Source organism: Miscanthus floridulus, chromosome 3 (genome assembly GCF_019320115.1).
Source record: "Miscanthus floridulus cultivar M001 chromosome 3, ASM1932011v1, whole genome shotgun sequence".
In the NCBI taxonomy this organism is placed as follows: Eukaryota; Viridiplantae; Streptophyta; class Magnoliopsida; order Poales; family Poaceae; genus Miscanthus; species Miscanthus floridulus.
This window is the reverse complement of record NC_089582.1, coordinates 128,562,090-128,703,737: the sequence shown is the minus strand read 5'-3', so window position 1 is coordinate 128,703,737 and position 141,648 is coordinate 128,562,090. Positions and strand designations below refer to the sequence as shown.

At 49.2% G+C, this 141,648-nt stretch overlaps 8 protein-coding genes and 5 pseudogenes across 10 annotated transcripts in view; 6 read left to right on the top strand and 7 right to left on the bottom strand.

Moving 5' to 3' along the window:
• Positions 1–1,830, bottom strand: part of LOC136542421 (cysteine-rich receptor-like protein kinase 6) — a 2,906-nt gene extending 1,076 nt beyond the window's left edge. The window contains exons 1-4 of the mRNA XM_066534845.1: positions 972–1,830; positions 385–516; positions 147–286; positions 1–81 (exon numbers count right to left, since the gene is read on the bottom strand). The exon at positions 1–81 is cut by the window's left edge and continues 374 nt beyond it. Of these exons, the coding sequence (XP_066390942.1) occupies positions 1–81; positions 147–286; positions 385–516; positions 972–1,821 (1,203 nt within the window). The 5' untranslated portion in view covers positions 1,822–1,830. The remainder of the gene's footprint in view (positions 82–146; positions 287–384; positions 517–971) is intronic.
• Positions 1,831–29,774: 27,944 nt separating this feature from the next.
• Positions 29,775–32,229, top strand: LOC136542418 (glucan endo-1,3-beta-glucosidase-like). 2 transcript variants are annotated; one of them, XM_066534842.1, is made up of 4 exons: positions 29,775–30,007; positions 30,123–31,445; positions 31,573–31,844; positions 31,920–32,229. In XM_066534842.1, the coding sequence occupies exons 1-4, from the start codon at positions 29,935–29,937 to the stop codon at positions 31,968–31,970; spliced, it is 1,719 nt and encodes a 572-aa protein (XP_066390939.1). In that variant the 5' UTR covers positions 29,775–29,934; the 3' UTR covers positions 31,971–32,229. The 2 variants fall into 2 exon arrangements, with proteins under 2 accessions (XP_066390939.1, XP_066390938.1); XM_066534841.1 differs by having other exon boundaries at positions 29,776–30,007; positions 31,573–31,827; positions 31,920–32,228.
• Positions 32,230–45,959: 13,730 nt separating this feature from the next.
• On the bottom strand, positions 45,960–47,327 carry LOC136544424 (uncharacterized). The gene is made up of 2 exons (XM_066536592.1): positions 47,131–47,327; positions 45,960–47,070 (listed from the first exon to the last, which is right to left on the bottom strand). Exons 1-2 carry the CDS (start codon positions 47,325–47,327, stop codon positions 45,960–45,962), a joined length of 1,308 nt encoding a protein of 435 aa, XP_066392689.1.
• A 1,189-nt stretch (positions 47,328–48,516) lies between these two features.
• On the top strand, positions 48,517–51,073 carry LOC136542419 (glucan endo-1,3-beta-glucosidase-like). Its single transcript, XM_066534843.1, has 4 exons — positions 48,517–48,779; positions 48,895–50,217; positions 50,345–50,599; positions 50,943–51,073. The coding sequence occupies exons 1-4, from the start codon at positions 48,707–48,709 to the stop codon at positions 51,023–51,025; spliced, it is 1,734 nt and encodes a 577-aa protein (XP_066390940.1). The 5' UTR covers positions 48,517–48,706; the 3' UTR covers positions 51,026–51,073.
• Positions 51,074–65,631: 14,558 nt separating this feature from the next.
• On the top strand, positions 65,632–68,414 carry LOC136546897 (glucan endo-1,3-beta-glucosidase-like; annotated as a pseudogene).
• Positions 68,415–70,750: 2,336 nt separating this feature from the next.
• Positions 70,751–73,996, bottom strand: LOC136546896 (cysteine-rich receptor-like protein kinase 6; annotated as a pseudogene).
• Positions 73,997–78,201: 4,205 nt separating this feature from the next.
• LOC136542415 (cysteine-rich receptor-like protein kinase 6) lies at positions 78,202–86,298 on the top strand (annotated as a pseudogene).
• LOC136542417 (secreted RxLR effector protein 161-like) lies at positions 79,167–80,217 on the bottom strand. Its single transcript, XM_066534840.1, has 2 exons — positions 79,676–80,217; positions 79,167–79,592 (listed from the first exon to the last, which is right to left on the bottom strand). The coding sequence occupies exons 1-2, from the start codon at positions 80,193–80,195 to the stop codon at positions 79,531–79,533; spliced, it is 582 nt and encodes a 193-aa protein (XP_066390937.1). The 5' UTR covers positions 80,196–80,217; the 3' UTR covers positions 79,167–79,530.
• LOC136542414 (cysteine-rich receptor-like protein kinase 6) lies at positions 85,981–89,806 on the bottom strand. Of its 2 annotated transcripts, XM_066534836.1 has the most exons (8): positions 89,298–89,806; positions 88,779–89,182; positions 88,179–88,304; positions 87,980–88,101; positions 87,693–87,903; positions 86,847–87,084; positions 86,608–86,755; positions 85,981–86,461 (listed from the first exon to the last, which is right to left on the bottom strand). In XM_066534836.1, the coding sequence occupies exons 1-8, from the start codon at positions 89,726–89,728 to the stop codon at positions 86,120–86,122; spliced, it is 2,022 nt and encodes a 673-aa protein (XP_066390933.1). In that variant the 5' UTR covers positions 89,729–89,806; the 3' UTR covers positions 85,981–86,119. The 2 variants fall into 2 exon arrangements, with proteins under 2 accessions (XP_066390933.1, XP_066390934.1); XM_066534837.1 differs by lacking the exon at positions 88,179–88,304.
• Positions 89,807–95,932: 6,126 nt separating this feature from the next.
• Positions 95,933–104,960, top strand: LOC136544422 (cysteine-rich receptor-like protein kinase 6). The gene is made up of 7 exons (XM_066536591.1): positions 95,933–96,137; positions 103,201–103,332; positions 103,416–103,555; positions 103,658–103,868; positions 103,981–104,224; positions 104,335–104,470; positions 104,566–104,960. Exons 1-7 carry the CDS (start codon positions 95,933–95,935, stop codon positions 104,836–104,838), a joined length of 1,341 nt encoding a protein of 446 aa, XP_066392688.1. The 3' UTR covers positions 104,839–104,960.
• Positions 104,961–113,428: 8,468 nt separating this feature from the next.
• Positions 113,429–114,928, bottom strand: LOC136542416 (glucan endo-1,3-beta-glucosidase 13-like). Its single transcript, XM_066534839.1, has 2 exons — positions 113,905–114,928; positions 113,429–113,758 (listed from the first exon to the last, which is right to left on the bottom strand). The coding sequence occupies exons 1-2, from the start codon at positions 114,926–114,928 to the stop codon at positions 113,682–113,684; spliced, it is 1,101 nt and encodes a 366-aa protein (XP_066390936.1). The 3' UTR covers positions 113,429–113,681.
• Positions 114,929–114,988: 60 nt separating this feature from the next.
• LOC136544421 (putative cysteine-rich receptor-like protein kinase 33) lies at positions 114,989–120,256 on the top strand (annotated as a pseudogene).
• A 2,551-nt stretch (positions 120,257–122,807) lies between these two features.
• Positions 122,808–126,021, bottom strand: LOC136542412 (cysteine-rich receptor-like protein kinase 6; annotated as a pseudogene).
• Positions 126,022–141,648: the final 15,627 nt, after the last annotated feature.

Here is a 141,648-nt window from a genome sequence, read left to right as displayed (position 1 = left end):
GTTCTTCAGCTCCTCCACCCCCTGCGTCGAGCTCTTCGACAGCCGCTTCACCGCTATCTCGTCGCCGTCCGGGAGAACGCCCTGAACAAATCACTCTGTTGTTAGTCATGAGCTCCATGGCACATTCTTCATTGATTGTTCAGTACCTTGTACACCGCGCCGAACCCGCCTTCGCCGAGCTTGTTGCTTTCGTCGAAATTCCCTGTTGCGGCTCGCAGGGTGGAGACGTCGATCATAATGGAGTCCACCGTCTCCATGTCCTCTGCTTCAGTGGAATACATGGGCTCTGTTCAAGTACAGATTGGATGTGCCATTTCTTTTCAGTTCAGACTCCATGAAGTGTTTCAGGCTGTGACAAAGTGGGAGGATTTTGCAGGAACATACTACGTGACTGCTTTGCGTGTGCTACTGGTCGCCGCCGCCTCCAGAAACAGAAGCAAAACACAAGGTTCAGTGCAGCTAGAGTAGGCAGCACAACTGCAAGAACCACAATGAAGACACTGTACTTCCTCTCCCCTGTGAATGAAATGAATGTGTGAGCACACAAACGGAATTTCAGTAGAAACAGAACAAACAATTTAGATTGGTCTAGTATCAAGACCGTATCAATAGCTTTATCACCGGTCAAAAGTATTTCCTCATCAACGCTTATATTTTATTATGAGTGCTTGTCGTAGAAAACCTGGGGCCAACTTTTGGACTATTCTGACCACGAAATGCCAGAATAGGTAACATGAATGAAAGTGATGTTGAAGACTAGCTTTGAAGCAACTAATTTAAAATTCTAAGATTTGCGCCACTCGAGTAAAGATTACAATAATTCATCATCCACGCACGCGAGCACTAACAAATTTCAATCTCGGTCAAGCAAGTTCACACGCACGAATAATTTACAGTCAATATGCACGGGGTCCTTGAGTCCATGTTATGCAAACAAAGAGTAAAATAAAATAATAAGCGCTTTAACCCACCTCTTCCTGTCGCGGCCGTCGCCGGTGCCGGTGCCGGTGCTGGAGGGCTCGACGATGCCAGCCGCACCATGGCCGGTCCATTGAAGAAAGGCGCGGTCTCGTACCGCCAGGTGCAGTTGACCCAGAGCACCCTGCCTCCGATGTTGTTCTGGAACCCGTCTAGCGATTGCGATATAAGCCCGGAGAGGCACCTGCGGCACTGCGCCGGCGTCTGGTCCGGCGTGCACTGCGCCAGGGTGTACACCTTGGGGAACTCCTGGTCGAAGTCGGCCTCCCCCGTGGCGAACCGCCGCGTGGAGTTGTACGCGGCGTGCTCGGCGGTGGCGTTGACGAGCGCGGCGAGGAGGCGCTCGAACCGGGCCGGGTCGGAGGTGACGTTGGCGTTGTTGTTGATGGTGTACGACAGTGTCGTCGGGCCGGTGTCGTCGTCGGGGAGGGTGTGGACGTCGGAGTAGTGGAGGACGCAGGGGTCGTAGTAGATGGTGGCGTCCTTGTTGTAGGAGCAGTCGTTGGGCAGGTCCTGGAACGCCTGGGTGAGGCAGGCGAGGCAGCTGCTGGCGTTGGCGTCGCCGCGGCAGAGCCCCATGGCCCAGACCTGCTCCGGGACGGCGCCGACGACGGCGGTGGCGTAGAGGGTCGGGGACGCGGAGACGTTCTTGGGCAGCGTGGCGGCGAGGAGGTTGAGGTTGGCCTGGTATGTGCTGTTGGGCTTGAAGTCGTTGCTTGTTCCACAAAATGGCCACGGGTAGCCAGCGGCGCGGGGCACGAGCAGCGAGACGGCGGCGATGATGGCTGCCACGGCCACGGCCAGGAGGTGGGGAGCCATTGGTAGTTTGGTACAGGTACGCATGGCGGAAAGAATTAGGAGCCAGCTTATGTAGACGCGGGGGACTGACAGTACGCCCACCGCGGCGACACCAAACCACCTGTCCGTTTTGGTTGAGTGTGTGAACACCAGGCTGGATTCAATGTTCTATTCTAATAAAAGGCCTGCCCTTTGTGCATTAGTATTTTTCTTTTCGTAATGATAATGAAGCTCTTTATGCTTTAATCAGTCATCCACACACAATTATTGATATAAGCAGTTGCCATAATCATTTAAGGGACTTTGTTTAGTTAAGCATCTTATATTTTCACAAATTTGCAGTAAATTAACAAATGTTCCTCAAACTAAAATCCACAGCACAAGATCTACAAACAGACCCCTCATATAACACATTTCTAAATCCTTATTAGTATACGTAAAATATGTTGCTTATTAAGCAGAAGACTAGACCCGATGCTTTCGTTTTTTTTAAACTATCATATCTGCCTTAAAAATTGGATTAGAGGCCCTTTTTCTTTATGCAAAGGAATAAAATAGAGAAGCTTAATTAGATAGCAGCACACGGTACTGTAACTACACTCTTCGGTTCAGTCATGCATATCGTCTTCAGAATTATGCATAAAATTAAAACCGACATTGATCAATTTAACATGCTGTGGCTTTTATACCACATTCAAAAAAAAAGATGTCTCATTTATTTGTAAGAATGATAGCATTTACATCGGCAAGAAACCAAGAAAATATAGAGAAGGGACTACAGGTTCTAAAACAATTTGTACTACATCCGTCTAAACAAGATGTAACTTTAGCTCTATCCTAGTTAATTTTTTAAGGCTTAATTAAATTTAGAGAAAAAATATTAATATTCATAAAATAAAATGGATATAATATGAAAATATATCTCACGACAAATCTAGTGATACTCCTGGATAACCACAAACCAATAACCAGAAACTAATAACCACACATAAACATTTGGAAAATGAGCTAGACCTACACTATCGATTTACAGAATCGGTCAGAACGTACCTGTGGGTCGGGACCTAACTCCTCGTCGATTGGGCCTCGGTTAACAGAGATGGACCGTCATCTCTGTTAATTGATTTTAGGACACGGTAATTGTTTGAATGTTTCTGTCAAAGCCAATCATGCGAAGGTTAATTCTGATTACCTCGACCAAAGTCGCGGTGCCGCTGATGGTGGTTGGTTGTGTTAGCAAAAGTGCAAAACAATTGGCGCTGCCGCCTGCCGCTCGGACGGCAGTGTTTTGTTGGCATGTGAATGCAGGTCAGCATCCTCATGTACTCATGTGTAACCCATGTATTATTATAAGGTCATCATTGTGGATGAGAACATGCTACAAATATTTTGACTAGTATTGACCACTAGGGAACGCCGATGATGTAGTGCTGCTCCTCACAACTCTACTCTACCGCGTCAAGAAAGACAATTGACATCTGCACGAAGACTCTAGCTGCCGTGTAGGGTAAACACTAACCCAGTGGCGTGATAAACGTTGGCATAAGCATAAGCATAAGCATTTGAACACGAGGAGATCGGGTCAACTTGCCATGCCTGTACCCATACATACAGGTCACGATAAGACAGCTGCAGAAATAGATGAGATAGTCAGGAAACTACCAAATGACAAATCTCCTAGTCCAGATGGCTTTAGTAATGAATTCATCGAGAAAAGCTGGAACCATATCAAAAATGATTTTTATGAGCTATGTTGGGCTTTTAAGGAGAACAATGTCTGCCTTCAAAGTGTTAAGTCCTCTTTTATCACCTTGGTTCCCAAGATCCAGAGCCCCATCTGTTTGTCTGACTTCAGACCTATTTCCCTCCTCAATAGCTCCATGAAACTGGTCACCAAACTTCTTGCCCATAGGCTTCAGGAGGTAATCATACCTCTGATTCACAAAAATCAGTATGGCTTTATCAAAAGTAGAACCATCCAGGACTGCATTGCCTAGGCTTTTGAGTATCTACACCTGTGTCGCCACTCTAAAAAAAAAGAAAACATCATTCTAAAGCTAGACTTTGAAAAGGCTTTTGACAAAATTGAGCATAATACCATCCTCAATCTTCTGGAAGCCAAAGGCTTTGGTCAGACTTGGGTCAATTGGATTAAGAATATTCTTTCTTCTGGCACCTCAAAAGTGCTTCTTAATGGAGTTCCTGGAAAGACTATTCACTGCAAAAGAGAGGTCAGACAAGGTGATCCCCTCTCACCTCTTCTTTTTGTTCTGGCTGCTGATTTGCTTCAGTCCATCCTAAACAAAGCAAAGAATTTGGGACTGCTACACCTTCCAATTTCTCTCCCTTTTTCTTCAGATTTTCCAGTGATCCAATATGCTGATGATACCTTAATCATCATGGAGGGGGATGCTAGGCAATTACTTTTCCTTAAATCAGTCCTCAACTCTTTTCCTGAATCAACCGGTTTAAGGGTTAATTACAGCAAGTCTCACATGGTTCCCATTAACATTTCTGAAGCAAAATTCAACCTTCTGGCTAACACCTTTGGCCGTGCTAAAGGTTTTTTGCCTTTTACTTATTTGGGGCTTCCTCTGGGGATTACTAAACAAGGATTGAGGATTACCTTCCCCAAGTAACCAAGTGTGAAAGAAAGTTTTCCTCGACTTCAATCTTCCTCTCTCAAGCTGGTAAGCTAGAAATCAACAATGTCGTTTTGATAGCTCTGCCAACATTCCACCTGAGTGCCCTTGCTCTCCCAAAAGGAGTCCTCAAACAAGTAGATAAGTTTAGGAAACACTGTCGTTGGAGGAGGGCTGATATAAACTCTAAAAGGCCCCAAAAGCAGCCTGAGAAATGGTTTGTGTTCCTAAAGGAGGACTTAGAGTTATTAACTTAAAAAAGCACAATGAAGCACTTCTCTTAAAAAACATGGATAAATTCTTCAATCACAAAGATATTCCTTGAGTTTCCTTGATCTGAGAGAGGCATTATTCAAATGGAAAGTTACCAAGTCATATTAAAAAAGCTCATTTTGGTGGAGAGATATTCTAAAGCTGCTTGATTGCTTTAAATCTTTCACCTTGGTCCAGGTTCAAAATGGAAGATCATGTCTCTTTTGGTCAGACAATTGGATTCGACAGCCCTTGAAGCTTAAGTACCCTGAACTCTTTTCTTTTGTCAAGAATAAAACCATCACTGTCTCTAAGTTCTTTTCTCACCGGTCACTCTCAGATCTCTTTTTGCTACCTCTGTCTTCTAAAACTTTTCAACAACTTCAAGTATTGCAGTCTTTCGGTGAACATTATTGTCGGGTTCATAAACCCGGGGTCCCTAATGGACCTGCTTCCCAGTGAAAGCTTGGCCCAGCAGACGACGTTGCGAACGACGCGGAACTCCAGGGCCGGCCTAGATACCTAACGACAGGCTGGAAGAGCAATCCAGTCTTCGACTGGAAGGCTTGGCCAAGGAAGGAACGACACTCATTTCCGACTCCGACCTGCTTCTCCGACCGGAAGGCCTAGCCAAGGAAGGAACGATGCTCGCCTCCGACTCCGACCCGCTTTTCCGACCGGAAGGCCTGGTCAAGGAAGGAACAACGCTCGCCTCCGACTCCGACCCATTTCTCTGACCGGGAGTACACCGAACCTTTGCTTACAGCTCTTCTCCGACCGGCGCAGTCAGAGCCGACTGGAAAACGACCGAACGGGGACGCCCGCTCGGTAAGGACACAAAAGAAATAGGCGGAGCAAGTAAGACAGGACGCTCAAGTCAACCGTAACAACAAGGACCGTACCCTGCACACCTATAGGACAGTACTGTCAGGTTATGTTAGAAGGGTATTTTATAACCTTTCAAACCTGTTAGAACAACGAATAGTGTTGTGGCCGTCGACATTTGTCCTACAGTATGGTAGGCGCCGGCATTTGCTATACCAGAAGTACACGATGGAACCAACCACATGCATCAGGGCATCAACAGTATTGTAGGCGCCGACAAACCATCTCGCACCCGACAGCGTGGCCAACAAGACTAGGTAGCACACACTCCCTCTCTCTCACTTGTAAGGCCGTCCCCTTCATCTATAAAAGGGGATGCGCCCTTTCCCAAAAGCACGATCGATTCAGACAACGAACAACAAACAACAAACAACAGACGGATCATTCCGACTCACTCTCTGCTAGCTTTAGACTTTCTAAAGCTACACAGAGAATACGTTCCAATACTTAGCGCACGTAGGAGCTCCCATCACTCTCGGCCTTTCGGTCCAGAGTCCGACCGAACCTCTGACACCCCCCATCTTACTCCTACTCGTTTGTAACACCACAGCAAACTTTGAGCACCTGGGCTTAGGAATAAAGTCACCGACCGACTCAAACTGGACGTAGGGCACGTTGCCTGAACCAGTATAAACCTTGTGTCATTGAGTGCTAGGCCATATCCGATCACAACGTACGGCAAAACGACAAATTTTTACTAGTTGGTCACTTTTCGTACCGACAGTTGGTGCCGTCCGTGGGGAGAACACCGTATGTTTAGGCTTTTGGTCATCGGATGGCCCACCTTTCTGCCATCTTCGACATGGCGGGCTCAAACGATATGAGTCGCTTTGGCTCACTGGAGTTTCCCATGCTCCCACCTATTGGGATGTGGGTTCCTCCCATCTTTGAGCCGTCCCAGACCTTCCTCTTTGGAAGCATGGACTTCATCACCGACCAGCTCGGCGTGCTTCGCCTTCGCGAGGAGGCACTTATCCCAGCGCCCATCGGAGGAGGAGCGCCTCTGTCGGCTCCGGGGCACCCAGTGACTTCAACGATGAGGCGCCTGCGCTTCACTCCGAGCCTATGCTGGGCTCAAACCCCACTGTGAGTAACATACATATTATTCTTTACTCGCTTTTCAATATCTTCCGCTGACTCTCTGAAGGGACCCCGTTGTCCCCGCCGCGATCGCCATGCGACCGGTTCCCCTATGGCCTCGCATCCCCTGTGGACGCGTATGCACGGGGGCTCCAAAAGATGCTGACACCGCCCCCTCTCACATCCAAATTCATGGGGATGGTGGGCTACGCCCTCGCCTCTTTCCACGACTTCATGGATGATGAGGTTGAGAGCGACGGCTCTAGCATCGGTGACGTCGTGGCACCTAGCCACCCTCTGTCTCGCTGGTTGACAGGCTCTGGAAGGCCCTCGTGTGTGCGTAGGAGCACAGCGAGGAGCTACGACGAAGGCGGTAGAACCAGCCGCCACCTACGCCGGCGCGCTCGGCGCAGCATGCTGCACCACATGCACGTAACCCGGCGAGCGGTGCTTGGGGTTGCTCTCGCCAGGTCCAGAGCAACATCATGGATGGGGGGAACGACCCCCCACAGTTCACTTGGGCCAGCCAGAACATCGCCGATGCAGCGATGCTTCTGCGCGGCCTTCCAGAGCCTATCGACCCCTAGGAGTAGGCGGTTTACCGGAACCTCCGGTTGCTGGTGGAAACCGCCACCGTTCAACAGGTGGAGAGCTCCACGTCGCGACACCGACTCGTGGCCTCTCTCCACACCAGGGGAATGGGGACGCACCAGATGAATCGCTCCATCCGCTCACCACTATAGTCGCTAGGCGCGTTGAACAGGAGGACGCAGCTGCATTACGGCCTGACCCGGCGCCTGCTCCACACCGACCACTTATGCGTGAATGCCTCGGGTCGAACCAAGACGCTCGCAGCATCATCAACAACCGACGTTAGGCTCAGCATGATGATGACATCCATCATGCGGTGGTGAGAGCAGGCGGCATGGACCCCGGCCGGACCATCGAGGGGAGCGGTGAAATGCACCCCAGGCATGGTCGCCGACCCGACGACCGGAGTCATAGCCTGGATGGCCTAGGACCATGGGCCTTTGGCTGACACATCCAAAGAGCGTTGTTCCCACAGCGCTTCTGACCGCCTACCAACTTCGCCAAATATACTGGGGAGACAAATCTCGATATATGGCTCGAAGACTTCCAGCTCGCCTGTCGAGCCAGAGGAGTGGATGATGGCCACTTCATCATTCAATACATCCCTATCTGCATGGGGGACATGTTCGAGCATGGCTCGAATTCCTCCCACATGACAGCATCCACAACTGGGCGGATCTCAAGAGGATCTTCATCGAGAACTTCTGGGGGACGTATGTCTGTCCTGGTAATTCCTAGGACCTCAAGAGCTACCAATAGGAGCCCAACGAGTCCCTGCAGGATTACATCTGTAGGATCTCAAAATGATGCAACCCTCTTCCTGATGTCGTCGACGCGGACGTCATCAGTGTGTTTCTCTCCGGGACAACATGTGAGTCCCTGATCCACAAGCTCGGTTGTCTGAAGCCTCGGACCACCCGCGACCTGCTCAACGTCGCCACGAACCATGCCTCCGGTGAGGAGGTAGTCGGAGCGGTCTTTAGTGGAGGCTGGGACAAGGCCAAGGCCAAGCGTGAAGACCAAGACAAGGGCCCCTCCACACACAGGGGCAAAAAGAATAAGAAGGATCATCACCGACCGACCAACTCCATGTTGGTCGCCGTAGTTAATCGCGCGGGCAAGAAGCCCTAGCAGGGCTAGCCTGACCACTTCGACAAGATCATGGAGAGCCTATGCACCAACCACGCCTACCCCGTCAAGCACCTCTATAAGGACTGTGAACTCCTCAAGCACTTTCTGCTACAGGCAAGCGGGCCAAAAGAAGGAAAGGGCAAGGAGACAGCAGTCAAGAAAGGAGGCACGGTGGGCAAGGATGGGGACGACTTTCTCGATCCTGAGGAATGCCTCATGATTTTTGGGGGATCTGATGCCATCTACTCTAAGTGCCAGCAAAAAGTGCACTACAGAGAGGCATGTGTTGCCAAAACGGTCATCCCCTCCTTCCTAAGCTAGTCAGAATCTCCGATCACTTTTGACCAGAGGGACCATCCCTCCCATGTCGCTAGACCGGGTTGCTACCCGCTCTTCGTCGACCGCATTGTCCGCAAGAAGCACCTCACAAAGGTGCTGATGGACGGAGGCAGCGGCCTCAACATCCTCTATGTCGACACCCTCGACGCCATGCGCATCCCTCGGTCGAAGCTTCGCCCAGTGAGCTCTCCCTTCCATGGCGTGATCCTAGGGACACAAGCATACCCACTCAGGCAGATCGACCTACCCATCAAGTTTGGTGACTGAGCCAACTTCCACTCGGAGGTCCTCACCTTCGAGGTGGTGGACTTCCCAAGGTCCTACCATGCCATCTTGGGGTGGTCATGCTCCGCCAAGTTCATGGTGATTCCTAACTACACCTACCTCAAGTTGAAGATGCCAGGACTAAATGACATCATCACTGTGGGTAGCACCTTTTTGCACTCCTACACATGCGACCGCAAGCATTATGAGCTCGCCACTACTGTCATCAACTCAGTCGAGCTCCCTCAGCCTCGAGAATCATTGACCCCAATAGTCCCGGACTGCAACAACCCAACCTCCTCGACTGCCTTCTGCCCACTCGAAGAAACGGTGCAAATCGACCCCACCGACCCAACCAAGACGGTGTGAATTGGGACCCAGCTCCTGGCCAAATAGGAATGCGAGCTCGCCGGCTTTCTATGCGCCAATCGCGATGTCTTTGCATGGAATCATTCTGACATGCCGGGCATACCGTGGGAGGTCACCAAGCATGCATTACGCCTCATCCTGGGCTTGAAGCCCACCAAGCAATGCCTACGTCGCTTTGACGATGAGAGGCGCAGGGCCATTAGCGAGGAGGTCGCCAAACTCCTGGCAGTCGGATTCAACAAGGAGGTATACCACTCTGACTGGCTTGCCAATCCTATTCTTGTCAAATAGAAGACCGGGAAATAGAGAATGTGTGTTGATTATACCGGCCTCAACAAGGCGTGCCCAAAGGACCATTTTCCTTTACCACGCATAGACCAGATAGTCGACTCCACTTCGGGATGCGAAATCCTCTCCTTTCTGGATGCCTACTCAGGCTATCACTAGATCACGATGAAAGAGTCCGACCAGCTCATAACCTCATTCATCACCTCGTATGGTTTGTACTGTTACGTAACCATGCCATTCGGCCTGAAGAACATTGGCAGCCACCTATTAATGGTGCATGCAGCAATGCTTCACCGATCAAATTGACTCGCTCGACCAGCCTGACCTAGGTCAAGCGGCCAAAACCAACAATTGTCGTCTATGTTGATGACATAGTGGTCAAAATGGCTCAAGCTTGTGACCTGATCGTGAACTTGGCCGCAACGTTCATGAACCTCCGAAGGTTCAACATCAATTTGAATCCCAAAAAATGTGTTTTTGGGGTTCCAAAGGGGAATCTACTTGGATACATCGTGTCCGAACGTGGCATCGAGGCCTAGCCCCAAAAAAATCATGGCCATCTCCAACAGTAGGCCCTATACGCAATGTCCATGGCATACAAAGGCTGACCGGCTATTTAGCCACCCTAAGCCGGTTCATCTCCCAGCTCAACTGAGCGGGAGATGCCTCTCTACAAGCTTCTCAAAAAGACAAACGTGTTCGTCTAGACTCAGGAAGCACAACAGGCTTTGGAGAGCCTCAAAACATCACTAACGTCGGCCCCAATCCTCATCGCTCCCTGAACGGGGAGAACCCCTCCTCCTCTACATCCCAACAAGTAACCATGTGGTGAGCGCCGCCCTAGTCATCGAAAGGGAGGAGTCGGGACTCCACCTTAAGGTCCAACGACCCATATACTTCATCAGGGAGGTACTCACCGACGCCAAGGTTCGATACCCCTAGGTGCAGAAACTTCTATATGCCATGCTGATGGCAACCCAGAAGCTCCTACACTACTTCACTGACCATGAAGTCTTGGCCGTCACTTCATACCCGCTGGGAGACATCATTCGCAACCGCGATGCCACAGGATGAATCTCCAAGTGGGCACTCGAACTAATGGGCCACGACATTAGGTATATCCCCTGTATTGCTATTAAATCTTAGGCTCTTGTGGATTTTGTCGCCGAATGGATCGAGGTCCAGCTCCCGACCCCAGACGTCACCCATAAGTACTGATGATGTACTTCGATGGGTGCGTAATGGCACACGGCTCAGGGGCTGGAGTGGTTCTGATCTCTCCAGATGGGAGCAGGCTCTGCTATGTGATCCACCTCCACTTTTTAGCCTCAAACAACACCATGGAATACGAGGCCCTCATCAGCGGACTACGCATTGCCATCGAGCTTGACGCTATGCGGCTCTACATCCGCGGTGACTCGGAGTTGGTCATCGACCAAGTCATGAAGGAGTCCTCTTGCAAAAGCCCCCTCATGGCAGCATACTACCAGGAGGTGCACAAGCTTGTGGATAAATTCCAAGGGATTGAACTACATCATGACCCCCAAAAGGACAACGATGCCGCCGATTTTCTCACAAAATTGGCTGCCAGGCGGGTTCCATCTCCATATGGGGTCTTCATCAATGACCTTCATGAGCCATCCGCCCGCATCTTGGAAGGTCCAATCCAGACACACCCCGATGCCAACTTGGTGCTTGGGGGCTCCGACCTTGGTGCCTCCATGACGATGACACCCACCGATGTCGCCATAGTAGCAGTTGATCAAGCCGACTGGCAAGCGCCGCTACTTGCCTACCTCCTCGAGGAGGTTCTCCCACCTAAAAGGACTAAGGCATGATGGATCACTCGATGCGCCAAGACATTCGTCACATTTGGTAATGAACTTTACAAGTGAAGTCCATCAGGAATACTCATGGAGTGCATCCCTACCAACCAAGGGAAACAGTTCCTCCTCGAGGTCCATGCCAAAATCTACGGACACCACGTGTCCCTGAGGTCGCTGGTCAGAAAAGCCTTTCATCAAGGTTTTTACTGGCCCATCGTGCTACAAGATGTAAAGGAGGTCATCCACAGGTGTACGGGATGCCAGTTCTATGCTCGGCAAACTCATTTGCCAGTGGCAACACAGGAGCTCCAAACCATCCCCATCACTTGGCCATTCGTGGTCTAGGGCCTCGACATGGTAGGACCCCTCAAAAAGGGCCTAGGTGGCTTCACTCACCTACTCATAGTAGTAGACAAATTCATCAAGTGGATAGAGGCACAGCCCATCACCAACATTCAGCTCGGAAGAGGTGGTCAAGTTCTTCCTTGACATCATCTACCATTTCAGCGTTCCTAACTATATCATCACTGACCATGGAACTAACTTCACCAAGAAGAAGTTCCTTGACTTCTATGATGGATACGGCATCAGGATTGACTGGGCCTTGGTTGGACATCCATGTACCAACGGTTAGGTCGAGCGGGCCAATGGCATGGTCCTCGAAGGACTCAAGCCACGCATCTTTCGACCAACTCAATAACTACACTGGACGATGGGTTGTAGAAGGTCCTAGTGATCCTCTGGAGCCTGAGAACAACCCCGAACCAATCCACCGGGTTCACACCCTTCTTTCTAGGCCTATGGAGCTAAAGCAGTGTTGCCCTCCGACCTCGACCACGGTACCCCAAGAGTGAAGGACTTCAACCGCAACCGAGCTATGGAGGCTCAGTAGGATGTAGTTGACCTGTTTGAGGAGGCCCATGAGACAGTCGTCATCTACTCTGCTCACTACCAGCAAACTCTCCATAGGTACCATGAAAGGAAAATCAGAGGGAGGACCCTCGATGTCGGAGACCTCATACTCTGGAGAACCTAATCAACCAAGGAGAAACACAAACTCTCTCCGCCATGGGAAGGACCCTATACGGTGACCGAGGTGATCCAACCGGGCGCCTACCGACTGCAGGACGACAATCGCAATGTTCTCACCAACACTTGGAACATTGAACAGTTACGTTGTTTCTTCCCCTAAAAATTCGGTCTTACCATTTTCTTTCATTCAATGTTCGCTCCTACAAAGCACCCCGGCCCGAACACTTTCACCCTGGGTCACTCGAGGGCTCACCGAGGGTGCAATACCACTTCTCTCTTTTTACTATCATATAGTAAATACTTTTTGCCTGAACGAAAAGGTAGTCTGCTCCTTTAATTACCCTACGTAACTTTGTTTTAAACTCCCGATCGATCACACTCTGCCACGACCTATGGTTACGAGCAGCTGAGCCTCGTAGGCCACACCCAGGTTCTTAAGGTTGCAGCCTATGGGTCAAATAGGTAGGTGTGAAAAAGAATGGATAAAAAATAGAGCTATGCTAGGGTAAAAACAAAGAATGGATGGGACAAGCTTCCCCTCACAAAGTGATTCATCACAAAATGAAATTGATGTATTCATAAATACAAACTGTTCACATGGGGGCTTCCCCATGAACTTATCCCTTACATATGCTAATTATTTCTACTCTAAATACTATTATGGCCGCCCAGTGACATCGGCTGGCGGCACGACCGACGAAGATAAGGGTTGCTCGCTCTTCGATGGGGCAATATTCGGATCTGTCGGAGGCGGGACGACGCTCACTTTCGACCCGGCCACCACTCCATCCGTAGGCTGGGTGATGTCTTCTTGATGCACGCCTTTAGCCATGCTCGCATGGTGAGCCTCCATCACCCAATACGCGGAGACTTGCTCGGCCACCATCTGTGTGCATGGCATCAAGCTCTCCCTGAGCGCATGGATGGTGTTCGCACTCCAGTCATTGGTGTACCCTGCTCAGATGGCGGCAAATTCTAGGTCTGGGTGGTGCGTCACCATGGAGGTCAGCACCCCCGACATCTCAGTAGAACATCCCATCGGAGATAAGCGCCCGAACCTCATTTGGGAACTCCGCCAGCTAGATGGAGGGCATGCTAGTGCTCGGCACCGACCCAAACACCTCCAACACAATGACCTGGGTGATGTTGCAGATCTGGTTGAGCTCCCTCGTGAGAGCATGTTGCCCTTCAAGGGACTTGGCCAGTGCCTACGCACTCTGACCGATCACCGCCTTAGCTGTCTCCAGCTACCGCTCTAGCGATCCAACCCTTCCGCCCAGTTCTAGAAGAAGGACGACAAGCGCATAAGTAAGGGAAAGGAAAAACTAAGGCATCAACCAAAGGCAGAACAGATACATACCAAGGCGGGTGTTCTCAAGGATGGAGAGTCCATCCTCCTGGCGAGTCACCTTCTCGTGCAACTGGGCATTTGACTCCTTTGTCCCAAGCACCTACCCCCAGAGCGTGAGCACGTCCTGGTCGACCTCCGACCAAGCCTTCTGCTCTGACTCTAGAGCCTCCAGGGACTTCTAGAGCGCTGCTTCGATCTCCGCCAGGGACTTCTAGAGCACCGCCTTGGTCTTCGCTTGGTGGACCTTCACCGCATCGAGTCCCCGCTCGGTGGCAAACGCCCGTTCCACCACGAGCAGTTCCCTTGCCCATACTCTCGTCGCCTTGGCCGTCTGGTCTTGGGACTCGTGGTAGGCAGATTCCAGTTGGCGCTCAAGCTCAGTGACCTGCCATGACATCACGACTTCCCACTCCATTCAACCGTGTTCCTCTCGGAGGAAACGGGACTTGCGGCTCGACATCTCCTCTAAACCCTACAAAGCAAGAAGCAAACACGCTGAAACAACCAGCGAAGGACCAAGGAGTCAAGGATGAACGCTAAAAACATGAAAAACTTACCTCTGTGATGCAGGGAAGATCGACTGAAATCACCTGATGGATAGACTCAACCCGCTCCAAGGCCTCCTTGAGCCTCACCTTGGTTTGGGCGAGATCAGACTCCATCGCGAGTCCTCTCCCCCCAAGTAAGTCCTAGAGCTGCACCTTCTTGTCATCCCAAAGGATGAACTGAGCCTTCCTTGGGTCACTAGGACAGGGCCACACTAGCTCACGGGTCACCTCCAACCCGCTGGAAGGCCTAGCCAACGATCGGACCACCGCCAGCTCCTGCGATAGCGGGATCACCGATGGCTCCACCCAAGCACCTGCCTTGCCAGGGGAGGGGATCTTCATTGCCTTGACCCCATGGCCCATCGATGGAAGTTCTGCCTCTGGCCTAGTCACGTCGCCCCTCAACAACTCTAGCTCCGACCAGGAGGGCGAGCCATGTATCCCTCCGCTGGGCAAGGCAGGGAGCCCAGTCTCCGTCCTCTCTTCTGCCATAGCCGGTACGGAGGGATTGCGAGGGTCACCTCTGACCTAGCCCATGTCGTTGCCACTGGGATCGCTGCCATCACCACCACTACAGCTGCCGCCGAGCCCATGATCAGCCGGGAGGGCGCAACCCCCAGAGGGGAAGGTCACACCGCCGCTAGCCTACTTTCCCCACTGCTCGCCGTGACTTGTTGTAGGCTGGGTCTCCACTCTTCCTGCATGGGAGGCAGGGCGATGCTCAATCCCATTAGTATCTGGCTGCTGTCAAAAAGGTACAGGTCCGTTGCGCTCGAAAAACTCAAACTATGAGATCAAAAGAAACATGGTACATACCTAGATGAAAGGGGCAGGGCCCTAAAGCCCAACCCGCCGGCAACGAGCCGCTAGACGAGGACCGCTCATGGGTCATGACCTATGCCCCCTCACATCGACCGAGGGAGGTGCCGACCTAGTCTATTCCTGATTGGCCGGTGAGTCACCACGATCGCTGGCTCGTGTCGCACCCACTGAAGCAGCTGGTGGGGCATCCTCGTGTTGTGGGTCACACGCACGTGCCGACCCCGAAGACACGAGGGTGCAAGCCTGCTCCTCCGACCGCCTAGCTAGCCCTACCATGCCTGGGGCTTATGGGAATAAGGCCAACAATGCCTTCGAAGGGCGTGGCCACCACATCCGCTTCGCCTCCCGCTCGACGGCAGCGTCCGAGCTCATGGCGTGCTTCCTTGATGCAGGAACATCACCACACCTCTCCACATCCCGCCCACCATTGGTAGACACAGCCATAGACTCGTGATGCTCCACCAAGGTCACAATGACATCCCGACCTCCTTCATCCTCAGAATAGCTCGTGTTGCCACCCATCTCCGTGGGTTCCTCTGACTCGAGCTCCGCCTCCACGTCACTCCTATTTTTGTTGGCCTGCACTCACTAGGCGATCTCCTTCTCCTTCCCGTGCCACCCCTGAGCCTTCTTAGCTCTTTTCTTCTTCTTGGCGTTCGCCGCCTCCTTTAGGGCAGCTTCCCAAGCTGTGCCCTTCAGCCCCCTAAGAAGATGTGGCCGAGATTTGTAACCAGCAAGTCCCTATGAAGTGGATGACTCGAAGTCAAGATACAGGAGAACAAAAGGGAATAACATAGAATAAGGAGAGGGGAGTGTACCAGAGTGGATAGCTTCGCATCATGGAGGGGTTTTGGCTTTCCATCAAGGGACTCTTGGGCCCTCAACTACAGCACCCGATTGAGCCAACTCTAGATCTCGTCCTTCACCAACTCCTCCAGCGATGCGCGGTTGGGATATGTTGGGCCCAAGTAGTTCCACATCAGTCGCGTCCGCTCTGCCAGCGGGGCGACCTGACAGTGGAAAAAGGTGTGGAACACCTGTAGCCCATTGAGGCCGTGCTACACCAGCTTCTAGAGCTCTGCCTCGATGACCTCCAGCTTGTTCTATCGGCTGGAGGGCCCCCACGACCAGTTGTCCCGCCTCTCCAGCCTCCTTTTGGTGAATGGTGGGAATGGTGCCTCCTCCGAGTTTCTGGTATAGAACCACTCCCCATGCCACCCCTGATTGGAGTCACAGGGGAGTACGCGGGGTAGGAGCCCGGTGGCCTTGGCTTCTTCTATAGCGTGAAGCCCCCAACCGACGTGGTCTAGGGCGGCTTCCCCTTCGACAAGGCATGCCCGGTGAAGATCCACCAGAAGAAGTCCACGTGCGGCTCCATCCTAAGGAAGGCCTCGCAGATGGTCACGAAGCCGACGATGTGCAGCACCCCTAGTCGAATTGAGGTGTTGTAGCTCTAGGCCCCACTCATTAAGGAGTCCACATAGGAACCAGTGCATGGGATATCCTAGCCCATGCTCATGAAAGGTGAGGAAGGAGACAACCTCATCGGACCGAGGTCACGAAAAAGCCTCCCTCGTAGGAGCCCTCTAGTATGCCACCTCCTTCGATGGAAGCAGCCCTTTCTCGGCGAAGGCAGCTAGCACTACCTCATCTATGGTGGATGGCCTCTAGCTCAACATTGCGCTCTAGATTCATGAACATATCTATGAGTTCTCCTCTCCCTCGCTTTACCCTCTCTCACTTAGGAACCGCCGCAGCACACGAACGTGCTTGGCGAGATGGAAGAAGGAGGAGAGGCAGTGGTTGGAGATTAGGCGAAGGAACAGGATGAAAACCCTCTCCCTTCCCCTATTTAAGGAGGAGACACAGCAGTTGGAGAAAGGTGAAGGATTGGGGCAAAAAAACCCTCTCTCTTCCCCCATTCAATGCGGATGGGATGCGGTGGGATGCGTCTTGACTGATGGGATGCGCCCTACCCAACGAAATGATGCCTGGTTAGACAAGACGTGGCCTTGGCATGGCCCACCACTACTGCATGCCGGGCATAGGAAACAAGATGCAACCACATGCAAGCAGCCCTCCGCCTTCCCAGGTAGGACTTGGAAGGGCCCAACGATGGGATCTCCATCGAGGAGAGACCAACGGGCTTCCTAAGTCGATCGGATGGCTTAGGCGAATACCGAGAGAAAGGTAAGGAGCAGAGGGATGCCCCATGTGGGCTATGCTGACTCCGCCATAAACGACGGACACGGATCCTGATTTGGACATATTCAATAAGAGCTCAAACCCATCACTCGAGTCATCAAGGTAACTTTACCAAACGTTCTTACTTTATTTTCTGATGCATTATCATTCATTCATCCATTCTCATACAATGCATTCACACATGCATTCATACCATCATTCATTCATCCCATACATCCAAAGCATTGCATATGCAAATTGATGCATCACAACGCTTCGTGTTGCGTCATGAAACAGTAGTTGCCTCATTCAACATGAGCAACGACCAATCAGGGTTCGAAGGCCAGCCCACGAAGGGCTCCAGGCTGCCTTGCATCAAACAGAGCTAGGAGAGAAAAATACAGATGAGCCCCAGTGTCCCTCGCCTGATCTGCCCAGAAGTAGATAGGGTCATCTCAACCTTCTTGTTCGATCCTAACCTCGAGCCATGCCCATAGAATCTCCATCGAGGGGAGGCCAGCGGGCAACCTGAGTTAGTTTCTGAAATGACTCGAGCATCTGCTAGGAGGTGGGTTAAGGAATAGTGGAATGCCATATGAGGGCTATGCCGACCCCATCACGAACGACGGAACTAGATTCCACTCGAATGCGCCCGTTAGTGAGCTCACCGAGCACGTCACTCAAGCCATTGAGGCAACCGACGTTAGCTTAGCCCCTCTAGTTGCAGAAACCACAGATGGGGTAACACACAGAACTAGACCAACCTCTACCGAATCCAATGGGGCTTAGGGGCTCAGGTCGCCCGACGTCGACTCGGGAAAACAACCGACCACGCAAATCGCGTGCGGGACAAACACGGGCGAACACCCCAAACGGTAGAAACATAGAAATCTACGGCCCCAAGAAAGAGTACCAAGATGCTCAGCCTCCAACTGACTCACTAGTCAGATGTAGGCTCGAGGGCTATACCCACCGGGTGCGCTCGCGCGCACCCGCTGGCAAGTCAAAAAAACCCTAGGCGGTTTTACCCAAATCACCCGGGGGATCAGGGCTACACCCACCGACTGTACTCGTGCGCACCCACTGTCAAAATGAAACCCCCAGATGATTCTACCTGAATTGTCTGGGGGCTCGGGGGCTCCTATTAGGTTCATAAACCTAGGGTCCCTAATGAACCTGCTTCCCAGCGAAAGCTTGGCCCAGCAGGAGATGTTGTGAACAACGCAGAACTCCTAGGCCGGCCTAGGTACCTAACGACAGGCCGAAAGAGCAATCTAGTCTCCAACCGGAAGGCCTGGCCAAGGATGGAATGACACTCATTTCTGACTCTGACCTGCTTCTCTGACCAGAAGGCCTGACCAAGGAAGGAATGACGCTCACCTCCGACTCTGACCCACTTCTCTGACCGAAAGGCCTAGCCAAGGAAGGAACAATGCTCGCCTCTGACTCCTACTCGTTTCTCTGACTGGGAGTACATCGAACCTCTGCTTACAAGCTCTCCTCCAACCGCCATGGTCGGAGCCGACTGGGAAATGACCGAACGGGGACGCTCGCTCGATAAGGACCCAAAAGAAATAGGCGGAGCAAGTAAGACAGGGTGCTCAAGTCAACCACAATACCAAGGACCATACCCTACACGCTTGTAGGATAGTACTATCTGGTCATGTCAGAAGGGTACTTTATAACCTTCCAGAACTGTCAGTACAATGAAGAGTTTTGTGGGAACCGACATTTGTCCTACAGTATGGTAGGCGCCGACATTTGTCATACCAGAAGAACACGATGGAACCAACCACATGCATTAGGGCATCAATAGCATTGTAGGCGATGATGAATCGTATCATACCCGATGGCATGGGCAACAAGACTAGGTACAACACACTCTCTCTCTCTCTCTCTTGTAAGGCTGTCCCCTTCATCTATAAAAGGGGATGCGCCCTCTTCCAAAAGCACGATCGATTCAAACAACGAACAACAAACAACAGACGAATCATTCTGACTCGCTCTCTGCTAGCTTTAGACTTTCTAAAGCTACACAGAGCATACGTTCCAATACTTAGCGCATGTAGGAGCTCCTGTCACTCTCGGACCTTCGGTCTAGAGTCTGACTAGACCTCTGACACCCCCCATCTTACTCCTACTCGTTTGTAACCCCATAGCAAACTTCGAGCGCCTAGGCTTCAGGAATAAAGTCACTGACTGACTCAAACTAGACGTAGGGCATGTTGCCTGAACTAGTATAAACCCTGTGTCATTGAGGGCTAGGCCACATCTGATCACAACGTATAGGCAAAATGACTAAATATTTACTAGTTGCTCACTTTTTGCACCGACAATTATACTGAGCAGGAAGATGTCTAGACTCCTCAGTGGGGAAGAACAATAGCTTCAAGAACCTACAAGCACCACATTGGTCACATGCATATTCCTCAAGTTTATAATTGGTTGTGGTAGTGTTTTTGTCAGCCAAAGCACAAGGTTTTTTCTGGTTGTTATTGAAGGACTGACTAAGCACAAGGAATGTTCTGAGAAGGAAAAACATGCCTCTTGACTCATACAACTATGTCTTTTGTCAAGAATCTATTGAGTAAACAACTGACCATTTGTTCTTTCAGTGTTAGTTTGCCAAAAAAAATGCTAGAATTTGTTGGGCATTACAATTCAGATAGATCAAAACATCACTGCAGCAGTTGATCAGATCAGGGATCAATCTCACCCTGCCTTCTTTATGTTGGTCACAATATTAATGTGCTGGACAATTTGGACAGTTCGGAATGACTTCATATTCAAAGGAGTTTAGCCGATTCTCAACTCGACTAAAGCAATGTTCATAGAGGAAATAAAGATCCTCTCCTTACGGGCAAGGACTAGACTATCTCATACTTTTAATTTATGGATTCAAAACCTGTTGTAATTGCCCTTCTTTTCCTGATATTTTATTTGTTTCTTTCTTTGTTTCTTAAGCTTGTTGTCGGTGTTTCAAGTTACCAACTAGTAAATTTCGAAGTATTGCGTGTCTGGCTTGGATGGTGTGTTTAGAAGACATGAGGTTTATACTAGGTTCAGGGCAGAAAGTTCCTATGTCCAATTCATCGCTGCTGCTCATGTTACTAGCACTGAAAGTTTGTAGTAGGGGTTATAAACGGGTGAGAGAGGGACAGGTCCCAAGTCTCTTATGTGCGTGTGCTCCTAAGATGTGTTAGGACGTGTGTTTTGATGTATACAGCCATGTGTAGAGTGGTGTCCAGCCGTCTCCCCTCCCCCATGTGGCGTCCTGCTTCCCCTTTTATAGACGAAGGGGAAGAGCAGGTTATAGAGAGAAAGAGGGAGAAGACCCAAGGAAAGGAAGGTTTCTAGGACCGCTGGGCCTTTCTTCTCCTTTATGCGGGTCCCATCGACACTAAAGATGGTGATAGGGATGGCTCCACACCGGGCGCCTGTTCACCAGCTGATGCCACTGCCCTAGCGTTGTCAGCGGGTCGTGGCGTCCCATTTCATCCTGGCGGGCGATGCGATGAACCAGCGTGCTGGTCAGCAGCCATACAGGGAGTAGGCAGCATAGTGACCACGCATCCATCACTTTTGGTGATGTGAATTCCCTAGAGTGACATGTCGTGGGCATGGGTCATGTTGAGATATGCCTGCTCCCAACATAGTGCTAGAAGTTTGACATTGGGTTGTACTTTCTAGCCTGTAGTGATTGGTGGCAGTACGGGCTTCCGTTAGGAGCCATGCCTGAGGGGTCGGGCGAGGCAAAGCCCTTGACCCAGAGGGCGGAAGAGGTGGAGCCCTCGACCTAAAGGTTGGGTGAGGCGAGGCCCGCCCCCAGAGGTCGGGCAAGGCGGAGCCCCTGACCTAGACGTCGAGCAAGACGGGGCCCACCCCCAGTGGTCGCGCGAGGCGGAGCTCACCCCTAGTGGTCGGGAGAGCTAGAGCCCATGCCCCAGCAGTTGGGCGAGGCAAAACCTATGCACCTAGGGGTCAGTTGGAGCTATAGTCATGCACTTGACTGCTCGGGTGAATCAGTGTTGATGACCATTAGCTTCTCCTCGTCGGGTACCCTTGTATTGGTCCCCGATAATAGCCCTTGAGCCTCGGGGTAATTCGGGTAGAATCGCCCAGGGGATTTTTTGACTTGCTAGTGGGTGCGTGCAAGTGCACCCCGGTGGGTGTAGCCCCTGAGCCTATGGAGGAGTAGAATACTCCTTCGGAGGTTTTTTTGAATGGGAGGAGTCTGAGGGCCTCGGCCTTCTTTTGTCGCCCATGGGGTGTCCTGGGGACGACGATTCCCTTTTGTCGTGATTGGACCTCTCGAGGGTATAGCCGCGAGATTCGATGGGTCAGAAAAGGTCTTTCCTGATTCCGACCCCTACGGGGGTCTGACTGACCTTTCATTGTTCTACGACCGCACATTCAGTCTCCTTGTGAGCCCAACTTTTCTTGAGCCCCCGAACATAGCAGGGGTCTAGTCTAGGGTCGGCTCGTCTTTGCGATCGTCCTCTCTCAAGCTTTTTTCTGATAAAAACAAAGGAGCTGAGTCATGCCATGATTTTCCTCTATGGATGAATCATGGTGCTCGGTGAGCTATTAATGGGCTAGTCTAAGTGGAGCCCCGACATCCCATTTGTGGGAGTCCATCTTGGGTCAGCTGGTGACCAACTCTAGATTCTCAGCGATCAATCCATATAGTTCTTGGGTCCGTTCGACTGGTCCCGAGGGCTCTCTGCCTTTCTTCAAGGAAAAACCCTGGATTGTATCTGGCCGAGAATCGAACATGGGCCGGGCTGCCCGTGGTGCTCGTGCGCCCAGGTACTGGCTGCTAGCGGATCCATCCCTTTCTACCCCTCACTCTAAAGGTGCTCGGAGTGATTGTCGACACAGTTGGTGGGCCAACCTTTGAACTCCTAGGCCTAGATGGGCCGTAGGAGCATTTTTAGTTCCATATCCCTCTTACCTCAGATGGGTTGTGGCCCGTTCGGGGAGGTGAAACGTCTGGCGTGTTTTTTGAGGGGACGTCCAGAGGTGGCATGCGCACGCCCCATGACGAGAAAAGGTGATAGGTCATGATAGGCGAGGAGATCTAGGCGGGAGGTTGGTTTCCTCGCACCTGTCGCTCCTATAAACCAAAGGGTTTGCCCTCCGTGTTTCATACGCACGCCTACATCCTTACCTCTGTAGCCACGCCGCCACCGCCAACGCTTAGGTTTCTTGCGTCTACATCTTTGCCATTGTCAAACTAGGGCTTCTTGCCTCCACATCTCCACCACCATTGAGCTCGCATTCATCCGCCCCTGCCTTCAATGGATCCATGGTGCCGCTCAGACATCTCATTCACGCGCATGGAGGGCCTCATCCACCGTGGCCTCCTCTACGCATAGACCACAGCTACGGAGTGGGTGCTGCTCGGCAATGAGGATGCTCCATCGCTGCCCAATGGCTATGTGGTGTCATTCGCCCACTTCCACGAGCAGGGGCTCGCAACCCCCACCCATCGATTCCTCCAGGGGCTATTGTCCCATTACAACATCGAGCTGCATCACCTCAACCCCAACGGGATCCAACACATGGTGGCTTTCGTCGTGTTGTGTAAAGGATTCTTGGGGACCAGTCCCCACTTCGATCTATGGAGACACCTCTTCACCGTCAACCTCTAGAAGAAGAGGGAGAAGGGTTGGTCGGAGCTGCACATGCTGATGGGGTGCGCCAGCATCCAACTCTGGAACAACCGGTTCGGAGAGTACACGTCCATGCGTCTGTCGACATCCAATAAGGGGTGGCACTCGTAGTGGTTCTACTTGAAGAATGACAATGCTGCCCCTTTGCCATAGTTCTCTGGGCGCTTGATTGAAGAGGCCCTAGACCGGTGGAGGAAGTGGGGCATTCTAGAGAAGGACAAGAAGAAGATCTAGGATAATGTCGCCACCATCAGGATCCTGAGGGAGCGTGGCCTGAAGGGGTCCGACATCATTGGGGTATACCACGTGAGGAGGGTGGCGTCGTTGATGGCACACGCGCTTCTACTATACCTGATGGCATCGGACGCATCGCTCGAGGGAACGATGCTCACCGAGGAGGCAATCCCCAACTCTAAGATCATGCAACACATCAAGGAGGCGATGGAGCCTCCATAGGATGACACGAGTGCCATCCTCGACTTCATCTACCTAGTGCCGGGACATCCTCCAATGCGGCCAGAACCGAGCTTTGTGCAATTCATAAGTCTCCCTCTCTCCTACCTCTTCTTTTCCAATTAACTTCCTATCCCTGTTAATCTAACCTTGAGAGGGGATGGGGACAGATGAGGGATCTCGTCCTCACGGACCATCAGACACTGTTGCCGAGGGACCCGACCATGAGGGTGGCGAATCGCGCCACGAACGAGCGGCAAAGGAAGGCAAAGGAGGACAAGAGGAGGGAGCAACAAAGGAGGCTGCGTGCATGAGAGCGAGGAGATGACATCGATGACGATGACGACGACAAGGAGCCAAAGGAAGGGGAAACAGTAGCTGACGACATCGAGTGGGACAACCTGGAACACGAGGACATGCTGATAGGTATCGGTTCATCCTTGTAGGCATTGGGACCCTTCCCATTTCACAGAGGGGAGGGCACATCTGGGGAGCCGATGGGGGAGGGCCATTCCAATGATGCCCCCCAAGAAATAACAGAGGTAGGACGCACCGTCGGCCTACCCCAGGAGCCAACAAAGGTGGGCGGCTCTACCACCATCGTGCCCCAGGAGCCAGTAGAGGCGGGAGGCTCTGCCATCGCACCCCATGAGCTATCAGGGGAGAGCCCCTCTTCCTAGGAGCAAAGGGCGGGATCCAAACAGCCTCATATCGACGAGATGGAGCAGGGGTCGGGTGATTCATCCCCCAAACGTATCTACCACCCGACGGCGCTAAGGTGAGTTATCGATTCCTCTATTTTTTCCTGTTTTAGTCAGATTTCATTGTGACTTATGTTTTTCGTCCTTTGCAGTGTTGGCAGGCAGCGGAATCCTTTAGCGCTGGGGCCAAAGAAGAGCATCGCCCTCCAATCAGGGCGGTGGCCATTGGTTGATGTCGCACCTGTTTTGGGCAGGAGCGGCGCTGGTGTGACCACATCGCCAGCCAGTCAGGCGCCGCTCGTGGTGCCGCTGGTGCCCTCGGTGGGACAGGTGGACGTGGGCATTTAAGGGGCGCCTTCAACGGTCGTGGAGCAGCCGATGATGGCCATGATACCATTGCCGACGATGGGGCAGACGGGGCTGCCGACTGTGTTCGTGGCACCGACCGTGGTGGGTGCGACACAGCCAGTCATGACCCCACCGACATGGGTGGAGGTGGCTACGCCCATGATAGATGGGTCACAGTCGGGTGTGACTACAGCGTCGCCTAAGGCATCAACGTGACCCGTGCCATCGGTGGCCCAAGCGATGGTGCCTGGCGTGGGTTGGACAGAGGGGGACATGGCCAAGGGGTCCCCGAGAGTTGTGGTGCTAGGGGAAAGGCTCGCGTCTACACTATGGACCACTTTCATCACTGGAGGGGCGTCTCGGTGGGGACATCACGGCGAGAGGGGTCGGTGGTGCTTGGGGCCGACGGGGAGTCATCCCTGACCCTAACCTTGGTGGGTAGCGGCTCGCTCATGCGGGGCGAGCCCCTGCTCTAGTGGACTAACCTGCAGGATCCGGTGTCGACGCTTTTTACCCTTGACAATGCCGCGGAGAGCATGGAGCCGAAGAGCCTCGACGTAGGGATTATGTCTGTGCTCGAGGCCCTAGACCACGCCAGGGGCACATTGTGCAATGTTGTTGTTCCCTCCGGCCGGGTATTGCTCGGTCCTACTTCTTGCCCTTTTCTTCCTCTATATATTTTTTGTATCCTGACCATCGTCTCCCTGTAGTCCCTTATAGCTCACAGCCAGGAGAAATCTCGGTTCCTTCATCAACAGAAGGAAGCCTGGGACCTCCTCGTCGAGGAGGCGTGGCTATGTAGGGAGGTGATAGCTCAGCTCGCTGTTGCCCAGCAGAGGGTGGTTGAGCTAACGCCCCTCGCCGAGGAGGCGGCCAATCTTCGATCGTGGGTGGCTGAGGCCCGTCAGGATGCCGACAAGGCCGAGAAGGCATTCGAGGCCCTATTGGTGAGGTCACAGAAGGATGACGAAGAAGCCACCAGGGTTAGGAAGGAGCAGGATGCGCTACTCCAGAAAGACATCAAAACACGCCAATGGTTCCTTGGCCTTCTAGGTGAGGTTGAGAAAGAAAGGGATCTAAAGCTAGGGGCCAAGGAGACACTCGTGGCCCTAGCAAAAAGGGAAGCCGGGATGTCACGGTGGTCGCTCGGCTATGCAAGGAGCGGGATGAGCTTAACCAAACCACGGAGAGGCTCTGCTCGGAACATGGCATGGCTCATGAGGAGCGTGACCTAGCTTTCTGAGAGCGTGACCAAGCCTGCCATGAGCACGATGATGCGCAGCAGAAGGTCGGCTCCCTCTAGGCCAAGCTTGAAAGGGAGACGACCCAGAAATTAGAGGGTGAGGGCGTTTCTACCAGGCTAGCTGCAGATCTCGCAGAGGTGAAGAGAAATTTTTAGGCGGAGAGTGACAAGCTTGGTATCCTACACACCGCCCTTAGAGTGGTCTGCGATGACCTTGAAGTGGTGCAGTCAGAGGGGACCAGCTCGCTCATGGCCCGTGCCATCGAGATCATGGCTCATGTGCGGCAGCTCAATAGGAAGGCCCCTCGCGCCGGCATCAATCAGTCCTTCATGATTGCTCATTCTCATTATGGGGACATCATCGATCTGGAGGCGATTAGCTATGGCTACGCGCCTGGTTATGAAGTCCACGAGTTGGAGGAGATGGAAACGGCGGTGGCTCCCCTTTCGTAGGACCAGGCGGACAGGATAGAAGGTATAGTTCTCCCCCAAAGGGGCTAGTTAGTTAGGTGAACTCAGGCCGCGAAGCCATTAATCTTGTAATGAACAAGTATTTTTTGTTTTAAACGTTTGTCCTTTTCTAATGGTGAAAAGGAGTGTGATGCAAACTTGTGGTGAACAAGTTTTTATTTTGAATGTAAAGTGAGTAGGTGCGACCCGACCCCTTCCGTCGTTGGGTTTGCTCAGCTCGAGCCGGTGAAAAACTTTGATCACGTCGGGGAGCAAAAGCGTCGTAGCCACCAGGGCGTAGGTCATTTAGCAGTCCGCCCGGTTTTACTCATAGTTAGTTTCCACAACTTTTACTTTTTAGGCCTTAACGTAGGATGGGGTTGGATGTGAGTCTCTAAGTGAGAGTATTCCCCTATCAGCCCCCGAGTGAGGCCCGACCCCTGGCCGTTTGTAGGGTCGGCTGTCACTAAGAAACGGGGAAGCAAATCGAAACTAATAAGGAAGAGTGTTTTTTTATTTCAGAAACATGGTTTTACATAAGTATGTCAACGACTTGGAAAAGAGCTAAGGGTAAAAGCGACATAGCTGCTCAATGTTCCACGCGTTGGTGAAGATTTGGTCGTCGATGGGTTTGAGCTTGTAGGTGTCCGGTCGGAGCACCTCCGCGATGACGTATGGTCCTTCCCATGGCGGCGATAGCTTGTGGTGATCCTTGTTGCTCTAGACGAGGTGGAGTACCAAGTCTCCGATGTTGAAGGCCTGACCCCGCACTCGACGGTTGTGGTACCGACACAACGCTTGCTAGTACTTAGCTAAACGGAGGAGGGCTACGTCGCGCGCTTCATCGAGCTGATCCATGGCATCTTCGAGGGATGCCTTCAGCAGGCTCAAAGGACCTAGCCGACCGTTTGGAGTCCGGAGGCTCCTCGGCGGTCCCCTCCTAGATGGCCGCATGCTCGATAGAGGCAACGATTGCCGCGGCGTGCTCGCAGCACTCCACCTCGCACTCGTAGGCACGTTGGAAGGAAGTGCCGACGGTGATGACCCCTCGTGGGTCCGGCATCTTTAGCTTCAGGTAGGTGTACTTGGGGACGGCCATGAACTTCGCATATCATGGCCATCCGAGGATGGCATGGTAAGTTCCATGGAACCCTACCACCTCAAAAGTGAGGGTCTCTGTCTGTAATTAGTTGGACTCCCAAAGGTGACAAGAAGATCGATCTGCCCGAGCGGCATGGCCTGCTTCCCAGGCACGATGCCATAGAAAGGCGCCCCGGTCGGTTGGACGCGCGCTCAATCGATGCCCATAGCATCGAGCGTCTCAGCGTACAGGATGTTGAGGCCGCTGTCACCATCCATCAGCACCTTGGTAAGCCGCTTCGTGCCGACAATCGGGTCGACGACGAGTGGATACCTCCCTGGTTGAGGGATGCTGTCGGGGTGGTCGGTCCGATCGAAGGTGATGGTGGACTTCGACCACCGGAGGAATGCGGGCGTGGCGGGCTCGGTCGTGTAGACCTCACGGCATGCCAGCATCTGCCGGCGCTTAGAGTCATAAGCCGTCGACCCCCCGAAGATCATGAGGCAGCCGTCGAGGGTCGACAAGCCGTCATCCTTCCCGTCAGCGTCGTCCACCGTTGGCTTGGGGTCTCTTCTTGGCTCCCCTTTGTTGGCGCCATCAGACAAGAACTGCTTCATGAGAGCGCAGTCCTTGTACAGATGCTTGACGTGGAAGGCGTGGTTCGAGCACGGTCCTTCAAGCAGCTTCTCAAAGTGGTCGGGGGCGCCCTTGGCAGGCTTCTGACCCCCTTTACGGTCGGTAGCGTCCATGAGCGAGCTCTCATGCCGCTGCTTATTCTTCTTCTTGTGGGGACGGTTGGAGGCGCTCTCGCCAGCGTCATCGTCCCGCTTTGCCTTGCCCTTGGAGTGGTTGAAGATAGCTCCGACCGCCTCCTTGCCGGAGGCATGGCTGGTAGCGATGTCGAGGAGCTCCTTGGTGGTCCTCGGACCCTTGCGGCCCAACTTGTCGACCAGGGACTCGCAGGTGGTCCTGGACAAGAAGGCTCCGATGACGTCGGTGTCGGCTATGTCGGGCAGCTCGTTGCACTACCAGGAGAAGCGTCGGATGTACTCGCGGAGAGTTTCTTCATACTTCTGCTGGCAGTTTTTGAGGTCCCATGGGTTTCCAGGGCGCGCATAGGTGCCCCGGAAGTTGCCCACGAAGATCTCCTTCAGGTCCGCCCAACCGTAGATGCGATTGGGCAGAAGACGCTCCAGCCATGTTCGCGTCGAGTCGGTGAGCAACATTGGGAGATTGCGGATGATGAAGTTGTCATTATCCGCGCCACCAGCCTGACAAGCAAGCCGATAGTCCTCGAGCCATAGCCCGGGGTTTGTTCCCTGGAGTACTTTGGGATGTTGCTCGGTGGCCGGTATCGTGGCGGGAAAGGCGTATTGAGGATGTGCCGGCCAAAGGCTTGAGGCCCCGATAGGTCAGGGCTCGGGCTTGGTCCTCGCCGCTGTCGTAGCGTCCATCCCTTCAGTTCCTTCAAAAAATATCTATGCATCTAAAAAAATAAAATGACTTACAATTTGAAATAAAAAGAGAGTAGTCACTTAGGGTAGTTTATCTTTCCTTTTTGCCTAAAAAATTATATTAACGAAGGTCGAATTCGACAACACATGGCACCACGACTGCCTAGGTCATGAGCCCAAGGATCAAAGTCATAGGAGGCAACGACGACAAAGAGGGAGATGGGTGGGGCAGAGAGGACGGGGACGATGAAACCATGCCAAAGGAGGTCGGATCCAGCCACAACTGATATGATGACGGTGTTCTGTCCAAAGATGACCATGGAGCCGTGAGAAACGGCAGTGGCGACCACCTGTTCGCTTGAACTACTTCAGCAGTACTTTTCAGCGAATAGACAGTATTTTTCTCTCACAACAAATCAGTATAAGCATCAGCAAAATTTCAGCGAAACGAACTTATCCAGGGTGAGGGAACAGGGTGAGGGGTGAGGAAGGAAATAGGTGGGACACGCAGCATCCAACTTCGGTGCCGCCGCTGTTAGATGGTGCCTTTTTTTCCGCTGTTATATGGTGCCTATCCATGTATCTACTGAAATAATTTTGTGTTCCTACCATCCCAAAACCAGCAACTAGCAGCAGGTCGGCCTTAATCCGCTTATGGATGGCCGAACCCGCTTATGCATTGATCCGTGAGAGTCAGAGTATGACACAGAAAGCGGTGGGCTCGGAGCTGACTCAGCTGATCTGTTCGGTGCATGCACCAAAATATTTTGCGATTTTCCTCGTATACAAGTGGGGAATCGACTTGCCAAGCTGAGAAGCAGGTTAACGACGACTTGACGCCACAACCTGCTTGCTCCGATCGACCAGCCAATTGGGTGTGAGTAACGCCTCGCTGTAAAGTGGAAACCAGCACCTTCCTCCTGCTGCAGTCCTTGTTACAAGCCAACTATGACTTTGTTTTCTTCATTATCTCTATATCTTCAGATCAGCTTGTTCTAAAAAATCTTCAGATCAGCAGATGAAGCCAACTGGCCAACTGACAACAATAATACTGCCGTACGCAGGCCCTTAGGCAGGTTCCTCACTCGCTTCGTCTTTCCGTCTTGCTCTGTCTGCCTCTCTCGCTCTCGGTACTACGGGAGATCGAGCATGGCGCTCACCTGCCGCCTCGTTCTCCTCCTCGGCGCCGCCACATTGCCTCTGCTCTTGTGCCTCACTGCAGGTAAACACATAGATGCATTATTGCTGTTCTGAAAATGGTGGCGATCGAGTTGCAGCTGCAGTGCAGGTATTCGCAGTTCGCAATGATATGTTCTGCTAACTGCTGCTGCTTTCAGAGGCGCGCGAGGTGGGCGTGAACTACGGCAGGGTGGCGAACGACCTGCCGGACCCGGCGGCGGTGGTGCAGCTGCTCAGGGAGAACGGCATCACCATGGTGCGGATATACGACACCAACGACGCGGTGCTGAGGTCGTTCGCCAACACCGGCATCAAGCTCATGGTGATGCTGCCCAACGAGAACCTGGCCGACGCCGCGCGGAGCCCGTCGTACGCGGCCGACTGGGCGCGGCGCAGCGTGGCGGCGTACCTCCCCGCCACGCGGATCCATGCCGTCTCCGTGGGCAACGAGGTGTTCGACTCGAGGCCGGACCTGACGCCGCTGCTCGTCCCCGCCATGACCAACGTGCAGGCCGCGCTGGCGCAGCTGGGCCTCGCTGACGCCATCAAGGTGTCCACGCCGCTGTCCTTCGCCGCGGTGACCGACTCGTTCCCGCCGTCCAGGGGCAGGTTCCGGGACGACATCGCGCAGCCGGTGATGAGGCCCATGCTCGAGTTCCTGAAGCGGACCGGCTCCTACCTCACCATCAACCTCTACCCCTACTTCGCCTACGCCGCTCAGCCGGACAAGATCTCCCGCGACTACTTCCTGGGGAACCCCAACCCCGGCGTGCTGGACCAGGACACCGGCCTCATGTATTACAGCCTCCTGGACGCTCAGCGCGACGCCACGTTCGCTGCCATGGATAAGCTGGGGTTCACCAGTCTTCAAGCATTTCAAGGGGAGACCGGGTCAGCGTCTGCCGGACGACCGAAACCTGGCTCTCCACACAAACCACACGCGCCTTGGGAGCTGGCGGTCGGGGACGGGGATGGAGTAGACCCGCCGGCGGCGTCGAAAGCCAACGCGCAGGCGTACAACAACAACGTCATCAACCGCGTGCTGTCCGGCAGGACGGGCACCCCGCTCCGCCCCGACGCCGACATGGACGTGTACATCTTCGCCCTGTTCAACGAGAACGGTAAGGGTTCCGGGCCGGACGACATCGAGGCCAACTTCGGCCTCTTCTACCCCAACATGCAGAAGGTGTACGAGTTCGACTTCAGCGGCGGCGGCAGCCCGCCGCCGGCGCCGGCGGCGGAGAGCTGGTGCGTGGCGAACGCGTCGGTCGGGGACTCGTGGCTGCAGGCGGCGCTCGAGTACGCGTGCGGACACGGCGCCGACTGCGGCGCCATCCAGCCCGGCGCGGTGTGCTTCGAGCCGGACACCAGGCTCGCGCACGCCTCGTACGCGTTCAACAGCTACTACCAGCGGAACGGCCGCGCCAATGGGACGTGCGACTTCAACGGCGCCGCTTACATCGTCTACCAAGAACCAGCTGGTGAGTCGAGAGTTGTCACTCGCTGCTGCTTTCAGGTCTTATTTGTCAATCATGCAGATTGCAAACGTGCAAATAATGCTGATCCGGTCATCATCTGATCACCTGGTGTTGTGAACTGAAACTGAAGGCACCTGCGACCCGAACGCGAGCTGGTGCGTGGCGAACGCGGCGGTCGGGGATAAGCGGCTCCTGGATGGGTTGAGCTATGCCTGTGCCAACGGCGCGGACTGCAGCGCCATCCAGCCGGGAGCACCGTGCTTCGAGCCCAACACCATGGTCGCCCATGCCTCATACGCGTTCAACAGCTACTACCAGCGCAATCATCGGGCAAGCGGGACGTGCGACTTCGCCGGCGCCGCCTCCGTCGTCTACCAGGCACCAAGTGAGTTCACACTTTCAGTCAGTCATTTCCTCTCGCCGTAGCTACTGCATGTAAATCTCACAGTGTTGTCTGTTCGGCTGTCTTTACTACAGAGTACGGAAACTGCGTGCTCCCATCAAAGACTTCGATTGAAGAAACGATAGCAAAGTCGGAAGAAGGCGAACCTGCCATCTGAACATGGCAATTAAGCCCGGGAGCCTGCAAATAATTTGATCGGATCTGCTGGCGAGACCGTCTGGCGACCATCACAGTCAGCGTGACAAATAATTCTCCTTTATTTTTGGGGAGTTCTTTTTTTTTTAGGAAATCTGGCCACGCACGTTCCCACTTGTAAAAGTCTACCAATCTATATGCTACTATTATATCTTATTGATTAGTTTTCATCAACAAAAGAAATCTTTGTGTTAATTTCATTGTTTAAAATAGCAGGCTATAGGCAGTTAGCGGCAAGGTTCTTCTAAGGCTAAAAAGGTTATAGCGGGCTAAAGGAGCTAAATTCAATGTAACAATATAGCTGGTTATAGCGGCAGCTATAGCCGGCTATTTGTTACCTCTCACAAGGCTACAAACTAACACATTAATCGAAGAAAGAAAAACTATACATATTGATAAATACCCACCACTGCCATTACATAAAAAATTAACCCAAAAACACCCTTAACCTATTTCTCTATTACCCTCCCATGTCATGGTTAAAAACACATGAAGCCAACCTATTATACGCATTTTAAGGGTCTCTTTGTAACTGTGATGACCTTTTTCTTTCATTATGTAGCAGGTTTGTCTTCCTCTTATACATCATGTATATGTGATAATATCTGACTCTGCCTAATGCCCGAAACTTTATATATAATTTAAAAGCTCTGATATGTCCATGTGTAAACTCCGAAGACCGGATGTTTTACTTTGTCAAACACTGATTAACTGAACCAATGCAAAGTTAGGGCGCGCGTATTAGTACAGTTATTATAGTGCGGACGTATTAGTATTAGTTTTTTTTTTCAGTGGAACGTGTTAGTGGTCATGTTCGCTTCTCTTATAATCCGTCTTTTTCAGCTTATTTTTTCAACCAGAACAGTATTTTTCTCTCACATTAAATCAGCCGGAAGAGTGTTTCGGCTTGTTTTTTCAGCGTTACGAACGCGGCCGGTATTAGTTACTGCAGGTTTTTTCGTTACAGCGTCACTCTCGATACCATCCAAGGCCCAGCCCAACCTGCCAGTTCCTCGGCACAGATGCGGTATTTACACCCAGGCACAGAGCGCTGGCCCAAGAAAGGAAACTACTGTTCAACCCTTTTTTTCTTGAAACGAACACTGTTCAGCCATTTGCGCGTCACTATCACGACAGTTTGGTGACTTGGTGCTGTCCAATCCATGGTAAATTCCGGACCTCACAGTAAGCAGCCTTGGGGTGTTTGGTTCCACCTCCTAAGCTTTAGTCGCTGTTCTATTAGATGTTTGGTGTAAGAGAAAAATATTGTTTATTAGCTGATAATCTTTTCTGATGTTTGGAAAAGGACCATGTACCTCCAGCTACTTTCATTCTATTTTTTAAGTAATTAATTGAGAAATATATTATAGTGGGTATTTTAGTAATTGAGAAATATATTGCACGCTTCCATTCAGATCAGATCCAAGGGCTGACAGCAGTTGTACGCAAATGTACCTAGTCGTTTGCCAGCAGTTCCTGTGGGCGTCGGGCATCTTTGCCTGCTCTGACAGTAGCACCTGCATCACGACGCGGAGCGGCAGCCGGCCGTTCGTTCTGCGCCGCGTGCGTGCGCACCTCCCGCGACAGCTTTCCGCAGTCCAGTACCCATCACAGCCGCTTCCGCTCATGCTCTGTCTCCCCTTCAGGTACAACTCGATGACACCTTGAGGACGACGGCCAGGCGAGCAGCAGCCAAGCTGCACGAGACGCAATCCTTTTGCGGGGATGATGCTGATCAGGCTCTCAACGACCATCCGCTGCTCACTAGCCGTTTCCGTCTGCATGTTATCGCCCTCGCCGGCAATGACCATGTGGAGCACCAAGCACATGCCGCCACACGACGCAGGACTCTCCTGGTTGACGAGGTCGGGCTTGTTAAAGATGTAGATTGACTCGGCTTGTGTTGCTACCTTGTATCTAGACACATGGTGTATCCTCAAGGTTGTTAGCATGTTGTTGTTAAGTTAGAGCATGTATAGCCGGTTAGTTGCAAGTTTGCAACAACCTTACTCATTTGTAATTTAATCTTGTAAGCCACGTGAGGGGTGGTTTCTCATATATATTAACATGCAGCCGAGAGATCCAAAAGGTCATCTCGTTCCCTCACATTTTACATGGTACCAGAGCTTTTTTTCCTCACGGAGTAGATCCAAATGGCCACTTCCAGCGCTGCCACCGCCGGCTCGCCGGCCTTCACCTTCGGCTTCCTCCCTCCGGTTTCTGAGAAGCTAACCCGCGGCAACTACAACATGTGGTTCGCCTAGGTCTCCTCCACCATCAAAGGCGCGCAGTTCGGCAAGTACATCCGCCCTGATGCTGCTCCTCCGGTGGCGTACATTGAGGGCGCTGTCGATGCCACCTCCGGCAAGAAGGGCGAGCCCCAGCCCAATCCCGCGTACGAGACGTGGGTCACCCAGGACCAGCAGGTCCTCAGCTACCTCTTCTCGTCGCTGTCCAAGGAGGTGTTCTCCCAAGTCTCATCGGCCACCACCGCCTCCGAGCTTTGGGCGGCGATCCAGGAGCACCATGCCAGCCAGTCCCGAGCCCGGATCATCTCCACCCGCATGGCCCTTGCTACGGCGTCCAAGGGGGCCTCCTCCGTCGCCGAGTACTTCGGCAAGATGAAAGGGCTGGCGGACGACATGGCTGCGGCGGGCAAGAAGCTGGACGATGACGACCTCGCCACCTACATTCTCACCGGCCTCGATGAAGACTTCGAGAACGTTGTCACGCCCATCGCCACCAGGGTGGAACCCATCACCAGAACAAAAGGGAATAACATAGAATAAGGAGAGGGGAGTGTACCAGAGTGGATAGGCTTCGCATCATGGAGGGGGTTTTGGCTTTCCATCAAGGGACTCTTGGGCCCTCAACTACAGCACCCGATTGAGCCAACTCTAGATCTCGTCCTTCACCAACTCCTCCAGCGATGCGCGGTTGGGATATGTTGGGCCCAAGTAGTTCCACATCAGTCGCGTCCGCTCTGCCAGCGGGGCGACCTGACAGTGGAAAAAGGTGTGGAACACCTGTAGCCCATTGAGGCCGTGCTACACCAGCTTCTAGAGCTCTGCCTCGATGACCTCCAGCTTGTTCTATCGGCTGGAGGGCCCCCACGACCAGTTGTCCCGCCTCTCCAGCCTCCTTTTGGTGAATGGTGGGAATGGTGCCTCCTCCGAGTTTCTGGTATAGAACCACTCCCCATGCCACCCCTGATTGGAGTCACAGGGGAGTACGCGGGGTAGGAGCCCGGTGGCCTTGGCTTCTTCTATAGCGTGAAGCCCCCAACCGACGTGGTCTAGGGCGGCTTCCCCTTCGACAAGGCATGCCCGGTGAAGATCCACCAGAAGAAGTCCACGTGCGGCTCCATCCTAAGGAAGGCCTCGCAGATGGTCACGAAGCCGACGATGTGCAGCACCCTAGTCGAATTGAGGTGTTGTAGCTCTAGGCCCCACTCATTAAGGAGTCCACATAGGAACCAGTGCATGGGATATCCTAGCCCATGCTCATGAAAGGTGAGGAAGGAGACAACCTCATCGGACCGAGGTCACGAAAAGCCTCCCTCGTAGGAGCCCTCTAGTATGCCACCTCCTTCGATGGAAGCAGCCCTTTCTCGGCGAAGGCAGCTAGCACTACCTCATCTATGGTGGATGGCCTCTAGCTCAACATTGCGCTCTAGATTCATGAACATATCTATGAGTTCTCCTCTCCCTCGCTTTACCCTCTCTCACTTAGGAACCGCCGCAGCACACGAACGTGCTTGGCGAGATGGAAGAAGGAGGAGAGGCAGTGGTTGGAGATTAGGCGAAGGAACAGGATGAAAACCCTCTCCCTTCCCCTATTTAAGGAGGAGACACAGCAGTTGGAGAAAGGTGAAGGATTGGGGCAAAAAAACCCTCTCTCTTCCCCCATTCAATGCGGATGGGATGCGGTGGGATGCGTCTTGACTGATGGGATGCGCCCTACCCAACGAAATGATGCCTGGTTAGACAAGACGTGGCCTTGGCATGGCCCACCACTACTGCATGCCGGGCATAGGAAACAAGATGCAACCACATGCAAGCAGCCCTCCGCCTTCCCAGGTAGGACTTGGAAGGGCCCAACGATGGGATCTCCATCGAGGAGAGACCAACGGGCTTCCTAAGTCGATCGGATGGCTTAGGCGAATACCGAGAGAAAGGTAAGGAGCAGAGGGATGCCCCATGTGGGCTATGCTGACTCCGCCATAAACGACGGACACGGATCCTGATTTGGACATATTCAATAAGAGCTCAAACCCATCACTCGAGTCATCAAGGTAACTTTACCAAACGTTCTTACTTTATTTTCTGATGCATTATCATTCATTCATCCATTCTCATACAATGCATTCACACATGCATTCATACCATCATTCATTCATCCCATACATCCAAAGCATTGCATATGCAAATTGATGCATCACAACGCTTCGTGTTGCGTCATGAAACAGTAGTTGCCTCATTCAACATGAGCAACGACCAATCAGGGTTCGAAGGCCAGCCCACGAAGGGCTCCAGGCTGCCTTGCATCAAACAGAGCTAGGAGAGAAAAATACAGATGAGCCCCAGTGTCCCTCGCCTGATCTGCCCAGAAGTAGATAGGGTCATCTCAACCTTCTTGTTCGATCCTAACCTCGAGCCATGCCCATAGAATCTCCATCGAGGGGAGGCCAGCGGGCAACCTGAGTTAGTTTCTGAAATGACTCGAGCATCTGCTAGGAGGTGGGTTAAGGAATAGTGGAATGCCATATGAGGGCTATGCCGACCCCATCACGAACGACGGAACTAGATTCCACTCGAATGCGCCCGTTAGTGAGCTCACCGAGCACGTCACTCAAGCCATTGAGGCAACCGACGTTAGCTTAGCCCCTCTAGTTGCAGAAACCACAGATGGGGTAACACACAGAACTAGACCAACCTCTACCGAATCCAATGGGGCTTAGGGGCTCAGGTCGCCCGACGTCGACTCGGGAAAACAACCGACCACGCAAATCGCGTGCGGGACAAACACGGGCGAACACCCCAAACGGTAGAAACATAGAAATCTACGGCCCCAAGAAAGAGTACCAAGATGCTCAGCCTCCAACTGACTCACTAGTCAGATGTAGGCTCGAGGGCTATACCCACCGGGTGCGCTCGTGCGCACCCGCCGGCAAGTCAAAAAACCCCTAGACGATTCTACCCAAATCACCCGGGGGCTCAGGGCTACACCCACCGGGTGTGCTCGTGTGCACCCACTGTCAAAATGAAACCCCCAGACAATTCTACCTGAATCGTCTGGGGGCTCAGGGGCTCCTATTAGGTTCATAAACCTAAGGTCCTTAATGAACCTACTTCCCAGCGAAAGCTCGGCCCAGCAGGAGACGTTGCGAACAACGCAGAACTCCTAGGCTGGCCTAGGTACCTAATGATAGGCCAAAAGATCAATCCAGTCTCTAACCAGAAGGCCTGGCCAAGGATGGAATGACACTCGTTTCCGACTTTGACCTGCTTCTCTGACTGGAAGGCCTGGCCAAGGAAGGAACGACGCTCACCTCCGACTCTGACCCACTTCTCCGACCGGAAGGCCTAGCCAAGGAAGGAACAATGCTCGCCTCTGACTCCTACTCATTTCTCTGACTGGGAGTACATCGAACCTCTGCTTACAGCTCTCCTCCAACCGCCATGGTCGGAGCCGACTGGGAAATGACCGAACGGGGCGCTCGCTCGATAAGGACCCAAAAGAAATAGGCGGAGCAAGTAAGACAGGGTGCTCAAGTCAACCACAATACCAAGGACCATACCCTACACGCTTGTAGGATAGTACTATCTGGTCATGTCAGAAGGGTACTTTATAACCTTCCAGAACTGTCAGTACAATGAAGAGTTTTGTGGGAACCGACATTTGTCCTACAGTATGGTAGGCGCCGACATTTGTCATACCAGAAGAACACGATGGAACCAACCACATGCATTAGGGCATCAATAGCATTGTAGGCGATGATGAATCGTATCATACCCGATGGCATGGGCAACAAGACTAGGTACAACACACTCCCTCTCTCTCTCTTGTAAGGCTGTCCCCTTCATCTATAAAAGGGGATGCGCCCTCTTCCAAAAGCACGATCGATTCAAACAACGAACAACAAACAACAGACGAATCATTCTGACTCGCTCTCTGCTAGCTTTAGACTTTCTAAAGCTACACAGAGCATACGTTCCAATACTTAGCGCATGTAGGAGCTCCTGTCACTCTCGGACCTTCGGTCTAGAGTCTGACTAGACCTCTGACACCCCCCATCTTACTCCTACTCGTTTGTAACCCCACAGCAAACTTCGAGCGCCTAGGCTCAGGAATAAAGTCACTGACTGACTCAAACTAGACGTAGGGCATGTTGCCTGAACTAGTATAAACCCTGTGTCATTGAGGGCTAGGCCACATCTGATCACAACGTATAGCAAAATGACAAATATTTACTAGTTGCTCACTTTTTGCACCGACAATTATACTGAGCAGGAAGATGTCTAGACTCCTCAGTGGGGAAGAACAATAGCTTCAAGAACCTACAAGCACCACATTGGTCACATGCATATTCCTCAAGTTTATAATTGGTTGTGGTAGTGTTTTTGTCAGCCAAAGCACAAGGTTTTTTTCTAGTTGTTATTGAAGGACTGACTAAGCACAAGGAATGTTCTGAGAAGGAAAAACATGCCTCTTGACTCATACAACTATGTCTTTTGTCAAGAATCTATTGAGTAAACAACTGACCATTTGTTCTTTCAGTGTCAGTTTGCCAAAAAAATGCTAGAATTTGTTGGGCATTACAATTCAGATAGATCAAAACATCACTGCAGCAGTTGATCAGATCAGGGATCAATCTCACCCTACCTTCTTTATGTTGGTCACAATATTAATGTGCCGGACAATTTGGACAGTTCGGAATGACTTCATATTCAAAGGAGTTCAGCCGATTCTCAACTCAACTAAAGCAGTGTTCATAGAGGAAATAAAGATCCTCTCCTTACGGGCAAGGACTAGACTATCTCATACTTTTGATTTATGGATTCAAAACCTATTGTAATTGCCCTTCTTTTCCTAATATTTTATTTGTTTCTTTCTTTGTTTCTTAAGCTTGTTGTCGGTGTTTCAAGTTACCAACTAGTAAATTTCGAGTATTACGTGTCTGGCTTGGATGGTGTGCTTAGAAGACATGAGGTTTATACTGGTTCAGGCAGAAAGTTCCTATGTCCAATTCATCGTTGCTGCTCATGTTACTAGCACTAAAAGTTTGTAGTAGGGGTTACAAACGGGTGAGAGAGGGACATGTCCCAAGTCTCTGATGTGCGTGTGCTCCTAAGATGTGTTAGGACGTGTGTTTTGATGTATACAACTGTGTAGAGTGGTGTCCAGCCGTCCCCCTCCCCCATGTGGCGTCCTGCTTCCCCTTTTATAGACGAAGGGGAAGAGCAGGTTATAGAGAGAAAGAGGGAGAAGACCCAAGGAAAGGAAGGTTTCTAGGACCGCCGGGCCTTTCTTCTCCTTTATGCGGGTCCCATCGACACTAAAGATGGTGACAGGGATGGCTCCACACCGGGCGCCTGTTCACCACTGATGCCATGCCCTAGCGTTGTCAGCGGGTCGTGGTGTCCCATTTCATCCTGGCGTGCGATGCGATGAACCAGCGTGCTGGTCAGTAGCCATATAGGGAGTAGGCAGCATAGTGACCACACGTCCATCACTTTTGGTTATGTGAATTCCCTAGAGTGACATGTCGCGGGCATGAGTCATGTTGAGATATGCCTGCTCCCAACACAGTGCCAGAAGTTTGACCTTGGGTTGTACTTTCTGGCCTGTAATGATTGGCGATGGTACGGGCTTCCGTTAGGAGCCACGCCTGAGGGGTCGGGCGAGGCAAAGCCCCTAACCCAGAGGGCGGAAGAGGTGGAGGCCCCGACCTAAAGGTTGGGCGAGGCAAGGCCCACCCCCAGAGGTCGGGCAAGGCGGAGCCCCCGACCCAGACGTCGAGCAAGGCGGGGCCCACCCCTAGTGGTCGCGCGAGGCGGAGCCTGCCCCCAGTGGTCGGGAGAGCTAGAGCCCATGCCCTAGCAGTTGGGCGAGGCGAAACCTACGCACCTGGGGGTCAGTTGGAGCTATAGTCGTGCACTTGACTGCTCGGGTGAATCAATGTTGATGACCATTAGCTCCTCCTCGTCGTGTACCCTTGTATTGGTCCCCGACAATAGCCCCTGACCCTCAGGGTAATTCAGGCAGAATTGCCCAGGGGATTTTTTTGACTTGCTAGTGGGTGCGTGCGAGTGCACCCCGGTGGGTGTAGCCCCTAAGCCTATGGAGGAGTAGAATACTCCTTTAGAGGTTTTTTTGAATGGGAGGACTCTGAGGGCCTCGGCCTTCTTTTGTCGCCCATGGCGTGTCCTGGGGACGGCGATTCCCTTTTGTCATGATTGGACCTCTCGAGGGTATAGCCACGAGATTCAGTGGGTCAGAAAAGGTCTTTCCTGATTCTGACCCCTACAGGGGTCTGACCGACCTTTCATTGTTCTACGACCGCACATTCGGTCTCCTTGTGAGCCCAACTTTTCTTGAGCCCCTGAACATAGCAGGGGTCCGGTCTAGGGTCGGCTCATCTTTGTGATCGTCCTCTCTCAAGCTTTTTTCTAATAAAAACAAAGGAGCTGAGTCGTGCCATGATTTTCCTCTATGGATGAATCATGGTGCTCGATGAGCTATTAACGGGCTAGTCTGAGTGGAGCCCCGACACCCCATTCGTGGGAGTCCGTCTTGGGTCAGCTGGTGACCGACTCCAAATTCTCAGCGATCAATCCATATAGTTCTTGGGTCCGTTCGACCGGTCCCGAGGGCTCTCTGCCTTTCTTCAAGGAAAACCCCTGGATTGTATCCGACCGAGAATCGAACATGGGCTGGGCTATCCGTGGCGCTCGTGCGCCCGGGTACTGGCTGCTAGCAGATCCATCCCTTTCTACCCCTCACTCTAAAGGTGCTCGGAGCGATTGTCAAGACAGTTGGTGGGCCAACCTTTGAACTCCTAGGCCTAGATGGGTCGTAGGAGCATTTTTAGTTCCATATCCCTCTTACCTTAGATGGGTTGTGGCCCGTTCGGGGAGGCGAAACGTCCGGCGTGTTTTTTGAGGGGACATCCAGAGGTGGCGTGCGCATGCCCCATGACGAGAAGTGGTGACAGGTCATGACAGGCGAGGAGATCTAGGCGGGAGGTTGGTTTCCTCGCACCTGTCGCTCCTATAAACCAAAGGGTTAGCCCTCCGTGTTTCATACGCATGCCTGCATCCTTACCTCTATAGCCACGCCGCCACCGCCAACGCTTAGGTTTCTTGCGTCTGCATCTTCGCCATCGTCAAGCTAGGGCTTCCTGCCTCCACATCTCCACCGCCATTGAGCTCGCATTCATCCGCCCCTGCCTTCAATGGATCCGTGGTGCCACTCAGACATCTCATTCACGTGCATGGAGGGCCTCATCCGCCGTGGCCTCCTCTACGCATAGACCACGGCTACGGAGTGGGTGCTGCTCGGCAATGAGGATGCGCCATCGCCGCCCAACAGCTATGTGGTGTCATTCACCCACTTCCACGAGCAAGGGCTCACGACCCCTGGCCATCGATTCCTCTAGGGGCTGTTGTCCCATTACAACATCGAGCTACAACACCTCAACCCTAACGGGATCCAACACATGGTGGCTTTTGTCGTGTTGTGTATAGGATTCTTGGGGACCAGTCCCCACTTCGATCTATGGAGACACCTCTTCACCGTCAACCTCTAGAAGAAGAGGGAGAAGGGTTGGTTGGGAGCTGCACATGCTGATGGGGTGCGCCAGCATCCAACTCTGGAACAACCGGTTCGAAGAGTACACGTCCATGCGTCTGTCGACATCCAATAAGGGGTGGCACTCGTAGTGGTTCTACTTGAAGAATGACAATGCTGCCCCTTTACCATAGTTCTCTGGGCGCCTGATTGAAGAGGCCCTAGACCAGTGGAGGAAGTGGGGCATTCCGGAGAAGGACAAGAAGAAGATCTAGGATCATGTCGCCACCATCAGGATCCTGAGGGAGCGTGGCCTGAAGGGGTCCAGCATCATTGGGGTATACCACGTGAGGAGGGTGGCGTCGTTGATGGCACATGCGCTTCTACTATACCTGATGGCATCAGACGCATCGCTCGAGGGAACGATGCTCACTGAGGAGGCAATCCCCAAATCTAAGATCGTGCAACACATCAAGGAGGCGATGGAGCCTCCACAGGATGACATGAGCGCCATCCTCGACTTCGTCTACCTAGTGCCGGGACATCCTCCGATGCGGCCAGAACCGAGCTTCGTGCAATTCATAAGTCTCCCTCTCTCCTACCTCTTCTTTTCCAATTAACTTCCTAACCCTGTTAATCTGACCTTGAGAGGGGATGGGGCCAGACGAGGGATCTCATCCTCATGGACCATTAGATACTGTTGCCGAGGGACCCAACCATGAGGGTGGCGAATCATGTCACGAACGAGCGGCAAAGGAAGGCAAAGGAGGACAAGAGAAGGGAGCAACAAATAAGGATGCGGGCATGAGAGCGAGGAGATGACATTGATGACGACGATGAGGAGCTGAAGGAAGGGGAAATAGTAGCTGACGACATCGAGTGGGACAACCTAGAACGCGAGGACATGCTGATAGGTATCAGTTCATCCTTGTAGGCATCGGGACCCTTCCCATTTCACAGAGGGGAGGGCACATCTAGGGAGCCGACGGGGGAGGGCCATTCGAACAATGCCCCCCAAGAAATAACAGAGGCAGGACGCACCGCCGGCCTACCCCAGGAGCCAACAAAGGTGGGTGGCTCTACCACCATCGTGCCCCAGGAGCCAGCAGAGGCGGGCGGCTCTGCCATCGCACCCCATGAGCTATCAGGGGAGAGCCCCTCTTCCTAGGAGCAGAGGGTGGGCTCCAAACAACCTTGTATTGATGAGATGGAGCAGGGGTCAGGGGATTCATCCCCCAAACGTATCTGCCACCCGACGACGCTAAGGTGAGTTATTGATTCCTCTATTTTTTTCCTGTTTTAGTTAGATTTCATTGTGACTTATGTTTTTCGTCCTTTGCAGTGTCGGTAGGCAGCAGAATCCTTTAGCGCTGGCGCCGAAGAAGAGCATCGCCCTCCGATTAGGGCGGTGGCCATTGGTTGATGTCGCACCTGTTTTGGGCAGGAGCGGTGTTGGTGTGACCACATCGCCAGCCAGTCAAGTGCCGCTCGTGGTGCCGCTGGTGCCCTCGGTGGGATAGGTGGATGTGGGCATTTAAGGGGCACCTTCGACGGTCGTGGAGCAGCCGGTGATGGCCGCGATACCATTGCCAACGATAGGGCAGACGGGGCTACCGACTGTGGTGGGTGCGACACAGCCAGTCATGACCCCACCGACACAGGTGGAGGTGGCTATGCCCATGACATATGGGTCACAGCTAGGTGCGACTACAACATCACCTAAGGCATCGGCGTGACCTGTGCCATCGGTGGCCCAAGCGATGGTGCCTGGCGTGGGTTGGACAAAGGGGGACGTGGCCAAGGGGTTCCTGAGAGTTGTGGTGCTAGGGGAAAGGCTCGCGTCTAAACTATGGACCACTTTCATCACTGGAGGGGGCGTCCCGGTGGGGACATCACGGCGAGAGGGGTCGGTGGTGCTTGGGGCTGACGGGGAGTCGTCCTTGACCCTGACCTCGGTGGGCAGCGGCTCACTCATGTGGGGCGAGCCCCTGCTCTAGTGGACTAACCTGCAGGATCCGGTGTCGACACTTTTTACCCTTGACAATGCCGCGGAGAGCATGGAGCCGAAGAGCCTCGACGTAGGGATTGCGTCCATGCTCGAGGCCCATGTTGTTGTTCCCTCTGGCTGGGTATTGCTCGGTCCTGCTTCTTGCCCTTTTCTTCCTCTATATATTTTTTGTATCCTGACCATCATCTCCCTGCAGTTCCTTATAGCTCACAGCCGGGAGAAATCTCGGTTCCTTTGTCAACAGAAGGAAGCCTGGGACCTCCTCATCGAGGAGGCATGGCTATGCAGGGAGGTGATAGCTCAGCTCGCTGTTGCCCAGCAGAGGGTGGTTGAGCTAACGCCCCTCACCGAGGAGGCGGCCAATCTTTGATCGCGGGTGGCCGAGGCCCGTCAGGATGCCAACAAGGCCGAGAAGGCATTCGAGGCCCTATTGGTGAGGTCACAGAAGGATGACGAAGAAGCCACCAGGGTTAGGAAGGAGCAGGATGAGCTACTCCAGAAAGACATCAAAACATGCCAATGGTTCCTTGGCCTTCTAGGCGAGGTTGAGAAAGAAAGGGATCTGAAGCTGGGGGCCAAGGAGAAACTCGTGGCCCTAGCGAAAAGGGAAACCGGGATGTCACGGTGGTCACTCGGCTACGCAAGGAGCGGGATGAGCTTAACCAAACCACGGATAGGCTCTGCTCGGAACGTGGCATGGCTCATGAGGAGCGCGACCTGGCTTTCTGAGAGCGTGACCAAGCCTGCCATGAGCACGATGATGCGTAGCAGAAGGTCGGCTCCCTCTAGGCCAAGCTTGAAAGGGAGACGACCCGGAACCTAGAGGGTGAGGGCGTTTCTGCTAGGCTGGCTGCAGATCTCGCAGAGGTGAAGAGAAATTTTTAGGCGGAGAGTGACAAGCTTGGTGTCCTACATGCCGCCCTTAGAGTGGTCTGCGATGACCTTGAAATGGTGCAGTCGAAGGGGACCAGCTCGCTCGTGGCCCGTGCCATTGAGATCATGGCTCATGTGCGCCAGCTCGACAGGAAGGCCCCTCGCGCCGGCATCAATCAGTCCTTCATGATTGCTCATTCTCATTATGGGGACATCATCGATCTGGAGGCGATTAGCTATGGCTACACGCCTGGTTATGAAGTCCACGAGCTGGAGGAGATGGAAACGGCGGTGGCTCCCCTTTCGTAGGACCTGGCGGATAGGATAGAAGGTATAGTTCTCCCCCAAAGGGGCTAGTTAGTTAGGTGAACTCGGGCCGCGAAGCCATTAATCTTGTAATGAACAAGTATTTTTTGTTTTAAACGTTTGTCCTTTTCTAATGGTGAAAAGGAGTGTGATGCGAACTTGTGGTGAACAAGTTTTTATTTTGAATGTAAAGTGAGTAGGTGCGACCCGACCCCTTCCGTCGTTGGGTTTGCTCAGCTCGAACCGGTGAAAAACTTTGATCACGTCGGGGAGCAAAAGCGTCGTAGCCACCAGGCCGTAGGTCATTTAGCAGTCCGCCAGGTTTTACTCATAGTTAGTTTCCACAACTTTTACTTTTTAGGCCTTAACGTAGGATGGGGTTGGATGTGAGTCTCTAAGTGAGAGTATTCCCCTATCAGCCCCCGAGTGAGGCCCGACCCCTGGTCGTTTGCAGGGTCAGCTGTCACTAAGAAACGAGGAAGCAAATCGAAACTGATAAGGAAGAGTGTTTTTTTATTTCAGAAACATGGTTTTACATAAGTATGTCAACGACTTGGAAAAGAGCTAAGGGTAAAAGCGACATAGCTGCTCAATGTTCCACGCGTTGGTGAAGATTTGGTCGTCGATGGGTTTGAGCTTGTAGGTGTCCAGTCGGAGCACCTCTGCGACGACGTACGGTCCTTCCCATGGCGGCGATAGCTTGTGGTGATCCTTGTTGCTCTAGACGAGGTGGAGTACCAAGTCTCCGATGTTGAAGGCCTGACCCCGCACTCGACGGTTGTGGTACCGACACAACGCTTGCTAGTACTTAGCTAAACGGAGGAGGGCTACGTCGCGCGCTTCATCGAGCTGATCTATGGCATCTTCGAGGGATGCCTTCAGCAGGCTCAAAGGACCTAGCCGACCGTTTGGAGTCCAGAGGCTCCTCGGCGGTCCTCTCCTAGATGGCCGCATGCTTGGTAGAGGCGACGATTGCCGCGGCGTGCTCGCAGCACTCCACCTTGCACTCGTAGGCACGTTGGAAGGAAGTGCCGACGGTGATGACCCCTCGCGGGTCTGGCATCTTTAGCTTCAGGTAGGTGTACTTGGGGACGGCCATGAACTTTGCATAGCATGGCCGTCCGAGGATGGCATGGTAAGTTCCATGGAACCCTACCACCTCAAAAGTGAGGGTCTCCGTCCTGTAATTAGTTGGACTCCCAAAGGTGACAGGCAGATCGATCTGCCCGAGCGGCATGGCCTGCTCCCCAGGCACGATGCCATAGAAAGGCACCCCGGTCGGTCGGACATGCGCTTGATCGATGCCCATAGCATCGAGCGTCTTAGCGTACAGGATGTTGAGGCCACTGTCGCCGTCCACCAGCACCTTGGTAAGCCGCTTCGTGCCGACAATCGGGTCGACGACGAGCGGATACCTCCCTGGTTGAGGGATGCTATCAGGGTGGTCGGTCCGATCGAAGGTGATGGCGGACTCCGACCACCGGAGGAATGCGGGCGTGGCAGGCTCGGTCGTGTAGACCTCACGGCGTGCCAGCATCTGCTGGCGCTTAGAGTCATAAGCCGTCGACCCCTCGAAGATCATGAGGCAGCCGTCGAGGGTCGACAAGCCGTCATCCTTCCTGTCGGCGTCGTCCACCGTTGGCTTGGGGTCCCTTCTTGGCTCCCCTTTGTTGGCACCATCGGACAAGAACTGCTTCATGAGAGCGCAGTCCTTGTACAGATGCTTGACGTGGAAGGCGTGGTTCGAGCACGGTCCTTCAAGCAGCTTCTCAAAGTGGTCGGGGGCGCCCTTGGCGGGCCTCTGGCCCCCTTTACAGTCGGTAGCGGCCATGAGAGAGCTCTCGTGCCGCTGCTTATTCTTCTTCTTGTGGGGGCGGTTGGAGGCGCTCTCGCCAGCGTCATTGTCTCGCTTTGCCTTGCCCTTGGAGTGGTTGAAGATAGCTCCGACCGCCTCCTTGCCGGAGGCATGGCTGGTAGCGATGTCGAGGAGCTCCTTGGTGGTCCTCGGACCCTTGTGGCCCAACTTGTCGACCAGGGACTCGCAGGTGGTCCTGGACAAGAAGGCTATGATGATGTCGGTGTCAGCTATGTCGGGCAGCTCGTTGCACTACCAGGAGAAGCGCCGGATGTACTCGCGAAGAGTTTCTTCATACTTCTGCTGACAGTTTTTGAGGTCCCATGGGTTTCCAGGGCGCGCATAGGTGCCCTGGAAGTTGCCCACGAAGATCTCCTTCAGGTCCGCCCAACCGTAGATGCGATTGGGCAGAAGACGCTCCAGCCATGTTCGCGTCGAGTCGGCGAGCAACATTGGGAGATTGTGGATGATGAAGTTGTCATTATCCGCGCCACCAGCCTGACAAGCAAGCCGATAGTCCTCGAGCCATAGCCCGGGGTTTGTTTCCCCGGAGTACTTTGGGATGTTGCTCGGTGGCCGGTATCGTGGTGGGAAAGGCGCATTGAGGATGTGTCGGCCAAAGGCTTGAGGCCCCGATAGGTCGGGGCTCGGGCTTGGTCCTCGCCGCTGTCGTAGCGTCCATCCCTTCAGTTCCTTCAAAAAATATCTATGCATCTAAAAAAAATAAAATGACTTACAATTTGAAATAAAAAGAGAGTGGTCACTTAGGGTAGTTTATCTTTCCTTTTTGCCTAAAAAATTATATTAACGAAGGTCGAATTCGACAACACATGGCACCACGACTGCCTAGGTCATGAGCCCAAGGATCAAAGTCATAGGAGGCAACGACGACAAAGAGGGAGATGGGTGGGGCAGAGAGGACGGGGACAATGAAACCATGCCAAAGGAGGTCGGATCCGGCCACAGCTGATATGATGACGGTGTTCTGTCCAAAGATGACCATGGAGCCGTGAGAAACGGCAGTGGCGACCACCTGTTCACTTGAACTACTTCAACAGTACTTTTCAGCGAATAAACAATATTTTTCTCTCACAACAAATCAGTATAAGCATCAGCAAAATTTCAGCGAAACGAACTTATCCGGGGTGAGGGAACAGGGTGAGGGGTGAGGAAGGAAATAGGTGGGACACGCAGCATCCAACTTCGGTGCCGCCGTTGTTAGATGGTGCCTTTTTTTCCGCTGTTATATGGTGCCTATCCATGTATCTACTGAAATAATTTTGTGTTCCTACCATCCCAAAACCAGCAACTAGCAGCAGGTCGGCCTTAATCCGCTTATGGATGGCCGAACCCGCTTATGCATTGATCCGTGAGAGTCAGAGTATGACACAGAAAGCGGTGGGCTCGGAGCTGACTCAGCTGATCTGTTCGGTGCATGCACCAAAATATTTTGCGATTTTCCTCGTATACAAGTGGGGAATCGACTTGCCAAGCTGAGAAGCAGGTTAACGACGACTTGACGCCACAACCTGCTTGCTCCGATCGACCAGCCAATTGGGTTTCAGTAACGCCTCGCTGTAAAGTGGAAACCAGCACCTTCCTCCTGCTGCAGTCCTTATTACAAGCCAACTATGACTTTGTTTTCTTCATTATCTCTATATCTTCAGATCAGCTTGTTCTAAAAAATCTTCAGATCAGCAGATGAAGCCAACTGGCCAACTGACAACAATAATACTGCCGTACGCAGGCCCTTAGGCAGGTTCCTCACTCGCTTCGTCTTTCCGTCTTGCTCTGTCTGCCTCTCTCGCTCTCGGTACTACGGGAGATCGAGCATGGCGCTCACCTGCCGCCTCGTTCTCCTCCTCGGCGCCGCCACATTGCCTCTGCTCTTGTGCCTCACTGCAGGTAAACACATAGATGCATTATTGCTGTTCTGAAAATGGTGGCGATCGAGTTGCAGCTGCAGTGCAGGTATTCGCAGTTCGCAATGATATGTTATGCTAACTGCTGCTGCTTTCAGAGGCGCGCGAGGTGGGCGTGAACTACGGCAGGGTGGCGAACGACCTGCCGGACCCGGCGGCGGTGGTGCAGCTGCTCAGGGAGAACGGCATCACCATGGTGCGGATATACGACACCAACGACGCGGTGCTGAGGTCGTTCGCCAACACCGGCATCAAGCTCATGGTGATGCTGCCCAACGAGAACCTGGCCGACGCCGCGCGGAGCCCGTCGTACGCGGCCGACTGGGCGCGGCGCAGCGTGGCGGCGTACCTCCCCGCCACGCGGATCCATGCCGTCTCCGTGGGCAACGAGGTGTTCGACTCGAGGCCGGACCTGACGCCGCTGCTCGTCCCCGCCATGACCAACGTGCAGGCCGCGCTGGCGCAGCTGGGCCTCGCTGACGCCATCAAGGTGTCCACGCCGCTGTCCTTCGCCGCGGTGACCGACTCGTTCCCGCCGTCCAGGGGCAGGTTCCGGGACGACATCGCGCAGCCGGTGATGAGGCCCATGCTCGAGTTCCTGCAGCGGACAGGCTCCTACCTCACCATCAACCTCTACCCCTACTTCGCCTACGCCGCTCAGCCGGACAAGATCTCCCGCGACTACTTCCTGGGGAACCCCAACCCCGGCGTGCTGGACCAGGACACCGGCCTCATGTATTACAGCCTCCTGGACGCTCAGCGCGACGCCACGTTCGCTGCCATGGATAAGCTGGGGTTCACCAGTCTTCAAGCATTTCAAGGGGAGACCGGGTCAGCGTCTGCCGGACGACCGAAACCTGGCCCTCCACACAAACCACACGCGCCTTGGGAGCTGGCGGTCGGGGACGGGGATGGAGTAGACCCGCCGGCGGCGTCGAAAGTCAACGCGCAAGCGTACAACAACAACGTCATCAACCGCGTGCTGTCCGGCAGGACGGGCACCCCGCTCCGCCCCGACGCCGACATGAACGTGTACATCTTCGCCCTGTTCAACGAGAACGGTAAGGGTTCCGGGCCGGACGACATCGAGGCCAACTTCGGCCTCTTCTACCCCAACATGCAGAAGGTGTACGAGTTCGACTTCAGCGGCGGCGGCAGCCCGCCGCCGGCGCCGGCGGCGGAGAGCTGGTGCGTGGCGAACGCGTCGGTCGGGGACTCGTGGCTGCAGGCGGCGCTCGAGTACGCGTGCGGACACGGCGCCGACTGCGGCGCCATCCAGCCCGGCGCGGTGTGCTTCGAGCCGGACACCAGGCTCGCGCACGCCTCGTACGCGTTCAACAGCTACTACCAGCGAAACGGCCGCGCCAATGGGACGTGCGACTTCAACGGCGCCGCTTACATCGTCTACCAAGAACCAGCTGGTGAGTCGAGAGTTGTCACTCGCTGCTGCTTTCAGATCTTATTTGTCAATCATGCAGATTGCAAACGTGCAAATAATGCTGATCCGGTCATCATCTGATCACCTGGTGTTGTGAACTAAAACTGAAGGCACCTGCGACCCGAACGCGAGCTGGTGCGTGGCGAACGCGGCGGTCGGGGACGCGCGGCTCCTGGATGGGTTGAGCTATGCCTGTGCCAACGGCGCGGACTGCAGCGCCATCCAGCCGGGAGCGCCGTGCTTCGAGCCCAACACCATGGTCGCCCATGCCTCATACGCGTTCAACAGCTACTACCAGCGCAATCATCGGGCAAGCGGGACGTGCGACTTCGCCGGCGCCGCCTCCGTCGTCTACCAGGCACCAAGTGAGTTCACACTTTCAGTCAGTCATTTCCTCTCGCCGTAGCTACTGCATGTAAGGCCCCGTTTAGTTGAAGCCAAAATCCAAAAATTTTTGCATAGTACCTGTCACATCAAATCTTGCGGCACATGCATGAAGTACTAAATGTAGATGAAAAAAAAAACTAATTGCACAGTTAGCCGAGAAATCGTGAGACGAATCTTTTAAGCCTAATTAGTCCATAATTGGACAATTTTTGTCAAATAAAAACGAAAGTGCTACAGTAGCCAAAAGCCAAAAATTTTTGGAACTAAACACGCCATAATCTCAGTCTCACAGTGTTGTCTGTTCGGCTGTCTTTACTACAGAGTACGGAAACTGCGTGCTGCCATCAAAGACTTCGATTGAAGAAACATGGCAATTAAGCCCCGGGAGCCTGCAAATAATTTGATCGGATCTGCTGGCGAGACCGTCCGGCGACCATCACAGTCAGCGTGGCAAATAATTCTCCTTTATTTTTGGGGAGTTCTTTTTTTTAGGAAATCTGGCCACGCACGTTCCCACTTGTAAAAGTCTACCAATCTATATGCTACTATTATCTTATATTGATTAGTTTTCGTCAACAAAAGAAATCTTTGTGTTAATTTCATTGTTTAAAATAGCGGGCTATAGGTAGTTAGCGGCAAGGTTCTTCTAAGGCTAAAAAGGTTATAGCGGGCTAAAGGAGCTAAATTCAATGTAACAATATAGCTGGTTATAGCGGCAGCTATAGCCGGCTATTTGTTACCTCTCACAAGGCTACAAACTAACACATTAATCGAAGAAAGAAAAACTATACATATTGATAAATACCCACCACTGCCATTACATAAAAAATTAACCCAAAAAACACCCTTAACCTATTTCTCTATTACCCTCCCATGTCATGGTTAAAAACACATGAAGCCAACCTATTATACGCATTTTAAGGGTCTCTTTGTAACTGTGATGACCTTTTTCTTTCATTATGTAGCAGGTTTGTCTTCCTCTTATACATCATGTATATGTGATAATATCTGACTCTGCCTAATGCCCGAAACTTTATATATATAATTTAAAAGCTCTGATATGTCCATGTGTAAACTCCGAAGACCGGATGTTTTACTTTGTCAAACACTGATTAACTGAACCAATGCAAAGTTAGGGCGCGCGTATTAGTACAGTTATTATAGTGCGGACGTATTAGTATTAGTTTTTTTTTCAGTGGAACGTGTTAGTGGTCATGTTCGCTTCTCTTATAATCCGTCTTTTTCAGCTTATTTTTTCAACCAGAACAGTATTTTTCTCTCACATTAAATCAGCCGGAAGAGTGTTTCGGCTTGTTTTTTCAGCGTTACGAACGGGCCGGTATTAGTTACTGCAGGTTTTTTCGTTACAGCGTCACTCTCGATACCATCCAAGGCCCAGCCCAACCTGCCAGTTCCTCGGCACAGATGCGGTATTTACACCCAGGCACAGAGCGCTGGCCCAAGAAAGGAAACTACTGTTCAACCCTTTTTTTCTTGAAACGAACACTGTTCAGCCATTTGCGCGTCACTATCACGACAGTTTGGTGACTTGGTGCTGTCAATCCATGGTAAATTCCGGACCTCACAGTAAGCAGCCTTGGGGTGTTTGGTTCCACCTCCTAAGCTTTAGTCGCTGTTCTATTAGATGTTTGGTGTAAGAGAAAAATATTGTTTATTAGCTGATAATCTTTTCTGATGTTTGGAAAAGGACCATGTACCTCCAGCTACTTTCATTCTATTTTTTAAGTAATTAATTGAGAAATATATTATAGTGGGTATTTTAGTAATTGAGAAATATATTGCACGCTTCCATTCAGATCAGATCCAAGGGCTGACAGCAGTTGTACGCAAATGTACCTAGTCGTTTGCCAGCAGTTCCTGTGGGGCGTCGGGCATCTTTGCCTGCTCTGACAGTAGCACCTGCATCACGACGCGGAGCGGCAGCCGGCCGTTCGTTCTGCGCCGCGTGCGTGCGCACCTCCCGCGACAGCTTTCCGCAGTCCAGTACCCATCACAGCCGCTTCCGCTCATGCTCTGTCTCCCCTTCAGGTACAACTCGATGACACCTTGAGGACGACGGCCAGGCGGAGCAGCCAAGCTGCACGAGACGCAATCCTTTTGCGGGGATGATGCTGATCAGGCTCTCAACGACCATCCGCTGCTCACTAGCCGTTTCCGTCTGCATGTTATCGCCCTCGCCGGCAATGACCATGTGGAGCACCAAGCACATGCCGCCACACGACGCAGGACTCTCCTGGTTGACGAGGTCGGGCTTGTTAAAGATGTAGATTGACTCGGCTTGTGTTGCTACCTTGTATCTAGACACATGGTGTATCCTCAAGGTTGTTAGCATGTTGTTGTTAAGTTAGAGCATGTATAGCCGGTTAGTTGCAAGTTTGCAACAACCTTACTCATTTGTAATTTAATCTTGTAAGCCACGTGAGGGGTGGTTTCTCATATATATTAACATGCAGCCGAGAGATCCAAAAGGTCATCTCGTTCCCTCACATTTTACATGGTACCAGAGCTTTTTTTCCTCACGGAGTAGATCCAAATGGCCACTTCCAGCGCTGCCACCGCCGGCTCGCCGGCCTTCACCTTCGGCTTCCTCCCTCCGGTTTCTGAGAAGCTAACCCGCGGCAACTACAACATGTGGTTCGCCTAGGTCTCCTCCACCATCAAAGGCGCGCAGTTCGGCAAGTACATCCGCCCTGATGCTGCTCCTCCGGTGGCGTACATTGAGGGCGCTGTCGATGCCACCTCCGGCAAGAAGGGCGAGCCCCAGCCCAATCCCGCGTACGAGACGTGGGTCACCCAGGACCAGCAGGTCCTCAGCTACCTCTTCTCGTCGCTGTCCAAGGAGGTGTTCTCCCAAGTCTCATCGGCCACCACCGCCTCCGAGCTTTGGGCGGCGATCCAGGAGCACCATGCCAGCCAGTCCCGAGCCCGGATCATCTCCACCCGCATGGCCCTTGCTACGGCGTCCAAGGGGGCCTCCTCCGTCGCCGAGTACTTCGGCAAGATGAAAGGGCTGGCGGACGACATGGCTGCGGCGGGCAAGAAGCTGGACGATGACGACCTCGCCACCTACATTCTCACCGGCCTCGATGAAGACTTCGAGAACGTTGTCACGTCCCATCGCCACCAGGGTGGAACCCATCACCAGTCCCAGAGCTTTATGCGCAACTCATTGCTCATGAGCAGCGCAAGGGGCTCAACACGACGACCGGTGGCCACTCCGCCAACTCTGCCACCAAGAACGGCCGCCCCGGTTCCTCCTTCAACAACTCCCGCGGCCAAGTGGCGGTGGTCCGTGGGGGTTTTGGCCGTGGCGGTGGAGGTCGCGGTCGTGGTGGCAACAGCAATGGGGGGAGCGGTCCATGGCCGCAACTTCTAGCCAGGCGTCTACTGCCAGATCTGTGGCAAGGAGGGGCATCCTGCTCATCGCTGCTTCAAGCGGTTCGACTCCAACTACAACGGTCCACCGCAGAAAAGTGCGTCCTCTGCTACCTCCAGTTCAGTACGGTGTAGATACGAACTGGTATATGGACTCCGGCGCTACTGATCATATTACAGGCGAGCTGGAACACCTGACTATGCGCAACAAGTACCACGGTGGTGACCAGATTCATGCTGCCGACGGCACAGGTATGGAGATCGCTAATGTTGGTCATAGCATTTTATGTTCCCCTAGTAGATCTCTCCATCATAATAATATCCTTCATGTTCTTCAAGCGCATACAAGTCTTTGTTCCGTTAATCGCCTTGCCAAAGATAACAATGTATATCTTGAGTTTCATCCGGATCATTTCTTGATTAAGGAACAGGGGACGAGGAGAACCCTCCACAGAGGCAGATGTAGAGGAGGGCTCTACCCGTTGCAATCATCATCATCGTCTCCACCCAATAAACAAGCTCTTGGCGTCTCCAAGTCCCCAGTGTCCCTGTGGCATCATCGCTTGGGTCATGCTTCTTCATGCGTTGTCAAGCAAATCCTAGATTGCCATAGGCTGTCCTTTTTTCATGATTCCAATAATGATAGAGTGTGTGACGCTTGCCAACAAGGCAAGAGTCATCAGTTGCCTTATCCCAAGTCCAAAAGTGTGTCGGCTAGTCCTATGGACCTAGTCTTTTCATATGTATGGAGGCCTGCTCCTAGTTCTGTTGGACGATATTCATACTATGTTAGTTTCATTGATGACCATAGTAAATTTACTTGGCTTTATTTATTGCGGCACAAATCTGAAGTTTTCTCTATTTTTCATGAATTTCAAAGCCTTGTTGAAAGGCAATTTGGCCGCCAGATACAAACCATCCAAACTGATTGGGGTGGGGAGTATCAAGCTTTGCACTCCTTTTTCAAGTGTGTAGGCATCACTCACCAAGTATCTTGCCCCCATGCTCACCAACAAAATGGCTCTGCTGAGCGCAAACACCGTCACATAGTCGAAATGGCCCTCACTCTTCTTGCTCATGCGTCTATGCCACTAAAATTCTGGGATGAGGCGGTTTCCATTGCAGTCTATCTCATTAATAGACTGCCCTCTAAGGTTATTGAGGATGAATCTCCTTTTTCACGGTTGTTCAAACAAAAACCTGACTACAATTTTCTTCGCACTTTTGGGTGTACTGTATGGCCGAATCTCAGGCCCTACAACTCTCGAAAATTAGCCTTTCGTTCCAAGTAGTGTGTTTTCATTGGCTACAGTTCCCTTGACAAAGGCTATAAATGCCTTGATCCCAAGGATGGCCGTGTGTACATCTCTCGCGATGTGGTGTTTGATGAGCATGTTTTCCCTTTTGCATCTCTTCACCCTAATGCCGGTGCAAGACTCCGCAAAGAGATTGAGCTTTTACCCGATCTTTTTTCTTCATCATCTACTAGCCTCGGGAACGTAACTTTGCTACACCAACATACGCCTTCTCCTGTCTCCACTAACAGATCTTCAAGTTCTCTTGATGCTACAGAATCTGCAGGTGAAAATCCTAGCTCCAATCGTGAATACACGCAGCGTATCACCACCATATTACCGGGCCATTTCATGTGTTCCTCGGCAGGAGTCAGCGCTCGCCTCGAGAACGATCTGCCTGCGCTGGATTCCACGTCAACTGGCGCCGGCACATCGTCTCCAGGATCGGAGTCCACCAATCCACCGTCGCATTCTCTGTCCTCTGGAAGCGGCTCCGGATCGTCTGCGCCTTCTTCCGCGCCACGCGTCTCTCCACTGCCACATGCCGAGCCACAGATGGATCCCACCAGGGGGACAGCTGCACCGACCGAGATCCTCTCCATGGGATCCGCTGCAGCTGCTGCTCCTGAGACTGTTTCTGAGCGTCCGTCTACACGCCTTTCTCAAGGTATTTCAAAACCTAAATCACGTACTGATGGAACTGTTCGATGGTGTATGCATGCCAAGGTCCCAACAGGTGAACCAACAACTGTAGATGAGGCACAAAGTCACAAGCATTGGGTCACGGCTATGGATGCAGAATACCAAGCGTTGATGAAAAATAAAACGTGGCATCTTGTACCACGTCCTAAAGGAAAAATATTGTCGGTTGCAAGTGGGTCTATAGGATCAAGCGCAAGGCAGATGGGATTGTTGATCGTTACAAGGCACGGTTAGTAGCAAAGGGGTTCAAGCAACAATATGGCATAGACTATGAAGAGACATTTAGTCCAGTTGTCAAAGCTGCAACCATTAGACTTATCCTCTCTATTGTCGTGTCCAAGGGATGGTCACTTCGACAACTCGATGTACAAAATGCTTTCCTCCATGGTCTCTTGGAGGAGGAAGTCTACATGCAACAGCCCCCAGGGTATACAGATTCTAGTCATCCTACATATGTTTGCAAACTTGATAAAGCACTCTATGGTTTAAAACATGCTCCACGAGCTTGGTATGCTAGGTTGTGTCAAAGATTGGAATCACTTGGTTTTGTGGCATCCAAGGCGGACACCTCACTATTTTTTGTAATCATGGTGGATACAGTATGTTTGTTCTTGTCTATGTTGACGATATTATTGTTGCTAGCTCCTCTTCTCAAGCAACCGAGGCGCTTCTCAAGGATCTACAGCGAGACTTTGCTCTCAAGGACTTGGGCAATTTGCACTATTTTTTGGGAATTGAGGTCAAGCAAGTATCGGATGGACTTGTTCTCTCTCAAGAGCGCTATGCAGCTGATGTTTTGTCCCGTTCAGGTATGGATAAAGCTAAGGCAGTCGACACGCCTCTTTCCTCTACAGAGAAGCTTAGCCTTACTGCTGGTGACCCACTTGGTCCTGATGATTCAACACGGTATAGAAGTGTGGTTGGTGCTTTGCAGTACCTCACTCTTACCCGGCCTGATATCTCCTTTGCTGTCAATAAAGTGTGCCAATATCTTCATGCTCCGACCACAGTTCATTGGAGTGCTGTCAAAAGAATCTTGCGGTATGTGAGTGGTACCATTAAGCTTGGACTCAAGATTAAGCGCTCCAACTCTACACTGGTCAGTGCATTCTCTGATGCCGATTGGGCGGGGTGTGTGGATGACCGCCGATCTACAGGCGGCTTTGCTGTCTTCTTGGGTGGCAACCTCATCTCATGGATGGCAAGGAAGCAAGCGACTGTCTCACGGTCCAGCACTGAGGCCGAGTACAAGGCATTAGCAAATGCAACTGCTGAGATGATGTGGGTGCAAAAATTGCTGACAGAGTTGCGGATTCAGCATCCTTCAGCAGCAAGATTATGGTGCGACAACCTTGGTGCAAAGTACTTGTCAGCAAACCCTATCTTTCATGCTAGAACAAAACATATAGAGATTGATTTTCATTTTGTTCGTGAACGGGTGACAAACAAGTTGCTAGATATTCGATTTATAAATTCTGCTGATCAACTTGCTGATGGTTTCACCAAAGCAGTACCTGCTGTCAAGTTGAAGCAATTTAGAAGCAATCTTGGCCTTGTTAGTGGCTAAGATTGAGGGGAAGTGTTAAAGATGTAGATTGACTCGGCTTGTGTTGCTACCTTGTATCTAGACACATGGTGTATCCTCAAGGTTGTTAGCATGTTGTTGTTAAGTTAGAGCATGTATAGCCGGTTAGTTGCAACAACCTTGACTCATTTGTAATCTAATCTTGTAAGCCACGTGAGGGGCGGTTCCTCACATATATTAACATGCAGCCGAGAGACCCAAAAGGTCATCTCGTTCCCTCACATTTTACAGGGCTGCATGCCTTTGGCCTGGACGGCGGTGACGACGCGCACGAACTGATCCATTCATCGATCCTTAGCATGCAGATGCCGTCCACCCATCCGGCGGCCGGCGGCACGGGCTGCTTCTGGGTGCTGGCTGCCGCCGCTCTCATCGTCAACGCATGACGGAGGAGACAACTAATGTGAGATTACAGCGATACCCCTCACGAATCCTTTATGGAATTTAATTAATTAATAAAAATTAAAATTTGATCCCATATATTTTAGTACTATCTACACCTATTTTAGTATTGTCCCCACCTTTCTGGTACTTCTAAGTATTTTTACTTTGTTACCTTCTCTCTAGTTCTGATGGGTAGTGGTTACATTGAAATATACTTCCTATCCCCTCCTCACACTAGGCACATGAAATCTCGGGTCGAGATTTTGTTTTAGGAGGGTAGATTTCTAACACCCTCGGTGTTACACTGTACAGCTTTTTGCTAAAACACTGTATGAGCATCATACTTATGTGTACATGTATGAATTATAGAGTGTAAAGCAATATACATAACTTGAAAAGTTCATCGGAAAACACGAAACGAATGTTACATTGCATGTCGCGTTGTATCACTTGGTGTTCTAAACAAATTTCTATTGAATGAAAATGCTATAGAACGCATATGTGAAACTTTAATAAAGTTCATAGTACAAGCTTTGTAGGTGATGGCAAAATCCTCGCGGTCGAGAACTGGAGTCACTAGCTAGCTTAATTGGTAGCCTGGAAATCGAAGTTGACGCAAAACCGATCGAAACTTAGTCACTTTTCTTAAGTCTGAAAATGGGTCGACGAAGCTGAGTTCGACAATTTTTATAGGAGGATCTGGTTAGGTAGTGGCACAGTTTAAGGGTTCGTTTTAGTTGCTTGATATACCATCTCGAGCGTAAAATAGTTGGTTTAGCAACTGGATCATTGAGTTGGGTTTTTAGGCAGCTTTAAAAAGCGTGCAAGTCACTTTTCCTAGCCAATTGCAGCGACTAGGCGCGATCACCGTATCGGGACTCATTGTTGCCGCGCCTGCTGCTCAACACATGTGCCACACGTGGGCCACTGCACTGGCCGGCCCTGCTGCTAGCCCCGCGCTGTAGGCCGCGTCGTCGTTGCTGCGCCTTGGCACGCCACACACACACATGCGCCGCACGCACCGCTGCCCGGGCCTACCTCTGGCCACCGTCACCTGCACCGCTATGGCCGTGCTTTGCCAAGCGTCTCATGCCGCACGCGCATGTCACGCCTGGCGGGCCCAGCCACTCCGCCGTCGTCGCGTCCGCCTGAACCGTCCTACCGCCTCATGCTCGCCTATGCGGGACCATGTACTCGTGGCCGTCCTTGGCTGGCCTGTGGCTTGGCCAGCTCAGCTGCTATTGCGCGGTGCCTCTGATGCCCACCGTCGCGTTGCACTGCGGCCCAGTCGCGCTACGCTCCGACGGCCGCTGCCGCTCGGTTACTGATGCGGTTGACCTTCACAGCTACACAAGCGTGAGCTTGCCCGCCTGCCTCTGACATCATGTCTGAGCTTGATGCGATGCTACATGGAAGCCTCTCCCTGGCCGACGCCGTCCACTGCAGCGCAAAGGACTGAGCCGCCGTCGGCTTGCGTGTTAGGCAGTGTGGCCGGCCGTCTAGAGCACGTTTCGCTGTTCCCCACTGCCCTATAGCCTATGCGTGATTGAGCACTGAGTGGACCGCCGTGTAACGCCATGGCAGCAACGAGCCAAGCCTCACCTATCCTCCCATATCTCCGTTGTCGCCTTAGCTGATGGACCCGCTCCTTTCAATTCACCGTGGTGGAGGCACTGCAATCCAATTAACCCCATCCTCGGCTCCGCTAAGTAGCCAGTCACCCACCCGACCCCACCTTGCAGCGAGTCTCGCCACACCATGCTCCAATTTGGAGCTACCGTCCGCCGGGTCGATAAGACCATGTTGGCATGCGCCGACGGCAAGCCACCTACCCAGTGCAGCTCGTGTCAATTCCTTGCACCTCTAGCTTCGCCTCCACCTGCTAAGCACCCTGCGCACCCTTGCCGAATCGCTACCACCACCCAGCCTTCCCTGACGCAACCTTGCCACCGCCGTGCGCTGCCGCACTGTCCGTGCGCATGCAGCCAGCTCGGCTCGGGCCGTCTTTGGTCGAACCATCGCCTCGATTGGTTTTATGGTGAGTTCCTTGAGCTCACTAGCTAGCCCTATTTCTTCGACATTGTTGTGACTCACCGGAACGCCACCGCCGTGGTTGCAGGATCTCCGCCACCATGGTTCGGCCTTACTACGGCATCCTAGATCATGCTTCCTTCGCCTAGCGCTTCGTGTTCACTCCCAGGTAGGCATCGGCTCCATAGGGCGGGGAAGGGCTGATGTGGCCGACGTAACCTCCGGTGCAGCGCCACCGCTGTCGACGCGTGTGCGGGTGCCTGAGGGACTTGGCCGTGGTAAAGAAGGAAAAGGGGAGGGTCTCATATTCGTAAGATAGCTGACTGAAGAAATAGTACTAGTGGACCTTGGTAAGATTCGGTAGGAGAAGGAGGACGTTTTAGCAAATTTTCCAGCGCGCGTGGGCCTCCTCGTCATGGGCCGACGTTCGCTTGGCTAGGCCATGCCCCCAGCGTGGGCCGCATCGCACTGTAGCATGCGCGCGTTGCGCTGGCTGGGCCGAGCCGAGCGTGCGTTTGGGCCTGCGCATAAAAATCAGTTTTTCATTTTCTAGTAAAGTAGTAAAAGCTTATTCAATTTAGTTTTTGAGCTGAAACTTTGATAAATTGTAGTAAATTATGTAGATGTCCAAAAATAGTGAAACAAAATTTATTAGGTTCACAAAAATGCCATATATCTGTTAGTGCAGTTAGTTTATAGTTAGCTTTGAGAATGATCGATTCATAAATTCAATTTAGAAAGCTTAGTATTATTTAGCTTAATATTGATAGGAATTCTTGTGGCACATTGGTGATAGCTTTAGCTATGAAACTTTTATAATAGACTCATTAGATTATTATGTACTTGCTATAAATTTTGTAGCCCTAGAGTAGGATTGATAAATAGAGTAGCTATTATCATTGTTTTATCATATATAGAGTAAATCGGTATTAGGAGTAAGAATACCTTTAGTTGCTATGATAATGTATATCATGCTTCATACTTGTTAATGATAACAGTAGGTAACTTAGCACCTAAGTCGGTAGGACTCACTTAGTAGCTTGATAGATGTATTTTACTTTAAGAGCGGCTGTTATCGTATTGCTAAGTGTTGCATCATCATTTCATGCATGTAGATCATGAGTTGGTAGAGTTTGTGCCTGTGGATGAACATGATTATGAAGAAGTCATTGAGGAGTATGAGGAAGAGATCCTCATGTAGGAAGGAGCCCCGAAGCCTTTTGGTGATGACTTTGCTGACCCACCGCCTGCCCAAGGCAAGCCCCGGTGCATAACCCATATTTTTAATGATCACTGAATATATATGATGTGCATTTACGTTATAGGCATTTTATGGAAACTATATGCAAACATATATCTACCTATGAGTCCCACTAGTACAGGTCGAGTAGCTGCTATGCTCAGAATTTTGATAGCGTGAGTAACCTGTCGTTACTCACAATAAGTGATAATTATGATCACTCATGATAAAATGGTGGAACGAAAAAGTGGCGATTGGGCAGGGATATGGTTTGGGTACTAGTGGGTGTAAGGGGTTGTGTCCTACGGCCAACAGGGTATAGCTTGGTTATACTTTTTCTCTGTCTGTGTCGGTTAAGGACCGGCCATTGCATTGGACGCTAGGCAAGTCATAGACTTATTATCCCAAGCACATACTTGGGTATGGGCGTAGGGAAGACTTGTTGCTCTTTTGTCGTGGGTTCCGGCTCTTTCCGGATCGACTGATTGGAGGCGGGGATGGTGGAGGTCCTTGCACCGCACTGAGTCTATGACTCTGGAGTGGGGGCTTGGAGTCCAAGTTTAGACGGGGACCTAGACACCTAGGACAGGAGGGTGATGGGTTGATCTTGCTTGTGTCTGGGATACAAGCGGGGCGTGTGTTTTTAGGGTACCCAGCTGGGCACATTGATTAGTGAATCGCCGAGAAATCCGGTACGGCTTGTCTAAACTCTAGCACCGTAGTAAAAACTAAAAGATGAAAGGTGATGAAATGGAACTGATTGCTCAACTCTTGCTTGAAAGTAGAACAGGTGCTTACATAGACTGGCTAGATAATAAATTAATACGACTGTTAATAATAACATAAATAAGGACTCACTATTAGTAATGCTTTCTGTAAAAAAGGAAACCCAGCAAACCATAAAGCTTTGCATATCCATTGGAGTCGGGAAATTATTCACCCTAGACGGATAAGTTTTGTGAGTACATTGCGTACTCAGGGTTTATTTACCCTTGTTGCAGGTAATGCATGAGGAGTACCATTGTGTGAAGGATTCTTCTAGTGGGCACAGAAGAAATCCTTGCTTACTATCGCTAGTTGTTTACTCGATGTTTATCTGCATTCCGCTGTTTATTATTCCGCACTCTGACATTTGGTAATGTAATAATAAAATTTTAAGAACTTCTGGTGTATGAAAGGCATTAAGTATTGTAACTCGTTCTCATTATTAGATCTTGGGGGGGGGGGGGGAAATGTGGATCTTTTGGGTTCTCTCTTGGGGTGTGCCCGATGGATACCGCTCGTTGTAGCTTGCTTTCGGAGTGCTTAGTGTCTGGTGGAAGACGAGCGCCTCTATAAGTGTGTTATTTCGGGCTGTTCTGCCACAACTGTCTTGTGCGATATAGCCAAGGAACTAAAGGAAACATTTCTTACATTTCAAATCAACCATGTTTTGAGGGTAGGTCTCACATTTTCCATTATCATTTGGCCTTGTTCACATTTACTGCTAGATTCGTGGTACAACATGTGTTAGCTAGACATTAGCATAGCATTAGTTCAGAATGGATGGAGTGGCAAATGATGATCAAGGTTGTTGCTTCCAGTTATCCCATCCTCAGGTGCTAGTTAACATATTTATTCCAGAATTTCATCAATCTTTATGACCTGAAAACATCTAGGTTGACAACTCTATAGATTTGAAAGAGTTTCCTAGTTTGATTTAGCAGTCAAGACAAGATGGTGATTTTCAGCAGCCCTCTTAATACCTCTTGAGCAGGAACTCTAAATTTGATCTGTTAGCATGGCAGGCACATATATAAACTCTAGATTTCAATCGCATTTCAAGTTTTCTCTAGGACTTACTGGCAACTAATCCTTGAAAACATTGTTACTCAAAGTTGTTTGTTACACAGGAATTCAATTCGGATGCTGACGTTCAAGCTAACTTTGGAGCCCAACTTGCTAGTATGAAGCTGCTGTGATTACCTCACCTTTGAATTGCTAGCTACATCTCTACAAAACAGATACATGATTTGATCTCTTCCTTTGTAGAGTTGATGAAGTTCAAGAGCTGTTCGTTTGTTGAGTTGCCATTGGCAGAGAAAACAAGACTTGGGACTTGAGAGTATAGACAATTAATACTAATTGACCCTAGGTGATTACATCACAGGGTGCAGTTGATATTAGATATTCACATCTGTGTAATGACACATTCGGCAGAACATCTGTGTAGTGCTAATCCACTGCTGAATCCATAGTTGTTTAGCTTTATGTATGAAAGCTTATGTCTGTACGAAAGATTTTGAAGTTTGGATGCATCCAATGTTAATGTGTGCTCTCATTGTTAATTGTTTCTGAACAATTATTGTTAATGTGTGTTTCTGAACAATTCTCATGGTTATATATATATGTTCTTGTCGAATTTGAATTGTAAATTTAAATTTTTTTAGCGAAAAAATATACTCTAGGGGCGGTTGGTACTACAGCCGCCCCTACACATAGATTTGTAGAGACGGTCTGGGAAGTGCCCTCTATAAATACATGATTTGTAGAGACGGTTTGGTAGGGGCGGCTGACTAACGTCTAAACCGCCCCTACAAACCCATTGTGACGTAGTGATATCAATTAAAAAAAAGGATAGCCGAAACTATTGTTTGAAGATGTATTATCAGCTCTAGCGGACATGGATCTAATAGGGCGCTAAGTGTAACGAACTGAGTTGGACCAGCTGTAAAATAACTTGGACTTAAAGTGATTCCAGGTTCCAAATTGTGCTTTTGAAGATCTAGTTCTAAATCACAAGAGCTCACGGTTCACTTTTGTCCAACAAACCTCGTTTGAGATCACATGGCTTGGATTGTTTTAGTGCTTATAACCTTTTCTTTTGGACATGACATGATTGTAGCTAGTGGACAGCTCATCATCCGCACCAAACGTGTGGCGCTTATATATCTTTCTCTAAAGAACAGTTTGCTTCATTATTACTACCCAGCTTCCATCACCCTTATGGCCTTCAGCAGCTGGTCGAATGTCAGTTCAGGTGACATGAAAAGGAGTTTCCACCGTTTTTTAAGCATACTTTCTCCGTCTCAAAATAAACGAACACCTCATTTTTCAAGAGTCAAACTATTTAAAATTTAATCAAATTTATACAAAAATATAGTAACATTTTACTATGTATAATAGGTATCATTAGATTACATATTAAATATACTTTTATAATAAACTTATTTAGAGACGTAAATTTTGATACTATTTTTGATATTTCTAGTTAAACTTAAAAAAAAATTGACTTCTCGAGAGGCGAGATGTGCCTTTATTTTGGGACGGAGGTAGTACGTATGATTTGAGTATGACTGAAGATAGGACCATCTCTGAATATTCCCGTTCGATGTGAGGCGTCACCTTTTCTAGAAAACTAGTAAACGAGCGGAGGGATCTTCATTGGCCTCGTTCGCTGGTCTGAAACTTGGCTGAAACTGGCTGAAAAACACTTTCCGGCTGAATTGTTGTGAGAGAAAAATACTGTTCCGGCTGAAAAAAGAAGCCGAACAAACCAAATATGGGGTAAGCCGAACAGGGCCATTGCAGAGTGTCTTCGTCCATCTCATATGGAAAGCGCCATGCGTATGGATTAGGAAGTGAGGGTGGTGCGAGATGGAGTTAAGGCTTGGGCAAGCGACGTCCCCAACGGCCGGTGATGCTAGAGTTCACGGTGGCCAAGCTCCTTGGCAAGTGTGGTGCACGAGGAATGGACCAGGGCGGCGTGAGATACACTACTACATACAGACCTTTTAGAGGTGACTACAAATGATTTGTATAGACTAATGTTCTAGCCGTCTCTAGTCGCCTCTAGAAACAAGTCAAAACTCAACTGTCTATAAATATTGTTTTCAAAAATTTGTAAAATGTGCCAAGTGGTAAATTTATTCCAAAGTTATCTTAAGTCAAACTTTTTTAGTTTAGTTGTATTTATAAAAAAGAGCACCAAGACTTATAAAACCAAATTAATATAATTAGATACACCATAAACATATTCATATAATATGGTCATTGGTAATAATAAATATTTATATTTTTCATAACATTAATTAAATATGTAAAAATAACTTAAGATAATTGTAGAAAATAATTTATTTAGGAACAGAGAGAGTACGATTATAGCGTTAGAGTATGAGACTACGAATAAATAAGGAAGGCAATCAATTTTGGTTAGTTACACAGTATAATCCCAAAATGTATCCATGATTTTTTAATGCTTGTGTTTTTTACATGCAGAGCACGTGCCTAGTTTTTCTGATAAACAGATGCTGTGAGTTTGACCACATTCCATTACACTGGCGACGACCCGGTTATTTAAATTCCACGCACCTTTGGTTGCTCAGCATGTCTCGCCCTGTCGTCTCCTCGCCACTACTGGTACTGGGGAAGCATGGCCCCGGCTCGCCTCTTCGTCGTCGTCCTCGGCGCCGCATTGGTTCTGCTCCCCTTCTCCCCTGCAGGTAACCGCTTTCGGCTCAGACTGCTGTTTATTTTCCAGGTCCAATCTAGTGCCAATAGTTGTTCACTGTGTACAATGTAGATGCCGGCGTGGTGGGCGTGAGCTACGGCCGGTTGGGAAACGACCTGCCGGATACGGCTTCGGTGGTAAAGCTTCTGAAGAAGAGCGGCATCACCTCGGTGAGGCTTTACGACGCCAACTCCAAGGTGCTCAAGGCCCTGGCCAACACCGGAATCACGGTGATGGTAATGCTACCCAACGACAACCTCGCCGCCGCGGCCGCGGACCCGTCGAGCGCGCGGCGGTGGGTGCGGAGAAACGTGGCGGCGTAACTACCCCGCCACGCGGATCCACGGCGTGGCCGTGGGGAACGAGGTGTTCGAGGAGGCCAAGAACTTGAGCGGGCAGCTCGTCCCGGCCATGGCCAACGTGCACGACGCGCTGGTGAAGCTGGGCCTGGACGAGGCCGTGAAGGTGTCGACGCCGATCGCGTTCACCGCGCTCCAGGAGTCGTGGCCGCCGTCCGCTGGCAGGTTCCGGGACGACATCGCGGGGTCGGTGATGAAGCCCATGCTCGATTTCCTGGAGCGGACGGGATCGTACCTCACCGTCAACGCCTATCCGTTCTTCGCGTACGCCGACGAGCCAGACAAGATCTCCCTCGACTACGCCCTGGGGAACTCCAACTCCGCCGGCGTGCGCGACCCCGTGACCGGGCTCGTGTACCACAGCCTCCTGGACGCCCAGCTCGACGCCACGTACTTCGCGATGGAGAAGCTGGGGACATCCAGTTCCGGTGCGCAGGAGCACAATTCCATGGCGCGAAACGGTCCGCGTGCGTATGTTTCGGAGAGCGGGTGGCCTTCCGCCGGCAGACCCAAACCCGGCGGCTAGGCCACGCCCACGCGGCGGCGGGAGGCGTTGTTTGGAGCAGGCTGGCGATGACGCGGCTTCGGTAGCCAACGCTAAAGCTTACAACAACTACCTCATCAACCGCGTGGTGTCCGGTGACACGGGCACCCCGTACCGCCCCGACGCCGACATGGACGTGTACGTCTTCGCCCTCTTCAACGAGAACCAGAAGGGCGACGGAGCGGACGACATCGAGCAGCACTTCGGCCTGTTCTACCAGAACCAGACGAAGGTGTACGAGTTCGACTTTCGGGGCGGACGCGCTGGCGAGCTGGTGCGTGGCGAACGCGTCCGTCGGGGACGCGTGGCTGCAGGCGGCGCTGGAGTACGCGTGCGGCCACGGCGCCGACTGCGGCGCCATCCAGCCCGGCGCGCCGTGCTTCGAGCCGGACACCAAGCTCGCGCACGCCTCGTATGCGTTCAACAGCTTCTACCAGCGCAACGGCCGGGCCAAGGGGGCGTGCGACTTCGACGGCGCCGCCTACGTCGTGTATCACGAACCAGCTGGTGAGTTCTCGACGTCTCGCTCGCCACTTCTCTTTCCCATTGTCCCCTTGTCCTAGTAGTATGGCAACATCTCACCATCTCACTGGTGTCCTCGTGCACTGGTGTCTGTATCGACGTAGGCACCTGTGACCCGAACGTGAGCTGGTGCGTGGCGAATGCGGCGGTCGGGGACGCGCGGCTGCTGGCGGCGCTGAACTACGCGTGTGGCAACGGCGCGGACTGCAGCGCCATCCAGCCCGGCGGAGCGTGCTTCGAGCCCGACACCGTGGTCGCCCACGCCTCGTACGCGTTCAACAGCTACTACCAGCGGAAGGGCCGGGGCAGCGGCACGTGCGACTTCACCGGAACCGCCTCCGTCGTCTACCACGCACCAAGTGAGTCCACGATTCTTTCTTTGCTCGCATTATTGTTCTCTCCAGCTGTTCCTCACTACTGAAAGTCTGAAACGTGTCCCACGTGGGGGATCCAGACATCCAGTGAACTGTAAATCTCACTGTTCTTTGCTTCTCTATTTACCGCACGGACTATATATTTAATACTTTACGCATGCATCTGTTCAAACATCCGATTCGAAGTATTAAATTTAGACTTAAAAAAATAACTAATTGCACAAATTATAACTAATTTGCAAGACGAATTTTTAAGCCTAATTAGCCTATGATTTGACACCGTGGTGCTATAGTAACTACAGTAAATATGTGCTAATCGTAGGGTTACTTAGGCTTATAGATTCGTCCCGTGGATTACTGAGGACTTCTGTAATTTGTTTTATTACTACTATCCGAACACTCTCATGTGACACCTCGATGTGACACTTCTAAACTTTAGCCTCTTAGCCTCTGAATTTAAACATCACCGTGAACTTCACTCTTTTTTTTTTTAAAGAACAGTGAACTCCACTCTCACTTTTTTTGTTTTGTTCTCTGTTTACCTCAGTGATTGGAAACTGCGTCCTCCCGTCGAACGCTTGGATTCAAGAAACAACAGCCAAGTCTGAAGGATACACTGCCATCTGATGCTCCATAGTAACTTTCAAGAAAAGTTCAGTTTGACCTTGCATTGCACTAGTAGAAATGTAGAAAAGTGTAAAGCTAAGCATCTGCACATCAGAATAACAGATGCCTTTGCTTGCTTTGCTTTGCGGATACTCATGAATCATTGTTCCTATTTTCCTGAGGCGAGGTGGATCTCCTGCTAGGTTTGGCTCCGGCTTTATCGTACACTGTAGCTATACTTTAATAAGAAGCTGGTTTTATCTCTATTCACAAAATGAACTAGACCCTTGTAAAGCTTTTTTTTTTAATTATTTTTCATCGTTTTGCACTGCAGCAAAGAGTCAACGCCCCCCCAAAAAAAATCCTACCAAACGTACCCTTCGGTTTAACTTCTATATAGTTCACACGTGTCACATTTTAAATCTTTATTATCGTCAGTCAAAGAAAGTCAATAGGCTGGAGGTTATAAAACTGTTTTCCTTGGGCCGGGAAATTGAGAGCAACTATCAGTATGATCACACACGGGTTAAGACATGCCATGTGTCCATGGCCATGTGATAATTCCTGTCTTTCCGGTTTCTCCTCTCTGGCTTCCTTCCTTCTCACGAGTCACGACTGCCTAGAGGCTAGAGCCTAGTAGAGCCTAGAGGCTAGAGCCTAGTAGAGAGCCTAGAGCAAGCAAGTCGGTGCGAAGCACAGGTGCTGTCACTTCGGTGTTGGGTCATGCAAAGATTACTTTTAGATCTTTAATTAAGGCCTTGTTGAAATCTAAGTGTAAAGTTTTAGGGTGTCAATTCGGATATTATATAGGAGTGTCGTATGGGGTGTTCGGATACTAATAAAAAAATAAATTACAGAATCCGTCAATAAACCGCGAGACGAATTTATTAAGCATAATTAATCCATCATTAGCACATATGTTACTGTAGCACCATATTGTCAAATCATGGACTACTTAGGCTTAAAAGATTCGTCTCGTAAAGTAGTTACAATCTATGTAATTAGTTATTTTTTTAGTTTGTATTTAATAGTCTACGCATGGTGTAAATTTTTAGGAGGAACTAAACAAGCCTAAAGTTACATACTTCAGCAGCATTAGCGCATTGATGGACCATTTGGATCTCAAAAAACATTCAGAGTGTCCAATTGAGAACCCCACAGGGTAGCATGCTTCATCATCTCGAAATTAGAAGCAAGCCACCGTGCAAAGCCAAGTTTACTATCCGACTATCTAAGTCTGGCAGAGAATTTGTAGTTGTTCTTGGCTTTCATCTTGTTTTTCCTCTTCATTCTCTGTATTTCCTTTTCATTTTCACACACATTTTTCTTTGGAAAAAACCACCAGGTGTAGAACGGAGAATTTGTAGTTGTTCTTGGCTTTCATCTTGTTTTTCCTCTTCATTCTCTGTATTTCCTTTTCATTTTCACACACATTTTTCTTTGGAAAAAACCACCAGGTGTAGAACGGGGGATCGAACCCTGCCCGACCGGCTCCTCCCTTCGAGCCTTCACCACTCAGCCACATGCACATCCGTTTTTTTTTCAGACATTTCATACTAATATGGCACAAGTCCACCAAACCATGCTCACTCCTACACTTGCTATTAATTTAATAGAGATATGATAGAATTTCATGGATACATTTTGGTCCAAAGCTCATCAAAATTGCATATATTTGCACCATCTAATTTGTTCATATTATAACACAATATTCACATTGATTGATACGTCCTTATTTTTGTTGGTGGCAATAAACATGAGTTAACATTTACTCTATATGCTTTTCAATTCCCTATTCATAGTTCTCTCCTTTGCATCCACGCTCCCATATGTAGTTGGCATGTATTTTGTTGAAATCTTAGTTTGGGCAATTTGTTTGACAAAATAGCTATGATCATAGCTCCGTACATACATGTGTATCAGTATATATGGAGTAAATGCAGCACGAGCCAAAACCAAAAGATACTAGAAATAGACCAAATGAACATAGATTGAGTTGCAATTTTGCACAGACCTCTACGAGGAATTGAAGGTATCTGTACAGTTTCAACTTAAAAATACAAAAGCATGGGTAGAAAATCTAAGAAAAGGTTTTCCAAAATGGGGTTTTCTCCATTTTCAATCCAAGTTGATTTCTTGGTGCTCGTGGGAAAACTATTTAAACCAGTGGCTAAAGATGTTTCCACGAGGTCATAGCATCAGAAGATCAACCCAAAACAATCCTAAAAGCCTCAGATCGAAGAACTCTCAAAGATCTCCCAAAAACGAACCTAAAATAAAGAGAAGAGAAGTGAAAGATCTAACTCGGAGTTTCAGAGGACAACTTGATTGATTGGTCACTAAAACATCTTTACAAGACCAGGTCTAGCCTTTCTCCCTTCATCCTTCCCTCTAGAAAGTGGAAAATCAGAGCAAGAGGTGCTCACCCTCTCTACTTCTAATATTCACTAAGCAAGATCTACTTGGCTAGCCTAAGGAAATAGACTTAGGTGAGAGCGATAACTGTCTTAGGCAGCCACTTTCCTTATTTATATGATTATTATACATTCCAAGACTACCTCTAGGTATTTGCCTTGAACCACTTAGTCACAGGGGCAAAATGGTCCAGAATGGATTTCAAGCATCGGACGGCCTACGGGCCCTTCATGAAGCCGCTTTGCCTCGATGCAAGCCCTCGGATGACGCCACGTGCCGACCTGACATCCTCTCTTGGTTTTTGATGTCTAAAGACGGCAAACCTGTCGCCCGTGATTTTGAGGCCCAAACCGCCAAACACACTTGGTGTCGCATAGCTGCTATGTCGTCTCAACGATGTCGACGCATGTCCCGCTCAGTCCTCGACTGTCCAATCACCAATTGCTCGTGCGCTCGCCTTGACTTTGTTCGATCGTCGTCTTGACTTCGGTCAACAATGTCTTCATCACCATCTTTGCATGTACACTCGCTTGTCGACGTGTCTAAGTACTAGCTGTCCATGGTCCATTCTCTGGCCCCGCTTGATCCCTCAGTCTAAGCCTTCGTGTCCGCTCTTCACCATCCCCGGTCCATCGCGCCCTCGCTTGACCTTCTCCATTGCCAATAGTCAACACCTTAGCACACCACAAAAAGAGACATTTTGCGCGCACACACCTCACGCGTGGTTAGTCTCACGCACACCTAACCAAATCTCCGATCTCCTCTTGACAATCAGTCATCACTTATATGTGACATATATCAACCATGTGTTCGGTTTTTTTTTCAGTAGGCGTATGCAAAATTTCAGGATTGAATCAAAGCTTACGCAGCTTATTAGTTGATATCATACATTTTGGTAACAGGGTAACGGTACATATATGTTCCCAATTCTGGACTCCCATGGCCAGGCTAACCACTCAACGACACCGTCAACACGGCTGTGTTGGCGCTGTTGTTCCTGGCGAAGAATCCCGGCTTGGATGGAGCCTGGAGGGTGACCGTGTCGCTGCCGAGCATCATCACGACCGACGACATCACCGGCCGGGCCGCGGGGTCTCCCTGGACGCAGAGCAGCCCGATGTGGATGCACCTCAGCACGTCGCCCTCCGGGAAGCCTCCGCCCAGGGACGGGATCCACCAGCTCCGCCACCGTCCCGGCCTCCCAGTGCTCCCATACCTGCTCACGGATTTAATTTGTAGCGTGATGAGCCAGCAACCTGCAACGCAACTTACGTATAGAGCTGTATTCTTCGGTGTAGATATTGTACTTACTGTGGTCAAGAGATTGCAGCCGTCGTTACTGTTCTTCCGACCCGTTACGATTTCTAGCACCATGACACCGAAGCTAAACGCGTCCGACTTCACGGAGTAGTTCCCCCGTGTTCTCGTCTAGCAGGATGTTGCTGGCCTTGAGATCACGGTGCACCACTTTGAGCTGGGAGTCCTCGTGGAGGTACTGCAGGCCCCGAGCGATGCCGTTTATGATCTTGTACCTCTGCCCCCGGTCCAGCTGTTCACGTTCCTCATTCTCCGTGTCTGATCACGTAGATCATATAAAGGAAATATATACAAGTGATCATCAATGTGATGATATGAAAATTTTGAGTAGACGCTTGAATTGAGCATGAGCCAGTCGATCCGTACGTACCCAGTAGGATGAGATCGAGGCTCCGGTTGGGCACAAACTCGTAGACGAGCAGCCTCTCCTGCTGCTCCAGGCAGACGCCGATGAGCCTGACGAGGTTCCTGTGCCTCAACTTGGCCACCAGGGCGAGCTCGTTCTTCAACTCCTCCACTCCCTGCGATGAGCTACTAGACAGACGCTTCACCGCTATTTCCTCGCCATCCGGGAGGACACCCTGTACACATGGAAACCATACATTGCGTGCTATGTTTCATGGAGTTCTTTTCTTTTCAGTTTTCACTCCATAGTCATCTGGTAGGTGTTTGTTCAGTGCTACCTTGTACACGGCACCAAAGCCGCCTTCGCCGAGCTTGTTGCTCTCATCGAAATCCCCTGTGGCGGCTCGTAGGGTGGAGACGTCCATCATCATGGAGTCCATCATTTCGATGTCCTCTGCTTCAGTGGAATACATGGGATCTGCGTACGTATGGATTGGATGAGTCATTTGTTTTCAGATCCTTCGAAGTGTGTTTAACGATGCGCAATTAACAGATAATTTTGAAGCAACATACTTTGGTGTTTGGCCTGTGCAATTAGTTGTCCCCGCCGCCTCCGGAAACAGAGGCAGACGACAAGGTTCAAGGCTGCTAGAGTTGACAGCACAACAGCAAGAGCCACCCAGGGCACATGGTACTTTCGGCCCCCTGTGAACTAACGATAGTGTTAGCAAACATCACGGGAAATATGTGTCACAAAGCTTAGATTCTGACAGAAATAGCACAAGCCTGGACATATCCTTGTGAAGAAAGTTACGATCTATATACATAATAAAAGCAATGTATCAAGAAAAATTAAAACGTCTGATAATTTGGAACAAAGGAGTCCTCTTTATAGTATTTGCTATAAAATATCGCTTTCACTCACCTCCATCCGTCGCAGGAACCCGGAAGTTCACAGCCGGAGCCGGTGCAGGCGCTTCATAGCTTGATGATGCCAGCCGTACCATCGCCGGTCCATTATAGAAGGGCGTGCTCTCGTACCTGTAGGTGCAGCTGACGGCGAGCACCCTGCCTCCGATACGATTCTGGAATCCGTCCAGGGATTGCGATATGAGCCTGGAGAGGCACTTCCGGCACTGCGCCGGCGTCTGGTCCGGTGTGCACTGGGCCAGGGTGTAGACCTTGGGGAACTCCGGGTCGAAGCTGGTGTCAGCTTCGCCGGTCGCAAACCGCCGAGTGGAGTTGTACGCGGCGTAGTCGGCGGTGGCGTTCACGAGCACTGCCAAGAGGAGGATGAACTTGCCGGGGTCCGACGTGATGGTTTGAGTGTTGAGGGCGGCGTATGTATCGAGCATCGGGCCGGTGTCGTCGTCGGGGAGGATGTGCACGTCGGAGTAGTGAGCCATGCAGGGATCGTAGTAGATGCTAGCGTCCTTGTAGTAGGAGCAGTCGCCGGGCAGGTCCTGGAAGGCCTGGGTCAGGCAGCTGAAGCATGCCGTGGCGTTGACATCGCCGCGGCAGAGCCCCATGGCCCAGACCTGCTCCGGGATTGTACCGGCGACGATGGTTGCGAAGAGGTCTGGGGACTTGGAGGCATTTTTTGGCAAGGTAGCTGCGATGGAGTTGAGATGGGCCTGGTATGTGCCGTTAGGCGTAAAGTAGCTGCTGTCACCGCACATTGACCACGGGTAACCCGCGGCAGCGGCCATGAGCAGTGCGACGGCGAGGACTGCGGCCACGGGCGGCAGGTTCTTCTGAACCATTGGGGCATCGAGTCGAGGAAGGAAAAATGCACATTGCTAGAGGTTATGTAGACTTGTAGACCGAGGCTATTCACCGTCCAACCCCTGCAATGGGGACGCACAGTGGCGTCCCTGCTACTCCCTGTATAGACGGTTTGGTATTTTTAGATATGTATAGATAGATTTTGTTATGCATTTAGATATACACTTTATGTTTAGGTACATGAGTAAAATCAATGGATCTAGCGAAGCTAAAATATCTTATAATTTAAAATTATAGGAGTAGTTGATTTTCTCTTAGATTTTTCCCTCAAAATAGGTGTCTTAACACTGGGCCGGTGTCTTTTTTTTTCTCAAATACGCAAAAGATTTGCATATCATTATATTAAGAAGAAGAGTTTAAACATACAGACAACGTGCCTCTATCGAGCGCCTCTACCGTATCAGTGTCAAAAGGCAAAATTGTGATTATGATGCCCACCTCCTAATTTCCACGAATAAATGGCTGCATTATTCTTATCCACGCCTTCCTTTAACAGATATACTCAAAAGTGCCCGCTAAGATTTTAGCCCATGCAAAAAGTACTGATTAATGGACTATCAAACTAATAATAATTTATAAATAAAAACTGAACATAACCAACATTTTACTAATGGTATTTTCATCACCGGTTTATTAAAATAGGACGACGATATATTATCATTGCCGCTTTGGAACACGAACATCACCGTAGGTTCAGAACTAAAACTGACGATGAAAACTACTTAGTCATGGTGAAAAGTGTGCAGAGCCTCTCTCCCTCACGTGTGTCCCAATATGTGTTTCTTTGTTATGCCTGTGTGTGGCCACACGACTAGGTGCTCATGCGGAGCGCACTGATTGTAGGCCATACCCTCTCTCTCTCCTCAACCTTCATCTCTCTCTCCTTTAGCTCGCTTTCTCCTATTACTCCTTTAGCTCCCTTCCTCTCTCTCCACGGTGCGGAGGCAACACCCCAGTGTGAAGGTGAACCGTGGCGCTGTAGCGGCCCAGGCCCGAAGGTGACCCCGGCATGAAGGCGGCCTCCCTTCCCTCGTTAGGCCTAATTTGGAAACTTCAATCCCTCCGGGATCCCGAACTTTTCCCTGGGTGGGCAATCTATGGGGATATCATTTTAATTCTTAGTGGGGGGTTTTCCATCTATGGGTTTTGCTCCCCCTTGCATCCAAAAGAGCCCTTAGGGTAGTAGCCCTCGCTAGGAGTGGCGGTGGCCCCCACAGTGTGCGTGGCCTTCGCCCTCCTCTCTAGCACGGTGTGTAGCAGTGCGTTCGATGAGCAACTCCTCAATCGGTTAGTGTTCTTTTAAAAAATATTTTCACCGCTGCCCATTATAGAAACCGGTAATGATAATAACTTATAGTGGGTCTCCTTACACAAACCCGTAATGACAATAACTTATATTTTCCACGGTTGCAAACAGGCGGTAGTGACTTCGATTACTACCAATAAAGGTGAAAACCGGTGATAACGGGTCTCCTCATGACCTTATGAGCCGGTGGTCACGACTCATGAGCGTGGAAATATCTGGGTCGTCATATGCCAAACTTTATCTTCGTCAACGATAGTTAGGCCTTTTAGCAAATAAATAAATAAATAAAAATTATATATATATATATATATATATATATATATATATATATATATATATATATATATATATATATATATATAGATCCGTTCGCGCGTGCACACTCATACATGCCAGTGCAGCTTCCCACACGGCACGCGGGCAACTTGTGAGCTGTGAACTGAACCGTACCTTCAGTCACCTTGGCGCGCGCTGCTTCAGTCCAAAGCCGCGACGACTTGAGTCATCGTTGGACAGAGCGCGCTCGACTCGTCGTGGACCAAGTCACCAAACCACGACTTGACTCCATATTTTTTCCAATGTTATTCAACTCACTCGTGGAAAAACAGGAAATCAAATCTTCACATTCAGGCTCACTGATAATAAAGATAATACAGGAAATCTACAAAAGTTGACGCCTGTGTACATGCCATGCCAACGACCGCATTTATTTTATCAAAGCGAGAGGAGGACCTACAGCAACCTAGTCAATGGCACAGTCCTGATAACTGATAGGGAAAGATACGCGTTTACACTTTACACTCGCAAGCTTCTTCCACGGCTGGTCTGGGTTGATATTTTGACATGAGCCGCAGTGTCGTTACATATATTCAATAGCAAATGGAGTATATAAATGTTTTACAGGATTATAACTTGTGCTTGGACGACAGACGCTGCTCTAACTTGTATAGACAGTACAAAAAGCTTGAAGATTTATCCAATAATTACACCATGTTTGAACACGCTAACACCGTCTAACTCGTACATGCACGTGAAAGAGTAAAGGACCACGAAAATAGTCCGTGCATTAATATTATCGGGAACATACCATGTATTGCTTGCACAGTTCATTTGGATATATTTAGCTTTAAGATGACAAAAAAAAACAATCACATAAAACTTTTAATAAAAGACATAAAAATAACTCGCCGCTAGCTAGGCTGAGAAAACCTTTGCTTGATACACAGGTTTTATTTGCCTGCACTGGTATTAGGGTGGGAACTAATTTTCCACGTTAATCTACTTTAACACACGTAAATTGGGGTAGATGCGAATGCCAAACAAGTCTGCGGTAGTTTAGCCCATGCCGAAGAGGCATGGAGACTTGGACGGGTGTCAACCTCAGCCTATCCAGGTGAGGGGCATGTCGACTGTGGATAAGAAGGGGAGGGTTAGGGTTTTTAAGAAAAATAGTTAGAGAACCTCTCCATCACAGCGTCCCTCAACTAAATTTGGGGGGCTCAAGCAAAAAACATAGCTCCAACGGAGCCCCTATTCAAGCCCTCAAATTAGGGAGGCTCTCATATCCTATCCTTCTGCCCTCATACTTGTGAGCGTGGTCAAAACAAAGCTCTAACGCGTGGCCTCCTTAGCCATGGTGCGCGTAGCTCAGTTGTCGAGCGAGTAAGAGAGAAATAGAGAATGACAAGTGGGTCATGTGAGTCATTCTGTGTTGGAATGAATTTGATGACCCTAATTTAGGAGCTTCTAATGGAGTAGAGAAAAAGTCGAGCCCTCAAAAATAGAAAGAACCCTCAAATCAGAAGTAGAGCCCTTAGATTTGAAGGCCCGTGTTAGAGTGGCTTGTATCCGTGCACCTTCCTCTATTTGAGTCCACTAAAGCACAAGAGACAACGTTAAATGCTCTGGATTCTGCAAGATCTAGGGGCTATATACTAAAAAAAAGCTTCTCCTGACTAGGACCTATGTGTTAGCCATGAGTTGATTTCAGTCAGTGGCCAACACCGCGGAGCTTTATGGAGGCGAAGACTCTTGCTCTGAAGAGATTTCTGAACACGATATGTATACTCAATGTATTTAGTATAAACATCAGTTTCAAACTAGAGATTATTCATAATCCATCCGATTCCTACATCGATCTTCAGCCAAGGAGTTGGAGGAACATCATGTCTTTTGTGTTTGGCCTCTCTTGGTTTTGTGTCAAGCTCCGCCGCTGGTGGCCAATCTGGTCCGTCATGCGAATTATGTGTCTAACAACTAGCTGAGAAACCCTTCTTTATTTGGTCAACATCTAGTTGTACTATCTTCGTCCTTAAATAAATTAATTATTAAAATTGTCTTAATTACGGAGTAAATATAACATTTTTTATAGAACTTGTTAAAATTCAGGTGTCTGAATTTTAGTTTTCTTTCAGGCAATGGTTATTTCATATAGTTTTATATTAGAATTGCAGTTTTAGTTTGTTGCAATTTCTTTAGGCACAATCTGCAATTTTCAGTTTTCGAGAATAAAAAATCCGTTAGATAAAATCACAAACCCGACAAAGTTTAGATTGGCACAAAAACAATTAACAATTTACAAATGTTTCTATAATCAGACAAGGACATGTTATGACACAAATACAAATAATAAATCATAAAAGTAATAATTTTACTTGTGCCAGTTGTTGGTATTACCTGAAATCATCTCGAAATTTAGGCACCTTCGCATATATGAGAAGTGTCTTTTTTATGTCCGACCAAATTTATAGCATGAGCATGCGCTCCGTCTCAACTTGCTGCATCTCGGTTGTCGCTGCCGAGTGGACGGTGCCTATTTTGCCCCTCGGCCCTTCTTTGGAAGTCAGGCCTTGGTGGCTACATTAAACAACCACCGAACTTCTCTTTCCACCTGCACAAGGCGCACCATCTTGTGCCCCCGGCCGCCATTGTCGCAGCGGTCGTGTTTCTCATGCCCTGCGCCACGGGTTATCCATGGCCCTTTTGCGGCGAGAGCAATAACTTCAAGGCCAACAGCTCCTATCAGTCCCATCTCAGCCTCGCCGCCGCCTCCCTGCCCAAGAACGCCTCCACGTCCCCGAACCTCTTCGCCACCGCCGTCGTCGGCACCATCCCAGAGCAGCTCTGGGCTATGGGGCTCTGCCGCGGCGACGTCGATGCCACGGCCTGCTTCAACTGCCTCACCCAGGCCTTCCGAGACCTACCGAACGACTGCTCGTACAACAAGGACGCCACCATCTACTACAATCCCTGCATGCTCCACTACTCCAACAACCAATTACTCCCAGAAGACGACGACTCCGGAGGTCTGTACACCATCACCCCCCCAGGAAATGTCACCTCGGACCCCGTCCGGTTCAACCGTCTCGTGGCCGCGCTCGTGAATGCCACCGCCGACTACGCCGCATACAACTCCACGCGGCGGTTCGCCACGGGCGAGACCAGCGCCGACTTCGACTCGGAGTTCCCCAAAGTGTACAGTCTAGCGCAGTGCACGCCAAACCTGAAGGCGGCGCAGTGCCGAAAGTGCCTTGCGGCGATCATATCGCAAACGCTGGACGATTTCCAGAACCTTATCGGAGGCCGGGCGCTTTGGATCAACTGCACCTACCGGTACGAGGCCGCGCCCTTTTTCAATGGACCGGCGATGGTGCAGATAGCTGCACCGAGCTCTGTACCCGTGCCGGCTGTGGTCCCCTGATCGCCGGCGCCCGTCGCCGGAGATGAGGAAGATGAACAGCTCCTGAGGTGAACTCTCACGCACGCGAACACAGTGGAACACAAAGCACACAAAACACAATTTTTTGTGCCGCAACCGAGCAGCTTTTCTTGACTCTGTTGCAAACTTAAATAGAATGTACCCAGGCCGATTTGGCCACGATGAAACCTCCATGCCCGCACAATCGTCGCGCCATCCCACGACTCGGCGCATGCAGGCCTCGACGCGACGCGCAAGCCGTGGTCTCCGACTTGTCCATGCCATCCCACGAACGAAACCACGGACACGGTCACCACCACTACAGCTACAAAGAAGGAGAGCCGCTGCATGAACTGAGCATGCGTCTGGCCTGTGCAAGACGCACCCGATCGAACCGGGTTCATTATTTGCTAAGAACTGAAACAACTCTAAACCTGGACTGAACAAACTGAATGAAACACAACAATCTCCCCCTGAATGAAGTTTCGTTCAGCCCAGATTGACTACGCCAATCATCTCACGAAGCTCGCAGAACCTTGAACGCCCGAGCGCCTTCGTCATCAGATCGGCCAGCTGCTCCTGAGAGCTCGCGAACTTCAGCGAGATACTCCTTTTGCCGATGCATTCACGAATGAAATGAAACTTTGTATCAATATGCTTACTTCGATCATGCAGCACTGGGTTCTTGCTGAGTGCGATTGCCGACATATTGTCCATCTTCAGTTGAGGCGTCTGAGGATCGTCGCCGGTAACATCCTTCAAGAGCCTCGTGAGCCACACCGCCTGGCATGCTGCTCCAGCATCGGCAATGTACTCCGCCTCGCAGGATGAGAGCGCCACCACCGGCTGTTTCTGGGACTGCCAGGCCACCGCCTTCTGTCCCAGGAAGAAGATTATCCCTGTCGTGCTCTTCCTGTCGTCTGTATCTCCCCCCAGATCGCTATCACTGTAGCCGATCAGCCTGTTGTCACCGTTGGACAGCTTGGGGTAGATGATGCCGTACTCAATTGTCCCGGCTATGTACCGGATCAAGTGCTTCACCGCCGCCATGTGCTCCTGCCTCGACTTCTCCATGAAACGACTCACAAAGCCCACCGCGAACGAGATGTCCGGGCGAGTGTGAACCAAGTACCTGAGACTCCCCACCAGGCTTCTGTACTCGGTGGCGTCGACCAGCGCCATCGTTCCCTCCTTCGAAAGCTTCAGGCGAGCTTCCATTGGTGTGCTGCAAGGATTGCAACCAGCCATGTTCGCCTTCTACAGCAACTTACGAGCATATGCCGCCTGTCCGAGCGTGATGGTGACTTTGGATTGCCTCACCTCGATGCCCAAGTAATAGGACAGCAACCCAAGGTCGCTCATCCTGAACAAGCGCAGCATCTCCGCCTTGAACTCCTCGACTCCACCCGCCTTGGCTCCGGTGATGATCAGGTCATCAACGTAGGCACCGACCACCACTCGAGACTGCCCCTTGCCGCGGGTATACATGCCATGCTCACTGGTGCACCGCGTGAAGCCGAGATCAGACAAGCTAGCATCCAACTTCTGGTTCCACGCCCTTGGGGCCTGACGAAGCCCGTAGAGCGCCTTCTTAAGGCGCAACACCTTATTCTTGTGGCCAACTGCAGTGAACCCCGGCGGTTGTTGAACGTAGACCTCCTCCGTGAGATCCCCATTTAGGAACGCTGACTTGACATCCATGTGATGAACAAGCCAGCCCTCCTGAGCAGCTACGGCGAGCAGCATCCTCACCGACTCCATTCTCGCCACTGGGGCGAACGCCTCCTCATAGTCGATGCCGGGCTTCTGGACATAGCCCTTGGCCACCAAGCGCGCCTTGTGCTTCACGATCGCCCCCTGCTCGTCGCGCTTGATTTTGAACACCCATTTGAGCCCAATGGCCTGGTGTCCAGATGGGAGGTCGACGAGAGTCCAGGTCTTGTTCTCCTCGATAGACCCGAGCTCGTCCAGCATGGCCCTCCGCCACGCCTCATCACCATGGGCCTCCTCAAACGTAGATGGTTCTCCGTCGATGGCGAGAAGTAGCTCCCCGCCAAAGTCACGTGCAGCTTCTCCCGGGACTGGAACGTTGCCAAGGACATTGTCCACGGCGCGGAACCGTAGCGGCGCGTCGTCGGCGTCGTCGTCCAGTACCGGCTCCCCCGAGGGTGGAGAGACGAACTCCACGCCCGCTGATGTTCTTGGTGAAGGCGCGATGGGTGGTGTAGCCCCCCGTACCGGTGTTGCAGGCGATGCCGCGGTACCCATTGCTGGCGTCGAGGGTCCCGACGAGGCAGGCTCCATGCCTGCTAGTGGCTGTGGTTCGTGTCCGCCGCCCGGAACGGACAGTGTCACGTACTCCACCGTGAACGGCTCCCCCGTCTCGGTGCTTGGCTCGTCGGCAGCAGCAGCTTCCCAGCTCCAGGGCCTGCCTTCTTCGAACACAGCATCGCACGAAATGCAAACGTGCTGCGTGCTCGGGTTGTAGAACCTGTACGCCTTGGACCCCGGCTCATAGCCGATGAACACCATGGGAGTACTACGGTCGTCCAGCTTGTGCAAGTGACCGCCGGCAACCTTCACGTGTGTTGTGCAACCAAAAATGCGAAAGAAATGCACGGCCAGCTTAGTACCATACCAGACCTCATAGGGCGTCTTCCCATCTACACTCCGCATCGGCGACCGGTTCAGGATGAAGACGGCGGTGCAGACCGCCTCCCCCCAAAAGCAGCCTGGCACGTTCATGGCCTTCATCATGCTCCGCGCCATCCCGAGCACCGACTGATTCCGCCTCTCCACCACGCCGTTTTGCTGAGGCGTGTACGGCGCGGTGAGGTGGTGTTGCACGCCATGATCGGCGCAGTGCTCCTCGAACACCTACGCCGTGAACTCCCCGCCGCGATCTGTGCGCAGCGTGCCCTGCTTCTTGCCAGACTCAGTTCTCTAGCCTTGCCTGCAGCCGGACGATCGCCTCCATGGCCTGGTCCTTGCTCGCCAGCAGAACAAGCCACATGTACCGGCTCCTGTCATCCACGACGAGCAGGAACAGGTGCTTCCCGCCCGGTGTAGCCGGAGTGATAGGCCCGCACAGATCCGCGTGCACGAGCTCCAGCGATCTGGTGGCGTGGTACTTGCTCGCCGCCGGGAACGGCTGTCGACGTTGCTTCCCGGCGAGGCAGCTCTCGCAAACTTGCTCGATGTGGTCGATCTGTGGGAGCCCACGCACCATGTCCTTCCTCGATAGCAGTCTGAGGCCCTAGAAACCAAGATGGCCATACCTTGCGTGCCACTTCCAGGCCGCGTCATCGGTGTGCGCTGCGAGGCACACCGGAGTACTGATGTTGCCGACGAGGATGTAGAGGCAGTTTTCCGAACGCAGCACCTTCGCCAGGAGTCGACGTCGCTGATCCCAAATCCGCAGGACGCCGTCCTCGATCAGCACCTTGTACTTGTCCTCGTCAAGTTGCCCGAGGCTGATGATGTTCGCCGTGAGCCTGGGGATGTAGTAGACACCCCCAGCCTCTGGTGCTCCCCCGTCTTGCAGCTGAAGAGGATCGTGCCGCACCCATGGATGTCGACCATGGAGCCATCTCCAAAGCGGACGGTTCCCCGCACGCCGGTGTCGAGCTCGAAGAAGGCTGACCGCACACCGGTCATGTGGTTCGTCGCGCCCATGTCGAGGACCCAGCGTGTCTGCCCATCGTCGGACTTTTCCCCGAGCTAGACGAACAGTTTGTCCTCCCGGAGGGTCACCTGCTCGCGCGCCGTGGCCTGGGTGGATGTTGCCAGCGCCACGTGCGCCATGGCCGCGGCGTGCACCTCGTCCTCCTCCTCGGTGAAGACCCACCATGCCTGCTGGCACTCGTGCACCGGCTCGACGGAGATCGATGCGACCCCCATCATCAGTGCGGCCTCCGCCTCGGCCTCCACGGCGTGGGCCTGTTCGTCCTTCTTCTTCTTGCGGCATTCGCGGGCCCAGTGCCCCGTGTTGCCGCAGTACGCGCACTCGTCGCTGACGAGACGCCGCTTGCCCTTCTTGCCGTCGCCGCCGGCGGATTGCTTGGAGCCTCCCGCGCTCCTGCGACCCTGGGGCGGGCCGCCACCACGGCCGCGTCGCTGGTTCGAAGCCGGTGGGCGCCCGCCTCCTGACGTGCCCTTGCCGGTGATCTGCAGCCGCGACATCACCTTGGCCACGAACTCGTCCTCCGTGAGGTTGAGACTCGCCGTGGCCCCGCCTCCGCCGCTGGTGAGGCCATAGCGTTCCTCGGCCGCCTTGAGCCTCCCGATCAACTCCTCCACAGAAATATGATTGAGATCGAGCAGGGTCTCGATAGCCATCACAATCTACGCATACCTTGGCGGCGTGGCCTGCAGGAACTTGCGGATGACTTCTGGCTCCGGGTACACGGCGCCAAGAACCTCGAGCTGATTCACGAGATCAGCGATGCGGACGCCGAATTCGTCCACCGTTTCCCTATCCTTGAACTTGAGATCTTGGAACTGGCGCCGCAGCGTGTTGGCCTTCGCCTGACGCACACGGTCGACGCCGAGATGCATCTTCTTGATCGCGTCCCACGCCTCCTTCGCCGTGGCCTTGCTGGCCATGCTGCCGTGCAACTCCTCCGGAAGCCCCAGCGTGATCGCCTCCAGCGCGTTCCGATCGTCGGCAAAGTCCGTCGTGCCAACGTTCACCGCCTCCCACAAACTCCGCGCCTGGAGCTTGAGTTTCATGAGCGCCGCCCACGAGTAGTAGTTTGTTTTGGTGAGAAGGGGATACTTGTGCTTCCCGGTCTCCTCACGCACGACCCGGTGGATCACCGGGCCGCGATCGCCATCGCCGCCGCTGCTCGAACTGCCCGTGTCGCGACCCCCGCGTCGCGGCGAGGACGAGCGGTTCCTCCGTCGATCCATGAAGGCAGCAGCAATCGCACGGTCGCGCGTCCACCGACGGAACCTCGGCTCTGATACCAGTTGTGGTCCCCTGATCGCCGGCGCCCGTCGCCGGAGATGAGGAAGATGAACAGCTCCTGAGGTGAACTCTCACGCACGCGAACACAGTGGAACACAAAGCACACAAAACACAATTTTTGGTGCCGCAACCGAGCAGCTTTTCTTGACTCTGTTGCAAACTTAAATAGAATGTACCCAGGCCGATTTGGCCACGATGAAACCTCCATGCCCCCACAATCGTCGCGCCATCCCACGACTCGGCGCATGCAGGCCTCGATGCGACGCGCAAGCCGCGGTCTCCGACTTGTCCGTGCCATCCCACGAACGAAACCACGGACGCGGTCACCACCACTACAGCTACAAAGAAGGAGAGCCGCTGCATGAACTGAGCATGCGTCTGGCCTGTACAAGACGCACCCGATCGAACCGGGTTCATTATTTGCTAAGAACTGAAACAACTCTAAACCTATACTGAACAAACTGAATGAAACACAACACCGGCGGCGGCGCCCACGTTGGCGCCAGCTATCCAGCCATCGTATGGGACGCCGGCGGCGGTGGCCGGCGTAGGTGAGTTTCCATCGACTGTGTCATTTACTCGTATCTGACATGCCAAACATTAGGGTTCAAAATTTTAACTAAATTTCGCAGAAATTTTTATAGCGAATCCAAATGTTGTCCTTGCAAAGTTTGACGTGCATACATCATTCAGCAGGGGGGCGGAAGTACAGTTTGCCGAACGTGGTTGTTGCAGTCGTGCTGGCTACAGCAACAGCCTTGAACCTTGTAGTTTGCCTCTGTTTCTGGAGGCGGCGGCGGCGGCGACCAACAGCACAGGCGAAGCAGCCATGTATGTAATTCTTGCAAAGTTCAGCAATTTTTTTACTTTATTTACAGCGTCAAACCTCGAAGAATTGACTTATATATACAACCGTAATTCGAACGGATCCCAAGTACTCCACCGAAGCAGAGGACATGGAAATGGTGGACTCCATGATGATCGACGTCTCTACCCTACGAGCTGCCACCGATGATTTTGACGAGAGCAACAAGCTCGGCGAAGGTGGTTTCGGCGCTGTGTACAAGGTTGTGTTTGTGACACACAGGCGAGTATGCAGGCATGTCTTGGGAGTTTGTAAATGGAAAACGCTCATGGATCTTTTGTATTTATTGATATATATGTTCAGGGCGTCCTCCCGGACGGTGACGAGATAGCTGTGAAGCGGTTATCGCAGTGCTCGACTCAGGGAATCGAGGAGCTGAAGAACGAGCTCGCGCTGGTAGCCAAGCTGAAGCACAAAAACCTCGTCAGGCTCGTCGGCATCTGCTTGGAGCAGCAGGAGCGCCTACTTGTCTACGAGTTCGTCCCCAACCGTAGCCTAGACCTGATCCTTTTCGGTATTGTTTCAATACTTCTCAAAGCAAAACTCTAAAAAATAGAGATTAAAGTTGATATTATCATTGCATCATCGATCAATGATCACCAATATAATATATATATGTTGCTTGATGTTCGGTGTCATCAGATACTGAGAAACCTGAGCAGCTTAAGGTACAAGATCATAAACGGCATCGCCCGAGGCCTGCAGTACCTCCATGAGGATTCCCAGCTCAAAGTAGTCCACCGTGATCTCAAGGCCAGCAACATCCTGCTGGACGCAAACATGAACCCCAAGATTTCGGACTTCAGCCTTGCGAGGATCTTCGGGCGGGACCAGACGCAGGCCGTCACGGACCGCGTCCTTGGCACCTAGTGAGTACAGTTCTGCGGCAAAACTAACTCTGTTCAAGTTCAGTAACCTGCTGCCTGTGGGTGTGGCAACCAAGTCGCCGAAATTTTGCATAATTTGATTTACGTTCCAGTGGATACATGGCGCCGGAGTACTTGTTGCGCGGGAACTACTCCACCAAATCAGATGCTTTTAGTTTCGGCGTCACGGTGATGGAGATCATCACGGGGAGGAAGAACGGCTGCTGCAACTCTGGGATGTCTGATGATCTCCTCGGCACCGTAAGTGTAATCTCATCACCATTATTGTTACGTCGCTATATGTACACCGACACCGTGGTGAAGTTTGGCTCACCACAACAACCCGGCGCACCGAGCAGGTATGGGAGCAGCTGTATTCCATGTGCTCAGTATCCAGACTTTGATCCTATCTAGGATACAGTTCACTGAGTGTAACCCCATTCACAGAGACGCCCTGTTCCAACATGAAACGAGACCGGTCATATACATAGCTGCTTTGACCATCTGACCGTGAAGCTGAAGGTGATTCTCTACCGAAGAAGAATGCAGGCTGCGCCGGCGGCTGGAGCTCTATGCTATCCCTGGTTAACATAAACACTACGGCTGATATGTCAGGCCTATCGTCAGGTTCCGGCTGGACGCACAGCAGACCAATGTGGATGCATCGCAGCGCTTGGCTTCGAGCAAACTCATTCAGTGACCGGTGAAGCATTTGTGACATCGTCCCTTTCTTCCAGTGATCCCAGACCTGATAGGTGACCAGCATCAGTTTATAATTTGTCAGTAGAAACTAGAGAGGGCTTCCAGATTCAGACACGATGGTATGAATCATTTAGTCCTTAGATGCAGTAAAAAAAGAAATGGAAAACAAAGCCAACCAGGCACTTCACTTACATTACTAAGGAGATTCACAGTGCTGTGGTCATCAGAGCTGCAGTTGCTTCTCCTGGTCACGATCTCAAGGACCAACACGCCGAAGCTAAAGATGTCTATCTTGGGCGACACACGACGATGAAATACATACTCTGGCGCCATATAGCCACTGCAGAGGATGGGAGGCGCTTCAGTTAGCTAGGCCTGGACACTCATGCATTCAACAAGTGCAGTGAGCCAAGTTTGCGAGCTTAGCTTACAATGTCCCAACAACTCTGGCTGTCTGAGTATGGGTGTGGCCTTCTCCTAGAAACCTTGCCAACCCAAAATCTGCAATTTTCGGTTCCATGTTGTCGTCGAGAAGAATGTTACTTGCCTTCAGGTCCCGATGGATGATCCTCATGCTTGAGTCCTCATGGAGATACAATATCCCCTTGGCAATTCCAAAGATGATGTTGTACTGTTGCTCCCAGTTAAGTGCATTTCCTTTGCTATCATCTGTTGTGCCCAAATTACTATCTTATATTAGGTGTTACTGATAGGTAAATACTGGCAAAACAATATAGAAACACCTTACTATCAGGCAAAGTTCAGAAAAGAATCTAAACTGTCACTTTTTCAGTAATACCATGTAAATTACTTTATCAGATATCAATCTAGTGATTTGATTTCCCTTTTTTCATAATTGTGCTCCCTCTGGTCACAAAAACATGTCATTTAGGGTAATATTCGATCAAACCTTAAAAAGTACAAACACCAATAACTTTTGAAACATGTAAGTTATATATGTACATTGAGATCTCATGTATATTTGTGTTCAAAATGCTTGCGAAATCTCTTTAACTAAAGGATTTTAATAATATATTCTAGAGCAAATTAGTGTATGCATCGAAGACATTCAAAGTCTAATGTGTCAAGTATTTTTTTACCGTAGGGGCAGCAATTATGTTTCCCATCACACTCATCTATCATTAGGTTCACTTAGAGCCTAAAAATTCCCAAGGATTCATGAAAAGCATCCGAGCAGTGTAATATTTTATTTACCATGACCCCTGACAATGGAATTCTGGATATGCATCTGAAGAGGTCAATGAAGAGGGAAGTACCGAATAGAATGCTGTCAAGGCTCCCATTCTTGATGTATTCATAAACTAGAAGTGTATCATTATGATGCGAGCAGAAACCCTGTAACCCAACAAGATTCTTGTGCTGAAGCTCTGCCAGTACCTGCACCTCATTTTGTAGCTGATCCAACCCAGACCCGGCTCTTCCTAAAAGTTTCTTGACTGCTATCTCTTGCCCGTCTGACAGTATCCCCTGAAACAGATCGACTTTCAGAGAAGGCATGATGTACTAGAATTCTTTTTCCCTGAGTTCTCACTCGATTACCTACCTTGTACACAATACCAAAACCACCTTCTCCAAGCTTATTTTTCTCTGAGAAATGTTCAGTCGCCTCTTCCAGCGTCAGCAAATCAAAGATCGTGCATTGAGCTCTCCCTATCTTCTTTAGTGCTGGTGTCATATGACAAGAATTTATGTTTGGAAACCAAAAATACAGGCTCATACGAAAAACCAATATTGCTACTCACGGTGATCATTTTTCTTCACATTAATCCTTAGCTTGAAGCGAATAAAGAAAAAGACCGAAAGAATTAACATCAACACAACAACAAAGGTTATGCCTGCAGAGATTCCTGCTGCATTCATTTTCCTCCCTGCATACACCAAACCTGAATATCAAGTAGGAAAGGATGCAATTCTAGCATCCTACAGAGTCAAACTATTTTGAGTTTGACCAAATTGAAAGTATCAATATTTATGATACCAAATAAATGCCATTAGATTCGTCATGAAATATAATTTCATAGTATACATGTTTTGTGTTACCAATATTGATACTTTTTTCTATAATCTTGGTCAAGTTTTAGAAAAAATAACCAATGATAGAGCTAAAATTGTGTTCTATTCATGATGGAGGGAGTACTTGATATTGAACCTTCACAATAGTGAAGAAGTCAAAGACTCAAAGTAGTACTCCCTTCTGCTGAAATTCTGGCGAAAGTTTAATCTGATGTGGACTATATCATTTGATGAATTTTGAACATGTTTGAGAGTTCACATGGTGACTGAAAGAAATTTAGTTTGGAGGAAAACAAGAATCGAGTGTCCAACTCCTACGTGGTTCATACCTGAAGAATGGGGCGTGGGCGTGGCCGTTGGTGGAGGTGCCGGCGGCGCCGGAAGCTGCAGCATCGCCCGGCCGGCGTAGAACGGCGACACACTATACCTCAGGGAGCACCACACATGGAAAGCGTTGTTCCCGAGGGGCCGTCCGCTCAGGAACTGCGCCGTCACCCTCGACTGGAGGTCTCCGAGGCAGCTCTGGCACTGCGCCGGCGTCAGATCCGGCGCGCACTGCGCGAGCCCATAGAGCTTAGGGTCGAAATCCATCTCCCCCGTGGCGAAGTACTTCCTCGTCGCGTTGCTCGCCGCCGCCGCGCGGTGGACCAGGGCCGTGAAGATCCCCGTGACGGCGGCGCCGAACCAGGCATCTGCGGCGTTGACGCTCCCAGAGGACGGGTCAATCAAGGGACTTGTAACAAGTTCACAAAATTTGTAAGGTACGCGAGCCTCTTAGGTGGAAGAAAATCTTATTGGGTTATATTGATGTACAAAATTGGAATCTTGGAGTTCATAGCCATACTTACACCAACTCTGAGACGAGCCACTGGTCCTCCCTGAGAAAGTCAAGGAACCGGATGCCGGCGAAGCGAAGGGTGCAAGCGTCCTTGTAGCCGGTGGCGCCCTTCGTGAGGGGGCAGCGCTGCTGCGCGTCCCGGAACGCGGCCGCGACGCAGGAGGAGCAGGAGGAAGCGTTCGTGTCGCCGCGGCAGAGCGCCATCCCGTTGACCTGGTCCGGCGCCGCACCGACGGCGCCGGTGGCGTACCCTGCCGGCGAGGCGGAGGCGTTGGCGGGGAGCGCCGCGCCGAGGAGGTTCAGGTTCGCCTGGAACGTGCTGTTGTCCGCATAGGTGGAATAGTCGCAGTAAAACTCCTGGGTCGCCGCGGCCGGTGGTACCGGCGGCAGAAGCAGCGCGAGGGAAGCGACGACGACGACGGCACAGCGGCCGTCGAACATCGCCAGTGGCAAAGGAGGGGCGGCTTGCTTTTGCTTCGCCACGGAAATGCTCACAAATGCGACTACCAAATATACCAACCACAACCAAATCGGCCTGCCAGTGGCGACGGTGGCTGCGTGTAGGACGCGCCATTTTTGCATTATTTTACTTTTTCTTTAGGATCAATTTTCCATTATTTTACAGGGCGCGGGCGCAATCGCACAAAGTGGCATACTGTAGCGAGTAGCAACCACGGGCCGGCCCAACACATCCACACGCATCGACATGTACAGATCAAAATTTCTGTTCGTACTATCTCACTATGACATGAGGCTAAACATGAAAACACTGAAAGGACAGGGAGTGGTCGGAGGCAGAGCTCACATGGTGAGACTATCTGCATTGCACAGACCTAGGGTCCATTTGGCGGGGCAAAATCGGCTAGCTAGGCTGCTGTTGGCTGGGCTGATCAGCCCAGCCGTTCGGCGGCCCAAGTCCAGCCGAACGGCTGTAAAGCCAACCATGTGAAGGCCGTCACTCACTCACTCTGCCGCGCCCATCAGTCCCTCACTCACTCACTCCGAACAACCTCGTCCTCCTCCCTCGGACGCTCCCTCACTCCGTCCCCCGCGCCCCCCACGCCTAGGGTTTGCACCGCGCGGGTCGCCACCGGCGTGACCTCCGCTTCTCCGTTCGTGCCCCGGCGCCGTCGAAAGCATCAAGTTTGTCGACCTCGAGCGCCGCATCCCCCCCTTCAATCCGCCGACGCCGACGCTCGTCCGACGGCAAGCAGGTACCCCCGGACAAGCGCCTCCACGACCTCTCCCGCTGGGAGGCCCTCGCCTCCGAACTCCTCGGCCCGCTCCCCAGCCATGGATCTGACACCGCTGTCGTCCACCCCCCCCCCCCCCCCCCCGCCCCGCCTCCACAACCTCTCCCGCTGGGAGTCCCTCGCCTCCGAACTCCTCGGCCCGCTCCCCAGCCACGGATCCGACGCCGCCGTCGTCCACCCCCCCCCCCCGCCTCTGCGACCTCTCCCGCTAGGAGGCCCTCGCCTCCGAACTCCTCGGCCCGCTCCCCAGCCACGGATCTGACACCGCCGTCGTCCACCCCCCCTCGCCTCCACGACCTCTCTCGCTGGGAGGCCCTCACCTCCGATCCTCGGCCCACTCCCCAGCCACGGATTCGACGCCGCCGTCGTCCACTCCCCCACCCCCGACTGGCTCTGAGCCCCACGTGCTCCTATTACAGGTGAGCCCGGCCACCGCCAACGGATCCGCCTCTCAGTTCGCCGAAGTCGCCAGCCTTTTCGCTAGATCCGCCACACTAGTAGCGTCGTCCGCTTCGTCCTGCTCCTCTCCTGAAGGCAGGCACTACATCCACCGTTCAAAACACGCGAAGACTTCTGGCAAGGCAAGTCCCCATCTCTTACGCCCTAACTCCCCTATTTGTTAGTCTTACAAGTGCTGCAAATTTTCTTGTATGCTGCATTCATCATACCATACATTTTGCAAATGGCAACAGATGTCCACTGACCATGCTAACTGGGATGAAGCCACCTTGAGGACCTTTCTAGAATTAGTCAGTAGAACAGAAAAACCTCTTGCACTAGGAACCAACGAGGCCTCACAGCCGTCTGGTGATCAAATCCGTATCCAGCATTCGAAAACAAAACGAAGCTGGGTTATGACAAGAAACAACTGCAGAACAAGTTGAATGACCTGAAGCGGTCATATTTCGCTTGGTGCGACCTTCAAACCCACACTGGCCTAGGCCGTGACCCAACCACAGGAGGCGTCGCTAGTTGACCCCTCATTTTTTGAGGGTGGCAACGGGGTACTTCCTTCTACCTATTTTCTTTCTAACCTGCTGACTACCAAGTACTAGGTATGGTCCCATTGTATTCAGTCCTAACTTGTGGAACCATGTCACACGTGCAGGAAAATAGCCAATCGGCTGCGCAGCGGACCAAAGTTCCCAAATGCCTTGACCTACTACTCACTCTTTGGGGATGCACCCCCCGTGAAAGGGGCACGCTGCTCGCTTCTGGTGGACATCATCGTGAGAGGACACCGAGTACTCCTAGCAATGAAACTCCATGCGACATGTCTCGGGACCCTGTAGGTACACACAGTGTCGGCCTAGTCCTCCAAACGATCCAATAGAGAACATTCTATCAATAGCCCTCCCTAGTAAGAAGACTATTTCCATTGAAGAGTGCCTTGAAGACCTGACCCAGTTCATTAAGAACCAGCAGCAGCAGAAGGCTGGGGTCAAGCAAGCATGACGACGAGATGGTCCAAAGTGAAGCAGCTTATGAAACAAGATGGTGTGCCCGAGTCTGATCCTGCGTTTGCTCATGCTTTAGTTGTTTTCAAGAACACAGTTGACCATAGGAATTTTCTAAGCATGGAAACGAAAGAGGGCCTGCATGAACTTGATTGAGGCCTACTGGGAGGTTCTGAGAGCCAGATCCAAGTAGTCGTTATCCCAATGAACGTTCCTTCTGCGGCAGTCTATCTAGTTTTATGTTCGAATTATGCATATTGAGGATGTATGTTTGCCCTATGTTCGTTTCGTTTTATATTGTCATTGTAATATTCCTTGGACATTGTTTGGTTAGTTGCATCGATGTGTTGTGGTCTGCGGCCTGAACTTTGTGTGCTCGTTGTTTTTCTCTAATCGAAATAAATTGTGTTCTATGATGTACAAATCTTGGTCGTAGGTTGACCTACAACTCGTAACAAGACAAGACTCTATTAATTGGAGTTCTATGTTACCTTGATATCTCTCTTATTGTGACTTATCACACTGTCCTACATTTCTAGTTTTAAGTGGTGGTGCTGTTTCTCTGGGCTATCCCATTGGCTGCAGTGGTGCACGTTCAAAAACTAAAGGTAATTGTGTCTGCACTTGCTCAAGTCATTTCAAATTATGAAGTCCTACTTGTTTGTTTTTTAAGATAAGTGTAATTCATCTTGTGCATGTTCAAAAACTGAAGGTATCCTTTCAACAATGGACCAAGCACGTGCAACAGATGCTGAACACAATGAAGTTTGATGACATTGGATTTGGAGATAAGGATTGGAATACTGCAATTGACTACTACTCCAAGGTACCAACTGCAGTGCCATTCTTAGGCAACTGCAGTGCCATTCTTAAGCAACTGTAGATGAGCAGCTCTGAGGACTCCTACATCAGCGACACCTCCAGCGAAGGAATGGCAATTTACAACATTGTGGCTGTGCTGTCCTCCTTACAAGGTTAAAAGCAGCAGTGGCCAATGCGGCTCCAGTGGTCAACCCTGCCGTCCCCTTCCCAAAGATGAGCGGGCGGCAGTGGATGCAACTCAATCTGCAAAACGAATAAAGGTGCAAAGAAAACATACAGTATGTCTCCTGATGCTTTCCTACATTTGCACAATATTTTAGTTGAGTATGGATTGAAGGGTACACAGCAAACTGGATCCATAGAAACTTTAGGATTATATGTGTGGACTTGTGCTCAAAACAGGGCAGCTAGAAGGAGCAGGGAATAGATTTGAACGGTCTTTAGATACAGTTAGTAGGAAGGTTACTCATGTTGCCTGAGATTATTAGTAGATGGGCAGATAGTATTATAGTTCCAATTGATAGTAGTTATGCTAGAGTGCACGGCTCAATTTTCAACATATGCACCATTTTTTATGGGTGCATTGGGCGTTGGATGTAACTCATATTAAAGTGTCGGTGAACAAGGAGGCCAAACTTAACTACATAAACAGGAAATGAGATGTAACAATTAATGTTTGTGCCATTGTGGACATGGATATGCATTTCACTGTTTGTCGGGACCGGGATGGCGGGGTCAGTGCATGACATGGCCGTACTAAGAGAATGTTGACGGCAACCAACGTTCCCACATCCACCACAAGGTTAGTGATTAGTGCCATGCAATAGTTGAACCATCTTTGTATTTGCTTTTGAAGATAACGAAAATGAATTGTGGAAATGGTGCATGTGTTGCAGGACGGTACTATTTGGTGGACGTGGGATATGCACCTGGAGACTGGCTACATGGCTCCATTCAAAAATACCAGGTACCATCTAGGACGATTTTAGGGGTGTAGACATGGACACATTATCATGACAGGAGAAATTTAACTTCACTCATTCGAGCCTCCGCAATGTAGTCGAAAGTGCTTTTGGGGTTCTCAAAGCCTATTGGCACATATTGCATGGGGTACCATTTTGTCATAGGGAAAAGCAAAAGATGATAATTATGCCATGCTTTGCAATGCACATTTTTTTACGGAATCGTGAGATTGGAGTTGGTTCACCTACATATCCCCCGTCGGATTGGGTTCAGATCAATGCTAATTCCTACTATATCATTAGTGAGGGAGTACATATCTGTGGCTCTCTAGGGACAATAATGCAACAAAGGTGATTATAATTAAGATGCCAAGTACTTCAATTAAAGTTAGCCTTCCCATGTATTTGTGCCATTAATAAAGATTGGGTTCTGCTTGTGTTATATAGGTTGCCCTGGAGACACTTGTGGTGATCCATAGGCTTCTTTCCAAAGGTGATTCCTGCATTCTTTGAAGAGTTTCTTACATTTACAGTTTTATACAAAGATTGCAAGTTTGTAAGCTGGGACATAGCATCTGTACTAGATGATGATGTAGGTTCATGGCTGCAAATGGCTCAGACTCCTTGATACTCTCGCTAGCTGATAATTGAAACTGCTTTTGCTTCTAGTAACTATGAGTGAAAAATGATGCATCTGTTAGCTAGCACTTGTTTATCGTTGTAGCAGTCTAGGGTGTGTGCATTTGAGTGAATCGTGTGCTTGTTTACATTATGACCATCATGCTCTAGGATTCCAGTGGCCTGTTAACGGCCATGGCGTCAAATTTTACATCATTCTGTAGTGCTGGAACTTGGCCAATTAGTGGTCTGGTGACTGAAGAAAAGGAATGGTGTGCATCAGTTGCCTGGACTGGCATCATGATGCATTCCAATCATTCAATGTGCAGTTGATCAGTTCTACAAACACATTCTTGAACAAACACCTTTCTTGTTTGCCTGCGCAGCTCCTACTTGTTGCTCAGTTCTTTGGTTTGTCACCTGCTTTGGCTGCTTGAGTTAGTAAACGTTACGTTGGTCAATGTTGCTTTGATCTCACAAGCAAATTCTTTCTGTTATTACTGACATAAAATGATGCCAAACTGCAATCAAATAAAGATGTCAGTCATGTAATCATTCCAGTGCTCTTACATCGCGGTCTTTATTTTTCTACTGGCCGAGGCAATTGACCGATTTTGTTATATGTCGTTCCCATGTATCTTCTTCCAGTAGCGCAACCAATTGACCATCTTGTTTCTGTCGTGCATCTTGATCTATTAACACGTCGTGCTGATGGATCATTGTTTTACTCCTGTTACCCTTCAGGCCATGGATCCTACAAGTTCTGTAGCTCGTTGGACTCTTGACTGACTGCCTCGGAGGACAGAGGGGGCAAGAAGACGACATTCGAGTCTTCATTTTCTGTAACCTGCAGGCTAGACGATTTGGGAGCAAGAATTGTAATTTGAATTGTTGTGTGTAATTTGAACTGTTGTATAATGGCTTGTAGGCTACTGTTATGTGTAGTGAACTGCTAATGGATTAGCTTCTAATGGACTGATAGTAGCCTCGGCTGTTGTATTGTAATTTGAATGGATCCTGCATTTGGCGCCATTGAATGGATGTGGTGTTGGCGCCATTTTTTGAATTGAGCAAATGGCAGCTGGTTTGACTGGATGGAGGTTGGTTAGTTGGCTAGATGTGGTGTTGGCTAGATGTGGTGTTGGCTGGATGGAACTAGTGTTGGCTATTTTTCCCTGTACCAGCTGGTTTCCAGCACCAATCGGTTCATACCAGCCGAACAGGCTGCTAAATCGGAGACCTATTCTATAGTTTGGGTCACGCACCCAAAACTCGCATTCTCCAACAGCCTACCCAAAAGCACGTCCCTCCCTCCTCACTCTCCCCCCCCCCCCGCGCCGCCTGTTCCTCCTGGCGCTGTCCCTCCCTCTCTCCCTCTCTACCCTAGCACTGCACCTCCCTCTCTCCCCTCCCTGTTGAGCACGGCGCCCCTCCCTCCCGGGTCGACTCGACGGCGACACCCCTCCCTCTCCTCCCTCCCCTCCCTCCCGGCACCGGTGGTCGCGGGCAAGGACCCCAGATCCCCGCTCCTCGATGGCCGCGCCCCGCTCCCCGACGACGAGCCCCGCTCCCTGCCTCGTCGCGGTACCTGCCAGCAGCGCCTCAAGGCGGACCTTGCTACGCTGGCTCCTCACCCCCGTGTTGTACTATGCGTTCATGTCCGCCGACGCCGTCGTGTCCCTCGCCAACCCGTGGCTCACTGCTGTCGAGGTCGCCCGCCTGCTCACGCTCTGTCGAGGTCGCCCGCCTGCTCGCGCTCTCCAACCCATCCATCACGGGCACCAAGGGAAAGCTCCCTCTTAGCCTCCACACCGCGCTGGCTGCTCCTTGTTGTGGCGCCGCCGCGTACCCGCCTCGCTGCGTTGGCGGCTCCCTGCCACGAACCCGCCTCGCCGTGCCACGCGCTCCTCACCGCGCCGGCCGCTCCACGCCACCTCCTATGGGCCCAGCATGTCGACGGCGCAAGGATTTGGGTCGAGGAAAGAGATGATGGAAAGAGGACGCATATCTGAGTTCCCTCTCTCCTACCCAAAATAGGTGCTCCCTTTGCCTATTTTGTTGGATGGCGTTTTTTTTCACTGTGTAGGACGCAAAATGGGTTTGGGTAGCGGTATGCATGGCTTGTTGGAGATAGTCTGACAGCGGCAGCAGGACCCTGTAGATGTTGCTGTTGATGGAGTCGAGCACGAGGAGGTTGCCGGCGGGGGTGATCTCGACGACGTGCGGCTCGATCCCAGCTTGCTGCCGTCAAACACTGGTGGGGGTGATCTCGACGGCATGCAGCTTGATCCCCAGCTTGCTGTCGTCGAACACCGTATCCACCGCGTACCTGCCCTCGTAGCGCACCATGGACCGCCCCGCCACGGCCGTCGTCGCTGAGCCGGAGCATTACCCGTCTTGGTGGCGTCCGATTTGAGTGACCTCGGACCGCCACGCATCTCGCCGCCCTCACCCTTCTGGCAGCCGGGATGGCCGCCGCCTTGGTGAACGGGAGCGCGGACGCTGCTGGGCCTAGATCTCGCCTCCTCCACCGCCTTCACCGAATCTATGCGGTGCCGCTGTTCGTCGGGGATTGGTGAGGAGGCCTGGACGGCGCAGCCATGCCCTCGCCCTCGCCCTCGTAGCTGCCGCCACTGCCCTCGTCTCAACCTCAACCTCGCCCACCGCCGCATCACACAGAGAGAGAAGAACAAAGAGACTGAGAGAGTGGCCAAGCTAGGTGTGGTCGGACGGAGAAATATACGCGACAGACTATACTAATTCAATCATCTCTATACTACTCAGAACATTATTTTTTCTATTATAAATTTACCATTCTACCCTTAATTACATAAAAAAATTGAAAATAGAATTATCACACTTTTTCAGGTACTGATCCCACCAATTTTAGTACATACCTGGTGCCTATGATCTCACCATTTAGTACGCACCTAGTGCCTCTCTAATTGGTGCCTCTGCCTTTCTAACCGTCAGATTGCTCCTCGTGAACCCTCGATTTTCCGGCAACCATAGTAAAAATTCACTAAATTGTTTGGAACATTATACATTGATAAGAAATTCTTTGATAAGATTGATATTGATATTATCATCATCAATGACTTTGCATCGAGAAGTGTTAGAAGAAAATCTTATTTAATTTAACATGTATAAATTATTCATATGAACATTGATTTTCGATACATGTTAAGTGCGTGGTAACATTATATAGAGAGAATACATGTTGTTATGTTTTTACTAAGGACCGGAATACATGTTGTTATGTTTTTACTGAGGACCGGGTCCATGTTGGCCTCAGACTTTTAACTTGGATCGAGGCCCCGAAAGCGTCACGATCGGCTGCCCTGTTCTGCAGCACTATTTCAGCAGTACTTTTCAGCGAACGAACAATATTTTTCTCTCATAATAAATTAGCAGAAGCTAAATTTCAGTGAAACGAACATTGGTCTACTGTGCGTCCAGCCGGAACCTGACGATAGGCCTCACATATCAGCCATAGTGTTCATGTTAACCAGGGATAGCATAGAGCTCCAGCTGCCGGCGCAGCCTGCATTCTTCTTCGGTATAGAATCACCTTCAGCTTCACGGTCAGATGGTCAAAGCAGCTATGTACATCACCGGTCTGGTTTCATGTTGGAACAGGGCGTCTCTGTGAATGGGATTACACGCAGTGAACTGTATCCTATGTGGAAAAGAGAGAAATTCAGACAGCTGAAGCTGCTAGAATGTTAGGGCACCCGCAATAGTGTCTAGTCAGCTACTCCCTCCGTCCCAATTAAAAGTGTTGTTTTTTTACTTTTAGACTTTTTTGTTTGACCGTTCATCTTATTCAAATTTTTTGAGGACATGGACCTGGACACAAAATTATGTGATCTGAAGGCCATGGCTTGAAAATCGAAATCTACCTCGAGAAAACATAAGATCCGGAAAAGGGTCATAAATAAAACCTAGTTTACCAATGAAAGGTTTCTTTTGGAATAGCAGAGGTTTATCGGACCTAGCTAAATTCCAATATATTTCGGAGGCAGTAAAGGACCATAGTCTAGATTTCATTGCTATCATGGAAACAGGGAACAAGACATGTCAAAGACGAATTTGGCACGACTCTCAGGAGGTGCAGATTTCGTTTGGCATTGTCTTCCAACTCGTGGTAGATCTAATGGAATCAGTTCTTGGAGTCAATACAGAAATGCTACACCTTTCCTTGATTGTACAAGGGGAGTTCTATATTAACTTCCATTTAAGCAACAAGGCAGATAATTTCAAATGTGTCCTTATGACAGTCTATTGTCCAGCCCACGACGATTTAAATCGGCCTTTTTAGCTGAACTAGTTAGAGCATGCCAACAAAATCCTTACCCACATTAATTGGTGGAGATTTTAATATTTTGAGATCTAGCAAATATAAAAATAATGACAGATATGTTGACCATTGGCCTTTCCTGTTCAGTGCTGCTATTGACAGTTTTGATCTTCAGGAAATTGATTAACGGGACGACAATTTAATTGGGCCAATTCACTACCTAAACCCACATCCGAGAGATTGGTTGGGGCTCTTATGTCAACTGAATGGGAGTTTAAGTATCCTTTAGTCTCGCTACAGGCCTTGGATAGGGGGGTGTCGGACCACACACCCCTACTCTTAGATACGGGAACACCAACCTTTAAGGGGAATGGAAAACAGTTCAAACTTGAACTAAGTTGGTTCACCCATGAGGATTTCAATGATCGGGTTATTGAGATCTGGAATAGGCCGGTGAAAGGTAGGAATCCAGTCCAACGTTGGAACAATAAGTGTAATGCCTTGTGGAGACACTTATGCGGATGGGCTTCCCATATTGGTGGAGTTTATAAGCAAAGAAAGGTAGAACTTCAATCAATAATTAATGACCTAGACATTGCTACGGAGGTCAAGGGTTTGACTGAACCTGAACAAGAAAATCTTGCTCAATCTCGGGATCATTCGACCAAATTACTTAGAGAAGAGGAAATCAAGTACTATCAGAGGGCAAAGATAAAAGATGTCCTTTTGGGAGATAACAAAACTAGATACTTCCAAATGGTCGCCAATGGTAAACATTGTAAAAAATGATTTTTCCCTTGATCATGAAAATGGCATCGTTGAGGGTCAGGCAAACCTAATAGCCTATATCACTAGGTTTTACGAGGAACTTTTTGGAGAACCTGCGGTTAGTTCCTTTACTCTTGAGGAGGACAGGATCTCCGATATTTCTCAGGTTACACAGACTGAGAATGACGTTCTAACCACATCCTTTACCGAGCAAGAAGTGCAAGAAGCGATTTTTGATATGGAACATAATAAAGCACCTAGTCCAGATGGTTTTCCAGCTAAATTTTATCAGAAATTCTGGAATACCATCAAAGGGGATCTAATGCAAATGTTCCATGACTTATATGTAGGGGATTTACCTCTTTTTAGTTTGAACTTTGGGGTAATTACCCTTATCCCAAAAATCCAAGAAGCGAACGTGATTCAACAATATCGGCCGATCTGCCTAATTGATACGAGCTTCAAAATTTTCACAAAAGTTGCAACCAATAGGCTAAATTCTGTGGCAGACCATGTTATTAGTCTAACTCAAACAACGTTTATGCGAGGACGAAACATTCTGGAGGGTGTCATCATCTTGCATGAGACTGTTCATATGTTGCATCAAAAGAAATAGAGTGGGGTAAACCTCGAGAAGATTTTCAAAAGGCGTATGATAAAGTTAAATGGTCCTTTCTCTTTCAAACACTACGAATGAAAGGGTTTTCGCCCAAGTGGATAAATTGGGTTAAAACTTTCATTTCGGGTGGGAGTATAGCAATTAATGTTAATGACGATGTCGGGCATTTCTTTAAAACTAGGAAAGGCCTTTGACAGGGGTGATCCTCTATCCCCATTGCTTTTTAATATTGTAGCAGATATGCTAGCTATTCTTATAAATAAGGCCAAAGTGGACGGGCAGATTAGTGGAGTAGTGCCTCGTCTCATCGATGGTGGATTATCTATTCTACAATACGCTGACGATACAATTCTTTTTATGGATCATGACCTTGAGAAAGCCCAAAACCTAAAGCTGTTGCTTTGTTCTTTTGAGCAAGTATCGGGTTTAAAAATCAATTTTCATAAGAGTGAATTGTTCTTTTTTGGAAATGCCCAAGACCACCTTGATCAATATGTCGAACTGTTTGGTTATAAGTCTGGTGATTTTCCAATTCGATATTTGTGAATTCCTATACATTTTAGGAAGCTTAGGAATGCTGAGCGGAGGAAGGTTGAGGAATGTTTTGAGAGGCGACTGGGTAGTTGGAAAGGGAAACATCTTTCAATTGGGGGATGCTTTAACATTGATAACTTCTATGCTTAGCAGCCTACCAATATATATGATGTCCTTCTTTGCCTTGCCGAAAAGGAGTCCAAAAGAAATTGGATTATTTCCGATCTAGATTTTACTAGCAAGGTGGTGAGCAAAAAAAGAAATATCATTTAGCTAAATGGAGCATATTATGTCAGCCCAAAGACCAAGGAGGTCTTGGAATTCATGATCTGCATATTAAAAATATTGCTCTACTTAGTAAATGGTTGTTCAAGTTACTTACCACAAAGGGGATTTGGCAGCAATTACTCCACAATAAATATTTAGGCTCGAAACCATTAATACAAGTGGAATGGAAAAATGGGGATTCACATTTCTGGTCTAGTCTTATGAAGGTGAAGCGAGACTTTTTCCGCTTTGGATCCTTCATTGTCAAGGACGAAACACAAGTATGTTTTTGAAAAGACAAATAGCTAGGGAACTAGTCTTTATAGGAACAGTACCCGTGTCTTTACAACATTGCCAGACCTAAACACGTTACTATTGCGGAGGTTCTTTGTGGTCCATCACCAAACCTATCTTGGCGAAGAGACCTCATTGGCTCCAAATTAGTAGCGTGGAATAATTTGTTGTCCCGTATTGCTAATATAGAGTTGGCCCATGAACAAGATGAGTTTCACTGGAATTTACATCCAAATGGAAAATTCTCGGTGAAGTCACACTATCAAGCGTTATTACATACTGATATCCCAAACATTAAAAAACTCATTTGGAAAGTGAAAGCCCCACCAAAAATAAAAATTTTCCAGTGGTACCTACGATGAGAAGTTATATTGACAAAGGATAACCTAGTAAAGCGCAATTGGCAAGGTAGTAAAACTTATTGCTTTTGTCACAAAGAAGAGACAATTAAGCACTTGTTCTTTGACTGTCGGTTTGCTTGTTCAATTTGGTCTGTTATTCATGTTGCAACGACAGGTCTTTTAAAACCCCACAATATATATAGGTCATATGTTCAATGGCTGGCTAAGAGGTGTCAACAAAGATGTCAAGTTTTTGCTCCTGCTAGGAGCTGCGACTTGTTGGTCTATTTGACACAGCAGGAATGATAGTGTTTTTGAAAAGAAAAAAATGTTTCTCTTGTGCAAGTTATCTATTTGGTTATCAACTGGCTACGTACTTGGGCTATCCTACAAAAGCCTGATTTACAGAGTATCACAACAGTTGACGCAGGTGGCCAAGGATTTCTTTTCTTCTAGGCACATGGGTAGCAGTGGCACATGGGTAGCAGTCTGGTTTACGAATTGATCACTAGATTATGTCAGGTTTCTTATCTTTCTTTGGCTATGTGCCTCATGTTAGGCAGAGACCGGAAGTTGCTCTCTTTGGCTTTGTATCAACTCGATGTATTGTTTTCAAGGTTTTAATAAAAGCTTCCTTTATAAAAAAACCCACTATGTTGCTTTTTCCCCTTTCTAATCTATTGATTACTTTTTTTCTATGATGCTGTCTAACCAACAACTGGTTGTTTTAGTCCCTTCTAACGATTAGATTTTTTCATACACTTACACTGTCTTATACCTATATTTACACCACCTTATTACTATATTTACAATGATTTCTTCAATGTAATTTATTAGATAGAGTGATGTAATTTGATAATAACACAAGATCTCAAACAAATAAATACCAAATTTTCAAAAAAAAGTATAAATTTTTTCTATGGAATCCAGATACCAGATAAATATATATCAAATTGTTCACAGATGTCACACAAACTTACAAATTTACAAATGCAAGAAAGGTCCTGTCACTCGATCCGCACGACGTCGGCGGGGACGCCAGCATCCGCGCGCGCGAACGACGGCCTCGGGCGATCAGGCGACAAACGAACGCAGCTTGCACGCTTTCCTTTAATCTTTGCTTTGTTACTACCTAGGTTTTGAATGCACGCTTTTGTCATTGTTTTTGTTTTTTGCATGAGGCGTGGCAGTCCTGTGCTACATAGTACTGTATTGTGTAATATACTAGCTGTATGGTATGCTAGTAGGCTATTCTTTTGTCACAGTTGCATCCTTGTTTGTGAAACCTCTTTCCGAAAGCAAACAAGACAAACGCAGCCGCATCGGGAGGCAGGAGGCAGCGACAAACGAACGCAGCCGCATCGGGATCGGGCGGCAGGAGGCAGCGACCCGTACGAATCTTACGGTCAAGAAAACGGTTGCTACCTGGACGCAAAACAACCGGTTATCAATTAGCAAATCTGTTTGATACGTTGCTTTTATTTTATATATATATATATATATATATATATATATATATATATATATATATATATATATATATATATAGATAGATAGATAGATAGATTGTAACTTTCTTCACAAGGATATGTCCATGCTCGTGCTATTTCTGTCGGAAAACTAAGCTTTGTGACACATATTTCCCGTGATGTTTGCTAACACTATCGTTAGTTCACAGGGGGCCGAAAGTACCATGTGCCCCGGGTGGCTCTTGCTGTTGTGCTGCCAACTCTAGCAGCCTTGAACCTTGTCGCCTGCCTCTGTTTCCGGAGGCGGCGGGGACAACAAATTGCACAGGCCAAACACCAAAGTATGTTGCTTCAAAATTATCTGTTAACTGCACATCGTTAAACACACTTCGAAGGATCTGAAAACAAATCCATACGTACGCAGATCCCATGTATTCCACTGAAGCAGAGGACATCGAAATGATGGACTCCATGATGATGGACGTCTCCACCCTACGAGCCGCCACAGGGGATTTCGATGAGAGCAACAAGCTCGGCGAAGGCGGCTTTGGTGCCGTGTACAAGGTAGCACTAAACAAACACGTACCAGATGACTATGGAGTGAAAACTGAAAAGAAAAGAACTCCATGAAACATAGCACGCAATGTATGGTTTCCATGTGTACAGGGCGTCCTCCCGGATGGCGAGGAAATAGCGGTGAAGCGTCTGTCTAGTAGCTCATCGCAGGGAGTGGAGGAGTTGAAGAACGAGCTCGCCCTGGTGGCCAAGCTGAGGCACAGGAACCTCGTCAGGCTCATCAGCGTCTGCCTGGAGCAGCAGGAGAGGCTGCTCGTCTACGAGTTTGTGCCCAACCGGAGCCTCGATCTCATCCTATTGGGTACGTACGGATCGACTGGCTCATGCTCAATTCAAGCGTCTACTCAAAATTTTCATATCATCACATTGATGATCACTTGTATATATTTCCTTTATATGATCTACGTGATCAGACACGGAGAATGAGGAACGTGAACAGCTGGACTGGGGGCAGAGGTACAAGATCATAAACGGCATCGCTCGGGGCCTGCAGTACCTCCACGAGGACTCCCAGCTCAAAGTGGTGCACCGTGATCTCAAGGCCAGCAACATCCTGCTAGACGAGAACATGAACCCCAAGATCTCAGACTTCGGCCTGGCCAGGATCTTTGGCCGGGACCAGACGCAGGCCGTCACCAGCCGCGTCGTCGGCACCTAGTCAGTGCTGAAAAACACACCAGCTTACATTAACCGCTTCATGCAAGCTCAGTATTTATTCATCTGAATAACTGCATGAGCTTTTGCTTTGATTTCCTTGTTTATTTCAGTGGGTACATGGCACCCGAGTACATGATGCGGGGGAACTACTCCGTGAAGTCGGACGCGTTTAGCTTCGGTGTCATGGTGCTAGAAATCGTAACGGGTCGGAAGAACAGTAACGACGGCTGCAATCTCTTGACCACAGTAAGTACAATATCTACACCGAAGAATACAGCTCTATACGTAAGTTGCGTTGCAGCTTGCTGGCTCATCACGCTACAAATTAAATCCATGAGCAGGTATGGGAGCACTGGGAGGCCGGGACGGTGGCGGAGTTGGTCGAACCGAGCATGGGCATGGGCGGCAGTTTCCCGGAGGGCGACGTGCTGAGGTGCATCCACATCGGCCTGCTGTGCGTCCAGGCAGACCCTGCGGCCCGGCCGGTGATGTCGTCGGTCGTGATGATGCTCGGCAGCGACACGGTCACCCTCCAGGCTCCATCCAAGCCGGGATTCTTCGCCAGGAACAACAGCGCCAACACAGCCGTGTCGACGGTGTCATTGAGTGGTTAGCCTGGCCATGGGAGTCCAGAATTGGGAACATATATGTACCGTTACCCTGTTACCAAAATGTATGATATCAACTAATAAGCTGCGTAAGCTTTGATTCAACCTGAAATTTTGCATACGCCTACTAAAAAAAACGAACACATGGTTGATATATGTCACGTATAAGTGATGACTGATTGTCAAGAGGAGATCAGAGATTTGGTTAGGTGTGCGTGAGACTAACCATGCGTGAGGTGTGTGTGCGCGCAAATAATGTCTCTTTTTGTGGTGTGCAAGGTGTTGACTGTTGGCAATGGAGAAGGTCAAGCGAGGGCGCGATGGACCGGGGTTGGTGAAGAGCGGACACGAAGTCTTAGACTGAGGGACCAAGTGGGGCTAGAGAATGGACCATGGACGGCTAGTACTTAGACACGTCGACAAGTGAGCGTACATGCGAAGATGGTGATGGAGACGGTGTTGACCGAAGTCAAGACGACGATCGAACAACGTCAAGGCGAGCGCGCGAGCGCACGAGCACTTGGTGATTGGACAGTCGAGGACGAGCGGGACATGCGTCGACATCATGGAGACGCCATAGCAGCTATGCGACACCAAGTGTGTTTGGCGGTTTGGGCCTCAAAATCGCGGGCGACAGGTTTGTCGTCTTTAGACCTCAAAACCTAAGAGAGGATGTCAGGTCGACACGTGGCGTCATCCGAGGGCTTGCATCGAGGCAAAGCGGCTTCACGAAGGGCCCATGGCCGTCCGATGCTTGAAATCCATTCTGGACCATTTTGCCCCTTTGACTAAGTGGTTCAAGGCAAATACCTAGAGGTAGTCTTGGGACGTGTAATAACCCTAGAAATAAGGAAAGTGGCTCTCACCTAAGTCTATTTCCTTAGGCTAGCCAAGTAGACCTTGCTTAGTGAAGATTAGAAGTAGAGAGGGTGAGCACCTCTTGCTCTGATTTTCCACTTTCTAGAGGGAGGATGAAGGGAGAAAGGCTAGATCTGATCTTGTAAAGATGTTTTCGTGACTAATCAATCAAGTTGTCCTCTGAAATTTCGAGTTGATCTTTCACTTCTCTTCTCTTCATTTTAGGTTTGTTTTTGGGAGATCTTTGGGAGTTCTTCGAGCTTAGGCATTTAGGATTGTTTTGGGTTGATCCTCTGGTGCTATGACCTCGTGGAAACATCTGTAGCCACTGGTTTAAACAGTTTTCCCACGAGCACTAAGAAATCAACTTGGATTGAAAATAGAGAAAACCCTATTTTGGAGAACCTTATCTTAGATTTTCTATCTATGCTTTTGCATTTTTAAGTTGAAACTGTACAGATACCTTCAATTCCTCGTAGAGGTCTGTGCAAAATTGCAACTCAATCTGTATTCATTTGGTCTATTTCTGTATCTTTTGGTTTTGGCTCGTGCTGCATTTACTCCATATATACTGATACACATGTATGTACGGAGCTATGATCATAGCTATTTTGTCAAACAAATTGCCCAAACTAAGATTTCAACAAAATACATGCCAACTACACATGGGAGTGTGATGCAAAGGAGAGAACTATGAATAGGGATTGAAAAGCATATAGAGTAAATGGTAACTAATGTTTATTGCCACCAACAAAAATAAGGACGTATCAATCAATGCGAATATTGTGTTATAATATGAACAAATTAGATGGTGCAAATATATGCAATTTTGATGAGCTTTGGGCCAAAATTTATCCATGAAATTCTATCACATCTCTATTAAATTACTAGTTAGTGTAGGAGCGATATCATATCTCTATTAAATTAATAGTTAATGTAGGAGCGAGCATGGGTTTGGTGGACTTGTGCTATATTAGTATGAAATGTCTGAAAAATAAACCGAATGTGCATGTGGCTGAGTGGTGAAGGCTCGAAGGAAGGGAGGAGTCGGTCGGCGGGGATTCGATCCCCCGTTCTACACCTGGTGGTGCTTTTCAAAGAAAAATGTGTGTGAAAATGAAAAGAGGGAATACAGAGAATGAAAAGGAAAAACAAAATGAAAGCTGGTGTGTGGGGTTCTCAATTGGACACGAATGTTTTTTTGAGATCCAAATGGTCCATTATTGCGCTAATGCTGCTGAAGTACGTGACTTAGGCCTGGTTTAGTTCATCCCAAAAAATTACACCATATCTCATCGAATGTTTAGACACATGCATAAAGTATTAACATAGACTAAAAAATAACTAATTACACAGATTGCGACTACTTTGCGAGACGAATCTTTTAAGCCTAATTAGTCTATGATTTGATAATGTGGTGCTACAGTAACACATGTGCTAATGACGTATTACTTAGGCTTAATAAATTCGGCTCGCGGTTTACCGACGGATCCTATAATTTATTTTTTTATTAGTATCCGAACACCCTATACGATCCTTCTATATAATATTTGAATTGACACCCTAAAACTTTAGGTCCTGGAAACAAGGCCTTAATTAAAGATCTAAAAGTAATCTTTGCATGACCCAACACCGACGTGACAGCACCTGTACTTCGCACCGACTTGTTGGCTTGTTGCCTCTAGGCTCTACTAGGCTCTAGGCAGTCGTGACTCGTGAGAAGGAAGGAAGCCAGAGAGGAGAAACCGGAAAGACAGGAATTATCACATGGCCATGGACACATGGCATGTCTTAACCCGTGTGTGATCATATGATAGTTGCTCTCAATTTCCCGGCCCAAGGAAAACAGTTTTATAACCTCCAGCCTATTGACTTTCTTTGACTGACGATAATAAAGATTTAAAATGTGACACGTGTGAACTATATAGAAGTTAAACCGAAGGGTACGTTTGGTAGGATTTTTTTTTTGGGGGGGGGGGGGGGGGGGGGGGGGGGGGCGTTGACTCTTTGCTGCAGTGCAAAACGATGAAAAATAATAATAATAAAGCTTTACAAGGGTCTAGTTCATTTTGTGAATAGAGATAAAACCAGCTTCTTATTAAAGTATAGCTACAGTGTACGATAAAGCCGGAGCCAAACCTAGCAGGAGATCCACCTCGCCTCAGGAAAATAGGAACAATGATTCAAACTGAACTTTTCTTGAAAGTTACTATGGAGCATCAGATGGCAGTGTATCCTTCAGACTTGGCTGTTGTTTCTTGAATCCAAGCGTTCGACGGGAGGACGCAGTTTCCAGAGAACAAAACAAAAAAGTGAGAGTGGAGTTCACTGTTCTTTTCAAAAGAAAAAAAGAGTGAAGCTCACCTTGATGTTTAAATTTAGGGGCTAAAGTTTAGGAGTGTCACATTGGAGTGTCACGTGAGAGTGTTCGGATAGTAGTAATAAAATAAATTACAGAAGTTCTCGATAATCCACGAGACGAATCTATAAGCCTAATTAACCCACGATTAGCATATATTTATTGTAGTTTACTGTAGTATCACGTTGTCAAATCATGTGCTAATTAGACTTAAAAATTCGCCTTGTAAATTAGTTGTAATCTATGCAATTAGTTATTTTTTGCGTCTAGATTTAATACTTTATATCGGATGTTTAAACAGATGCATGCACAAAGTATTAAATATATAGTCCGTGTGGTAAATAGAGAAGCAAAGAACAGTGAGATTTACAGTCCACTGGATGTCTGGATCCCCCACGTTGGACACGTTTCAGACTTTCAGTAGTGAGGAACAGCTGGAGAGAACAGGGTGAATGCGAGCAAAGAAAGAATCGTGGACTCACTTGGTGCGTGGTAGACGACGGAGGCGGTGCCGGTGAAGTCGCACGTGCCGCTGCCCCGGCCCTTCCGCTCGTAGTAGCTGTTGAACGCGTACGAGGCGTGGGCGACCACGGTGTCGGGCTCGAAGCACGCTCCGCCGGGCTGGATGGCGCTGCAGTCCGCGCCGTTGCCACACGCGTAGTTCAGCGCTTCCAGCAGCCGCGCATCCCCGACCCCAGGCTTGGCCACGCACCAGCTCACGTTCGGGTCACAGGTGCCTACGTCGATACAGACACCAGTGCACGAGGACACCATGAGATTGTGAGATGTTGCCATACTACTAGGACAAGGGGACAAGGGGAAAGAGAAGTGGCGAGACATCGAGAACTCACCAGCTGGTTCGTGATACACCAGTGCAATGAGGCGTGAGCCGTGCCCTCAAGTTCGGTGTCCATAATTTTTTTTTTCTCGATTTCATGTTTCAGTGGCTACATGGCGCCAGAGTATGTGATGCGGGGAAACTACTCTGTCAAGTCGATCGGACGCGTTCAGCTTCGGCGTCATGGTGCTGGAGATCGTCACAGGGAGGAAGAACATGTTAGCAGCACACTAGAGATGGAGCAGCAATTGCTTGAACCAGGTGCGGACACAGCGGTGGGGCGGGGGGCTCGAGCCCCCTACCCATTTCGCTGCAGTGGAACCCCTGTGGAGCTCTCATAAATTTTTAGACAAAATTCTATAGTGTAGAGGAGCTGAGACTTAAGATCGAACAACAGTGTTGTTCAGCCTCCTGAAATATTTTCTGGGTCCACCGCCGGCTTCAACACCAACTCAATCAAGCAACGATAGGAACAATCCGAATAGAATGCGAGGGAGGAAGCACAGCATAGGAATAGGAACAGAGAAGCAGAGCTAGAATCCTGGGTACAGAGAGAGGGAGGCTTGAGGGAAGATGAACAGCAACTAGCGGTAGGAGGAAGATGAACAGTGAAGTAAGAGGGTTCTGAATAATTCTTCGATGCCTGGTTCTCTCTGTCTTCTCTTGTACTGACTCTAGACATACAAGCAGGCCTAGTGTAGTCATGGCCGGTGTCCTCTATCAGTAGGCGGCCCGTATAGCTGACAGAACAACAGCTCCAGCAACTCACAGCAGAGTGAAGATCTTTTGACCACGGTAAGCGGCAACCTGCAGTGATCACGCAGCAATCGCCACCGTTGCCAGCTATACGGTTACTGGGAGTTAAATTAAAATTTTCGCGGGCTTTTGCCCTGCAAATTCTAAAAAAAAAAACACGCACACACGCGCAATGCGCAACGACCATTCTGTGTCCCGACAATCGCAAGGGTTGGTAGTAACCATAAGTTCACTTCCTACGCATAGCATCATGAAAGCGGTCTAAAGGGGCCCCTTAATTTCAATCTAAATTATCTCATATTATCTACGCCATTATGAAAAGTATCTAAAGGAACTCCTCAGATTCGCATATAAATTATCCACATCTGTCATTATTTAAAATAATTTAATGTGACATCAATATTTGTATATAAATTACCTATCATAATGAACAAAATCCCAAATTACCTATGTATGTGCTTCCGTGCAGGGTTTAAAATTTCGATAATACTGTTGGTAGGGCGTCCATTTCGCCCGGACGCGCGTTGGTGATCCTCGACGCACGAACGGCCAACAGGCAACACTGCCATCCGCATGGAAATAAAAATTAAAAATCACCGCTCTCACCTTCTTCTCAAATCACCGCTGTTTCCCCGTCCATTCTCGAACCAACTCTCCGCGCCCGAATCGCCGCGACTTGCTCCACCGTGACCGCGCTGCCGCACCTCCACCGCTGCGGTCGCAATGCAGCAACGTGCTGCACCACGCCCGAGCCCACTGCTTGCTTTCCTGTCTCCCCACTGCCACTCACCACTAGCATCCGAGTTCTTCGAGCCGACGCAGCGTGGGCCGCGACGACTGCTACGGCGCGGCGTTCTTCACCACACCTAGCCACTTACCTGCCGCCATCCTCCCTCTCCATTGCACCTGAGTGCTGCTTGCTGGCTACCGCAGTTCGCCACCAGGTCGGCCATGGCTGCCGGCGGCGCCATGTTTTATTTTCAGGTGTGTTTTAGAAGTTGTTTTCAAGTGTTTCATCTGTATATTGCGTATGTTGCAATAGCTATATACGTATGCTGCAAGTATATGTTTGAAGTGTTTCAGTTGTTTCAGACGTATGTTTCACGTGTTTCATCTGTATGTTTCATGTGTTTCATGTTGATGTTGCAAAAGGATCTGATGCTACGTATATTGCAATGGCTATACACGTATGTTTCAAGTGTATGTTCCACATGTTTCATCTATTTTAGGCGTATGTTGCAAATGTATGTTCTAAATATTTCAGCTGTTTCAGACGTATGTTTCATGTGTTTCATCCAGATGTTGCAATGACTATACAAGTATGCATCAATAGTATACTCCATATGTTGTAACGGTTGGACGGATGTTGCAGAGGAGATGAGACGTTAGGACAGGGGAAGGGGTGCGGCCGAGATAGAGTGCGGCGGAGGACCGGGGCGGGCAGGGATGGCGCCGCAGCAAGGGGAGGAGCGCAGCATGACGGGGGAGGAGTGTGGCGGGCTTGACGCCAGCAGGGGCGCAACCGAGATGGGGATCGAGTCGCGGATGGTCGGATGCGGTCATTGGCGCGGGATCGGCTGTGGGCAACCTGACGCAATTCGCTGCGCGCGGGCGTCCGATGCGAAGCTGTTGCAGGCGTTGGAGATGCATTCGGACGCGGGCCTAGGGCTGGACGTCCGGGCACTACCCCTGTAGTTAGAATTTCTATGAAATTTTAGCAAAATTTCGTGAATTTTGGTGGCGGCCAAAAGAAAAATCTAAAAATTTGTAATACACTAATACAAGTGCTATATAATTTTAGACTTATATTTTGCATTGTTTATGTTGCATATTCTTCTACTTAATAGATGTGTAATCATAATCATGCTAATATTTGTTTAGATCTATTTTTTAGAAAAAAAATACTTCATGTGCATGTCTTCAAAATTTTTTGACTGAATTTCACGAATTTCGGTAATTTCGAGGTGGCTGAAATTTTTTCATTACCAAAATGGATAACCCGAAAAAAGCCTGCTTTCAGGTTATCCATTTCCATTGTTGTTAATATAGAAAAATATCTACAAAACAGGATGTGTATGCACGAAACCGTGATCATATTATATATCTATTTGCTCAAACACGTAGCTCAAGTTAAGATTTTAACTAAACACATGTCAAATACACATGGGAACGCGATGCAAAGGAGAGAAATATATATATATATATATATATATATATATATATATATATATATATATATATATATATATATATATATATATATATATATATATATAGGGAGAGGCTATTCAGTAGCCGGCTACAAAATAAGTTATTCTGTAGCCACCTCCATTTACCATAATTTTATATACTAATTTACGATAATGTCAATACATATTTACGATAGTTGGGTTACTATAACACATGGTGATATTTACCGTAACGTTATAGTAAACCACTTAGTAAATTAACATAGTAATTATCGTAACTCAAAATGGCTACAGAATAAGTTATTTTGTAGCCAGCTACAGAATAGTAGTTCTATATATATAGAACTACTACTCTGTAGCTGGCTACAAAATAACTTATTCTGTAGCCACTTTGAGTTACGATAATTACTATATTAATTTATGAGATTATAGTAACTCCTTACTAAGTGGTTTACTATAACGTTATGGTAAATATCCTCGTGTGTTATAGTAACCCAACTATAGTAAATATATATTGACATTATGATAAATTAGTATATAAAATTATGGTAAATAGAGGTGGCTACAGAATAACTTATTCTGTAGCTGGCTACTGAATAGCCTCTCCCTATATATATATATATATATATATATATATATATATATATATATATATATATATAGAACTACTATCCTGTAGCTGGCTACAGAATAACTTATTCTGTAGCCACTTTGAGTTATGATAATTACTATGTTAATTTATGAGATTATAACAACTCCTTACTAAGTGGTTTAATATAATGTTATGGTAAATATCCTCATGTGTTATAGTAACCCAACTATCGTAAATATGTATTGACATTATGGTAAATTAGTATATAAAATTATAGTAAATGGAGGTGGCTACAGAATAACTTATTTTTGTAGCCGGCTATTGAATAGCCTCTCCCTTATATATATATATATATATATATATATATATATATATATATATATATATATATATATATATATAGGGAGAGGCTATTCAGTAGCCAGCTACAGAATAAGTTATTCTGTAGCCACCTCTATTTACCATAATTTTATATACTAATTTACCATAATGTCAATACATATTTACGATAGTTGGGTTACTATAACACATAGGAATATTTACCATAACGTTATAGTAAACCACTTAGTAAGGAGTTACTGTAAATCTCGTAAATTAACATAGTAATTATCGTAACTCAAAGTGGCTACAGAATAAGTTATTCTATGGCCAGCTACAGAATAGTAGTTCTATATATATATATATATATATATATATATATATATATATATATATATATATATATATATATATAGTGATTGAAAAGCATATATATAGAGTAAATAGTAACTAAAACTAAAGTTTATTGCCACCAGACAGAAAATAAGGATGTATCAATCATTGTGAATATCGGGTTGTAATATGAGCGAATTAGATAGTGCAAATATAAGAAATTTTGATGCGCTTGCTTCGAATTTCGAGATGATGCCCAAGGCACGTTTGTTACGGCATTTTTTTGTTGACTTTTTGCTAGTTTTTTTTTTGTTGACTCTTTACTATAGTGCACGAAAAGACCGAAGCCAGTGAAGGAAAAACAAGCGTTGCGTCTAGTTCATTTTGTGAAGGATAAAACCAGCTTCTTATTAAAGCATAGCTACAGTGTACGATAAAGCCGGAACCAAACCTAGCAGGAGATCCACCTCACCCCAGGAAAATAGGAACAATGATTCATGCGTATCCGCAGAGCAAAGCAAGCAAAGGCATCTGTTATTCTGATGTGCAGATGCCTACATTTCTAGCGCAAGGTCAAACTGAACTTTTCTTAAAAGTTATTGAGCATCAGATGGCAGTGTATCCTTCAGACTTTCTGTTGTTTCTTGAATCCAAGCATTCGACGGGAGGACGCAGTTTCCAATCTGTGCGGTAAATAGTGAAGCAAAGAACAGTGAGATTTACAGTCCACTGGATGTCTGGATCCCCCACGTGGGACACGTTTCAGACTTTCAGTAGTGAGGAACAGCTAGAGAGAACAATGCGAGCAAAGAAAGAATCGTGGACTCACTTGGTGCGTGGTAGACGACGGAGGCGGTGCCGGTGAAGTCGCACGTGCCGCTGCCCCGGCCCTTCCGCTCGTAGTAGCTGTTGAACGCGTACGAGGCGTGGGCGACCACGGTGTCGGGCTCGAAGCACGCTCCGCCGGGCTGGATGGCGCTGCAGTCCGCGCCGTTGCCACACGCGTAGTTCAGCGCTTCCAGCAGCCGCGCGTCCCCGACCCCAGGCTTGGCCACACACCAGCTCGCCAGCGCGCCGCCCCGGAAGTCGAACTCGTACACCTTCGTCTGGTTCGGGTAGAACAGGCCGAAGTGCTGCTCGATGTCTTCCTCTCCGTCGCCCTTCTGGTTCTCGTTGAAGAGGGCGAAGATGTACACGTCCATGTCGGCGTCGGGGCGGTACGGGGTGCCCGTGTCGCCGGACACCACGCGGTTGATGAGGTAGTTGTTGAAAGCTTTAGCGTTGGCTACCGAAGCCGCTTGCGCGTTGGCTACCGAAGCCGCTTGCGCGTTGGCTACCCCAGCCCGCCCGGTCTTGGGTCTGCCGGCGCCGGTTTTGAGTCTGCCGGCGGAAGCCCACCCGGTCTCCGAAACATACGCGCTCGGATAGATTTGGGCCATAGAATTTTGCTCCTGCGCACTGGATCTGGACGTCCCCAGCTTCTCCATCGCGAAGTACGTGGCGTCGAGCTGGGCGTCCAGGAGGCTGTGGTACACGAGCCCGGTCCCAGGGTCGCGCACGCCGGTGGCGTTGGAGTTCCCCAGCGCGTAGTCGAGGGAGATTTTGTCAGGCTCCTCGGCGTACGCGAAGAACGGGTAGGCGTTGACGGTGAGGTACGACCCGGTCCGCTCCAGGAAATCGAGCATGGGCTTCATCACTGACCGCGCGATGTCGTCCCGGAACCGGCCCGCGGACGGCGGCCACGACTCCTGCAGCGCGGTGAACGCGATCGGCGTCGACACCTTCACGGCCTCGTCCAGGCCCAGCTTCACCAGCGCGTCGTGCACGTTGGCCACGGCCGGGACTAGGTTCATCTTGTCGACGGCGGTGTACGAGTTCTTGTTGTATCTTTTCTTGTGGCATCATCAATCTATATTGCCAAGGGGATATTGTATCTCCACGAGGACTCGAGCACCAGGATCATCCACCGGAACCTGAAGGCTAATAACATTCTTATCGACGATGACATGGAACCGAAAATTGCAGACTCTGGCCTGGCAAGGCTGCTAGTAGGAGAAGGCCACGCTACTCCCACAGCCAGAGCTGTTGGGACATCGTAAGCTATTCTTGTGCACATGATGCACCACTGACACCTCGCATTAATTTACCAAATACGAGCGACTTCTCATCATCCTAGCTCTTGAGATCGTGACCAGGATGAGAAGCAACTGCAGCTATGATGGGCACAACACAACACCGTGAATCTCCTGAGTGATGTCAGTGCCGGCTTCACTTATTCTCTGACGAATTAAACTACTGGTGCTAAGGATTTTTTTTTAAATTTTAATATTTTTTGAAAACTAATTTTAAATCTAACACGGTCGGTTTTTTTAAATTAATACTTGGCGTGGTCAAATGCCTGTGCCGCGCCATGCATGGTGGCGCGGCAGAGGGCTGACGTAGCGGCGACCGGAATCGCTGACCGCTAACGGGGCAGGGCCTGCCGCGCCACCGATCTTGGCGCGGCAGTGCCGCGCCACGGCGCATGGCGCGGCGGTACCAGAATGGTTTACCGCCTCCACCGTGCCTCGTGCTTGGAACTGCGCCACTCGCCGCGGCCACGCGCTCATCCACCTATTGCGGCCACTACCGAGGCCTGTGCTGCCAATGAACTTCGCACCGGCAACCACCTCGTCACTCCATGCCATCGAACTCTGCGCCGGCGTCGAGCTCCGTGTTGACGAGCCTTTTACAACCGGATGTTTCACGCGTTTCAGATGTATGTTTCATGTGTTTTCCCTTTCAACGGCCGCCCATATTAACCACCGTAATGACTGGTCTTCAGTTCTCCCTTACACGCCTCTCACATTAATTATAGGTGAATCAATCGATCACAAGCACTCGTGGACTCGTGGTGTTGCTCCTTAACAACTCATAGGATATAGACGTACGCACTCATCGTGAAAGTTCATCAGATGCTTTCGACTTATGGCCTCCTCCTCCCTGTCTATCTTTTCAGCTCCATAGAATAGCTAGAAATGCAACTATAAAGTTGCGATCCTCAATTGTTATTCGGTGCTCATCTGTTGTATAGTATCTTAGGACGCCAGGAAAGCTAATCATGACGGCAGTGCTGCCGCGACGCATAGAAACGAATATGAAGCAAATAAATAAAGTTCGTGCGCAAGTTCACAAGCTGCCACATAACATTTTCATTGGTTTGACATAAGTTCGACATAGCATAACCAACTTAGCCTATAAGTTTCGGACGCCAATAATAGTTTGACTTAACAAATTAAGACCCAGGAGTGTAAGGATCCCTCGGATGCCTCTATCTCTTCGGATTTGTTGGCAACACATTGGGAGTGTAGCCAACGTCGGTATGGTCGCGTCGACGGTGCGTACGGCTCGTACCCTGCAAGTATATGATACGCACGATTACTTATAATTCTTTATGATTGTTAGTTCATGGAGCATACGTATTTAAAGAAACTATCTTTGTTAGTACCTATGAGGCTCCTTGGGTACCAAGCGGGGCACCACCTAGCTGAGACATGACGATCTCATCCTGCGCCCAATCGTCCCACTGATCGTGCTGTCTGCGGAAGCCCGGGGGGTCATCGTTGTCGTCATCGTCGTCCTCATCGTCCTCGGTTGCAGGGTCCTTCCTAGCACTATGATGTAGTGGTGTACGCATCGCAGAAGTGGCACCTATCATCTCCTGAGAAGAGCCGGCTGGTGTCCTCAAAGAGACTGAAGACGTGCCACCCGACCACGTCGGGAGTGGCGGTTCCTCATAAGGAGTGTTCATGCAGCTCAGCTTCTGAGCTAGCTTCCTGCAGCTCTTCTTCACCTTCTGCATAAATAGACGTTAAAGTTAGTGCATTTCTCAAACAAACATTTTCGAAACGGACAAGTTTATGTTTACCTCCACAAAAGCCGCGAGAACGTCTGGCCCCTGCCCTCTAGACTCGTGAAGCCAAAACGCTGCTTCGTTGGACAGCCTTGACAATTGTGTCGCCTGGGTATAGAAACGCGGTTGGACAATTTTAGTACACATACTTAATACCAAAAGGATAACAAATTGTACCATTCAAGTATCTTACCACGTATCTTTGAAGTGGGGTTCTCTGTAGCTGTGTGTCCTCCCTAGTGGTAACATCGTACATATCTTCGATGACATCTTTCTCTGAGTCCTCGTCAATCGCCTTCTCAGTGTACGGGGCTTGATATGTGTCCTCGTAGACCTGTGAAGCTACCGCATGTACTCATTGAAGGTGTGCTGGTAGTGTGGAGGACCCGCATGGACCGGATGTCGTACCCTGTTCTGCCACAAATGGATGTGCGCGCTGTGTGTCACGCGCCAATCCTTGGTCTTGTACCTCTTCCTGCGGTCATACCTGCAATAAAACGATGTTAGTTATACCACACACCTCTGAATTGTAGCTTTGTTATTAATCGATAACACACCCGTGCAATGCTTGGTTGGTGGAGTAAAGCGGTGGTGGGTAGCCTGTCATTCTTCCAAACTATCTGCAGACTCTAATGGACAAGTGAATCTCGATCACATGGAAGAAAATAAGAGGAACGTCGCAGCGATGCTCGTCTGACTTGTCCCTAGTGACAGGACTGAGATAGTACTGGAGCTCCGGAGCATCCCAATGACACCAATGCACCTGAAATTTCATAATTGAGTTAGGTTGTAATATAGTGTACATTGAACAAGACATAGGTATGATAGTAAAGAGAGCGTAACCTGGTGCTGTGTCAGAACGTCGAGAACGTCCGTGTACTCCCTGTACTTGTGCCTCGCATTCCCTCTAACTAACTCTGTTTCCGTCCAGATATACATAGCTGTAGGGAGTGTATCCTGCCCGTTCCATCGCTGCATTGAACACGATAATGAATTAGCCATTAATAATCTCATCATATTTAACTGTCTCGAAGAATATAGTGAACCGAAGTACTTACCGATAAACCATTATTAAGGGGTCTCAACGGGCCATCGTTCCTAACACCAATCCTGGAGTAGATAGGAGCAACCCCCAAGGTTCGCATATCCTGAGGTGCGACGACAGGCAACGCATAGCTGTCGATACGTCCATGCTAGGACTGCGCTGCCCCAGCTGTACGTCGCTATGTTCTCCCACGACTGGCGTAGTATGTCAAGGAAGATCCAGCTGATGGTGTTGCCTGAGGCGTCTAGGAAGAGGAAAGCACCAAGAAAGTGCCAGAGCCACACTCGAGCGAACCTGTCGATCAGAGCCTCCTCAGCCTGTGGGTCCAAGTAATCAAAGCGCTCTGTGATCCAGGACGACGAAACACCGGAACTTTTCCTGAAATTAACCAAAGAAAATGAGACCCAATGGCTGCAGGAAAATAATGCAAGTATTAAATAGGCTTGAATTACTCACTTATTTTTCTTGGAAGCCTCATCGTCCGGTGGAAGAAAGCCAATACACTGAGCCAACAGCTTCCTCCAGTGATCGTTGTCAACTATCCTCGTCACTGAAAGTCCCCCCAACCGAAGGCCAAAAATAGCCTTCACGTCCTGCATGGTCAAGGTTATCTCGCCACAAGGTAGGTGGAACGTGTGGGTCTTAGGCTTCTACCTGCTATAAGAATAGAACGACTGTTAGTTGCCTCAAATTTGTTACAAGAAAGTTTACGTACAAAGAATGCACTCGCACCTGCCTACAGCTGCAGTAAGTAGTGCTGGGTCAAGGGGCGAAAGATCGTGGTTGACAACACGGATAAGCTCGAGGAAGCCGGCACGCCGTATGTACGGCGCGTAACGCTCGTTCCACTGGTGCGCCCTGATGTGCGTGCGGGGCCTCAAAGGAGGCAAGGCCACCTCTGCTTCGTTGTCACTCAAGATGTGTGCTCGGTGCTGGTCGTCGTACTTCACCTCAAGAATGGGGTACAACGAATGCTGCGTGGGGGGCATCCTGTTACAAATTGATAAATAAAACGTTAGAGTATTCAAATTAACAAAATTCAAATGAACATTACTTAGCATTGTAAAATTTGAACTACTTGTTATGTAATATGAAAGCACATGTATATATTCAAAGTAAAATTAACAGACATATCATGCACTAGTAATATAAACAACTTTACTAGGAATATAAGCATTTGACGAAACTTCATGAAGTCATCAAAATCGACGTATCACGCACTAGTAAGTACCGATATTTGTAAACTAGTATCTATACCCAAAATCCCTAACTAAATAACTAACTATAAACTAAATAATAAATACCTAATCAATCCATAAACCCAAAATCCTAACCTCAAACCTAAAAACTACATACGTAAATCACAAATAAATTCACTAACCTAACTATCTTAAATCACTAACTATCCTAAATCACTAACTTTCATAAATCAATAACAATCATAAAACCCAAACTATCCTATATTACTAATTATCCTAAATCACTAATTATCCTAAAACAATAATAATCAAAATAACATGAAATTGAGAGGGAGGTACCTTAGTAGCGGGCGGCCTTGACGCGCCGGCGTTCGTGCCGCGGTCGGCGCGGGCGCTGCGCGACAGGAGTGGCCGGGCGTGGCCGGCGCGTGCGCGGGCGGGGGGCTCACTCGCGATATTTATTTGGCTCTACCGCGCCACGGATCATGGCGCGGCAGTGCCGCGTCAAGATCGGTGGCGCGGCAGGCCCTGCCCCATCAGCGGTCAGCGATTCCGGTCGCCGCCACGTCAGCCCTCTGTCGCGCCACCATACATGGCGCGGTACAGGCATTTGGCCGCGCCAGGACAATAGGTGCGGCACAGGCATTTGGCCGCGCCAGGGCAATAGACGCGGCAAAAGTGTTAGCTTAAAAAAACTGATCTTGTTAGATTTAAAATTAATTTTCAAAAAGTGTTAAAATTTTAAAAAAATCATGCTAAGTTGCCAACCATTTGATAGGTCTGGGGTCACTGGAACAAAGGAGCAATGTCGCAAATCCTGCACCAATCACTGGACGGGGATGCTCGAAGCCAAGCGATGCGATGCATCCACGTCGGTTTGTTGTGCGTCCAGCAGGATCCTGACCATAGGCCTGACATATCAACCGTCGTGTTCATGCTAACAAGGGATAACATGGTGCTCCAGCAGCCGTCGCAGCCTGCATTCTTCTACGCGAGAGAATCAGCACCACCTACTGTCAAAAGGGCAAAGCAGCTACTTATATGACCGGCCGGTCTGATTTTCTATTGAAATAAGGTATCTCTGTGAGTGAAATTACACTTACCGGGTCGTAGCCAACTGCCCAAGATACGTCCGAATTATGTGAACTACTCATCATCATTCCGTCCGAAAAGAATGTGAATCTCCGTTCCCGAGAAATCAAAGATTCTTAATTTTAACTAAATATATATATATAAAATATTGATGCTTATGATACTAATAAGTATCATTAGATTAATGATGAGATATATTTTCATGATAAATCTAATTAAAGATCTAAATGTTTTTTATGAAAATTTGGAGATCTAAATATAGATAATATTTTTTTAAATTTAGTTAAATTTAAGATTCTTTGACTCCTCATAAGTGAGATTTATATTCTTTTTTGGACAGATGGAGTACTAGTTTTTTTTAGTGAATCTCCCTTTAATAAGGGTCGAGAGTATATTATGGTTGGCAACGCCATTTGTATAGACTTAGCTAGATCTTTAGTATACTTGTGTTAGAGTACGCGCAACAGATTTGGCCTAGCTCGTTATACTCATGGGCCAGCGTCCCACTAGACTCGGGTCCAACAAAGCCAACAACAAACTAAAGGCCTGTTTGGCAGGGCTCTGGCTTCTCTGAAAATGGCTCTGGCTCTGGCTCCTCTGAAGGAGCAGCTCCTCTAGAGGAGCTGAAGCCGTTCTGGAAAACGTTTGGCAAAACGGCTCCTTCGCACTAGACGACGTGAACCCACAGCAAGAAGCCGCGCGAAGCTCGTTTTTGAGGCTTCTACTGCGTAGGCAAAAAATGGCTCCGGCTCTCCATGCGGAGCCCTTTCCAAAACAGGCGTTTGGCACAGCTTCTGCAGGAGCCGGAGCTGAAGCCCGTGCAGGAGCCCTACCAAAAAGGCTCTAAGACTTTGTGCCTAACTCAACCTAAAAACTAGCCTAATAGGTCACGGTTGCTCCGTCTTATATTTTGTGCTCTCATACTATCAATTTTCAATGTGAAACTAAATCTAAATCTCTGCCATCACCTATTGGACCAAACTCTTCACATCACACACACACCATATGACCTCTGAAAGACGTTATCAAGCTAGGCCAGCCCGGAGCCCAACACTCATACAAACCGTATGACCTGTCGAGACATGAACGAGCTTCCCATCATCGTGTGACTTCTGAGATTTTCTAAGTTTTCTGACCATGATCTTTGATACCACATTCCTACAAAATCATATGGACTTTGCTAGATCATAAATTAACATTTGTTTGCTAGTAGTTTCTGGATCATAAATAAGTATAAAAGCAATAAGACTATTATTTGAAAAACAAAATCTACATTCATAGTTTCATAAGACATAGGGTACAATAAAAAACCACCATAGTATAAGTTAAAGGTTCAACTAAAATAAAGAGACGGATATCGATATTATAATAAAAAACAAATGTAATATCGATGATATCCGTCCACCTAAGTCTATTTCTGTCCGGATTCGGATACGGATGGATATCGATGATATCCGTCCGTGTCCGAATCCGGACAGAAATATGAAAACAAATGTAATATCGATGATCTCCCAAAAACGAACCTAAAATAAAGAGAAGAGGAGAAGTGAAAGATCAACTCGAAATTTCAGAGGACAACTTGATTGATTGGTCACGAAAACATCTTTACAAGACCAGGTCTAGCCTTTCTCCCTTCATCCTCCCTCTGGAAAGTGGAAAATCAGAGCAAGAGGTACTCACCCTCTCTACTTCTAATCTTGACTAAGCAAGATCTACTTGGCTAGGCTAAGGAAATAGACTTAGGTGAGAGAGATAACTATCTTGGGCAGCCACTATCCTTATTTATAGGGTTATTACACATTCCAAGACTACCTCTAGGTATTTGCCTTGAACCACTTAGTCATAGGGGCAAAATGGTCCAGAATGGATTTCAAGCATCGGACGGCCACGGGCCCTTCATGAAGCCGCTTTGCCTCGATGCAAGCCCTCGGATGACGCCATATGCCGACCTGACATCCTCTCTTGGGTTTTGAGGTCTAAAGACGACAAACCTGTCGCCCGTGATTTTGAGGCCCAAACCGCCAAACACACTTGGTGTCGCATAGCTGCTATGCCGTCTCCACGATGTCGACGCATGTCCCGCTCGTCCTCGACTGTCCAATCACCAAGTGCTCGTGCGCTCGCGCGCTTGCCTTGACTTTGTTCGATCGTCGTCTTGACTTCGGTCAACACCGTCTCCATCACCATCTTCGCACGTACACTCGCTTGTCGACGTGTCTAAGTACTAGCCGTCCATGGTCCATTCTCTGGCCCCGCTTGGTCCCTCTGTCTAAGCTTTCGTGTCCACTCTTCACCATCCCCGGTCCATCTCGCACTCGCTTGACCTTCTCCATTGCCAACAGTCAACACCTTGCACACCACAAAAAGAGACATTTTGCGCTAGCACACACCTCACGCATGGTTAGTCTCACGCACACCTAACCAAATCTCCGATCTCCTCTTGACAATCGGTCATCACTTATATGTGACATATATCAACCATGTGTTCGGTTTTTTTTTTTCAGTAGGCGTATGCAAAATTTCATGTTGAATCAAAGCTTACGCAGCTTATTAGTTGATATCATACATTTTGGTAAGAGGGTAACGGTACATATATGTTCCCAATTCTGGACTCCCATGGCTAGGCTAACCACTCAACGACACTGTCGACACGGCTGTGTTGGCGCTGTTGTTCCTGGCGAAGAATCCCGGCTTGGATGGAGCCTGGAGGGTGACCGTGTCGCTGCCGAGCATCATCACGACCGACGACATCACCGGCCGGGCCTCAGGGTCTGCCTGGACGCACAGCAGGCCGATGTGGATGCACCTCAGCACGTCGCCCTCCGGGAAGCTTTCGCCCAGGGACGGGTCCACCAGCTCCGCCACCGTCCCGGCCTCCCAGTGCTCCCATACCTGTACGGGTAATTGTAACCGTGAGGTCTAACTTCACCGTAAGCCAGCAAGGTGTAGCTGTAGCAACAACGGTGATTGTCAGTTTGCACTTACGGTGGTCAAGAGGTCTCCAGACTTTTGGGAGTTGTAGGAGCTGTCGTTGTTCTTCCTCCCCGTGACGATCTCCAGCACCATGACGCCGAAGCTGAAGGCGTCCGATTTCACGGAGTAGTTCCTGCGCATGAGGTATTCTGGCGCCATGTACCCACTGAAAAGAGAAATGTACCCATTTGAGCAGGGAAGCTCAACCAGAGCACAACTAAACACTGAGAGATGCATGGGTACTGACTAGGTTCCGACAACGCGGCTGGCTGACGGCCTGCGTCTGGTCTCGGCTGAAGATCCTCGCGAGGCCAAAATCTGAGATCTTGGGGTTCATCTCCAAGTCGAGCAGGATGTTGCTGGCCTTGAGATCACGGTGGACTACCTTGAGCTGGGAGTCCTCATGGAGGTACTGCAGGCCTCGAGCGATGCCGTTTATGATCTTGTACCTCTGCTCCCAGCTAAGCTGCTGCTCACGCTTATCATCAGTACCGAAGAGTATCAGGTCGAGACTCCGGTTGGGGACGAACTCGTACACGAGCAGCCGTTCTTGCTGCTCCAGGCACACGCCGATGAGCCTGACGAGGTTCCTGTGCTTCAGCTTGGCGACCAACGCGAGCTCGTTCTTCAGCTCCTCCACCCCCTGCGTCGAGCTCTTCGACAGCCGCTTCACCGCTATCTCGTCGCCGTCCGGGAGAACGCCCTGAACAAATCACTCTGTTGTTAGTCATGAGCTCCATGGCACATTCTTCATTGATTGTTCAGTACCTTGTACACCGCGCCGAACCCGCCTTCGCCGAGCTTGTTGCTTTCGTCGAAATTCCCTGTTGCGGCTCGTAGGGTGGAGACGTCGATCATCATGGAGTCCACCGTCTCCATGTCCTCTGCTTCAGTGGAATACATGGGCTCTGTTCAAGTACAGATTGGATGTGTCATTTCTTTTCAGTTCAGACTCCATGAAGTGTTTCAGGCTGTGACAAAGTGGGAGGATTTTGCAGGAACATACTACGTGACTGCTTTGCCTGTGCTACTGGTCGCCGCCGCCTCAAGAAACAGAAGCAAAACACAAGGTTCAGTGCAGCTAGAGTAGGCAGCACAACTGCAAGAACCACAATGAAGACACTGCACTTCCTCTCCCCTGTGAATGAAATGAATGTGTGAGCACACAAACGGAATTTCAGTAGAAACAGAACAAACAATTTAGATTGGTCTAGTATCTAGACCGTATCAATAGCTTTATCAAAATGTTTATATTTTATTACGAGCGCTTGTCGTAGAAAACCTGGGGCGAATTATTCTGACCACGAAATGTCAGAATACGTAACATGAAAAAAAAAACTCGACTGCGGGGGTTAAGACTGCCCCCGCAGCATTTCAAATAAGAGGAATGATCTTCTTACCCGGTCGAGAAACCTCCGAACCCCCGCCCCCACCCACCCTTACACGGTGGCTTTTCGTCGCCCAAGTGAGAATTGGGTCGGTGCCCCCCCAGTGTTTTGGTTACGGGGACGGATGATGAGATTTTTTTTAACCTCAGCCTAAAATTCGCTCCTACGGAGAGTCAAATTCAGGACCCGAGGGTGCCGCAGGAAGCGCTTGACCAACTGGCCAAGCGTCCGTTGGCAATAGGTAACATGAATGAAAGTGATGTCGAAGACTAGCTTTGAAGCAACTAATTTAAAATTCTAATATTTGCGCCACTCGAGTAAAGATTACAATAATTCATCATCCACGCACGCGCGCACTAGCAAATTTCAATCACGGTCAACTGGTCAAGCTATTTCACACGCATGAATAATTTACAGGTCAATATGCACGGGGTCCATTGAGTCCATGTTATGCAAACAAAGAGTAAAATAAAATAATAAGCGCTTTAACCCACCTCTTCCTGTCGCGGCCGTCGCCGGTGCCGGTGCCGGTGCTGGAGGGCTCGACGATGCCAGCCGCACCATGGCCGGTCCATTGAAGAAAGGCGCGGTCTCGTACCGCCAGGTGCAGTTGACCCAGAGCACCCTGCCTCCGATGTTGTTCTGGAACCCGTCTAGCGATTGCGATATAAGCCCGGAGAGGCACCTGCGGCACTGCGCCGGCGTCTGGTCCGGCGTGCACTGCGCCAGGGTGTACACCTTGGGGAACTCCTGGTCGAAGTCGGCCTCCCCCGTGGCGAACCGCCGCGTGGAGTTGTACGCGGCGTGCTCGGCGGTGGCGTTGACGAGCGCGGCGAGGAGGCGCTCGAACCGGGCCGGGTCCGGAGGTGACGTTGGCGTTGTTGTTGATGGTGTACGACAGTGTCGTCGGGCCGGTGTCGTCGTCGGGGAGGGTGTGGACGTCGGAGTAGTGGAGGACGCAGGGGTCGTAGTAGATGGTGGCGTCCTTGTTGTAGGAGCAGTCGTTGGGCAGGTCCTGGAACGCCTGGGTGAGGCAGGCGAGGCAGCTGCTGGCGTTGGCGTCGCCGCGGCAGAGCCCCATGGCCCAGACCTGCTCCGGGACGGCGCCGACGACGGCGGTGGCGTAGAGGGTCGGGGACGCGGAGACGTTCTTGGGCAGCGTGGCGGCGAGGAGGTTGAGGTTGGCCTGGTATGTGCTGTTGGGCTTGAAGTCGTTGCTTGTTCCACAAATTGGCCACGGGTAGCCAGCGGCGCGGGGCACGAGCAGCGAGACGGCGGCGATGATGGCTGCCACGGCCACGGCCAGGAGGTGGGGAGCCATTGGTAGCAGGTAGTCAGGTACGCATGGCGGAAAGAATTAGGAGCCAGCTTATGTAGGCGAGGGGACTGACAGCACTGGTGCCACATGTTGGTCTGGACCCAGCTCCTCGTTGACTGGGCCTCAGTTAACAGAGATGGACCGTTCATCTATGTTAATTGATTTTAGGACACGGTAGAACGTTAATTCTGGTTACCTTGACAAAAGTGCTGTACATACCAATCACTACAGATCCCGGACTCGACTTAGCTTGAGCTAATCGATCGGGTTGGGTGTTTCGTCAATGCAAGTCAATCATGTGGGGAATAAAGTCGCGAGATCAATCATGTGGGGAATAAAGTCGTGGTCTCGCGTCCCGGATGGTGGTTGGTACTGTTACAAGCAAAAGTGCGAAACAATTGAGAAAAGTAACTATGTTATACCATCTCATTTTCTAAAGTTTGGTCACATTAAGGCACCAATATACCTCTATTTTTTTTCTATTTTCTTTTTACAATGAACGACATAGGACGCGTTTGATCAAGTTTATGCATTTATATCTCCAAAAAGGTTTCATATGCAATTATATTTCATAATTAATCTAATGCTACTTATTCGGTGGTATAAATGTTAATATATTTTTATAGATTTGATTAAACTTGAATACATTTAAAATCTCAGAAAAGTGAGAATTTTTTAGACGTAGGGAGTACAACACAGGATTAGTTATTCTTTTTTAGGCATCCTCTCATCCACAATGATATGTACTTATATAATAACAAAATATATGCTAGTGCGAGCGGCAGGCGGTATATATGCCTTCACGACTTTATTTACAGCTTTCACGAAGATGCCTAAAAAAGTCGATACCTTCATCTACATCGATCAAGACTCTAGAGGCTTTGGAGCCTTATTCTTGGTGCATAAGAATAACTAAAGAAAAAAAAAATCCATTACTCAAAAACGGAATTGCAAAGGTTTGATATCTTTGTTATTGCCCCTATAAGATGTGATGGCACTTAAGATTTCCACTATGAAGCCAGCTGTTAGCGCACAAACATGTAAAGATGCTACATATCATTGTGTACATATCATTGTGGATGAGAGGATGCTACTAGCATATATTTTGACTCTCTATACTAGCTGTAGCTGGTGGCCACTGCGGAGGGCTGAAGGGTCAGTGACCAGTAGGGAACGCCAATGATATACTACTACTCACAACTCTCTACCGCTGTCAAGAAAGACAATCGACATCTGCATTTACAATGGCGCGAAGACTCTAGCTGCCGTGTGGGGTAACACTAACCCAGTGCCGTGATAAACATTGGCATATCGGGTCAACTTGCCATTCCAGTAGCCCATACGTACATCACCCATACGTACATCCATAATGCTCCAATTAAGATGTTCAGACGGACGAACACCTCACTCTGCTCATTCCCGCACCCAATCCCTCGCTTCCTTCTCCCTTCCGCGCTCGCGGCCTGTCCAACCCCGACGCGCTGCCATGGCTGCCTCCCTGGCCGGCGATGGCTCCCTCACCCACCCTGGCGTGCACCCTCCCTCACCTCGGTGTACTCCTGCCCCACCCCGGCAGCTTCTCCCCCACCCCGACGGCGCCCCTCCCCCACCACGGTGTCCTCACCCACTCGGAGAGCCCAACGGCCACGGATTCGGTGGCCTTCTTCCCACCCCGCGCGAGATCCACGGAGCACAAGCGAGATACATGGACATGGCACGGACGGTGTTGCAGGGGCGTGGGCGGCTCTCCCCCACCCCAGAGTGGCGCCCTCCCCACCCCCGGCGGCGCCCTCTCTCACCCCGACGATCGAGCTCCCCCCACCCTGATGGCGCTGAGCCAAGCCTGGTACTGGTGGCGGTGGTGCTCGCACGCAGCCGCTCGCCGCCGTCTCCAACCCCTGACGAACGGAATCCATCGGCCCAGCCTTCTCCTCCCCTACTGTTGACCCCGCCATTAGTCTCGGACTCAGAGCAGTGCCAGTGGGGGTTCGTTATCGCCGACAAGGAGACGCTGGGGGATATAAGGAGGATAAGACACCGAGATGGGTCCATGGACACACTGGCTGGACGCAGCAAGGGCTGCACACTGGCACAAGTGGAGCACAAGCGTAGTAGCCGCTCGCGCGCTTTACGAGCGAAAATTGGTGGGAATTGGAGAAGCTTTGGTGGGGGCGGAGAAGAGCGAGCGAAGTGGTGAGATGGCACGCAGAGTAATCTTTTCCAAATGGGCCGCCCGGCACGGCACGGCACGGCACGGGCACGGCATCGGCATGGCACTGCGAGGCACGGCGGCCCGTCGTGCCATGCCTGTTAGTGCCACCGTGCCTAAGTGGCCGCCCAGGCACTGGCACTATGGAGGGGAAACCATGCCGTACCGTGCCAGCAGGCACTGTGGCACGCCAGTGCCCATGTCGGCCCAGGCACTAACACATTTTTAATCCAAGTTCATCAGCACAAGTGCACAACTAAACTAGTCAGGAAAACACAGCAAACACATAGAGTTAAGAAAATATGAATATATTTAGAGCATGTGCAATGGCTGCCTCATTAAAAATACTGCTAGGTAAAACTCACCCTTGTGAGAAACCCTAGTCAGGAAAAAGAGTACAGCATAGCTCCATTAAAGTTCAATGTTCTTACATCATTGTCCAAGTCCAAGTTCTCATATTACAGAGCCAAGTTCAAGCTAAATGTAAAGACTAAACTAATAAAGATATGCTTCAAGCTTCAAGTTCAAGCTCCCAGCTGGCCAGCTGCAAAAGAAGAATAGAGTTAGCATTAGGAGCACTGATCAGTTAGCAAAAGAAGAAGAGGAAGTTAGGGTTGTGATTTACCTTGGCGGCCGGGGCACTAATCAAGATAAAGCTCTTCAAATGTTTCCTCCAGCTCCGGGTCCTCCACATTGTGCTGCAGCCTTGCCTCCGCCAACTCCCTAGTCCTTGACGCAGGTGAGCCACTCCACCGTCTCTGGCTTCAGCCTCCTCCGCTGCTCCTCGATGATCCTACCAGTCATACTAAACGTAGATTCTGAAGATATGATAGACACAGGAACAGTTAAAACATCTTTAGCCATGATGGATAGCACTGGATATGTCAGTTTGTGCTCATGCCATGATGGACAGCACTGGACAAGTGCACATGAGCAAGAAGAAGTAGATCATTAGATCAAGATTCAAGAACAAGAAGAAGAAGACGGTCAAGATCAAGAACTAAAGAAAGAACAAGAACGGTTAGGGTTAGGGTTTACTATGGATTCTTACCTCAACGACGCCGGCGACGTAGACGGAGCTCGGAGCAGCTGCGAATCAGCGAATCTGAAGAAAGAAGAAGAACAAGATTCAGGAAGAGAAAGCATCTTCCGTGCCGGAGCTACCGGAGGGCGAAGAAGAAGAAGAAGATGAGTGCTTTTACATGAATCTTCGGAGCCCCGGAGCTGCCGTAGGGCGAGAAGAAGAGGTGGGGACGGCACGGTGGGTCGCCTTCGCCCATTCGGAGTCGTCCCGCGCCAGTCGGAATCGGAGAGGAGAGCCAGAGAGAGCGAGAGGAGAGCGCGGCGGGGGAGGGCGAGAATGATTTAGGGTTTGGGGTGCGAGGGGGAGCCAGCCGACGACGCTGCTTATATACACCCCCACCCCAACGGCTAGAATCGCAGGGGTCGGGGGATCCAACGGCCATGATGGCTCGAAGCCGTGCCAATGCCAGGCCAGACCTTTTTTCATGCCGTGCCTCGTGCTGGCCCATGGGCCGAATGTGCGGCCCAGCCACGGGCACGGCTGCAGGCCGTGCCAGGAACGGGCACGATGCCTAGCGGGCCGGGCCGGGCTAGTGCCGTGCTTTTTAGGACCGTGCCCGTGTCGGCCCATCGGGCCTGGCCCATTTGGAAAACTATAACGCAGAGCAACATGAGGTAGCTTAGTGGGGTTGGCGGTGAGTTAGTCCCCGTCGGCGGTAGAGACGACCAGGGAGGAACAAGAGAAGCCGCGCGCGAGGGCGTCGTGCACCGTGCAGTGCGGAGTGCACCACCACCACACAATGGCTAGCTAGCGAGCGAGCTACTCGTGTGGTGCGGCTCTGGACCTCTGGTCAAGCCTTTTTGGGTAGGGCTGATGAGTTGGGAGACGACGGTAGTGCCCACTGCCCAGTGGGGAAGACGATGGAACGGCGACGGCGACGGAAGGATCGGAACGCGGAACGCCGCTGGGGCTGGAAGCGTGAGAGCGTCGGCTGTCGGCTATCGTGCACAGAAGGGCAGGTACATGCCTTTATCCTTGAAAATTCCTGCGAATCAAGGCTGTTCATGATTTGCTGCGTGTGCTCCATCACTAGTACACATTACATAATTGGAGTCATCACTAACAGAAAGTATTTGCGCCCTAAAAAACTGTCTTGACAGAGCGGGATGTCGTCATGTTCGGATCATACTTTGAGCCTCTGACGATAGGAGCATTTTATACAGTACTAGATGAGTGCCCGTGCGTTGCAACGGGTGCAACATAAATTGAATGAGATATTAGTTAACCAAGTCAAAATCAAGAATATATCAATTCAATTTTTCACGTGTATTATACCATGATAATGTCTAGAAACACATTCATTATCATAATGAATCTGAAATAAAAGCTAAGTTTGGAGCTTGTTGTCTGAAAGTTACGACAAACACTAGTTGCCTTAAAGGCTGAAAATTTATTGTTAGGCATCAAATTGAATTTATCCATGCTCTGTCTTGCCCAAAATATGTATATTCGGACTTACAATATCCTAGCCCGCATGAGGCATGTCAACAATTTATTTTTTGGAAAAAAATATTTGTTGTCAACACGCAACGCGAAGGATGACGAACAAGATTTGGATCACGACCATGATCATTGCGTGGTGATATTCCAATAAATTTCTTTCTTTTCCCATAATTCTCTTTCCGTTTTATTCCTTTTTTTACTTGCCTTCCGGTGTCTCCATGTGATGATTATTTGTCTGCCGGTGATTCCGTGAGTTTTATTCCATTTTATTTACTTGCCTTCCAGTGTCTCCATGCGGTGATTATTTGTTTGCCGGATATGGATCGTATGGGTGTTTTGATCCTGCCGGGTAGATATTGACAATCCATATGTTTTAGTTGTAGAGATAGAGAATACAGAAGCAACTCCTCGTATATATATCCACTTATCCAGGCTAACTGCTCGCAAGAACAACAAAATCCTGCTAAGCTTGATCCTCATCAGTCATCACTCTATGCTATGGTTGCTCTTATACCACGATTAGGTCTGTTCGTCACTGTTCTACTTCGTTTATACTACGATGAACTCTGAGTAGCTCACGCCTCTGATTGTTGGATGCACTACCAAACGACGGAAACTGAAGTGTGTCGGCTTTGCTTTGCCTGATCGATGCTTATTCTGTCGACAGCTTTGGAAAAGAAGGATATGATCCTACGGTACAAGCTTTATCTGAGCTGCAAATTAAAGAAGCTCCTTCTAATCTAAAGCAGAGAGATGTGTGTCCTGCTGAATCCGAACGTAGGGTAAAGAGAAGCCACTGCTGTGCCCCGTGCACTATGTAAAAAATGATTTTTAGCAATAATTTGATTTTTTGTAGGGACGACTGGTGATAGAGCCGCTCCTACAGTGGCGTGTTCGGGTGCCCAGCAGGAGTGGCTGGTGATACGAGCCGCCCCTACAAATGGGGTCTGATTTATAGCGGCGGCTCAATCATCAGCCGCCCCTAGAGTTGCTATTTGTAGAGGCGGCTGGTGATTGAGCCGCCCTTACAAATGCCCCCGTATACATAGCTCCGATTTATAGGGGCGGTTCAATCACCAGCCGCCCCTACAAATGACCCACATATAAAACAACTGCAGCACCTTCTTTCTCCTCGGGTCACTCACTCCAACCTGTGAAAGAAAGGTGGGGAGGCCTTGGGCACCTTCCAAAAAATGCTCTACTAAAGGGAAGGTTTTGGTCTTAAATTCTTTGGTGGAGAGGTTCTAGAAGATAAGAAAATGCTATTCCACACTTTTTTGAAGTTTTAATGGTTGGTTAGTGAATAATTAAAGTTTTGTTTTTCTCTCTCTTTTATGGTGCTTGAGCTACTTATGAAGCAAATGAGACCCAAGTTTTAAATGTATTAGGGTAAATTAGGGAGGGAAACAAAATTATACCCTTATTTGGTCCATGTTTCTTGATTTTAGTGAATAATTAGTTAGTTTTATGGATGTTTCATGTGCATGTGGATCTAGATCTAGGGTTTGATTTTTTTATTAATTTTTATTTTGTAAATTTATTTTTGATGAAATTGGACTAGGGTTTGTATGAAAGATATTGGGTAAAGTATAATTGTTGCTAATTGTTGTCTTTAAAATTATTTATTATAATTAATAAATATGTATTTTAATTATTTATGGATAAATGGACCCATTAATTAATTTTTCTCTACTATGGTGCGTTTGTATGCTTCATGTAATTATATTAGATTTATATTCATATATATCTGAAGTATATACAATTATTCTCAAGTAATTATTACTTTGATTCATTTTTATATATATCTGAATAAGTAGTCCTTTAATATTTGTTTTGTTGTTGTTGTAAAAGATAGAGTATAGAAACTCTTGGATGTATGGTTCGTTAAGGTTCAAGGCAGGTTTCCGTGAAGAGGTGGATAAATTTATTAAAGTCACAAAGAAGCATGCAACGACATTGAAAGAGAATAAGGATACAAATATTTGTCCCTATAAAGATTGCAAGAACCGTATGGCATGGACAGATGTGACTATCATCAGATCACATTTGATTATACGAGGATTTATTGAGGACTACACAGTGCGGATTCATCATGGTGAAACGGTTATTGTTAATAACGAGGATAAGGAGGAATATGACGACGAAACCATAGAATCCCTGTCCCAATATTCAGCAGAGCTTGATGCACAAATGGATTTCAAGTTTGGTAATGAACAAGGTAGTGATGCTGGTGGTTGGGATGGTAACGACGAAGGTGGTGCCAATAATAATGGTGGAGCACGTGTCGGGGATGAAGATGATTTAGAGGACATGATTCGAGCCCTTGGACCAGAGATTTTACTAAATAGCCCGAAAGGTCTAGAAAATTTGGAAAGAGTGACAAAAGCATCGAAGGAGACTGTGTATGGTGTTGAAAAGGGTTGTCCGACACATTGGACATTGCTACGTTTTGTGCTTGAGCTGCTCATCCTGAAGGCTAAGTAGGGCTGGTTAGACTGTAGTTTCAATGATCTATTGCATCTCCTGTCATGGGTGCTGCCACAACCAAACTCAGTTCTCACCAACACATACCAAGCGAAGAAGGTCATAAGTTCATTGACAATGGGGGTTGAAAAATCCATGCATACCCCAACCACTGTATACTTTTTTATGGTGAAACGTTCAAGTCACTGGATAAATGTCTCCGGTGTGGGGTCAGCCGGTACAAGAATAATGACCTTTACGGTGGGGACAAACCCTCCACGGGAAAAAGAGGAATAAGAAGGGTACAAAAAAGGTGGTATAAGAATTTCAGCCCCCAGAGGACACTCTATTAGGCAACGATGCAAAGGGATTGGTAAACCTAATTCTCGTCACAAGGGTAGGCTGGCTGGGAAGGGCACCAGTGGTAGAAAAGTGTTCATTGACTATGATTACAAAGAGGTGAGTCAGGCGCATTACAGTGTCTTGCAGTGTACACAACTAATACAATCGTACATTGATGAACACTTGGTTATCATTATGGCGGAGAGAAATGACTGTTTGGATGATTGGGTCATGAAATAACACAAGCAACGACTAACTACATGGTTGAAGGCCTAAAACATACCGCCTGGAGAAACCATAGACTCTATTACCATCAGTAGGTTGGCGGAGAGGCCATCGAGACAAGTGGCATCTTGAAATGCTTATGACATCAATGGGTATACGTACTATACCCACGCAAAGGATAGTAAATATGTGAACCAAAACAACGGCGTTCGAATAGAGACTCTCGATGGATTAGGGCGAAAGATTCAATACTTTGGCATCATTGAAGAGATATGAGAACTTGACTATGGAAGGGATATAACGATGGCCCTATTTTGATGTTGTTGGATCAAACAACACCAACTGAACGAGATCGGATTGAGAGTCCTGGACCTCGAAAATCTAGGCTACCAAGATGACCCTTGGGTGCTCGCTTCATGTGTCGCACAAGTTTTCTATATGTCTGACCCACAAAGTAACTTCCCCCCGAAGAAGAAGACAAAGCACGTGATTGCCTCCGGGAAACAACACATTATTAGAGTTGATGGCGTGGATGATGTTGAAGCTTACAATAACTACGATGAGATGCCGCTATTCACAGACTTTTCTAAGAAGATCAGTGTTGTGGAAAAGAACTTTCCCAAAGACATAAGGCCATAGGAACGAAAAGGTGTGAAGGGAAAAGTCATTACAGCGGGCTAGCTAGTTGTTGAACGTGGAGTGTTTGTGTAAGTGTGTATTTGTAAGACTTCATTTATGCATGCGTGTGAAACTATATATTTATGTACGTGTGTAAGACTACATATTTTTGTATGTGTGTGAAACTATATTTTATGCATGTGTGTGAGACTACCCTTTGCAACATCCAGATGACTCTATTTGAACATCCACTCTATTACTACTAAAACTTTATGAAATCACTTAACACTTTATAAAATAAAGAAAATGACCAAAATAAAAGTAGGAGATCTTGATGAGTTATACAACTTTTATATTAACCACCTTTACAGCTAAAATCATTTAGTGTTTGAAAATCAGGTTTAAAGCTATCATTTTCTGAAATTTAAAATTTGAATTGTTTAAAATTAGTGACAAAGATAGATGCCTAGACTAAAATGATAGAGCATGATTTTAGAAAATTTTAGGGAAAAAAACCATCACATTTGGAGTTAGTATGAGAGAGAAAAACTAGTTACAAGTTTCAGCCACAGATTAAAAAGAGAAATCACATTTGTTCATCATTGATTATCATGAACAGTTGTGATTTTTTTAATCTCTGGGTAAAATTTGTAACTAGTCTTTCTCCCTCATACTAACTCCAAATATGATGATTTTTTTCTAAAATTTTCTAAAATCTTGCCGTATCAAGTTAGTGTGTTGATTTGGTCATTCTTTTCATTTGACAAAGTTTGAGCACTTCAAATTTGCAAATTTAAAAAAATAACAAGTTTGAACTAGATTTTCAACCATTAAATGATTTCAGCTGAAAAAGTGATGAACACCATAGTTGTATAACTCATCAAGATCTACAACTTTTATTTTGATCATTTCTTCATCTGACAAGGTGATAGTAAATATTGTTCACAAATCAACATGTTTCTCGTATAGTTTATGAAACTATGAGTCATATGTGAATTTATGAACAATGTTTACTAATACTTTATCATATGAAGAAGTGACCAAAATAAAAGTTGTAGATAGTGAGGAGTTCAACAACTTTTATGTTCACGACTTTTATTGTTGAAATCATTTAAGGTTTTAAAATCTTGTTTGAAGTTGACATTTAGTGAAATTCAAAATTTCAACTTTTCAAATTTGGTCAAATAAAAATATGATCAAAATAAAAGTTGTACATATTGATGAGTTCTACAACTTTGGTATTCATGAGTTTTTCATCTGAAATCATTTACCCTTTTAAAATATTATTTCAAGTTGAAATTATTTGAATTTTAAAATTTGAATCGTTCAAACAAAGTCACATGATAAGATGATCAAAATAAAAGTTATATATGTTGATGAGTTATGCAACTTTTATATTTATAATATTTTCATTTTATTTCATTTAATGTCATAAAATTGTAGTCGAAGTTTTAAAATTCAAATTTTTAATTTTTGGTTTTTTTGTTTTCTATATTGTTTTGACTAAAATTGTTTATATGTATTTCTTTATATATAGAATAATACAAAATATTATATTTATGCATATACACAATTTTTTTATATTACTTTGTGTTTTTATGATATAAAAAATATAGAATTTATAATTTAAAAAAATAAAAAATATTTGTAGGGGCGGTTGGATCAGGAACCGCCCCTACAAATGCATTTGTAGGGGCGGCTGGATCAGAAACCACCCCTACAAATGCATTTGTAGAGGCGGCTAGATCAGGAACCGCCCCTACAAATAGTTCCGAGTATAAAAAGGAGGGCGCACGGAAGTCATCTAGTCTGGACGCTGTCTTCTTCCTTCGACGTCGTCAGGCTGCCCCGCGCGCCTAGGGTTTCCGGCGTCGGTCCCGTGCCCGTGCCCACCCACACCAGCCCCCGGCGCTCGGCGTCCCACACCCATCCCCCAGCGCCCGCCCCCATGCGCCGACGACGCTAGCTCCCGGCACCCCGCGCCCAGCCCCCGACGTCCCGCCCCCGCACGCCGACGACGTAGGCTCTCGGCGCCCCGCACTCGGCCCCCGGCATCCCTCCCCTGCATGCCGATGACGTAGACCCCCGGCATCCCACCCCCGCACGCCGACGACGCAGGCTCCCAATGCCTTGCGCCCGGCCTCCTCCTCGTCTTCTCCACCACCGGCAAACACTCTTCCACTTCTCAAGCTCCAGGTACCTATCTATCTATGGATATATATAGACCTTACGCTGTGCCATCTCGTCTGGGGCTTAGACCTACATCTTGGTACTGGATGCCCTAATGTTCTTCTTTAATTGGGCGTCTTAATTGATTGATCGGTTAATTCTGCAATTAGAAACCTGATTTCTCTATTTGTTGAGATCAGGGATTCTTGATTTCTCTGTTCTAAGCTGGGATTGGGGAAAAAAACCATTGTCCCTGGATTTATCCTATCGCTACCTAACAGATTCAGATTTTATTAATATTTGACAAGACAGTGCAACCAGCTCAAGTGGCCGAGCTTATTATATTGATTGAGAACACTTATGAAATATAAAATAATAACAACCTAAAACGACTATTTGCCCTAAATCATCTCTAATCTTTGGGGACTGAAAATTATTAACATCATTATATCTCTTTTGGTTGCAAGTGGTGTCCATTTGCCACGTCTACTAGTAGCTTATAAACATGTGCATAATACTCTCGATGGTATGAGTTAGATTTTGTTTGTATCCTATAAGCTAATTGTTAGCTGTTAAAAGTAGCTCTGATGGATCTAAACACCCTAGCTAACCTATAGTCTAACTAATAGCTCAAAATAAATTATTTAGCTAATAAAAAATAGTAGCTGATACTAAATAAATTATTTATAGTCAATGCAAATTATTAACTGATGTTAATATGTTAGTTAATATTTAGCTAAATACTACTAACTATTACCTAGAGGATCCAAATAGAGCTAAGCTAATATGTTAGTTAACAGGCCGCTAATAAAAAAACTATTAGCTGGTTTCCTCCAATAGTTAGTTGTTAGTTAATAGCCCGCTAATTAAAAAACTATTAGCTGGTTTACTATTTAGCTAAGTACTACTAACTATTACCTAGAGGATCCAAATAGAGCTAAGCTAATATGTTAGTTAATAGGCCGCTAATAAAAAAACTATTAGCTGGTTGCCTCTAATAGTTAGTTATTAGTTAATAGCCCGCTAATAAAAAACTATTAGCTGGTCTCCTCTAACAGTTTGTTGTTTGAATCTAAACATATCCTTATTATAGAAAGAAAAGGGAAAAAACTTCCCAATGTGGGCAAAACATGTTTGATCTTTAAAATAGCTGACAGCTATATATGTATCTCAAGTGAGTAGCTATGACTAGAAGTCTTATGGTTCATGACTAGTATTTTCTTTTAGCTAGCAAAAATTCCATCACGGATACATGAATTAGCATTCTTTCCTACCAACTCTTAACTTGTTGCTGTCAGAAGCTCTCTCAACTCTACGAACAGGATATAACATTATTATAAGATAAGATGAAAGCACGCATGCACGCGCCAGCCAATGCGTTGCTACAATGAGAATCAGTTTTCTGGTTCCAAAATAAGCCATATAAATAGTTCATCTTGTTTTGGCATCTAGTTTGATATTTTATCATAATGTTCATAACCCCATTACCATTATAGACATCTTTATATAAGACATGTGCATTTCCTCTGTTGGTTCGCGTAACACGAGTGGTGTGGGCCTTGCAAGTTGAAGTGCTACAAACCACCTAGTACTACTTTTGTTATATGCAAAATGGTGTCACTCATTAGTAGTGGTGGCCACCTAGCACCAGCAGCCTTTGGTGCAATTTTTTCGTTTCTATTTTTGTTATATGCAAGTTACCTACAGCCTGGTTTTAGTTCAGTGTAGCTTGCAGCCGCTGCAACTATGTAGCAACTTAAATTCGCTGTCAGGTCTGTAGCTAGAGCTGTGAAACGCTGCAGGTAGCGAAGAGGAAACTGCGGAGCAGTTCCGCTTCTTCATTGGCCACCTGCTGTTCATATTCCTTTCTTGACTATGCCCAAGTAACATAAAACAAGGAACTAAGAATGTTGCAAAAGACATGGACTACTACTCCTCCTCCTCCTACCACTACTCCTCCTCCTCCTCCTACTACTACTACTACTACTCCTCTTACTACTCCTACTACTCCTCTTACTACTCGCTACTCCTAAGTGGCTGCTGCTCTTACTCTACTACTACCACTCTACTGCTACACTTACTCTACTCTACTACTTTCTACTTATTACTACTACTACTTGCTACTCCAAAGTGGTTGCTGCTCTTACTCTACTACTACCACTCTACTGCTACACTTACTCTACTACTTTCTACTTACTACTACTACTTGCTACTACTAAGTGGTTGCTGCTCTTACTCTACTACTACCACTCTACTGCTACACTTACTCTACTCTACTACTTTCTACTTACTACTACTACTTGCTACTCCTAAGTGGCTGCTACTCTTACTCTACTACTACCACTCCTCTGTTTTTTTGCTTATATACTACTGGTGTGTAGTGGCTGCTGCTGCTGCTACTACTACTACTCCTCCTCCTCCTCCTACCACTACTACTACTCCTCCTACTACTACTACTCCTCTTACTACTCCTACTACTCCTCTTACTACTCCTCCTCTGACTACTCCTACTACTCCTCTTACTACTCGCTACTCCTAAGTGGCTGCTGCTCTTACTCTACTACTACCACTGTACTGCTACACTTACTCTACTCTACTACTTTCTACTTACTACTACTACTTGCTACTCCTAAGTGGCTGTTGCTCTTACTCTACTACTACCACTCCTTCTCTGTTTTTTTGCTTATATACTACTGGTGTGTAGTGGCTGTTGCTGCTGCTACTACTACTCCTCCTCCTCCTACCACTACTACTACTACTCCTCCTCCTCCTACTCCTCTTACTACTCCTACTACTCCTCCTCTGACTACTCCTACTACTACTCCTCTTACTACTCGCTACTCCTAAGTGGCTGCTACTCTTACTCTACTACTAACACTCTACTGCTACACTTACTCTACTCTACTACTTTCTACTTACTACTACTACTTGCTACTCCTAACTTACTCTACTACTACCACTCCTTCTCTGTTTTTTTGCTTGTATACTGCTGGTGTGTAGTGGCTGCTGCTGCTGCTACTACTACTACTACTACTCCTACCACTACTACTCCTCCTCCTCCTCCTCCTACTCCTCTTACTACTCCTACTCCTCCTCCTCTTACTACTCCTACTACTCCTCTTACTACTCGCTACTCCTAAGTGGCTGCTGCTTTTACTCTACTACTACCACTCTACTGCTACACTTACTCTACTCAACTACTTTCTACTTACTACTACTACTTGCTACTAACTATTGGCTGCTGTTGCTTTTTTTGCCAAATCTCCTAGGACTCGCCCAGGACTTGTTGTCCTATCTTTTGCCATCAGCTGCTGCACTATGTTTGCTAAGCAGCTGTTGGTTTTTTTTGCCAAATCTCCCCTCTCCTCTCCTCTCCTTTATTTTGCCGATGATGAAATTGTCCAAGTCCATACATTATATGGAATATGAGCTGATGATCAAGAACTTATGAGGAGCTTGGCATCATTAGCAGCCGCCCCTACATTACCTTCTCCTCTCTTCTCTGTTATGATGCCTTGATGCTCCAAGTTCAAATGATGATTGACATGTTTCTGAGGCCTCTACCACTGCTACTACTCTTTTTTGATATATTATTGTTTTATAGGACTACTTTGGTTTATAGCCCTTTTTGATTTCTTATACCTTCTCGCGTACCTAAAGCACACATTCTTGCATCTATTAGAATAAAGCGCGAAATAATGTCGCAGACACCAGACAGTGCAGCCCGATGCCCTGAGCATGATGAGCACCCAACCAATGAGGAGCAAGCACTAGAGGACTAGCTAACTCAGGAGCAGTTCGATAATGAGTTAGAAAAGGATCTAGAAGTGATGCTTACTCAGGAGCAGTGTGACGAGGAGGAAGGGAGAGTAGAAGGAAGAGCAGGAGAGGCTGTTGAAGGCAAAGAAGAAGAGGATGATGATGATGATGACTCAAAAGAGGGATATGAAAGTCCTGAGGATCCTTTCTATTGTAGACTAGGCCCGATCTTCTGAAAGGTATGATAGCGTCGATTGGTGGAGACTCGATGTTCATGATCTAGGCTTCGAACCAAGATTGATTTGGACCCTCGCAACCATTACACCACAGCTCTGTTGGTTATCAACCACGCAAATGCGATTGACCTCACCGAGAAGGCTTTCCTGCAAGCGAATCAAGAACACAAGCAAGAACGAGATAAACGCAATCTGAAATTGCAAATAAATATGAGGCTTATAATAATGAGAAAGAGTTCAATTCTTTATTTGAAAGGACTAATCACCACAGGCGAACAAGATCAAGAACTAGGGCCCTGGTTCACAGCAAGCGGCCTTGGCGGCGATAGTTGCAGCAAAACAAAATGAGGAAATCAACAACTAAATAAAACCCAAACCCTAAGGAGAGCGGCGGCTGTTATTTATAGAGTCTTGGGCGTCACCCCCCCTAGACATGTCCCCTAATGGGCCCAAACATGATACATGGTCCAACAGACCAAAAGACGGTGTTGTAGCACCCTGATAGATTCTAGACGCTGACTTATTTCAACGATTCCTGTTGATACCGAAGGTATTTTGACGTGAAACCACTTGGATTGGATTCCTTATCAAATTAGCTTTCTATCCATATGTGGATCATCGAAAACAGAGTCTAGATGCGTCCTGGGTGACCAGTTTAAGGAAGACTGGTCCTAGAGGCCGAGACAGACTCGAACTTGAGTTGCTTTGGGCCTCCACCTCGGGGACTCGAACTAAATTAGCCTCAGACCTCCTTCTTGACTTGGACACCCTTGCTGGCCTTCTACCCCTCCATACCATGTGCCAAATATGGTCATATGCATGGGTGTCATGTCCTCATCACTTTCCCATGTGAAGCCAGAAAGAGGCCAACGGAGGAAGATTTGGACAAGGATTTTGACCCGAATGAGGAGGTAGGGAAAAAGCCTTAGCTTGTAAATTTTGCTAAAGCTTTGACTATGTTACCTCTGCTAACACTTTGACCTGTTGTATATACAGGTCCCTCCTAAAACTCAAAAAAGATGATGTTGACGTCCGTGACATCTCGCTAGACAAGACGAAGTAGAGGAAAGGAGAGCAGAGGCAACAGCCACAGAGACGGATCACGATGCCTTTACTCC

Coding starts and splice junctions, on each gene's coding strand:
- LOC136542418 (XM_066534841.1), top strand. CDS start 29,935: ATGGCGCTCACCTGCCGCCTCGTTCTCCTCCTCGGCGCCGCCACATTG. Junction 30,008..30,122: donor GCTCTTGTGCCTCACTGCAG/GTAAACACATAG, acceptor TGCTGCTTTCAG/AGGCGCGCGAGGTGGGCGTG. Junction 31,446..31,572: donor CGTCTACCAAGAACCAGCTG/GTGAGTCGAGAG, acceptor CTGAAACTGAAG/GCACCTGCGACCCGAACGCG.
- LOC136544424 (XM_066536592.1), bottom strand. CDS start 47,327: ATGTTGCTCGCCGACTCGACGCGAACATGGCTGGAGCGTCTTCTGCCC. Junction 47,071..47,130: donor TACATCCGGCGCTTCTCCTG/GTAGTGCAACGA, acceptor CTTCTTGTCCAG/GACCACCTGCGAGTCCCTGG.
- LOC136542419 (XM_066534843.1), top strand. CDS start 48,707: ATGGCGCTCACCTGCCGCCTCGTTCTCCTCCTCGGCGCCGCCACATTG. Junction 48,780..48,894: donor GCTCTTGTGCCTCACTGCAG/GTAAACACATAG, acceptor TGCTGCTTTCAG/AGGCGCGCGAGGTGGGCGTG. Junction 50,600..50,942: donor CGTCGTCTACCAGGCACCAA/GTGAGTTCACAC, acceptor TCTTTACTACAG/AGTACGGAAACTGCGTGCTG.
- LOC136542417 (XM_066534840.1), bottom strand. CDS start 80,195: ATGGCGCTGGTCGACGCCACCGAGTACAGAAGCCTGGTGGGGAGTCTC. Junction 79,593..79,675: donor CCCAGTGCTGCATGATCGAA/GTAAGCATATTG, acceptor GCGAGCTCTCAG/GAGCAGCTGGCCGATCTGAT.
- LOC136542414 (XM_066534836.1), bottom strand. CDS start 89,728: ATGTTCGACGGCCGCTGTGCCGTCGTCGTCGTCGCTTCCCTCGCGCTG. Junction 89,183..89,297: donor TGGCTCGTCTCAGAGTTGGT/GTAAGTATGGCT, acceptor ACTTGTTACAAG/TCCCTTGATTGACCCGTCCT. Junction 88,102..88,178: donor TGTGAAGAAAAATGATCACC/GTGAGTAGCAAT, acceptor ATATGACACCAG/CACTAAAGAAGATAGGGAGA.
- LOC136544422 (XM_066536591.1), top strand. CDS start 95,933: ATGGCCGCGCCCCGCTCCCCGACGACGAGCCCCGCTCCCTGCCTCGTC. Junction 103,333..103,415: donor TGCACAGGCCAAACACCAAA/GTATGTTGCTTC, acceptor ATACGTACGCAG/ATCCCATGTATTCCACTGAA. Junction 104,225..104,334: donor AGCCGCGTCGTCGGCACCTA/GTCAGTGCTGAA, acceptor TGTTTATTTCAG/TGGGTACATGGCACCCGAGT.
- LOC136542416 (XM_066534839.1), bottom strand. CDS start 114,928: ATGAACCTAGTCCCGGCCGTGGCCAACGTGCACGACGCGCTGGTGAAG. Junction 113,759..113,904: donor CGTCGTCTACCACGCACCAA/GTGAGTCCACGA, acceptor TTTACCGCACAG/ATTGGAAACTGCGTCCTCCC.